This window comes from Eutrigla gurnardus (assembly GCF_963514095.1).
Source record: "Eutrigla gurnardus genome assembly, chromosome: 23".
In the NCBI taxonomy this organism is placed as follows: Eukaryota; Metazoa; Chordata; class Actinopteri; order Perciformes; family Triglidae; genus Eutrigla; species Eutrigla gurnardus.
This window is the reverse complement of record NC_139934.1, coordinates 10,539,358-10,653,755: the sequence shown is the minus strand read 5'-3', so window position 1 is coordinate 10,653,755 and position 114,398 is coordinate 10,539,358. Positions and strand designations below refer to the sequence as shown.

At 43.0% G+C, this 114,398-nt stretch overlaps 2 protein-coding genes and 1 long non-coding RNA gene across 4 annotated transcripts; all 3 read left to right on the top strand.

Annotated features, from left to right (window-relative positions):
- The first annotated feature begins 43,601 nt into the window (after nucleotides 1–43,601).
- LOC311009219 lies at nucleotides 43,602–45,950 on the top strand. Its single transcript, XR_014596624.1, has 3 exons — nucleotides 43,602–43,939; nucleotides 45,350–45,506; nucleotides 45,764–45,950. It is a non-coding gene; the product is annotated as an uncharacterized lncRNA (long non-coding RNA).
- Nucleotides 45,951–52,374: 6,424 nt separating this feature from the next.
- Nucleotides 52,375–57,967, top strand: LOC311008975 (uncharacterized protein). The gene is made up of 6 exons (XM_084002941.1): nucleotides 52,375–52,671; nucleotides 53,089–53,187; nucleotides 53,424–55,476; nucleotides 55,903–55,980; nucleotides 56,014–56,103; nucleotides 57,677–57,967. Exons 3-6 carry the CDS (start codon nucleotides 53,436–53,438, stop codon nucleotides 57,907–57,909), a joined length of 2,442 nt encoding a protein of 813 aa, XP_083859067.1. The 5' UTR covers nucleotides 52,375–52,671; nucleotides 53,089–53,187; nucleotides 53,424–53,435; the 3' UTR covers nucleotides 57,910–57,967.
- An 18,412-nt stretch (nucleotides 57,968–76,379) lies between these two features.
- Nucleotides 76,380–114,126, top strand: nwd2 (NACHT and WD repeat domain containing 2). 2 transcript variants are annotated; one of them, XM_084003643.1, is made up of 8 exons: nucleotides 76,380–76,547; nucleotides 77,486–77,654; nucleotides 86,061–86,149; nucleotides 94,276–94,392; nucleotides 101,066–101,269; nucleotides 101,928–102,078; nucleotides 103,824–104,413; nucleotides 107,552–114,126. In XM_084003643.1, exons 1-8 carry the CDS (start codon nucleotides 76,533–76,535, stop codon nucleotides 111,446–111,448), a joined length of 5,232 nt encoding a protein of 1,743 aa, XP_083859769.1. In that variant the 5' UTR covers nucleotides 76,380–76,532; the 3' UTR covers nucleotides 111,449–114,126. The 2 variants fall into 2 exon arrangements, with proteins under 2 accessions (XP_083859769.1, XP_083859770.1); XM_084003644.1 differs by lacking the exon at nucleotides 76,380–76,547 and adding an exon at nucleotides 76,739–76,852.
- Nucleotides 114,127–114,398: the final 272 nt, after the last annotated feature.

Genomic DNA, 114,398 nt, shown 5'->3' with positions numbered 1-114,398 from the left:
CACACACACACACACAGTGGGGAAAAAAAGAGAAGCAGAGCCTACGCACACGCGGAAAGGAAATGCCTCAGACGAGCTTTCATCTGTTGTTTTCTTCGGCGAAATTCGATTAAGTTGTGCACAGGCAAAACAGAGATGGTGGCCTGCTCTTAAGCTCCAGGAAAGCCAGCACCGCCTCGCCGAGTGCTGCTTTATTAGTCCGCCAGGATGCATCTAAATGAGATCCCCTTCGCTGTCAGAGAGATGTTTATTTCATCGCTCTGACAGGTTTTTCTATATGCAAACAGAGACCATTTTAGAAACAACATCAAAGACCTCAAGGCAAAGAATAACTTCAAAAAAAGGTTATAACGTGCACTTGCTCTCATGGCATTCTCCATATCTCCTGCTTCCGCCTGAACACTGTGGTCGTGTGCAGGAATTAAGAGAGAGAGAGAGAGAGAGACCTCAAGCTTTACGCAAGCAAATAAATCTCTGTATTGTTGTTATTAATCCTGTGTCAAACAGGAAAGCTCCGGCGTCATCCAGAGAAGCAAATAGGCGCTCCCCATCGCGGCTTTGCATCTCAATGTGGACGAGACCTACACACCCGGCACCTCCCCCAGATTAGCACATCATTTAGGATTTGTAATGGCACCCTAAGGCGCCGCCATACATTTCTTTTTACGAGGACGAGCCTCAGATTTTTTATTCCTGCACATATAGAGTCCACTCACGTGAAATAAGGCTGTTAAATGTTCATTTGCTGCTATTTTCTACTATTTCTAGTCTCATCTTTCTCCTCCGAGCTGAATTAAAGCTGGAAAACCCAATATAGTAACCATAAAGCATTCTTGTTTGCAATCATTGGCTTTCAAAAATGGATGAAAAAAGGAATCAGTGCTACATCCTCGGGCTAGTTCATCTTTTAGCCGAGTGACCACATTTTCAAATGGCCCAACAGGGACCCTCCAGTGTACCACACATCCATGCACATGCACACATCCATGCACGTGCACACATCCATGCACGTGCACACGTATGTAATTTTGCTTGCACCATGATAAGGATGGGGGAGGCAGTTATTTGGGCATAGAGCACACTTGCTGAGTGCACATTTCAGCACCATGGACAGCGCCACAGCAGGTGAAAAATAATGATGTTTCGTGTCCCAAAATCCACTAAATCCTGTTTATTTGAAATATCTATAATAACACTAGTAGATGCAAAACATGAGGTTGCATTAGTGTAATGTAATTACTGATTGTCAGGTCGTTTTTAAAAACTAAACACAAGGTGTCGGTCAGTATGCACGAGCACGGGCCGGTGACACGTTCTCTGCCAGTTATTTGCATGTTGCCATCTGGCTGATTTTAATATGATCTTTCATAGTGACATTTCGGCTGCATGGGACCAAAAACGGCCTCGTGCAGAGAATGAAGAAGATCGACCCTCTCCTCTCTTCGGCATCACAGGCGTTAGCGTACAAACTGGTTCTGTCAGAAGTAGCGTAGCGACGTCCCCTTCGACGCCAATGCAAATAATAATAAAATAAAATAAATAATAATATATATAATAATATAATAATAATAAAGCATAGCAAATTAGCCTTAAATCGTTGTTTCACATTCTAATTTAGCATTTAGCCACTAGCATGACTAGCTCAGGATGCTAATTATCACTCTGCATTCAATTGGAGATCTGAGAGAGCAAGCTCCCACGCATTTAATCTCTGACTTAACTTTAAAAAGACATATGTCCTTGTCTATATGAGCAGCGAACATTTAAACACGACAACAATGTGCCAGGTGTCGTGTGATTGAATAACGTTAACTTGCCTGGGAAAAAAAGACAGTTCAAGAACTAATTAACACGACGACCAGGCGGGAATTTATTTCTGAATCAGCTGAATTGAAAGCGAGCTCGTCAGGCGTTCAATAACAGTCAGTGAAGGAAACGTGTAATACGAGTTGACCTTCATGCTCACATCCTGGTCCATAAAGAGCCAATTCAACCCCCGTTGTCTCCTTTAGACATCATTACATTTCACCCGGGATGACGACGCTAAGCGCCGCAGTAGATGGAGAAAACAAACACCGCTGCAGTCGAGCCGATAGCTTCGTATAGAATTATTCTGGAATGTTTTACCCATGATGCATTACCTTTTCGCCACCGGCTTGTGAGTGACATTTCATACTGTCTGTGCATCATTTGGGGAAAAATAATGCGGGTTTCAGTAAATCCCAGGGGCCTTCTCAGACTACATTTGTGCTGACAGCTAGGCCTCCAGGCTCACAGTGGAAGGATTTTCCCGGAGGATTCCGGCAAACGGGAATGCTAACAAGCAAAGCGAGCCCCAAGAAATAGATCCCCCCTAAAATGTTCTGTACACCCCGTTTTTAAACTACATCCACCCTTTTAGGAGTTTAAATAGCCAGAAAATATGATGAAGTAGAAAAAAAGTGTATGCTTATTATTCATCAGAGGCATGTATGTGATCACCGCAGGGCTCCATGTATGTCTCTCACATGCATGCATGTGGTTAATGGGCAAACCATCATAGCTGGGAATCACAAACAGGCGTAATTAGCCTCGTTCTCAGTCCGAGCTGTTTATTTTTCCTCCAGCAGCGAAAACAAGGAGCATCTAATCACGGTCTCCCGACGCCGTGATGGGTGTCTGGAGGAAGTGCCTCTGAGCAATTAACCATTAACAAGTCAGATTGGCACACGTCGGAGGCAGCACCCTGCAGAGCGCCGGCTGTAACGAGGGGGGCTGAGAGGTTTGCGTTGAAACAGATGACACCTCCTGGAGAAACGAGGCGATCCTCAATATTCATACTACTCGTACCTGAATCGTACTTTGACAATCGAGCGCATTCGTGATGCTGAGGGCCAGCCTGCTGCGATGATGTCATCCAGTGACAAATCCTCTAAGACGTTGAGACACTTTTAGTGCACAGCTGGAAGAACGGCTACATTTGATGGAGTGTCTGAAAGAAAAACTGGATTCACTAATTTCGCCTATTTTGAATGTCGACGTCTGTTTGTTTTAATTGGAACAGCATGATGTCAATTCTGTTTCCGTTTATCAACTTTAACCCTTTCACAACGTGTTTTAATTACATTAAAAGTTCATTGTAACCTCATTCTAAAAATGTCTTATTCAGCATTTAGTGGCACTTAGATGCTGTTTGAATCCCTTCTCCAACAATCAGTGGATTCAAATCAGTCTTCAGTGCCGGACAGCGTTCGTGGAACTAATATAATTTGTAAATAATGAAATATTTCAAAGCAGCTTCAATCTGACTCCGCCTCTCGTCGTTGTGATTCTTTCCCACGATGCATCTTTTCATCGTTCTTCCATCGCTGCACGTGCGATATCCCAGCAACAGGACTCCCATTAAAATTGGATCACTTTCAATTATGGACAGAAGATATTTGTCAAGACGGCTGCCGTGACCGAGCCCAGGGAGCCATTAGGGGGGCTGGCGTTCAAAGTCGACGTGATTAAAGGATGCTTTGTTGAAAACATCAAAAAGCGCGAGGGAGTGGCTGAGAGAGAGAGATCTTCTCCTAATGTCCTCCTCATCAACACCACGCTGTCTTCAGAGCGGGGCGTCCCTTCGCTTGGGCGGCGGACTGTTTGGATCCACGTTTGAAGCCCCACCGCCAGCAAACCGCTGAGTCATCGCGGTCGCCGAGGCGATGCAGCTAATGGATGTGAAAACATTTGTTCATGTCTGCTGTGTTCCAGAGAGCTTTTCATGTTTCTCTCACTCAAAGGTTGCTATTTGTGCGTATTGATCGTCTGTTTCCCACTTTGGTCCAGACTGAATTCCAGCAGCTCCTGGATGGGTTGATACAAGGCATTTTGGTTAGACCTTCATCTTGTTTGGTCTATTGCAATCATTTTAAATGGTCCAACATTAGCTTCATTATAAAACAATGACTTGGCCTTGAGCCTTTTGACCTAAAACACTCGATACCTTCCTTCAAAACCCAAAGATTAAAAGGTATGTTACTTTAAAACGTGTGCCACAAACAAATACAATCCCTGAATCTACTACATTTAGTACGATTCATTCCAAGGAAGTCGACACCTGATCCCTTAGATTCACCTTGTTTGATCCAATCCTACACGATCCAATCAGGTTGAAGGAAAAAATGATACCAAAGAGCGCATTATGACTTGTTCAGGACTCGGATCTCAGTCTAAGACTTGCCTGTCTCGACTTGGGAAGACTTCAAACAATCAACATCCAACCTTTCCTGTCGATGTAAAAAAGTGTAAAAGGATCTTGGAAGGTTATGGGTTCATCAAAACAGAGCAGATTGAGACGACAAAATTCAATTTGATGCCAGTTGGTGTGACATATTGGAACAAATGAAAGCCGTGTACTCTGTCTCTGCTCAGTAAGCCGAGATGGAGCTCTGCTGGGTTTCCTCTTGAACTCGGGGATACTGAGATGATGTGTGTGTGATTATCTCTATTAAACGTGTGTGGGAACTGTAATATATATATTCTGTGAGTCTTGTGTGTTTGTGGACTGTACATAGAGGAAAGTCACACTGCAGTATTTGGTGAGAGCGTCCGCTGATATATCGGCTTTGCCAAAGAATCCCCAGTGATCAAGTCCAATTCAGCAGCCCTAATAAACCCTGCACATCAAGGCTTTTCTCTCCGCCTCGCTCCCCTCACTCTCATCCTTCCTCCTGCTTTCCCTTTGACTGCCGCCCATTAGCCGACGCAGACCGCACAATAGAACCCAATCACATCCCACGATTTAGACTCGCCCTATTTTCTCCGTCTCAAAACACCTCTCGAACAGAACGGCCGCTCCCATTCATCCGTGTGCACACGTGTGTGTGTGTCATTACTTCTGAATGTGAGGGGGGGGGGGACAAACTGACAGGGTCACACTCATTAGGCTTTCTAAAAGACAGTAGAACAGAATTCCAGCACTGGTCTGAATGGGGGCATTCGTTTTTTTTGCATGTTCAGTGTTTGGATCATGGCGGCACACATGAATGACAGAATGAATTAGACAGCCTGTCAATTAGAAAATCCCTCGCCAGCTCTTTCATTGCTCATTCCTTTTGAGTTGCTGGCAGAGGATGCGGGCACACACACACACACACACACACACACACACATACCTACACAACACACACACACACACACATCGGAGAGATAAATGCCAAGTTGATGCATTTTTACTGTTACGTAAAAGCATCGTGCGTGTGTGTGTGTGATGCGTTTGGAATTAACTTTCGTGAAGGCTACTTGGGACGGCGTCCCAGCATGCATTTGGGTTTGCGTGATGCAGATTCTCTGGCAGCAGCGCGACCAGATAAACGCATTAGTCGTAACAAGCTGCCCGCACAGGGAAGGAGAGGAAATCTGCTTTCAATAATAAAGCAAGTCACACCGACGCTCCACTCCGGGTATTACTGTTGAAACAAGCACACACACACACACACACACACACACACACACACACACACACACACACACACACACACACACACACGTTCATGTCGGGTAGACCTTGTAATAAAACTTCATCTCTTCCTCTCATTTACACAGACACACGGCTACAACATCACAAGGCCTTTCCTAAGAGAAAGCCTGGCAGACGGCTGAAAGCCTTGGACCTCGCTGTGACTGATTGGGAGTGTACGCGACTCTGAAGGCGGCGACGCCTCTAACCCAGCGACAAATAAATCACCGCCGCCGAGAGAAGGAGAAGCAAGGGGGATAAGATAAAGAAGTCTCCCTGTGAGGATCAACACCGCTCCGTATGCCGAAGAGATCAATTAGCCTAATGTGCTGCACACATGAATGTATGCATGTCAAACCACGCTACATATGCACATCTGCACAGAGAACAGCTGTATTACATGGTTTCTGGTCATCAACTCTGAAAAGGTGCTGTCGCTTTTGAGCAAACCAACCAATTTTACAAACAGTGTTCTCATCTGCAGAAACGGCAAACACACCAACATATCCTCACCTTCGATCACAACTCCAAGTTGCATTTCTGGTCACTTCCATAGTGGAAACCCAATATTCACTCTCCTTTTAGCTCCGTTTTGGTCTCCACCAACTCTTTAGCTACTAAATCGTCGTCTTCCTAGACAAGCTACTTGTGTGATAGAGCTGAATTCAGCAGGAAAAGACACTGATGAAAGTAGTGAGACTCGACAAAAATATGAACCAGGATCTTACGGTGTTAGCAAAGGTCAAGATAAATTTGGATTAGCCGAATGGGCCATTGTAAGGGTGTCTAGCAGAGTCGCCTAAACACAGAGAAGCACTAAGCTACACTCTTTCTAGCCTCCGCCGTTTGAGTTCACCCCTCGCCTGGTTGAGCAGAGCAGCCTGGAAGATGTCAACAGTGATTCAGAGAAAGTGACATATTGAAGATGGGAAAGCGCATACATTTACTATATATTGCTTTAGAGTTATGTGTGCAGAGGAAATAGACCTTGATACGGAAAGCTAAAGTCATTCTTCCTCCCTTCCTTACCTGTTCCTCCCTCCCACTCACCCTCTCTCTCTCAGACTCTGCCTTGCGGCCTCATTCGAGTCAATCGATAGCGCTGCAGTCTCCATTTCCCACACAGCCTATTCACATGTCAAAGAATAAATACACCGCCCGAAATAATCCAGGCCTCCCACTCACCTGCCGCCAATTAACTTAACATGTGACTTCAGCCGGGCTAATGAGTCTTGTTGCACATGCTAGCGCTGTACGGCAGCAATGAGGTCGTTCCACTAATTCGCTTGTTGTTAACGTAACTCTCCATCTTATGCCGTATATATTCTGTCGGTTTTAATGTGATTCAGCGGTTTGTGAATACGCCCGACGTGTTGTTTACAATGTCTGTTCCAGCTAATGAGCCTACTGATGGCTGATTACATTTGTGTTTATTTTAGGGGGGGAAAGGAAGAAGCATTGTTTTCCCATTAAATTCCCCCCCTTTTTGTTCATGCACACACACAAAGCCGTTGTTTTACCTTCCCCGGCTCCTTTCTCTTTACTTTCTGACGTCTGCGTTGATTAAGCAGCACGGCAGGCAGCTGGGGAGCGGCAGCGTTCGGGAGTGATAAAATCCCTTCAGGTGGAACTCTGTCAACACCTGCCATCTCCGCTCGGCTCTCAGCGGTTGCAGGCAGACGGCGGGGCCGGGGAGAGGAACAGCAAGCACAGCAGCACAGCACTTCGACTGTCTGGTGCACCCTGGACAGCTGAGTACCAAGGACGGGTCAAGTGTGTGTGTGTGTGTGTGTGTGTGTGAAGCCAGAGGAAAGGGAAGGTAAGGGAGTGTGTGCATCGATTTGGTCCAAACTTCTCCCAGAGAGCAGATGCTTTTCCCCCTCATCCGCTCTCCACTTACACTCTGGATCAAACATTTAGATTTTTTTTTTCGGGCCCCTGGACAACCCTGTCAGCTCCATTTTCCCAGCATCCTCCTCCTTCACAGCTGTCTCCCCTTTCTTTTTGGCGAGCGAGTCATTTCCTGTCTTCTATGCCGGGGCTCCTTTTGTGGCAGCCTATTTTAACCCCCACTCCCGTCCTTCAATAAATGATGGCCGCTTTCTCCCCGACAGACACGAACAGCTGCATATATATGGATCCAAATGAGGCTAGGCGAGCTTTTTACGGCTCTTTATGATATATTAATATTTATGCCCCGCCGCGACCAAGATAACAATAGCGGGTTGCATTTCGCACTGACAATTAACAGGTTTCATGCTGCTGCTCTCGGGGTTTACGTGGATGGGCTGTGCATGTGCGAGTGGGACCGGGTGTGTCTAACAGGGCGTACCCACCAAACGCGATGAAACTTCATCGCGCGACAAGATTACATGTAAAGTCAATGCAAAGACGCGATTAGACGCTTCATCGCGCCGGGCGACGCGATGGACGCGATAGCGCGGCGCGATGGACGCGATGGACGCGAAAAATCGCTTCATCGCTTCATCGCGCCATCGCTTCATCGCGCCATCGCTCGAGTTGAAATAATTGAACTTTTGCGGCGAATTCGCGTGAAGACGCGCCGCGACAGCCTATCAGCGTTGAGATCGTCACCGACGTGCTGACGTACGGACGTCCTGGTGTTCCCTCGCTTTTTGCCACAATATTTATATATTATATTATATTATATATTGCCCATAATCAAAGTTGGGGGGCGCACGCACGCGCGCACACACACACACACACACATACATACATATCAATCCCAGCTCTTTCACACACAGAGATCTTTTTTTTTGCGATTGTTTATCACTGGGGCTTATGGCCGGCTATGAAGCACCAGTTCTGGGCAGAGCAGCAGCTAAACCTCCCGGTCCTGTACCCTGGTTAGCAGGTCTTCAAACTGGGCAACAGTCAGCCTGAAGTACCGCTGGAACCGGCCGTCGTCCAGGCGCAGCTCCTGCAGGAGACGGTGGAACTCGGCGAGCTCACGCCGCCTCCGTAGGGTAGCATGCACCCAGAACCGACGTCGGCGCCTAGCCCGCAGACGAAGCTGGGAACTTCTCCAGAGTAGATACAGTGCAGCGATGGTGGTTATCTCAGCCATGATCGACGAGAGAATTAAATGGCGGAAAAAATGTTGTTGTTTGGGCGAGCTCGACGCGATGACGCGATGCCGCGATGAGGCGTTTTTTGGCATATTGGACCGGCGTCAAAACTGGAGCGTCTAGCGCGACGCGATTTCATTTGTCGCGCGTTTCAATCGCGTTCATCGCGTTTGGTGGGTACGCTCCGTAAGTGCTGAAATGACGGCGCAAGAAGAGGGAGTTAAACGTTCCATTTAAATGTGATGTCACGGAGACGGAATCAGTGTTGTTAAAACACAGACTTTCCAGCTGTAAACACGACGCTCACTCAGAAACACACTAACACATCACCATGTTAATGTAGACAGGAAGTAGCCTGGTGGTTAAACCGAGTCAAATGCAATTTTAATCGTCGTTTGTGTTAGGAATTTCCCTTTTTTTTAATAAATGAATTGCACCCGGCAAATTCAGGATGGAATCTTAAAATAGAAATGTGAAATTCAATAAAGGTATTATTAATATTCTCCTGTCAGGAGCCAACAGCGTACCCTGCTTGATGTCATGGGGCTTTCCTTGTGTAGCTCTGACATGTGTGTGTGTGTGTGTGTGTGTGTGTGTGTGTGTGTGTGTGTGTGTGTGTGTGTGTGTGTGTGTGTGTGTGTGTGTGTGTGTGTCTTTTATATGACATCTATAGAGTTTACATGGGAGGGTGGGGGGACATGACAGCACCCACCATGACTCACTCTCACATAGCTTCTCGACAGCAACTTGGTACACAGACAGGAGTGATGACATTGGTGGTGGCAGCTCTGTGTGGAGGACAAATATGCATCTACGGTTTCTTCTGACTGGAGTCTGAATGATGCCTTAAATGCACAAGAGGAGACCTTCCAAAGATAATGTCACACAAGACAAAGGCTAGTCCCCATTCATTGGACCTGTATTCAGTTTCAACCTAGACTGTTTTATACTAACAGGAAATGATGCAATACATCCACTGCAAAATGGCAATCAAGCTTAAGCCAATTGAACCGATTTTTCTTTATAAATGAGAGAGATTTCTGTTGTTGTTTGAATAGTCAGGCTAGGCATTTAAAGCCCTTTTGCTAAGCTAAGCTAACCAGCTGCTGTACAGACATGAGAGCGGCGTCGATGCATTAGCATGCTAACATGCTCATGACAATGCTAACATGCCGAGCTTGTAATATTTCCCATGCTAACCGACCTAGTTAAGTGTGTTAGCATGCTAATACCTGCATTCATAATAAGTGAAAGCGTTGACCTGCTGCTTCCACTACAGTAAAGGTCAGGGGATCACCAAAGTCAGGAGGATTCATCGTCTTGTGACCATGAATGCCCTTCCAAAATGTAATCCAAAGTGGTGTATTGACCGAACAGACTGACATTCGCATTCCGCCTCAAACCTTATTTTCTTGTATTATCAAGCTATCAATGCTTCAATCCTGGTTTTTCCCCTCCATCCTCTGTAAATCACAATGAGAAAACCAGAATTCATGCAACGCAATAAACGTCCCTCCCAGCAGCGAGGAGCTATAACAGACGGATCGATAGTGACAGGTCAGACAGACTGGAAGCACGCAGGTAAATTCAGCCGGAGACAGTGGCAACACAGACCAGAGGCACAAATCCTTCTGTGACTCATAACATCAGCATAATCAATCAACCGTCTTTCAAACACAGAAGCCAATAGATGCCCAAGAGAGAAATGCTGGAAAGTCAATGTTCTGCGAGGCGCTCACATAATGAAGCCATTTCTGGTCGCACCCGTAAAAAAATCTTAGAGGGAGAGGTTGACAGACAGATGCTTTGTCATTCTTATCCAACTTTGCCACCTTTCGATTTCTCGTGGAATTCTGCCCGGCTGACTTTTACGGCGCTAATAAGGTATCCAATGTTCTCCAGAGGCCGAACTGGACGTTTTCTTCTGCGCTTTCAGGGCCATTCTTATGAATACCGGAGCATAATAAAGAGAGGCTGCCGAGTGAGTGAAGACATCCAGTCTTCCAGGCGGAGGAGACGATGTAGTCGGCCGGGCTCCGGCTGCTCATTAGTGAACGGGTCCAGTTATCCTGACAAGTCAGGGATGTCTAACCTTGCCCTGGCACGGCGTAATTTGACATTTCTCAACTAGTCAGGCACAGTGGAGAACCAGGGGAGCCACTGAAAGCCATGAATATTTCACAAAAACACCCCTGACTATTGCATCACTCTTACTCCATGCTCAAGATCTATTGTGGAATATATTCATTTTTATTTCATGTTTTTTGCCGTTTAAGAAATTAGCTAACTGTCAGCAAAGTGTGAAAAAATAGGTTTGGAGAACAGAATCCATGAAAGTCAAACATCAGCGGAAAAAATTGCAGAATATGGTGCAATACCTCTTCTGTGTAAACAACCTTGTGTTGACGTCCTGTCCTCCCACAGCGTCCTCACACCTGCTTTTTTCCTCCATTTCTCACATATTCTCTCCACCCGTCAACCTTCATCTCTTTAGACGGTGATATGCAGTTAGACACACACACACATACATGTAAACAGGGCCAACAGGGAACTATCGGGCTCCACCATCTAAGAGGGGACTCCTGTTTCTGGTCATTTTGAAGAAACAAAAATAGAATAGTATAGCTTATTTTAGGTCTTTTACCATAATATTACTTCAAATGTGTTCTTTTAAATTTTTTAAAGAAAAGACAAAGAGTGGACTTGGATCCTTCAGCGACGTCTACCTATCAAAGAGGGGACTTCCATAGCCTGCATTGGAGCTGTTAGCACCCACTCCTTCACCTATCGTTAGTTTGTTTACTAAAGAGAATTTCATTGTTTCTTTCTGAAGTTGACAATTAACTTTGATGTTATCAATATTTAAACATTTCTCTGGAAAATGGAGAATACGTTTTACCTGTAAATCTTTTTTCCTCCATCTCTCACATATTCTCTCCACCCGTCAACGTGCATCTCTTTAGACGGTGATATGCAGTTAGACACACACACACACACACACACACACACACACACAAGGAACTGCATTGTGTTCAGCTGCAACAAAAGTGTGAGGACCAAAACAGCGGTTTCAACAGTTCATATCAGTAGTAGGCCTACGTAAAATTGTATTTTTATTCTATGGAACAGACGGATCAGGAGACAACAGTAAACACTAGAGGGTTGACTGTTTATTGTACCTCAGCTCAGCAGCAAAAAAACACATTTGAGTGCTTCTTTAATGCACATGAAATCTCTTAAATATGCATTAACTTTAAGGTGTAAGTTTATGTGTCGATTTCGTGAGCAAACGTCATTTAAAGATGCATAATGTGAAATTTGAAGCATTTTCAATTGCCTCTCAACAGTTCTCAACATGGAGATGTCTGAGCCCGCGGCTGGTGCTAACAGAGCACGGAGCAGTGTTAGCATGTATTTGGAGCCACCTTACAAATGGCCAGTATTTAGCTCCTTTTAGCTCTGTTTTTAGGCTCCATCAGCCGTCTGGTGGTCAGTCAAAATCATGCATTTCTTGACTGTAATATTGAAATAAAAGTTTGTAGAACAGGTTGTTCGGTCGCCATTATTCCCCTTTACATTACCTGGTTGGACCACCAAGTGAAACACATTCACATGCACTAAGTCTAACTTTGCTGCAGTTGGCACCTGCAGAAAGTTACAAAAGTGTGCACCACCTGAAGTGACGTAGCGAGGTTCCAGTGTTAAAGCTGTTTGGATTGCTGCAGTTATTCATCAGTTTGTTCGTGACATCGGAGGATTGATGTCTGCAAAAGGAGAACTTTAAGAGAAGATCTACGTTTAATGTGGGTGAGCATTTTTCAGAAAGTGTCCACCGGGAGTGCGTTGCTCGTTGGTGGGAGAAGACCTATTGATGGGTGCAACTCTCTCGCTCACTCAGGAAAGGCCTCAACAGACAGCTCATTATTTATTTTTCCCCATTCAGAGGCCAGTTAGAAAATGGCTGCCGGTCTGACACTGATGTATGAGCATCTCATTGAGGGGAAAAATCCACTCTGCTGATCCTATGAATATAAGCCCAAGCTAATAGGCAAAAATAAAATCGATAGTGATTAAAAACAAATAAAACTGAGGGGAGGAAAAAAACACGGTAGCCAAGCGCTGCATAAACATTAACTCAGGGGAGAGATGTCAAGGAAAGATGGGCGATGAGGAAAATGCAGCAGATTTTACCCTCATTTGCTAATTGAGGAGATAATGTAAATCATTCTCGGAGTCGGTGGAATAAACGACCCTTAAAAAAAATCAATGGGAGTTACAAAATGCCTACTTCTGTGCTTGGAGTCCCGGAGGAGTGAATCAGCATCTCTGAGAGACGGATCCTCGGCGTTCGCTTCACTTTGCCTTTAGACTCGTGAGATTGAATGTTTTAATCGCGCTAAAGGTTAATAACAAATCCGTGAGCGAGAAGGGGGAGTCGGGGACGCGTGGAGCTCCAGTTGGCAACTCACCGAGCCAGTTTATTCATAACAAAAAGTGAAAGCTCGTAGGTTCTTTATGAGTATTAAAAGGATATTTTAGTAATTCTCCAACTGGGTGACATACGGAAATGCTAACGATATGTGTGAAGTAGTTTTCTAATTATTATTACAGAAGCAATTATAATAGACTAGCTGCCAGGAATCTGTGTTGCATGTTGTACTTCTCTCTCTCCCATGTTTCCCGTCTGTCTGTGCTCCGTAGATGGTCATTAAAGGCTAAAAATCAGAATATTGTTAACAGTGATATCAGTACCCAAAACCTCCATATTATACATGTCTGGATACGACATATATTACAGTTTTTTTCCTATGCTTTCATATCCATTTAGCTGCAGAATCTACAAGGATTTCCTGTGAAATTCAAACTATTTCACCTTTGTTTGACATGATTGTTGTTAGAAGGATGTTTTTTGGAAAGCTCCTTGCCAAGATCTCCACAATGGTATCGGTGAGTAAATAAAAGTCAAATGTTATTGTGCCCAACGGTCATTTAGGACAAAAGGAATAAGCCCCATGTTGAAAGCTTTAAGGGGAACACAATGCTCTTTGTCCTCTTCCCTTTTTTCCACTTTTGATTTGGAGAATCCACAGACAATCCCAATCGAACGCCGTCGTGGAAAGGTCGTGGGTGTGATTGTGTCGGAGAGGGGGGGGAGGGGAGACCCTTAATGAGGGAGTGGGAGGAAGGCTGCTGAAATCATTTAATCCTCATACATCCACTTATCGTGCCACTGCAAAACTAGCCTTAATGGCTTGGCTGTGCTAGGCAGGATATTATTTCATACATGGGGGAATTAAATGAATGCATGGCGGAGTTCAGTCTTTGGGAGAAAAATAATGGGAATCCACTCAGCTTAAAATATTGGATTTGTTAATGAATGGAAGCAGTTAATCTAACTCTGAGAATTGTCAAAAAAACAGGAGATGAGAGGGGAAAGAAAAAAGGAGTGAAAAAGAGGTAATAAAGCTGGGAAGGGACATGCTATGTTTGCAGTAAACACTGATTTCCTCCACATTACAACCGTTGTTTATCCGTGTGACACGACGTGAAATGGCGTGAACGCACACACAACTGTTGCCAGACCCTCGCCGGTGAAGGGTCTGGATGAAGGTCACTCGTTGTTTCTCCAGCACTGTCATTATCTGACAGTGAGGGAGAGATAAGAGGTCTCCGATAATAAATGCTCCGCCATGATTGGAAATAATCTTGACAAGAGCCTCTCCAGCAGTCCAGAAAAGAAGTCCATCACTGAATGGTGTTTTTATTTTGTCTGTGCCAGCCTCTGAATCAAAAAGGTTTTGCCGCTAATGCTTCAAAAACACTTGTGCAACCTTTTACCTCAGTGAGGAAATGAAATGGGCTGATGTGCACTTTTAAGCGTGCTTTGAAGGGAGTCCATTGGGAGAGACCGTGCTGGCTAGTTTTCAAGAAACTGACTGAACTGATGCCGCCTTAATAAACTCCAGCACATTGGATTTTACAATGACTTTTGAGGTTAAAGCGCTGATATTTAGACTGTTTATATCACACGATTTAAAAAAGAATTCATAACACTATCATCTGAATTACCTCCAGCACCGCTCAGGCTGAAATTCAGCACTTTATCCTCAGTTATTGTTTCATTTTTAACAAATTGTTCGTGAGTACAAAGACGAATCAATAGGAAATTTGTCACTGTCCCGAAGCGTATAGTACGCACTTTTGAATATATGTTTCCGATGGACTGGGATTCAGGGTGTTGCTGCGTGGAGAGGGAGTCGCGTTGCTCCCAGCATGCATCATTGTCTCCATTCAGCTCGTTAGGTGTGTATTGTAAATCTGATCTGATTCATGGTCTGTGTGCTTTGCAGTTTGGTTTGTGTGGGAGGCCATTTTTCAGGTTAATGGCAGGAGATAATACACAAAATAGTGGCTCAGACTCAGAGCTGCCAGAAAACAATATATTTGTATACTTATTGTAGTATATAGTCCACACTGTGTACTGTAAGTTTACAGTATGAATTAGGACAGTGTAAAATCCAGTGATTTCATCAAACGACTTCTTCTTATCACAGGAACATCTGCCTAATTAAACTTTTATCAGCAGCAGTGTGATGGATAGACAAGGGAAAACTGAGTTTATCCATCTTCTGCATTTGTAATTGTATAAACTTTAGCTGGCTTTTGTTTTGGGTGTTTGGACGTACAGCAGGAGAGGTCATTAATCTGCGTTTTCTCTATTCAAAACTGAGGATCACGATCAATGCTTTATCTGGTTGTGGTGTGGGCGAACCCCGGCAGGGTGACTCTAATCCTTGCTGGTGTGGTGCTATCGACTGAAAGGAAAATAAAAGTGCATACATTCCAGCAGCATGAGAAATGCTTTAGGAGCCTTAGAGGTCTGGTGCACCGGAGCAAGGGTGCCGAGTGCCAGCAGTGCAGTCATCTTGGTGGTCTTTATGCATCCACGGGGGACTATTTTGCAGAGAAACACAAGTAGTGTGTGAACAGATGCTCACCTCTGACTGTCCTTATACTCTTTTTTGCAGGCTCCTAAATAAATGCTGATGAATAGCACAGAGGTGTGGGTCATTAGAGGTGATAATGAACCCGATGACTTCCTACTCAATACTGGTAGCTTTGTATCTTTGAGACAAAAGAAAGTTGTCAAGACTGTGTCTTTACTTTGACTTAAATTAAAGTAAGCAACACTTTTATCCTACTCAGCCTCAAGGTGTTCCCCAAGGTTCGGTGCTCGGTCCCCTCCACTTCACCCTCTACATGCACCTATTTAGATGTGCCTTCAAAACATCATTGTTTTAATAATTCATTTAAATGGCTTTTGTCATAATGTTTTTTATTGTTATTGCTGTCATTATTTCTGTCGCCTTTTTCTACCATATAGATGCCTTTGACTACCTTTTAAAATGCTATACAATTTAAATGTCCTATTATCGATTCTCCGCCATCCTCAGTAACGTTAAGATGGTTGCAATTGGTCAGTCATGTGAATTTGGATTAGTTGTGCAAACAAGCAAACAATTAGCATTAATTTGGAGTCATGATTCCGGCCGAATGACAAATGTTTGCACTCCAACTCCAACTGATTAGCAGCTAAATGTTCACGAGCTAATCGCTAACTTTGCCAGTTTGCCGTGCAGTCAGAGTGTAACGAAACAGGCCCAAAAACCAAAAGCTGAAATGCTAAATGCTCTTGACCAGTGAAGAATTGCAGAGCTGGATTGCGAATTCTGTGTGTTTGTTACTACAAACTACATTTCCCAATTCACACATGGCGATTCAGATGTATACAGATGTATTATTACTGTATTATTAAGGTGGGTGGCAAGTAAAGCACTTCAAATTATTCAGCCATAGATTTTGTTGTTGATGCATGGAACATCTTGCCCCATCGACGTCGTTGCGCTTGTAAAGCTCTGTAAAATAAAATAATAAATTGTGGTAAAAAAATCAAAGCAAATCGTGGGGCTTTTACTTTCATTGGCAAGTTGACTTCCTCTGCTCCCACTCAGTCACTATCATTCATTTAGTTTTAGATCTCTCATGAGCTGGTACATTGCAGCTAATGCATAATGGAGGACTCATTAAAACTACAAAAACACATAATGAAATGGACACGTCTCGTCCCCTTCTATCGCTTAGCAGTCGCTGGCCTTGGTGCTGAACTTGCACCAAAGACAGCATCTGCTGGTAAACAACTGATGTAGACACACACACACACACACACACACACACACACACACACACACACACACACACACACACACACACACACACACACACACACAGGCCTACACCTCATTAGACAGACAGAGTGACACGTGAGCAGCCAGCAACACCAGAAAGCACATCACCTTCACGTGCACTTGAATGCATCTCAAATGGTTTGGTTCAAACACAATTCTGTTTTCATACAAGACTTTGAATCCAATTAAAATGGGTGATCCTGGAGAGGTGTCACCGTTAATGAGCCACCGTGCAACCAACCGTTTGAGTTGGAGAGTTTGTCGCCGCTTTCTCTCCCCGAGCATTAACGCGTCTCTCGCCCTCCTCTCTAGCGTCGAAGGATTACAGTCTCATTTGGAGTTAGCATTTTTCCCTGTGTGCCTCTGTCAGGGGACAGACTGTCTATAAGCCACGCTGCAATAATATGGTAATCTTGAGGAGTTTCTTCGTTTCACATTGCAGTTTTGAAAACATTTTCATGTGAAAACGAGATACATTTCTTCTCTTTCGGATGCAGCCTCGGGACATTCTTTGTTTTGTTTTTTTCAAATTAAAGAGGCACTTTCAAGCAATTTCAAGTGAATCTCGAAACTAGCTGAAAAAAGACATCAGACAGTCTTTAATGGGAATTTAGCTCTCTCTCTCTCTCTCTCTCTCCCTCTCTCAAAAACAAACAACACAAAAAACCTTCATTTTCTTCCTTTCTTCCCGTCAACTTGAATGCACTAATCTCTTTCCACACTCACTACCCCTCTCTTTCTCCATCTCTCGCCTCCCTCTCTCACACCTACAGTTATTATTGACTCTTTGATGTCTGGCTACCCGTTTAAAAAGGGAATGGAGCATTTTGGTCCAAAAGCACGATGGAGCGCTGCATCACACAAAGACGTTATTTTAACAAAACACTCCTCTGAATAAGTTGTCGGGAGAAAAGAGACTCCCTGATGGAAGCTATGAAGGGAGGGAGACGGGGTGAAAGACTGAAGCCTAAAACGTAAGAGGGAGGAGAATAGAGACAAGGTGACATACAAAGAGGGACAGAACGTTGTTAGGATGCATTTTACCTTCTTTGTGCAGCCTTTCATTCTTCCTCCCTCCCTTTTTATTTTATTTGATCTTTTTTTTATTTTATGAGTGTATTTGCTCTCAGTAAAAGACGCAGGAATAGTTGAATTCAGAACACACTCAGTCTGGTTTTTATAACCAGCACATTCTTGGAAACACAACCAATTAGGAATGCACCACCACAGCTAACAATAAATAACCTGATGGTAATTTGTTCGCTCCATAGATGCCTACTGAGTGTTTTATGGCATTTGCAAACAATGCATGCTGGTTTAGACCGACACACACACACACACACACTCACACACACACAGACACACACACACATGCACACACACGCATGCACGCACACACACACACACCACTATGGTGAGACAGAACTGGCCGCACTGAATCCCCAGGCTGCTTCATCGAAATTCAAACAGACAAAGTTGAACACACACACACACACACACACACACAGAGGGATTCCCCAGACACACACAAACAGACATACACACACATTACACAAACGGCACACAAAAAGTCACACACACACACACACACAACTGACCGCAACATGCAAGCATCTTGGGAGATTTATTAACAGAGGTGGACAGCGGGGAAAAAATCTGCCTTGCTAAAGGGCCTAATGACCTCATCTGTGGCCAGCAGCCGACATGACTGATAACATCCAAGAATGCCCGCGCACACACACACACACACAAACACACACACACACACACACACAAACACACACAGACACACACAACCCACCGGAGGCCCGTCCTTCCCTGCCCTCTCCATCACCACTCTCGCTGTGTTGTAAGGGTTTAATTCTACACCATGCTACATTGCACCCTGATGAGCAGCGAGCTGCACCTTCCTCCGATTAAACCGACAACAGAACACCGCGAGAAGCGTGCACACCATCCGTTTTAACGGGCTCCATCTTCTTCAGATACCTTAAAATACACTACTCTTTCATTTGACACAGAACTGCACTGAAAACTAACCTAAAGGGTCTGTGTGTTTGTATGACCTGAACCCTCGTGACAGGCCTGAGCCCACCCACCCAATCACGACCGCCCGTCCCTCCCTCCCTCCCTGGAATCATTCTGTGTTTCTGCATTCATATCAAGCCGTCCTCCGTCCAAACAGAAGTTACCTCGTCGATACAAGCAGTGCTTCTTTCCATGCGATTTCCCCTCCCCGCCATTAACTAGGCCAGATAAGCCGGATATGTGCTCCGTCTACCTGCCTCCGAGGCAACGTGTACGTTTCTGCAGCACAACACCTCTTAAAGTGGATTTTCAACTAATACCCTTCAACTTGCTTCTCCCCGGCCTCCGGCTATTTTATTTTCTTTCCAATTTCCAGTGTTGCAGCGTACCGACACGCCGTCCGACCTCCCCCGTGCCGTTTCCTGGATGTTTGTCCACGTTTCGTTTTCTCTCATTTCTATTTTGTTGTTGTTGTTGTTGTGCCTGAGCCGTTAGCAGCCCCCATAGCGTAAAAACCCCACCAGCTCAGCTCCCCCGCCATTGGCTGGAAGAGATATTCATTTGGAGATGTAAATAAATCTGTTACTTCTCTGACAGCACAATTCATTAGCTCTCGCAGCAATCTGCCTGTTCACGCAGAGTGCTTTGACGCAGCGGCAAGTGTGTGTGCAGGGAGAGAGAGAGAGAGAGGAGGGTGTTAGGAAAATGTGTCAGATTGCTCTTTGGAGGTTTGGGTGTGATTACAGTAGGGAAATGCTTTCAGTCGACAGCATGTGTAAAGGGGAAATGCAGTATTGGCAGTTCTGTTACCTCGTGGATGGCCGGCGTTGGCCTATTATTAATTGAATTGGATGTTTTCATGAGAGATTATGTGACGAGTCACGTAGGTGGAGCTAAAGTCGCCGTTAATACAACAATGGGATTCTTACAAGACATGTTTTTACCCTACAATGATAAAGCAAAGACGCCTGGGCCGTTCTCATTAGGCATGGTGCTAACGTGCTAGTCAGACATCTTTGTTTTTCCAACCCACTTTAGATAAATCTTATTTTAGCACAAAATTAAAGGAATTTAATTTTTTTGGCACTTCCAGGTTTGCTTCCTTTCTCTGCCCCGGAGGTTTTCCATTCTGTTACTGGTACTAAAATGCCGACAGATCCTTGGAAGGTTACATCATGTTTCCTTCTAAACATACAGAATTTGCAAATGCTAATTAGATGTTTATGTCATTTTTTTTGTGGAAATAGGGTCATCACATGTACTGTCAACATGAAAAATGTTTACTCTACAATTTACTCAAAGATCCCAAAAGGTTGCAGCTGCTAGTAAAGTAAAGTGGAAAATCTGAGTAGTTCTCTTGTTTTATCCCGCATGTGTTTCAATTGAAGTGGATGACTGCCAGCACGCAGTGGTCCTTTAGTGTCTCAGTTACAACAGTAATTTGTCTAAATTCATCACACTTAATGGGATTTTAAGCCTGAGCAAAACAAGACACCGATTGAGCCTCAATTTGCAGCACAACATGGGTGACATTTCATCTATTATTTGCCAAATTCCCACAGTGAATACGATTCGGTGAGAGTCCTTTAACATTTTAATTCTGTTCCCTCTAGTGGTCAGATCTGCTCCGAAAACGGCGAAAACAACGTTTCCAAACCGATAAAGCACCTTATTTCCCTCTTCACACCAGCGTCAGTCTATGGCAGAACTCCTTCATGAAACCAGAAACAGATGCCACACATTCATTAACAGGTTTGAGTTGTCCGACAGTTACTGCAGCCAATAGCATCTCTGCTAACGAGGGCACGGTGTAAGTGACAGCTGAGACTGAAGCTCTCACTTCTTGCTAAAATGCTGCTAACAACAAACAGGCCCTCTAATAGCACAGATTCTTACTGTTTAAGGAGGCAGTGTAGTGTGTTTGTGAGCTTTGAATTTAAAAAAAGTACATTTCACAGTAACAAAGATCATTTGACCAAAGTTACTCTAATGTATTGATAAGGCAACAATACAGCTGGGACCTGAAATCCTTGCATGTTTGCAATTGTGTTCATTAGAATGAATAATGTTAAAGAATACAATCAAATAAAATTCATAAAGAGAAGATAATTGGATGGGGGGGGCGAGCCAGTTGGATGGGGGCAGTTCAAAAAGCATGTTTAACCCTTTTTAAATCGCATCTCCAGTCATATTATGCACCTATTTGACAATATATGCCCAACATATATATTCAAAAAAGGTATTTCTTTGTATTTTTATATCAAAATCCAATGTTTTTTTTCTTTCTGGAAGACAAAATGCTTACATCAACTAGTACAACCAATTTCAACCAATAATTTCATGACGTCCATCCATCAATCTGGACCGCACAGCGCTAGAGAAAGTCGGGAGCTAATCCTCTAAACGAAGAAATAAATATTCCCGACGTCTTCTCCCGCCTGCCTGTCCTGTTTCACTCGGACGTACGTCACTAAAATGGAAGATGGATTCTTTGGAATTCTCATTCACCGCATGTGTGACTATCATGAAGCTTCATCATCTCCTCAATGACAATCTAATACCGCTGCCATGCAAACCCCCAGCCACTATTTGGGTCACCATCAGGGGGGGGGGGGGTGAACCAATGGCAGGTTGGCTTCCCGCTTTCACTTTGAATCCCCCTCCAACGAGAACTGTACCCTGTCATATGCTATCTCGTTGTGCCGCTGCCTCCATGTGCTGCTCCGGCAAATATAGAAAGAGACGTCGCCCGGGTGACATGCGAAGCCACGCAGGGAAAAAAAAAAGAGAAGGTGCATTGGCGGCGTCCACGCGCTCTTACATAATAGATAGGATGTGGCGAAGGCAGCACAAAAGAGGGAGGCTGTGTGTGTGTGTGTGTGTGTGTGTGTGTGTGTGTGTGTGTGTGTGTGTGTGTGTGTGTGTGTGTGTGTGTGTGTGTGTGTGTGTGTGTGTCTGGTGGAGGGAGGGAGAGAAAACTAATTAGCGCAGCACTTTAAGCATCACGGGCCACAGACTGCTGCGAATGGGGACTGCCACAGACAATCCCAGTCAATTTTCCCACTCAGCGGAGAGAGCTGAGGCATGCTCTGACATTGTGTTTTATCTCAGCGGACCTCTTCACTCATGTCAAGAGCTGGAGAGAGAGAGAGAGAGAGAGAGAGAGAGAGAGAGAGAGAGAGGGGCAAGGTTTTTTAGTAAGAGAGTTTTAAAAAAAGGGTGAATTAAGAAGAGAAATAGAAAGTTAGAGCAGGAGGAGAGACAGCTGAGAAGTCAAATCCAGAAAGACAAATAGAAAGATAGAGACAAAAAACACAGCAATGGAGCTGCAGCACTTGTTTGAATAGTTGCATTCATTAAAATAGGAAATATCGGCGGTCCAACATCCGACACGTGGCATTTGCAGAAATTGTCACGAGCTTCATTCATTCATAAGAGACGGCGAGACGACCTAGAGAATTGAAAATAAGGACTGCCCTTTGTGTGCAGCAGAGAAAGACAAACAGGGCTCCTGTGTGTGTTTGATGAATACCGTCGGAGGAAAACAATCACGTATATCTCTGTACAGGCAGCATAAAGAGAGAGACCGGTGGCATGTTGGCTCCGGCCTGCATGGCCCCTGTGTACTCCTATCTAATCTGAATAAATCATCGTACGAGATGCCTTTGCACTCTAACAGCTCTATTTTTATGCCCCACCACCACCACCACCACCACCACCATTAGCATAGGCACACAATAACCATCGACCCCCTTCGCACGCTGCAGTATGCATTAACCCAAACTGGAAAGTACAGTATGTGATGTGAATCCTTCTTCAAATGGTTTCCATACTTGGGCAGTCAAAGACTGTCGCTGCTCCTCCAGGTTTCTAATTCTGCTTTGCCTGTCGTGTTTGTGTACTGCTGAGCTGTGCTGTAGGGATTTAATCCATAGCTCTTTGGGAACCCTGTCGAATTGAAATCCTAATGCTGTTGTTAGATTTACCTGCTTTTTCCAACTTTCTTGCCAAAAAAGCCCCGTAGAGGAGAGCTGCCAGTAATTGTTACATCCCTTTCCTCCTGTGTTTTTTTTGTGTTGATAGTTCAGGATTGTGTCTGGGTGGTTTAGTCAGCGTTTCATTTATAATGAGGTCGCTTTTTGGGGGGGTTATTTTGGCCAGAGCTCTTCCTGATGACTTCTTTATTTGGCAATAAGGGTTAAATGCAACACTTGACTCCTCATTTTTCTTCATCTGACTTCATGTTGCTTCCCCTCTCACAAAGGAAATTATCTGACCATTATGATGTCTTCATGAAAATAGTATTCATATTATTAATAGTCAGTTCAAGTAAATGTTCATTGAGGTGTTCAATCCTGTTTAATGCTGTTAAACCTTCAATATTGAGCCTTTTCTTCAATCCAAATCAGATTAATTCCCTTATTTCCAGACACAGATCGTTCATCCCTCGTCGTTCTCCAACAAATGGAAATACAGGAGGAGTCTTAAGAAAAAAGCAAGAGTGCTTTCTCCGTTTCCCACTTTCACGCAAAACACACAGAGTGCGGGAATTCATTAGTCGTCTGCTGATTTATGGAACACTGTTGTCAGCTCATAATGAGCAGTTGAGGGTTTTTTTAAAGATGGTTTTGCAAATGGAGCGTGTGGTGGAGGAGTGTGGTCCGAGGTCGAGCCGGGCCGGAGGAGAAGGAGGCAGAGAAACCAGACCATTCATCAAATGGTGAAGTCAACATAATTAGCACGGCGAGGACAAATTGTCATGATTTGGCTTCTTTTCTTGAAAAGCACAATGACATTATTTTGTAGTCGCAAGCAAACTAATGTCCCAACGGAGTAAATCACAAAATAAACATTATGTAAATAAATCCTATAAATATAGCTTTTTTTCTGGCAACGCTTGCTGTGTTGAGACCAAGAGATATTGTGTTCGGAAGGAGACAAAACAAGTGATAATTATCTGGTCTGCATGAGATCCTGTTTGGTGTTTGGTGGTTAAAAGGCCACTTTAATACACAGCAGACAGGATTTTATTTTTTGACATGTTTATACACCTTTGATTTGAACCTCCATGTGAATTATACAAACCCCTGTCTCCTATACAGCTAGACTGCATCCTCAATTACGTTCCCATGGTAACACGCAGCATAAAAGGTCACAGACTTAAACAGCTTGAAGAAAACAAAACATGTAGCCAATCAACAACATGCGTTTAGGACGTTAGTGGCTTAAAATGACTACGAGATCAACAAAACAGGACAGAAACATAAGAAAAATGACGTTCATTGATGAATTCATCAGGTGGCAGAAAGAAGAGAAACTCCAAATTAATGATTTCTTTATGTTTTTTTTATTTTGCTCCATGCTGGATGTGCAAAGGAGCTGACTAACAAAGGAACAGGGTTCATACTGTACCACGGGCCTCTAATTAGTTTGCCTTCAGAGAAACTATGTCCCGATTGTACCTTTGCATAATATTGACTTTGTGTCACTTTGAATGGACAAACTGTTATTGAGTTTTCGCCTCTTTCTCAAATATCTGTAATTAACGGCGACTATTATTATTATAAATCACATCGGGGCTCTTTATCGACCATGTAGTTAGTCGCCGGATCAGCTAGTCTAGCAGATATTTCTCGAGGCTACCGTTTTCCAAGCAGAAAAGGTCAGCGGATTGATAGTTGCCCACGTTGTGTGCACACACACACACACACACACACACACACAGTGCAGAAAATCAAAGGCGTGTTCATGTCTGAAGGGGGCTGAATCAGTGTCTGATCTGTTCTCAGGTCAGCCGGCATTCCCTTCAGCAAAGCAGAGCTCACAGTGGGCGCGTTTTATGTGTGTGTGTGTGTGTGTGTGTTTGTGTGTGTGTGTGTGTGTGTGTGTGTGTGTGTCGGATCAATACCCAGTTTCAGACGACTCAGCCCCCTCCGCCCCCGCCTCAGGCGCCGGGCTGCAGAGAACACACACACACACACACACACACATCACACAGGTAGGACCGGCGGATCATGAGTCTATCTCTGCTTGTCGCCCAAAGAAGGAAGAAGAAGAAGAAACATGACAGTCAAAGCGAGGTTCGGAGGCTGAGGAGGCGGTGTGCACGAGAACCTATAGTTGGATCATGTGACCACGTACGCAACAGAGAGAGATGGAGAACGACGCATAAAGAATCAGCGCTACAAGGACAAAGACACAGAGAAAGCAGGAAAAATGTGCAGAGTGTGAAAAAAAGAAAGAACCAGCAAAAAGTGTGAATTAATGGCCTCTCTTTGCTGTTTTTTCCTACATTAGCATAAATGACAGTGTGCCACATGGTTAAAGCCAAGCTGAGGTTTGCCCCTTCACATGGAGGAGTTCCCTCTACCTTCCCTTTAAGCTCTCTCATTAGGAAGCGTCTGAAAAGTGTGTCGTTAGGACGAGAGGGGGGGAGAGGATGACAGGAAGGTGGGGGATTCCTTCAGGCATCACATTTGCTGCACTGTCGTGGCAAAAGGTGTAAATTGAAATGAAAATGTGATTTGACTTTGATTAAAACATCTGCTTTTCAGTATTTCAACCGTTCCGCTTTTCCCACGCTGAGCTCAGAGGGTAAAAGCTCTGCCTGGTATTTCTTTTTTTCATTTTAAAAGAGATTAGTTCATTTAATAAGTTTGATGAGAAGATTGATACGACTTAACTAATCATAAAGGTAAGTCATATCACGCTGAGCACGCACAATGCAAACACCGCCTCGACAATCTTTCTGCTCGGGGTCCATTCATTTGTGAGGAAATAAATGGGCTTTTAAACGGTTATTGATCGGATTCCCCTTCATCCTCCCTTTTGTGGAATATTCTCAGGGCCGAGAACACGGGGGAAAAAAAAGAGGCGTCTCAGAAATCTCATCCATCATCAAATACCTCTGATTCCATGTGCAGCGCGGCCCGGCCTGACGGATGAAGAGAAATGGATTCCAAAGTCAGTTTCTTTCGACGCTTTGCTCGGAATGTATTGATTGCCTTCCCTTTTCTCTCCCCCCTTCCCTCCTCCCCACCTCCCCCCTCCTCCTCCCCCATTCTCACCTTTTCTCTCTCCTCCACTGAATTTCGTGAAGCCGCGGTAATCACCGACAATTTTCAGGGCACCTCGCAGCTGGACTCCGGCTCGCTGCTGACGGCACGTCTAAAGATACACTGTACGTGTGTGTGTGTGTGTGTGTGCTAGTATAAATGCAAATTGCTTTTTGTGCACATTTGTGAGTATTTATATGTGTGTGTGTGTGTGTGTGTGTGTGTGTGTGTGTGTGTGTGTGTGTACTTACTTAAGCCTAGATTGGGGACTTTCATCAGCACACACACCAGTTGTTTGGGGACGCCTTTGCCTTTGGGGACCAAAACCACCGTCCCCAATTAGATTTCAATTGAATCGTATTCAGCACGCTCCAAAATGTGTTTTTTTCTTAAAATCTCAGTTGTCCCTAAAAGTGACTTATTTAAGACTTTTTGTGTATCTGTGTGTCGCCCCCCCACCCCCCCCCCACTCAATCTGTGTATCCCTCTACATTGCCCCTAGTGGAAGTGTGTGGAATTGTCTAGGACCCCATAGGTGGTCCACATTCTGCCTGATAATAAAGAAGCGGTATAGGTAGCCTGCATTTTGCCTGATAAGAAAGATAGCTATAGATGGATGGATGGATGGATGGATGGATGGATGGATGGATGGATGGATGGATAGATAGATGGATAGATAGCCAAGCAAAATATAGTTTGGCTACATTTTCATAGCAGAGCACTAGCAATGTGTTAAAATGAGTTAGCTAATATTAGCATGCTAGCGCTACATGCTAACACAACATGCTAACTACTTTGATGATGTGAATTGGCAAATAGAGAGCTAATAGGTAGCCTGTATTATGCCTGATAATAAAGATATAAGATAGATAGATAGATAGATAGATAGATAGATAGATAGATAGATAGATAGATAGATAATGTGAGAGTGAATGGTTGTCTGTCTCTACATGTCGGCCCTGTGATAGACTGGCGGCCTGTCCAGGGTGTACCCTGCCTTCGCCCAATGACAGCTGGGATTGGCTCCAGCCCCCCCCGCGACCCTAAATACAGGATAAGCGGTAGAAAATGGATGGATGGATGGATAGATAGATAGATAGATAGATAGATAGATAGATAGATAGATAGATAGATAGCCTGTATTATGTCTGATAATAAAGATATAAGATAGATAGATAGATAGATAGATAGATAGATAGATAGATAGATAGATAGATAGATAGATAGATAGATAGATAGATAGATAGATAGATAGATAGATAGTCAAGAGATAAAGATAGCATGTATTTTGCCTGATAATAAAGATAGATAGATAGATAGATAGATAGATAGATAGATAGATAGATAGATAGATAGATAGATAGATAGATAGATAGATAGATAGATAGATAGATAGATAGATAGATAGATAGATAGATAGTCAAGAGATATAGATAGTCAAGAGCTATAGGTAGCCTGTATTTTGCCTGATAATAAAGATATAAGATAGATAGATAGATAGATAGATAGATAGATAGATAGATAGATAGATAGATAGATAGATAGATAGATAGATAGTCAAGATCTATATGTAGCCTGTATTTTGCCTGATAATATATATATATACATATATATATATATATGCCCATTTAAGCCCATTTGTGTCATAGTTTGTACACAACAAAAGTTTACAGTTTTCTATCTCCTGATATCACATTCTTGCATCACATATTTTAAAAATCACAATTTGTATGTATATAATAGGGATATAAGCGAAACCCCTCCTTGGGTTGGCTGTATAAAGAAGGCTACATCCACATACATAAAAGGTTTTCATGTCAGAAAGGACATTTTGACAACAGTATACCAGTCAGTTATAAAAATAGTTCTCACATTCAACATGGACAACATCAAACATCAAAACACAACACAGAGACTGTTGACTGTTACCACTATCATATATACTGTAAGGAGATTCAACAGGTGTATTATGAACTGTAAGATCGACACAACAGCAGCTTATACAGTTGCATCAGAGAGAATCTTGACCAGCTACATCACTGTGTGGTATGAACCACAGTGACATGGACCACAAATGCTTGCAGAGAGTGGTAAAAACTACTGAGAGGATTGTCAAGGTGCCCCTACCATCTCTGCAGGACATCATCATCAAAGACTCCCCCAAACTGCAACACAAGCTTTTGCCCTCTGACAGAAGGTACAAACGATGCAGGACCTCTAGGCAGAGGGACGGTTTTTATCCTCAGCCCTCAGACTGATCAATAGATCTAATCCACTGCCCCTACCGCAACCCTAACCCACCTCATCATACAGGAAGGTTCACTTTGCATACATTACACAACCTCATACGTACTGCACAATCACAGACAGATTTTGCCTGGACAGACTTTGCACAGATATTAGTTGCTGGTATTGTATATTGTATATTGATATTGTAAAGTATATATTGTACACAGACTATTGTGTTCTTCGGATACTTTTCTTTCTTTATCTCTCCAAATATCTTAATTTATTTTATTGTATTTTGAATGATATTCAGAGTGGAAGGCAATGTAAGACGTTTATTGTACAGGGAAAGTTGGTTTTCACTGTACATAACAATAAATGCTTTGATTTGAATTGAATTGTACACAGTATAGTTTGAATAGCTAGCCAGTACAGTAGGCTATGCGCTATGTGAAAGCAGGTGCAAGTAAAATCATCATTATCATTTCATCAATGCACATGTGCATGATAGTAACATATGGGATTAGCATTCAGGACTCCAATGGGGGAATCATCAACCCATCACCATGGACACACAGCAGGTGTACCTATCTAATATACTGTAAGCTAATTGATAAATCCTATAGGCGTGAACTGTTGCCTATATTATTTATTTATATCTTATAATCACTGTATAATATTTATAAACTAAACACAAATTACAAACTCATGCAATACATTGATCAATCCAAAATCAACTACAAAGAAGTGGGGCTGATAGAGGGTTTTCACCTACGTCACGTTCTGGGCGGTAACCCGGGTGCACGGCCATATTGGAGGCACTCGGAGGTAAACACTGCGATCATACATACAGGACTGCTATGGATAAATGTCCGAAACCACAGAAAAGCTCCTCAAAATGTGTTGTAGACGCAAAGGCATACAGGGAAGGACTTGGTCCTCAGGAAAAGGCACGATATTTGGAAAAGTTACGGTTTATTGGTGGTGCAGATCCATACGAGTTGGCTCCCTCATCTTGGATCAATGACGACCTGGAGAGTTAGTCTACTTGCCAACAATGAGTACCCGGAAAAGTTTTATGTTAGAAATATATAGTATGGGTCCCCAGCATTCAGAAACTGCTGAATTGCCGTTAATTGATTATAGAATCAATTAATATAAATAAGGTTAAGTATAAAAGAAAAAGGAGACGTTTAATTACTAGTCATTAATTAAGAAATAAAGTATATACATTACAGCATAGTCTTTTACTCTTCACTCTCTAGGAGGTGGCATAGCTTGGTCACAGGCCTTTCGATGATTGAGGTCTTGGTCTGCAGTTTTACTGAGCGAACCAGACCTCCTGCATCCGCTCTGATGTCCAGCACTCTGCCCAGTGGCCATGATCCTCTGGGAGCTGTGGGGTCCACCACCACCACAATGTCTCCAACCTTGAAATTTCTTCTGATCTTCATCCATTTTTGCCTCTCTTGGAGCAGAACAAGGTATTCCTGCGTCCATCTGCGCCAGAAGAGATCAGCCATGTATTGAACTTGTTTCCAGCGGCGTCGGGCATAAAGATCAGTTTTTGAGAAGGTTCCAGGAGGAAGAATAGGCTGTGTTTTTAGTAGCAGGATGTGATTTGGGGTCAGTGGTTCCAGGTCGTGTGGTTCAGAGGACACAGTGGAGAGGGGACGGTTATTTAGGATGGACTCTACTTCACAAAAGATGGTTTGTAAGCCTTCGTCATCAAGGGTCTGCTGACGTAGAGTGGAGGAAAGCACCTGGCGCACAGATCTAATGAGCCTCTCCCAGACCCCACCATAGTGCGAAGCTGCTGGTCGGTTGAAACTCCACTGTATTCCATCAGGAAGCAGAGCGCCTTGAATCCTTTCTTCATGCATTGAATTCAAAGCCTTCTTCAGCTCTGCCTGTGCACCCACCAGGTTGGTACCATTGTCAGACCTGATGTGCCTGACCTGGCCTCTCCTGCATACAAACCGTCTGATAGCATGGATACACGAGTCTGTGTCCAATGAGTGAGCCACCTCCAGGTGTACAGCTCTGCTGTTCATGCATGTGAACAAGACTCCATACCGTTTGACCAAACTTCGTCCTCGTTTCACTTCCAGCGGGCCAAAATAATCCAATCCAACGTTGGTAAATGGAGGGAGATCTGACCTGAGCCGTTCCTGTGGCAAATCTGCCATTTTTTGCTCTCCTGTTCTTCCTCTTGAACGCCGACACACAACACACTTTGAGGTGACTCTTCTTGCAATTGAGTGAGCCTGTACCACCCAGTACTTCTTACGGAGCTCGGACAGCATATAATTTCTCCCACTGTGCCCAGTGCGCTCATGGAGATGTCTTAATATGAGCTCTGAGATGTGTGACTCTTTGGGCAGGATACAAGGGTGTTTCATCTCATCAGGCATTGCAGATTTGTGGAGGCGGCCACCCACTCTCATGACACCTTCATTCAGCACTGGGTCAAGCCTACAGATTTTACTGTTCCTCCTCACTTGAAATGGGGCTGTTTCCAGTGCTGCCACCTCATCTGGGAATGCTTGCTTTTGAACAAAGGTGATGACTGACCTTTCTGCCTGTGTGATGTCGTCCACAGTGAGGCGCTGTCCACCAAGCGTGGTCCTGAAGGTGCCAAGCCCAGAGCTCATCCTTTGGCTGCTTGAGCGGGTGGTGATCTGACCTAAGGTAAGTTCCTTTCTCTTTCTGATGATGGATTTCAGAGTGTTTTTTACCTTGAGGTACCATGCCACAGCCTTGAGCAGGCTCATCCAATCTGAGAAAAAGGAAAGGAGATGGTCTGTGGGAGTCTGGATGCTTGTCACCATTGCAAAGACAGTGGCACTCTTTTTTACCTCTGGGTCATCCTGTAGTATTGGTTGAGATTGCGCTGACTTTTCCACAGGCCACTCCTCCTCTGGTTTCCATAAGAACTCCGGGGCATGTAACCATCGCTTCTGGCGCATGAATTTGACTGCACTCATCCCTCTTGAGGCGTCATCAGCAGGGTTGTCCCTGCTCCCCACATACCTCCACTGAGATGGGTTTGTACCATCTCGAATCAGCGCCACTCTGTTGGCAACGTAGGTCTTGAATCTAGTGTGCTCATTTCCAATGTATTTGAGGACTGTTTGGCTGTCTGTCCAAAAAAGTGAGGGGCTCAAATCCAGGTGTAGCTCTTTCCTCAGCATTTTATCCACTTTTACCAACAGCGTTGCAGCGGCCAACTCCAGTCGTGGTATTGTGATGTGCTTTAAGGGGAGGACTCGGGATTTTCCTATGACAAAGGTGACATGCACAACATCCTGAACATCCACCAGCCTGATGTAACTCACCGAACCGTAGCCACTGTCACTGGCGTCCGCGAAGTGATGCAGCTGCGCACTTTTCTGTGCTCCATAGTTCTTTGGCTTTAGGGACCGTGGGACGCTCAGGTCTTTAATGCTCTCCAGGCTTGCTGTCCACTCCATCCATTGGTCTGAGACAGCTTGGGGCAAAGGTTCGTCCCATCCAAAACCTCTCTGGCAGAGTGCCTGTAGCAACTGCTTAGCTGGGAGAATGAGAGGAGCCAGAAAACCAAGTGGATCGAAGATAGAGCTCACGACTGAAAGCATACCTCTTCTTGTGTGTGGCTTTTGGTTGGGATGGATGTTGAAACCGAAGTGGTCAGAGTCCACACACCACTGCAGTCCCAGCGCCCTTTCAGTGGGGAGACTGTCCTTATCCAGATCCAAAGCTCTGACATCCTTGGCTCTGTGTTCTGGGGGGATGGAAGCTAGAACTCCTCGGCTGTTACAGACCCACTGAGTGAGCAGGAACCCACCTTTGCTGCATAATGCAGTGAGATCTTTCACCAGATGAATGGCCTCAGGTTCTTTGGCGACTGCCTTTACACAATCATCAACATAAAAGTTATGGTGGACAGTGTCAGCCACTTGAGGAGGAAAGCAGCTCCTATTTTCCTCAGCTGTTTTTCTCAACGCAAAACTTGCGCAGCTCGGGGAGGACACTGCACCAAAAATGTGAACCAGCATGCGGTACTCTTCAGGAGCTCTACTGGTGTCACCTTGTGGCCACCACAGGAAACGCAGGTAATTCACATGAGCTTTGTCCACCCTGACCTGGTGAAACATGGATTTGATGTCAGCCATGAATCCAATGGGCTCTTTACGAAACCTCATTATAACTCCAACAAGGGAATTTGTCAGGTCAGGGCCCTGTAGCAGCTCTGTGTTAAGGGATATGCCTTGATAGGTAGCTGAACAGTCAAAAACCACTCTAAGTTTCCTCTTTTTTGGATGATACACCCCATGGTGTGGGATGAACCACACTTTTCCTGGGGGCTGTTTCAGTTCCTCCGGCGGGACTTTCTCCGCATAGTTGTTCTCCATCATGTCGTTGAGGAAAGCAATGTACTCCTGCTTGTACTGTTCATCCTTTTTTATTTTCCTTTTTAGGCTCTGCAGGCGTTGCTCAGCAAGGTGGCGGTTGTTTGGCATGTTGACATTGGTTCTCCTGAAAGGTAACTTTAAGGTGTAATGTCCATCCTGTAGCACGGCTTCCCCGGCTATTTCCATAAATCTTTTGTCCTCGATTGACATCTCAGCCTTTTCTTGGGATGATATTTCATTAAAGTCCTGATTATACTGTGAGATCAGAAGCTCCTCCAAACTTGCAACTGATATCCTATTCACAGTGACTGTATTGCCATGTCCCCCATTTCTGAGTGGCCCATTTACAACCCACCCCAATAGTGTTCGAACAGCGTAGGGGCCCTCACCTTGGCTGTTAATAACCTCCCAAGGTTCCAGTACCTTCGAAGCATTTGTGCCAATCAGCATTTCCACCTTAGCATCAATACTGGGAATCTTGACTTTGTTCAGATAATCCCACAGTTTTAAGTCGCTTCGCTTAGGAATACTGCTCAGGGTTACAGGCATTTCATTCTGGGTGAAGACATCAGGAAGAGGTAAGAAGTTATCGCTGTCCAATGCTGAAACTTCAATACCAGAGATGACATGAGATGGGACCAGTTTTTTGTGATTCATGGTGCTTAAGAGAATGTGTGTTTTTTTACCTTTCAGGTTGAGCTGAGACATGAGGGATTCAGAACAGAAAGTAGCGGTGGAGCCAGGATCCAGGAGGGCGTACACTTGGAGGACTTGGCTGCCTTTTGCTGCTTTAACTTGAACTGGGACAATAGATAACACATTCTCCTGTTCTCCGGCCCCTATATGACCACATAGCTCTGTGGCTGCCCCATTTACAGTACCATAGAGTCTTTCCGAGCCAGTAGTTGCACCATCTTTGACGTTTATGTGCAGGACACTTGGGTGGGCTTGCTTGCACACTCTGCAGATGAGACGTCTTCTACAGTCTCTACTGATGTGTCCTGTGGAAAGACATCCAAAACATATACCTTTGCATTTTAAAAAGTTGAGCTTGTTCCTGTGTGTTTGTGCCATGAACGTTTTACACATGTCCAGTGTGTGTTTGCAGTTGCAAAAAGGACAGGAGGTTTCAGGGGGCTCAGACTGCTTCTCCTTTGGGGCAACAGTGACGCCTGTAGCAAAACTACTGCCTGATGATTTGGTGATTTGTGGTTTGGCAGGGGGTCTAATCTTTGTGGCCACTTTACCTTTAACAGTTGTCTGGTCCTGGAGGTCACCAAAAACAGGGTCAGCTGCCATCCGGGCCTGTTTTTCAATGAAGTGGACAAGGTCCAAAATCCTAACCCTTCGATTGCGATCCTCTTGGAGTTCGTAGGCTTTGCTGCGCCATTTCTCCCGGAGCTTGTATGGCAACTTAAGCACAATGCTTCTCATGCTGGATATTGTGTCCAGTTCCTCCATGTATTCCATCTCCTCCATGGCATTACAGCTGCTCCTAAGGAACATGGCATACTCAAGCAATGACCTTGAGTCTTCAGATTTGATTTGAGGCCAGGATAACACTTTTTCCAGGTAAGCACAGGAGATTTTGTATGTGTTTCCAAAGTTTTCCTTTAATAACTGTTTTGCCTTTTGATAACCTCGTTCAGGAGTCATATACTCACAGCTTTTGACCAGTTTTTGTGCTTGTCCTCTTGTGTATTGAATAAGGAACTGTAGCCTGTCCCTGTCGTTGTCTGTTTTATTTTCAACCATATTCTCAAAGGAGTGAATGAAAGACTTGTACTCCAGAATTTGCCCATCAAACTGTGGAATACTTCCTTGTGGTAGAGTGGACAGAAGTTGTTGCTTCGCGAGAAACCTTGTCAAGTTGCTCTGATTCTCCAATATTTCCATCATGTGGTTCTGTGCTGAGCTGGACGCAGGAGGGTTTTGCTCCTGGGGCAATACTGACTGTGGGATTTGGGCTTGGGGTATAATAGGGGGCACTGAGGTTGGGCGTGGTCGTTGCTGTACTTGACTACTGGCTTCAGGTGGAATAACAGGGTGACTTTGGAATTGTTCTTCATCAAAATCAAAAAAGGGGAACTGAAAGGCAGCTCCTGCTCTGCCTCTAACCATTGGAGCGCTTTCATCAGGGAGTGAACATAGTGGCTTCTCATCCAGCGGCACGTGGGCAGCTGCTGATGCACTGAATTCCAGCTTCTGAGCTACAGCTGGAGCTGCAACAGGTTGAACAGGGTAAAGCATGGCCATTTCAGCCCCTTTCAGGTAGTTAATTTTGGCTGTGGTGGCTGCTATTTGTGTATTTAGTTCCAATATTTCTCTTCTTTTTCTAAGTGTTTGTTCTTGCTCTTCAATGTCATGTTTTTCCTGTAACGTGGCAGCTTGGACCATTAAAACTGCCCTCTCGGCCTCTGCACTGATGCGCAATGAAGAGGATGCTGTCGATGCGCTGGATTTGCATGACTTAAGTGACACCATCGAGCGCCCATCTGCGTCTACTGGGCCTGCTTGTGCTTGTGCGTATTCACATTGCCCAGGTGGGTTTTCTACCTCTTGAGTGACAGCAAGATGACGTTCAGTTGGACTGAGTGAACGGCGATCTTCTATGTCTGTTATCCATCTTGCTACGGTGGCAAGAAAGGCTATAATTTGCTCACACCGTGGCTGATACCAATTATCTCTGTCCTCTTTCCGTGCGTCCTCATCCAACATCCGTGCGTAAGAGTCATGCAAATCTCTAAAGTCCTCCAATAGCTCATTAAACTTGAGCATGTTTCCTTTAACCTCTTCAAGGTATTCTTTATCATTTAGCAAATTGTTTACAATGTTCATCCTCCTTGTTAAATGTGAAGCCTTTCCTGATCTCGATGCGCGCAGACGCGCGACAGCGTCGTCCAGGTTTCCAACAACAGGCTCCATTTCTGCTTCATCCGAACTTGGCATTTTATGCACAGAAAAACTCCCACGTAGGCCAACAAAAGTTAATAAACAGCTTTTAAATCCTCCAATATCTTTGCGTCTTTATCCAATTCTGCTCCACTTGCAGGTCTATTCAGGTGCGCAGTCACCGCTCTTAATTACCCGGTCGTGCCGGTCAAAAACAAACAAATCACAGCTCATTAACAAAAAAAACTAGCGGTTAAGTCAATTTCAAAATGCTTCAGGTATTTTTCCCAAACGAAAAATCTTTCAAAAATGTGCACTTAGACAGCACATACCTCCGTGGATGAGTTTCTTTGTTTTGTTTGCCACGTGTTGAACGCGTCCAACTCCGCCTCCGAGTCCACTTTTCCTTTGTCTTTTCCTTTGTATTTTCCTCGAAGGTTCTGCAGTTTAGATCCACGGCTTGTCATTGACGATTGTAACGGCAAAAAAAAGGAACTTATTTCCTTCCTTCCTTTATTTTTCCTATTTTTCTGTGGCCGCTACTAAAAAAGGACAAAGTGCTTGACGCGCAGGAGCGCACGCAAAAACAAAAGGTCAGGAGAGTGAGTAGCGTATAGAAGTTGACTGTTTTATTATAAACAAAAAAGTAATTAATTATGAATCAACAATGTATCAACAATGCTGCGCCTGGCTGCGGTCAATGACAGTTTTGCCCATGATTGTGCCATCCCCCAGCCCATTTGAAACCTCGGTAGGTCCTGCCCTCACCACCTGAGGAGGGAGGAGCTCACACAAAAAATCCAGGTTAATGAACAAACACAAAATCAAACAAAAAATTTAAATAAATTGAGGAAACTTAAATGCGGCTCCTACACACCGGCCCCTAATTGTTCTTGCGTGCGCTCCTGCGCGTCAAGCACTTTGTCCTTTTTTAGTAGCGGCCACAGAAAAATAGGAAAAATAAAGGAAGGAAGGAAATAAGTTCCTTTTTTTTGCCGTTACAATCGTCAATGACAAGCCGGCAATTAGCATAATTAGCATAATCGCCTATATGGGCAATATTTCAACAACTGCTTGGCTAATCAGGGCAATATTGGAGTGGTTTTAGGGGTCATTGATGATGCTGAATCCATTTCTGACATTTCCAAAATTCAAAATGGCCGTTTAAACCGGAAGTGACCAGATTTTAACCGCCAGTGGGCCGATTTTGATGGATTTTAAGCCTCTTTTTTTCCTGTTTGATTGTTTTTTTTTACCTTGATTTATTAAGGTAAGTTGTAAGAGGTTATTTAAATATTTATTACATTGGACCTGCATTTCAGAATCAAGAGCGCTCAGTGTTAGCAGCTATTAGTGTGTATTAGTGTGAGAATAAATGCGTCTTCAGTGCTGCTCCCTTTTTTGCTGCGTCATTGCTCTGTCGTTGTTGCCGTGGTAACTGCTGCTGCTGCTTAGAGTAGCCTCCTTTACCATACTCTATCAAAAGTTGGAAAAGTGAGGAAGCCTATGATAATTTTAGCTAGCTAATGTTAGCCAACTATTTAGCTAGCCAATGAGCTAACCTTTAGTAGCTAGGTGAAGATCAACTTTATTGTCAATACTACTATAGGTGCGTACAATACACAGGTTTGAACTATTAGCTTTTTGCTAATGTGCTAACTTACAGGTAAAACTGAATTCTTCAGATCCATAGTTAGCTTACTCGCTCTATGTTGTTTTAGAAATATATTAAACACGTATTCATGTTACTGGAACAGCTGACTTGACAGTAGAAAGCTAGTGAATGCCACACAGAACAAGCAGAATAGGTATGTTGTATTTTTTTTTTCATGACAGGGGAAATAACAACAGAAACAAACACCTGAAATCAAAACCTGAATTATAAAAAACGTGGATTTGTTCAAGTCATCCGTATTCAGGGGACACAGCCTTTCATTTTTATTACGAGGTGAGATTTTATCCTAATCTTATACAAATCTTGAATCTTGATTTTATCTTTATCCTAACCCCTCCTTTTTTTAATTTTAGGTGTCCATAATTAGGTGCATACAATCTCATTCAGCACTTGACTGATGCATGCAACAGGTGCACTGTAAGTCACCATGATACATCCATACAGAGAAAATTTGAGTCTATATTAATAAATACTAAACTGATACAAAAAAAAGGTAAATCTGAATTTTCCCTTATATTAAATTTTTTTTCAGGTTGACATGTCAGGGAAGGAATGTCTATTCGCCCCATGCAATGGCAAGGAAAGTGACTTCAAAACATGTGGATCCACAGGCATAGCTACTCTCCTTAATAGAAGCAAAGAACGTGAAGATACAGCTATACATGAGACTTTGTTAAACATCCTTTCTGCCCATGGTGTTCAGTCAGCCTCCATATTATGTCACAAATCATGTTATAGCTCATATACGTCTACAACTAGAAATGTGATCAAACGCAAATCAGACTCAAGTACAAGTAATGGTCAGCCAGGAAAGCGAATTCTTCGCTCTGGAGTACCTGCCTTTGAGTATTCAAAACACTGTCTGTTTTGTGGTCTCATTTGTGAACATCAAGATCCCAAACATCCTGATAGGTGGAATCCAGTTAAACAGTGTCAAACTGTAGAGAGGCCCAGTAATCCATCCTTTAAAGATTTCATCTTGTCTAAATGTAAGGAACGGCAGGATGATTGGGCTAAGGTAGTGGAGCTACGTGTGAATGGCGTTGTGGACCTGCCTGCAGCTGATGCCCACTATCACACTAACTGCTATAACCACTTTAGAAAGGTGTCTATTAGCTCAAGTGTAAGTGCTAGTTGCAAACCAGTTGATAGCTGCTTAGCTGCTGTGATAGACCACATTAATGCAAACAAATCAGGGACGTGGACTGTGTCAGAGTTATATGATGTATATGTAACTAATTCCGGGGACCTCTGCAAGAAGCAAATGCTTTCCAATTTGTGTAATTATTATGGTTACGCTTTAATTGTACTGAGAGTTGAAGGGTGCCAAACTATTGTTGGCTTCAGAAAGTCCATTGGTAAATCACTCAAACTTGTAAAACAAGCTGAAACCTCTAGTTATGATGATGATGTTGTCACCAATTTGGTTACCAAAGTGCGGGCAGAGGTACAAGAAATTCCATTGCCCCATGAATACGACCTTAGCAGCTTCCGACATGACAAGGTTGTTCAAGACAGAAGTCCAACCCTCCTCAAACTTGTCTCCAGTCTTGTGTCCAAGGATGGAAAAGTGACTAAACCCTCACTTACACTTGCTCAATGCATTCAGCAGCACATCAGTAGAAAATGGAATCAGACAACTCTGGGGCTTGCTGTAAAACTCCACCATAAGCATGGTAGCTCAGAACTGATCCAGAATCTAAATGAGCATGGCATCGTCACTACATATGATGAAGTCCTGCGATTCCGAAAGTCAGCTGCCAAATATGCTAATGAGGATCCAGATAAGTACCTTCGTGCAGTTGGCCTTGAGAGGCGAATCGGTGCTATCCACAGTTGGGGTGATAATTTTGATCTTGTGGTCTTTACACCCAATGGTCGCCGCACAACTCATGCCATGGCCACTCAGTTTGTGCAGAATCCAGCAGGCATCCTGTTCACTGGAGGAGCCACTCCTGGTGGTGGGGTCATGTCATTAAAAATACCCCGTCTCACAAAGCTCGAAGCTGGGAAACTTTTTCTAGCAGATAAGAGCAGTTTTGTCATTGAACATTACACAGGCCCCAAGAAGATAGACCCACCAGCTCTGAAAGAAGTCCCAAGAACTAATGCTCTCCAACATGCCATCAAACAAAGTGTCTCAAGAGCACAGAAGGGGGATACTGCTTGGCTCTGTCAGCTCCACTCCTCCCCTCTTCCTCTGGACTGGTCAGCCTACAATGTTGTGCAAGATCGTGATGGTGATGACAGTGCTCCCAAACTGAAGACAATAAGTGTCTTTGGACCGCTGCTTGACTCTTCCCCTGCACACCCTGATACAGTACTCAGTACCATGGCCTACTTAGACACATCACTGAAGCAGTTTGGCATGAGCCATACTCATATAACCTTTGACATGCAGCTGTACCAAATTGCTTGTCTGATCAAGTGGAGTGATCTGCAGCGATGGTCATCAGTGGTGCTTAGACCTGGGATGATGCACACTCTCATGTCATTCATTGGTTCAATTGGAGGACTGATGAATTCAACCGGTTTGGAGGAGGTAGTAGGTGCATCATTTGGAGGACTTACATCAATCTTCAATGGGAAGGCCTGGCCCAAAGCAATGCGAGCCTACCGTATGGTTGTGTCTGCTCTTCTTCATGACTTCTTAGAGGAGGGGGAAAAGACTCATGTTCAGATAATGGCATACCTGGAGAAAGCGAGAGAGCACCCCACAGGCCGGCTATGGGTGGATTGCTTCATCATTCCGACCCTAATAGCGCACAAGTTCTGGCGAGCAGAGAGAGAGGGTGACTGGCTGCTGCAACAATACTGCCTTGAGGAGATGCTACCCTATTTATTTGCTGCCGGTCATCACCACTACTCAAGGTGGATAACATGGCATCTGCGTGACATGCAGCACCTTCCTGCTACAGTCATGGATGACCTCCTCTCTGGAAGCCATGTGTGCCGCCACTCAGATGGTGCAGTCGCAGTTAGTGCAGATATGTTTGGTGAGCAAACATATATTAAACAAGGGAAAGGGGTAGGAGGCATGAAGGGCATCTCCACCAACCCTGAGCAGGTTGCTGTGTGGATCCAGTCTTTCAGCATCTGCTCCCATCTCTCCATGTCATTGGATGAGATGTACACTGAAAATGAAGATGTTGAGGCATCATCAATGACAATGAAGCCCAGCAGACACAAAGAAGAAGGTAAAGGACGGCGGGAGCTTGATGCAGAGGATCGGGCTAAAATTCTGGGAGTGCTTTGGGAAAACTCCCACCCTCTCAACACAGAGTGCACTACACTCCACCATATTATAAATGGCCAGGTTGCAGATGAAAAGGTGAATGTGCAGGATGCATTGACAATTGGACAGAATATGAGCTCACTGTTCTCCTCATCGCTTCCTGGGGGATTTCATGCTCCCATCTCAAATAAAGTGGTGACAATGAAATACAAGAAAAAAGGAATAAAGGTCAATGGGAAGATCATACCTGACCTTGAAGCACTGTTTGCACGGCTGCTGGTGGTGGGGAGCAGGAGAAGAATGGAGCTCTCTGCCCTCTTTGACTATGAACTTAGCCCGGTCCCTGCATCCATCATTGATGAGTATGGATGCCTTAGAAAGGGTAACAAGTCTGTGATAGTCCAGCGCCTTGGAATCCCTGTCTCAAATCCCCATCCACCAGATGTTGTACTTGTTGATGCATCACAGCTCATCTACCATGTGGTATGGCCATTAACAGGCACCGTGGCTGACCTAGCAAACAACATGAGGCACCGGCTTAATCGCTACATCACCGAAACATTTGTCATCTTTGACCGGTATGAGCTAGTCTCTGCCAAAGACCATGAGAGGCAAAGAAGAGCCGGTGAGAGCTCCACTGAGTATCACCTCTCACTGACAACCCCTCTACCTGGTCGTGACAAAGTGATGAAGAACAAGACAAACAAGCGGAGGCTAGGTGAGCTTCTTTGCACACAGAGCATAGGAAGTCACATCAACATGGTCAGTAAAGCAGATAGTATTTTCACTCATGATGAGGCTGATATCTCCATTATATCATACATGTTGGATGCAGTCAGGCGTGGAGCTACAACTGTCCAGATTCTCAGTGACAACACTGATGTGTTTGTGCTCATGGTCTATTGGTGCTGGAAGATGGGTATCACATGTCACCTGCAGATGGAGAGATGGAATGGCACTGTTCTCAACATCAATGCAACAGTGGAGAATCTTGGTGATCAATGTCGCTCCATACTAGCTATGCATGCTCTCTCCGGGTGTGACACCACTTCCTATCCTGCAGGAAAAGGGAAAGTATCTGTACTCAAGGCCATGAGAGTAGTACCTGGTGACCTGCTTCACTTCATTGGAGAGGAGGGAGCAACTGATTTGCAGATCACAGTGGCAGTGAGGGGATTCTTCCTGGCTCTGTACAACCAGAGGAAGTCAGCATCTCTAAACATTGCCAGATACAACATCTATAAAAATTACAAAACCCCTCCAGCACTGAAGAAACTACCTCCTACAGAGCGCAATGCATACCTCCATGGACTGCGTGCTCATCTGCAGGTGCTGCTTTGGAAAGCTATATATTTCTAACATAAAACTTTGGGGTACTCAACATTTCCGGGTACTCATTGTTGGCAAGTAGACTAAGTCTTCCATCAATTGTGTATCCTGATATCGTCAACTACCTGGTTTTCTCGCCAAGCCCATACACAGACCTTAAATCTTATAAAAGTTTGGAGGCCTATAACCAGATGTGTGTGTGGATGGGTGAGGGAGATGCAGTATCAAGTCATCAACGACAGATGTGTTTCACGGGTAATAATAAAAATAAAAATACGTTTATTCGTCAACTATTTCAACAAGATATTGTAAGTTCACCCTCTGCTTTATCCTACTGCTCTACATTTGTTGGAAATATTAATTAGGAAAAAGTTTGGCTACTACCTAATAAGATTTTTTTAACCAACAAGGTCAAAGAGATTTCATTTAAAATGCTTCATAGTTTTTACCCAACTAATCATTATATACAAAGGCTTAAGAAGGACATTGATGTGAACTGTACCCACTGTGTCTCTGTCAACGAAACCTTGGTTCATTTATTTTGGTCTGGCCCACACACCAGACAACTCTGGAGCAGACTGGCACGCTTTATCAGTGATCATATTTATCCCCAGTTTAATTTATGCTGGAAAAATGTTTTGTTTGGCTACACTGAATATGATAAAAAACTAAATTCTCAGTTTTATATGATTAACTTGTTAATTATTTTATCCAAATTTTATATACATAAGTCATAATTTTCTGGTAAGAAGCCAAACTTCTTGGAACTGTCTGCATATGTTGGTCAATATATCTCCTCCCTCTGTGATTGTGAGAATAAAAAAGCTGTTAAAACGTATGATCTTTGTAAGCTTTACAAAATATTTATTTAAGTTTATGTTTTTTCTGTTTTGCTGTCATCCCCTGGGCGTATTTATGATGGTTTGGTTGTGTATTAATGTTGTATACACTTATTTCATCTAACTGTATTCAGTCCTGTGTATACTCAATAAAGTTGTATAAAAAAAAAAAAGTGAAGTCCCCCCCCCAATGACGTGCGCAAGCCCCGCCTAGAGTGCATGAGGCGCGGGAGATGGACATCAGGGAGATGACATGAGGAGCGGCATTTAAGGTAAGCAAACATGACGTTTCTTGAAAATTTATCAGGTTTTTATGCCATGTGGTTCATCCAGTCATGTTATGACAGGGAAGGGAACTCATAGAAAATGTGAGACTGACCATTTTCTGTCGAGTTGGTAACGATAAATTGATATTTATCCACAAAGCTAGCTAGGAATCTGTCGAGTGTCTGCTATCCTGTGGCTATAATTAGCTCCTGGTCAGATCAAAGAAGGCTGTTTGCTGGCTCGTTTCTCTGTCTAGCTCCTTTTTCGGTGTTTGTTCGTGTTTTCGCGACAAATTGTTTGATCGCTCGGTGTTGTAACTGTGTTTGTTGGTCCTACGGATGGTTTATATGAACGTTTAGCGGAGATTCTCAGCTTTCTGTTGATATGCAGCATGTCTGTGTGTGTGCTACGGGCTTGTTGCTTGTGCGGAAGTTGTTGTTGTGTTGTCGGAGAGCCCCCTGATACGGGGGCTTCAGGGAAGAACAGGTTCAGGGTTGCCAACTTTCAGGAATTGCTTGGCATGAGATTAGTTAGCAGGGAGTGGTAGGATGGGCACGGGTCACCTGGACTAAATTATAAAATACAGTAATATTGATAAGCTCTGACATGATTCTGAGGTTCTTTTAAAAATGTAAATATGTAGAAAGCGGTCTTTTTTACTGGTCAATTGACTGTTTAGCTTACTGTGCCAGAATCTTCAAATCTGACAAATACTAACTGATGTCTGTGTTCTAAATTATTTCTTAACTTCACTCAGTATTTTGATGTTAGGAATATGATTTACTATATACATAGATATATTCTTGTGTGCATAATAAAATAACGAGTGTGTGTGAGACACAACAGGTGTCCTCCAGGTAAATCCACTGCAAATTTGCTACTTAAGAGTTTTGATTAAGAGGGTAAAAAGCCTGCATTAGTTTGTGACTAAGCTATCAACATAAAAATTATATCCTGGTATAAAGGAAACCAATAAAGGTATGTCAGCTAAACTGGATGGCTCATATATGTTAATTATACATGAAATATTCTGTCAAACAGATGATATGGCTGGCAATGAAGCGATCATGGAGAGATCTGTAAGGAGAAGACGGGTCCGTCCTCAACAGGATGCCGAACAACACATTAAACTGAAAACTGATAAGGCTGGTCTCACAGAGCATTTTATCAACCCATACAAAGGTACGTTCTTAAATTTTGCAAGTAGTGTTAGTGTCAGTTGTACACATCCTATTAATAATTATGTTGAATTACACTATGCAAATTCAAAATTCATCATTGCTTCCTATGCATATCTCATTTACACAAGGCTACTTTGTACTGCCAGTGTGGATTGGCTATTAACATTTTAAAGCTGGGTTAGACAACATTTTAGAACAATTTTGGTTATATTTAGTTAGTCTTTTTACCTTGCCGAACATGGGAGTTGCTAGTCTACCACTGCCTGCCTGATTCGTTAGTTTGTGTTTTTGTGTGACTTTGGTGTTGTAAGCCCAGTTCAGACCAAAGATTTGCGATGAGATGAAACTAAACCATTTTAGAACGCTGCAGATACTTAAATTCCAGACTATAGAGCGCACCTGAATATGAGCCGCACCACCTCATTTTTAAGTGAAAAAAATTGTACATATAGGCCGCACTTGACTATAAGCCGCACGTGTCCACGTCTGCCCTCTGTGTGTTCACGGGGGATGGAAATTAACACCTGCTACCCGCCAAATGCGGGTGAATTTGTGTGCTGGCGGGTGAATTGATTCAGTTTTCCAGCCACTGTGGTGGGTTCATTCCAGTCAGACCAGAAAACTCTGAACAAGAAAATTAACACAGTCAGAGTCGCATCATTTCAGCACCTTGTGCTGAACAGGGGGAACTCCCGTTTTTGTTTGCCCATGGTGCCAACCAGGCTATATAATACAACTATATAATAATTAACTCACAAGTAAATTGGCAAAGAAGCACAGCTGGAGAACGTTAAAGTTAGAGACAAGAGAGACAATGAAAGAAGCAAACTGCGTGAAAAATGCAACAATGAAACCCTGTGAAATGATGAACAGTCATTATGACCGCTTAAAAAACATATCATATTTTGTGTAATTTACATAAAAACAATTCTAGATTAAAATACAGACAGTTTTTGGAAAAGTCATGTACCAGCAGTATTTCTCTATAGGTATTGATGTTTTCCTCAATTCCTAATATATAATTAATGAAAAGAAATTAAATGTTAAATAAACTTGGTTTAACATGGTAGATCCTTTTGTATTGTTTTTCATATGCAGTTATAATGCAACATTTGGAATTGGGACATTGAGGTTAATGGGTAATTGTGGTAAGGACTTGGTGTTAACTTTCCCCTGAAGGTCATTAGCTTGTAATAATCTATAGTTTAGCCGCATCATATTATAGGCCGCAGGGTCCAAAGCGTGGGAAAAAAGAAGCGGCTTATAGTCCGGAATTTACGGTAAACGTGTGAACTGGCCCGTTTTGTCTCGACTCAAACCGTCTGATGTTGTCCCCTTCAACTCAGCTTGTCAAGTCTCCAGCAGCTGGTTTTAGAATGTAAATCACATCATGTTCTTTCTAATTTTAAAGGTCGAGGTGTGCTTGCTGTGGATGTTTTCAACCAAGGAGATTTTGTGCTTGAATACCGTGCTAAACTTTTCAAACAAGATGGTCTTCTTACGAAGAACTACAATGACACAGAAGCAGTATTCCTGTTTGACTTCAAATGGAAAGGGGGATGTTGGTGGTAAGTTATAATAAATATGCTTTTGTTGGCAGGTTAGTTTTAGGAGATGAGCTTTGAATGACCTGTTAACCTAAGGACATCCCAATTCCTAACAAACCATGCAAGAAACTCACCACCCCGATAATACTGTAAATTTGTATTGCTGCAAGCTACCTCAATTGCTTGCTCAACTTCCAAATAAAATGTGTCCTTCTTAACACTGTATCCAAACAAAGTAGGTTATTTCTACTCTTAACATCAGTATTCTCTTCTTTAAGTCTTGATGCATCTGTTGAAGACAAGTCTCTGGGAAGGCTTGTGAATGATGACCACATCAAGCCTAACTGCAAGATAAAAGTTATTGATGTTGGTGGGATGCCACATCTTTGCCTGTTTGCCCTAAGAGACATCACCCCAGGTGAAGAAATAACTTACAATTACGGGGATTCAGACTGGCCTTGGCGCAGACAGGTACAATTTGTTTAATGTTGATAATAGTTGTTTTAGTAATTTTCAGATGAAACTGTTCTCATTGTGTCTTGAGATTTCACCTATATCATAATTGTTTTAATTTTTTTCCGGTTTCTGTTTCCAGCAGAAAATGGCACCTGATGTCAGCAAGCAGCTGACACCTGAAGTGAGCAAGCAGCTGATACCTGATAACAGGGACAGACCTCAGGTAGGGGCCAGTTTATAAAACACTACTTAAAGACCTGTTGAGCAAGAATTTCTTCATTTAAATAGCAGGAAATTCTCCAAAAATGGTCCTACTCATTCATTCCTTTGTGACAGTGTTTGTGTCCACAGAGAGACTGCCTTCTACCTGTATTTTCTTATTTCTTAGTGTTGGGGGTCTATGCCTGCCACCTAAAACACTGCTGAATCCCTTTATATTAGTGTGTTTTATTGTCCAGTGTTTATCTTATGACAACCCAGGTAGTAATGGACTGTAAGGACAATGATCTGTGTTTGGAACATCTCCTAAAGTACTGATAGACTTACATATTGGTGTTCTAACAATATACATAGATGAATGTCCCCAATTGGGTATGAGTAGCTTGTGTGTGTGTGTTTGAAACGACCCCAAAAGTAGTAAAAATGGTAAATCACATTGTTTTTCCTTTTCCAGCAGCAGTTGGCACCTGATGATAGCCAGCTGATTGAGGAAGAAAGTGATAGACCTCAGGTAGGGGCCAGTTTATAAAACACTACTTAAAGACCTGTTGAGCAAGAATTTCTTCATTTAAATAGCAGGAAATTCTCCAAAAATGGTCCTACTCATTCATTCCTTTGTGACAGTGTTTGTGTCCACAGAGAGACTGCCTTCTACCTGTATTTTCTTATTTCTTAGTGTTGGGGGTCTATGCCTGCCACCTAAAACACTGCTGAATCCCTTTATATTAGTGTGTTTTATTGTCCAGTGTTTATCTTATGACAACCCAGGTAGTAATGGACTGTAAGGACAATGATCTGTGTTTGGAACATCTCCTAAAGTACTGATAGACTTACATATTGGTGTTCTAACAATATACATAGATGAATGTCCCCAATTGGGTATGAGTAGCTTGTGTGTGTGTGTTTGAAACGACCCCAAAAGTAGTAAAAATGGTAAATCACATTGTTTTTCCTTTTCCAGCAGCAGTTGGCACCTGATGATAGCCAGCTGATTGAGGAAGAAAGTGATAGACCTCAGGTAGGGGCCAGTTTATAAAATACTACTTAAAGACCTGTTGAGCAAGAATTTCTTCATTTAAATAGCAGGAAATTCTCCAAAAAATGGTCCTACTCATTCATTCCTTTGTGACAGTGTTTGTGTCCACAGAGAGACTGCCTTCTACCTGTATTTTCTTATTTCTTAGTGTTGGGGGTCTATGCCTGCCACCTAAAACACTGCTGAATCCCTTTATATTAGTGTGTTTTATTGTCCAGTGTTTATCTTATGACAACCCAGGTAGTAATGGACTGTAAGGACAATGATCTGTGTTTGGAACATCTCCTAAAGTACTGATAGACTTACATATTGGTGTTCTAACAATATACATAGATGAATGTCCCCAATTGGGTATGAGTAGCTTGTGTGTGTGTGTTTGAAACGACCCCAAAAGTAGTAAAAATGGTAAATCACATTGTTTTTCCTTTTCCAGCAGCAGTTGGCACCTGATGATAGCCAGCTGATTGAGGAAGAAAGTGATAGACCTCAGGTAGGGGCCAGTTTATAAAATACTACTTAAAGACCTGTTGAGCAAGAATTTCTTCATTTAAATAGCAGGAAATTCTCCAAAAATGGTCCTACTCATTCATTCCTTTGTGACAGTGTTTGTGTCCACAGAGAGACTGCCTTCTACCTGTATTTTCTTATTTCTTAGTGTTGGGGGTCTATGCCTGCCACCTAAAACACTGCTGAATCCCTTTATATTAGTGTGTTTTATTGTCCAGTGTTTATCTTATGACAACCCAGGTAGTAATGGACTGTAAGGACAATGATCTGTGTTTGGAACATCTCCTAAAGTACTGATAGACTTACATATTGGTGTTCTAACAATATACATAGATGAATGTCCCCAATTGGGTATGAGTAGCTTGTGTGTGTGTGTTTGAAACGACCCCAAAAGTAGTAAAAATGGTAAATCACATTGTTTTTCCTTTTCCAGCAGCAGTTGGCACCTGATGATAGCCAGCTGATTGAGGAAGAAAGTGATAGACCTCAGGTAGGGGCCAGTTTATAAAATACTACTTAAAGACCTGTTGAGCAAGAATTTCTTCATTTAAATAGCAGGAAATTCTCCAAAAAATGGTCCTACTCATTCATTCCTTTGTGACAGTGTTTGTGTCCACAGAGAGACTGCCTTCTACCTGTATTTTCTTATTTCTTAGTGTTGGGGGTCTATGCCTGCCACCTAAAACACTGCTGAATCCCTTTATATTAGTGTGTTTTATTGTCCAGTGTTTATCTTATGACAACCCAGGTAGTAATGGACTGTAAGGACAATGATCTGTGTTTGGAACATCTCCTAAAGTACTGATAGACTTACATATTGGTGTTCTAACAATATACATAGATGAATGTCCCCAATTGGGTATGAGTAGCTTGTGTGTGTGTGTTTGAAACGACCCCAAAAGTAGTAAAAATGGTAAATCACATTGTTTTTCCTTTTCCAGCAGCAGTTGGCACCTGATGATAGCCAGCTGATTGAGGAAGAAAGTGATAGACCTCAGGTAGGGGCCAGTTTATAAAATACTACTTAAAGACCTGTTGAGCAAGAATTTCTTCATTTAAATAGCAGGAAATTCTCCAAAAATGGTCCTACTCATTCATTCCTTTGTGACAGTGTTTGTGTCCACAGAGAGACTGCCTTCTACCTGTATTTTCTTATTTCTTAGTGTTGGGGGTCTATGCCTGCCACCTAAAACACTGCTGAATCCCTTTATATTAGTGTGTTTTATTGTCCAGTGTTTATCTTATGACAACCCAGGTAGTAATGGACTGTAAGGACAATGATCTGTGTTTGGAACATCTCCTAAAGTACTGATAGACTTACATATTGGTGTTCTAACAATATACATAGATGAATGTCCCCAATTGGGTATGAGTAGCTTGTGTGTGTGTGTTTGAAACGACCCCAAAAGTAGTAAAAATGGTAAATCACATTGTTTTTCCTTTTCCAGCAGCAGTTGGCACCTGATGATAGCCAGCTGATTGAGGAAGAAAGTGATAGACCTCAGGTAGGGGCCAGTTTATAAAATACTACTTAAAGACCTGTTGAGCAAGAATTTCTTCATTTAAATAGCAGGAAATTCTCCAAAAAATGGTCCTACTCATTCATTCCTTTGTGACAGTGTTTGTGTCCACAGAGAGACTGCCTTCTACCTGTATTTTCTTATTTCTTAGTGTTGGGGGTCTATGCCTGCCACCTAAAACACTGCTGAATCCCTTTATATTAGTGTGTTTTATTGTCCAGTGTTTATCTTATGACAACCCAGGTAGTAATGGACTGTAAGGACAATGATCTGTGTTTGGAACATCTCCTAAAGTACTGATAGACTTACATATTGGTGTTCTAACAATATACATAGATGAATGTCCCCAATTGGGTATGAGTAGCTTGTGTGTGTGTGTTTGAAACGACCCCAAAAGTAGTAAAAATGGTAAATCACATTGTTTTTCCTTTTCCAGCAGCAGTTGGCACCTGATGATAGCCAGCTGATTGAGGAAGAAAGTGATAGACCTCAGGTAGGGGCCAGTTTATAAAATACTACTTAAAGACCTGTTGAGCAAGAATTTCTTCATTTAAATAGCAGGAAATTCTCCAAAAATGGTCCTACTCATTCATTCCTTTGTGACAGTGTTTGTGTCCACAGAGAGACTGCCTTCTACCTGTATTTTCTTATTTCTTAGTGTTGGGGGTCTATGCCTGCCACCTAAAACACTGCTGAATCCCTTTATATTAGTGTGTTTTATTGTCCAGTGTTTATCTTATGACAACCCAGGTAGTAATGGACTGTAAGGACAATGATCTGTGTTTGGAACATCTCCTAAAGTACTGATAGACTTACATATTGGTGTTCTAACAATATACATAGATGAATGTCCCCAATTGGGTATGAGTAGCTTGTGTGTGTGTGTTTGAAACGACCCCAAAAGTAGTAAAAATGGTAAATCACATTGTTTTTCCTTTTCCAGCAGCAGTTGGCACCTGATGATAGCCAGCTGATTGAGGAAGAAAGTGATAGACCTCAGGTAGGGGCCAGTTTATAAAATACTACTTAAAGACCTGTTGAGCAAGAATTTCTTCATTTAAATAGCAGGAAATTCTCCAAAAAATGGTCCTACTCATTCATTCCTTTGTGACAGTGTTTGTGTCCACAGAGAGACTGCCTTCTACCTGTATTTTCTTATTTCTTAGTGTTGGGGGTCTATGCCTGCCACCTAAAACACTGCTGAATCCCTTTATATTAGTGTGTTTTATTGTCCAGTGTTTATCTTATGACAACCCAGGTAGTAATGGACTGTAAGGACAATGATCTGTGTTTGGAACATCTCCTAAAGTACTGATAGACTTACATATTGGTGTTCTAACAATATACATAGATGAATGTCCCCAATTGGGTATGAGTAGCTTGTGTGTGTGTGTTTGAAATGACCCCAAAAGTAAGAGAGAGAGCCCAGAAGTAATAATGTAATAATGATAATGATTATGATTACTATTATTATCATTATTATTATCTTTATTTATAGAGCACTCTTCTAAATCCATGTGACAAAGTGCTTCTTAAAGGAATTAAAATAAAAGTCATAAAATCATCAAGTTTTAAATGAAAATATATAGAAAACAATTTAGTGTCTAAAACCCAGTACATATCAAGAAAATAAAAACCTAATGATAATCAGGAACGGCTATGTGATAAAGGTATTAAAACTTGATGATTTTATGACTTTTATGTTGATGCCTTTATGAAGCACCTTGTGACATGGTTTTAGAAAAATGCTCCTTCTGTAAAGATTATTATTATTGTTATTATTATATTATTACTTTTGGGGTCATTCCAAACACACACACAATACTCATGCCTAAATGGGGTCATGCAGCACATTCATCTCAATATGTCTTGAGATTTCAACTGTATCAAGGTTGATTATATATTTACTTTATCCGGTTTCCTTTTCCAGCAGAAAATGGCACCTGATGTCAGCGAGCAACTGACACCTGATGTCAGGGACAATCCTCTGGTAGGTGATCACAGGGGTCAACACACTTGTCTCTGAAGTCTGCAGTTCAGTGTGCCCTCCCGTTTAATCTGAAAAACACTTTGGGGAAAAAAACCCCACTCTGTTTTGTCTCACTGTGACGACGTTAACACGATATCATTTTGTACGATCAATTTAGCCAACCCATGCCTTATGAACACCACGATTCTTTAGCATTAACAGTTGGTGTTAGCATGTAGCTAATGTTTGCTATTCGCTAGGATAACAATTACATGACATCAGTTGCTGTAACACTTAACAAAAATCATGTGGGCTGCACACACAATTTAAATTTTTTTTTTTTTTTTTTAGCTGTCATCTAGTCGTGTGAATGCATCTCAGGTGTATGATGAGATCAACATAAACAGCAGCAATCCAGCGGCACATACAGTAAGAGCCCATTTTCATCTTTAAATGTAATAACTATTGTTCATTTTTGGCTGTGAGGTGTTATAATTTGTAGTTGTATTCGCAAACTGTCTTTGAAACAATCGGTTCTTTATTTGATTACTGTCATAGTCTCGAATGGCCAAATATAGACAGCACCATGAGGAATGCTTCAATCGTTACAAAATTGCAGAGGAGGAGCGAAATGCTAAAGAAAGACAGAATACAATGAATTTGTTAAAGCGTGCACAACTGGTTCAACAATTGGCACAACTGGATACGCTTGTGAGTAATACACTTGAACATCTTGCAGAAATTACTCTCTGTGCCCAACCTCTTATGGTTCATTACTAGGAACTTGATTGTGTCTTTTTATTACTTGTTATTCAATACAGCACAGTCAAAGCTGGGTTCTTCAACTGATGGCCAGTGGGGCAGATACAGCCCTTAATTATTTATTTTTTTTACTCGTCCTCTGATTAATTCCCATGAACCCTGAGAAAAATGTTTGGCCTATTATATTTCATCTGTAAGCACTGGATTTTTACTGTGAATGTCCATTTGTCATGAAATGTTGTTGTCTTGCTAACTTTCAGACATTAGTAAAGCAATGATGAGTAGTCTACATTTTATTTCCTGACCATATATAACTTACCATTGGTCTAATTTTGTTTTGCTGTTGTCCTGGAGTCAACAATCTTGTTTCTTTTCATCACTTTTGACATGCCTTTCTTTCTTTTCCTCCATTAGCTAACTTCGCAATCCCCATTGCATGATGATATTCAGGTATGTCTACAACTTCAAACGGGCAAGTTTTAAAAGGGAAGCTTCTATAAAACTCCATGATCATTGACATGCTCTGTGTACATCAAGCAGTGATAGGGGTGCAATTATTTGGCATGTTTTTAAATGTTAGAATGCCAGTTGAATTTGAACATTGCACACAGTAAGTTGGATTTGTCTTTTTAGGCACTAGCCTCATCAGATACCTCGGATGAATCAGTGATAACCAGTGATCCGTTGGAAGATGGAGAGCCAGCATCAAAAACACAGGTAACACTGCATTGCTTGCTGCATTTGAACAATAGCCTATTATTTACTTTTCAATTGTACAGGTATATTCAGTGTGGATAATATCACTATTATCATTTGGCATCGTTAAATAAACCATCATTAATCCAATAATTTTCATCGTGCTCTTCAAAAATACATACTCATGTAATTTGTTTATTTACCAATGTATTATCCCTGAAAAAGAGTGAAGGTTGATCACTCTTTGATCATTATAGGGAGTGGAATTTTTTTCATTTTACATCAATTTCAATCATACCAATGTTTTTTATGTATTATTATTTATTATGTCATTTAATTTAAGTTAAAAAACCCACGTGAATGTTTTTTTTTTTTTTTGCTGAGTAATTTGTACTAAATGGAATGCTTTTATTTTTTTGTCCTTTTTTCTATTCAAAGACAACAGCTCCTCTTGCGTGTGCTACATCATCAGATGGTCAAAGATCTTGGAATTGTTCAGTGGATTACTCAAAAAGGATATCCTCAAGACAAAGACAGGTATTTTTCTACAGTCTAATAACAGTTGTATACATTTTGATGTATACATAAAGCTAAATCCATTATAATGTGGCTTTTCATTAAATCACCGTTGATAAATGTAGCCTTTATATGTCATATCCCAAAGCTAAAAGAGATAATCTTCCTGTAATAAAAGTCCAATGCATCAATACAGTACATGACACTCAGTATAGTAAAGGATGACCTATGTTACAAAACAGAATCTTTTTTCCAAGGCCACTTCATATATGGAAACATCCCTTGATGACTCTGATGTCACAGACTTTAGTGATCGTGACTATGTCCCAGACTCTGAAGCAGGAAGTTCCTCTGAGCCTGATGAAGACACACCGCTGTATCCAGTTGTGAAAAAGCCCCTGCCATCTCTACGCTATCCCATTTTATCTCTATCAAAACAAGATACTGATTCAGGAAGCCCAGAAAAAAGAGACAATGCAGTCAGCCCTAAGAAGAGGAACTTGATCACTCAAAGGAAGAGAAAGATCTCATCCCCCAGTCCAATAAAGAGCAACTCAAACACTCCTAAGAAAAGCAGAATCCAACAAATTTGTGGCTCAATAAGAGTATTGCCTCCCTCAAATTCTGAAACTCGTCGAGTGTACAACAAGAGGAACTACTGTCCCTTCTGCCTCCATCCCTCATCCAAAATTTCAAGACACCTGGAAGCTGTACATGGGGATAAAGCGGAGGTTGCCTTAGCCTTTCAGCATCCAAAGAATTCCAAAGAGAGACGCAAAAAGTTGGACATTCTTAGAAGACGTGGAAACTTTGCCCACAACGCCAATGTTGTGAGGGAGGGAGCTGGAGAGCTCCAGGTCTGCTACAGACCACGAGAGTCCAGACGTGCCTCTGAATTTATTCATTGTTTTCATTGTCAAGGACTTTACGCCAAGAAAACATTGTGGAAGCACATGAAAATCTGCCCAGCAAAGAAAGAAACTAGTGATGAATCCAGCAGTGGGAGGAGTCGAGTTCGATCCAAATGTGCCCTTAAAACGGCCATTGTGCGTGAGATTAGTGAGGGCTTGAAGAATGTGATTTCCTCCATGACCTATGATGGGGTCACTCAGCTGATTCAAAATGACAAACTTCTCCTGCAGTTTGGACAACACCTGTTTGATCTGAATGGGTCAAGAAAGAACAGACATGACTACATAAGGCAAAGACTTAGAGAACTTGGGCGACTATTACTTGTGGCTAAGAAGATTACTCCCATCCGGAAGGCAGAGGAACTCATCTATCCTGCAAACTTCAATCATGTGATATCTGCAGTGAAAGAGTTGGCTGGGTACAACGCAGAGAACAACACATTCCGCACACCTTCCTTAGCCCTCAAACTTGGTAACAGCCTGGGTATAATCTGTGAGCTTGTAGAGAGTGATAATTTGTCTGGAGCTGACAGAGACCGGAGACTTGTAGAATTTGCTCGAGAATTCAAGACCATAAAACAATTCAGATGGAAGGGAATGATTACCAGAGGAGCAACAACCTCTCTTAGAGAGTCAAAGTGGAATGCACCACAGATTATTCCTCTCACTGAAGATGTCAAACGTTTGGACTTTCACATGGAGAATTTTAAAGTTGTTGTTGAAAGAATGCTGAGACTGTGTCCCTCTGCAAAGAACTATGCAATGCTTGCCAAAGTGACACTTGCTCAGCTGATCATTTTCAACAGAAGAAGAGAAGGAGAGGTGTCAAGAATGGAGTTGGCCACTTTCAAAGCAAGGAGAAAGTCAGAACTCAATGAGGACATGGCCCTATGTCTTACCCCACTTGAGAACAAGATGTGTGATTTCTTCACCAGAGTAGAAATCAGGGGGAAACGAGGAAGAGGAGTCCCTGTGCTCCTAAAACCATCAATGGTGACAGCTATGGAGCTTCTAGCTGACACTCGTGAACTGTGTGGAGTCTCCAAAGAGAACATCTACATGTTTGCTAGACCAGGAGCATCATCAGCTTACAGAGGGGGAGAATGCATCCAAAGGTTTGCAAGGGAGTGTGGTGCCAAACATCCCGAGGTCTTAACCTCAACAAGGCTCCGGAAGCACATAGCCACGATGTCTCAAGTTCTTAATCTTCAAGAAAATGAAGCAGACCAACTTGCTGACTTTCTGGGTCATGACATTCGTGTCCACAGGCAGTATTACCGCCTTCCGCAGGGAACACTTCAGTTAGCCAAAATGAGTAAAATGCTTTTGGCAGTGGAGAAGGGGACTCTATCACAGTATCAAGGTCAAACCCTTGATGACATTGAGATTGACCCTGAAGGTATGGATACATGTGTGTATCTTAGTGTATATTAGTACAATATATGTAGTTCAGATGCTGGGGCAACCCATGGTTTTTGCCTGATGAGAAATGCATCATCAGTACTTCTTTAACAGTAAGGTAGTGTTTATGCTGTATTTGGTAATTGAAGTCTAGAAATTAAGAACCTTATCAATCTGTTTCAAATTGAAAGAATGCAAATGTAGTCTTATCAGGTCAAATATGGATTACTTTCTCCTTAGATATTGCGTACATGTATGGTTAATTGATATAGAACACTACACTATATCAAATTATTTTGATTAAATGTGCAACTGCAATAATGTGGGCAATACATTCAGAATTGGCTGTTGGTTTTTCATCTTAAGGCTACAACTGCTGAGGCTATGCCATATTTTTTTTAAATATTCTCTTACATTTTCTCAGAAAAAGTTGATTCCTCCCAAGATCAGGATGCGTCAAGTGATGAGGATGAGTCTGTTGAGTTGTCTACTGAGACTACAGGTGAAGACGGCCAGGAGCCACCAGAGACTACAGGTGAAGACGGCCAGGAGCCACCAGAGACTACACCTTTACTTCCGGCCACTGCTTCCAGTTCCACTCCTCCCACTGGTCTTCGCAATCAAGGTTTGTTTTGGCTTGGGTTAGATATTTTTTTAATGTAAGAAAGTTAGTATCTACAATATAAATCTAACCTAATAAACCAGGTCTTACAGCTGAATACTGAGCCCTTCAAGTAATTTTGCAGCCAAACCATCCCAGCCACTCTGGCACTGTGGATAAGGTTTTGAATTGTGGTAAAAATAAAGACACATATTCAGAACGTCCTTTTTTGACTTAGGCTATTTAATGATAAATGGACATATTAAAAACATACTAATCACTAACAACTGATCAGTAATATGTAGGGATGGGAGAAACAGGACTAATTTGGTACCTGTTCCTGACTATTCAGTAAAGAAATATTGCTGCCATGAGTGTTTATATAACATGAATTTATTTTAACATAGCAGGCATTTTTCTTAATCGTCCCCTAATGATGAAGATGCTGGTGTCAGTAATCATATTTAACGTGCTGTAACTTTGTGTTTACATTCTGTGCTCCCCAGTCATGGCTGAGAGGGCAAAAAGTTCAAAGGTGTTGGTTCACTTTACAAAATTGAATGAAAATGCAGCTAAATCTAATATATGTCTAAAACATATTACACCAGCAACCTCATGAAAGACTTACAAATACAACGATCAATAACGTAATAATAACATAGCTAATGGTTCTCCTAGCTGTCCCTCCCGGCACCTCCCAGCTCAGACATTACCACTGTTTACCATGCTTTGCTGCCGGTCTTGCTACCTACCTATAACATAAATGTGTCTGTCTACTGCACTAACAGACAACTTGTCTGTCCGTGATAGCCTAAAGAAGGGCATTATGGCAGAGTCTGCACTGCAGTCTCTGTTGAGACAAAGGCTGAACTTCATATTCACATTAGAACATGCTCTCCTTACAAAACATAGCTTAAAGTGCATGCAGATAATAACATCTAATGACTCTTGTCCCTAATGGGAAAGTTAGGCACCAACAGGTGACTTTTATCAGTTTGTATATATGTGTACAGCTGAAGATCTCAAAAGTGACATGACATGATTAAAATGATTTGTCCTCAGTCTTAAGGTTAAAATTCTGTTAAGTTGTTTGATACTAAAATCTCTGATTAAAAAGTGTTTACAACTGCAGCTAACAATTGAATTTGGAGAAGAATCTTAAGTTTAAGTAGTAACACTTTGAAAAGTGCTTAAAACGTTACATATTGTAACTCCAGATTCTATTAATAAAGGTGTAACCCTCTAAGAGCTATTGGTCGATATCGTGAACATTTTTCTTTCTGTTCATGTCTATATGATATCGTCAGGACCTGAGCTCTGCTCCCAGAAAGGCAATGCTTTCTTCAGCTAATGTCGTTGGAGCAGGGAGCCTGCTTTTTTTTTTTTTTTTTTTTACAAATTTAACTGTTTAAATAATTAAAAACCTTTGTAGCGATATCTAGCATTCATGGCCTTCTATTTTTAATCAGTTTACCTTGGTGTTGTCCTTGCATTTTGAACAATAGTACGAAAAGACAGCACAGGTTGTGAATACATTTTTGGATGGACTGCAAAAAATGCTTTTAGTAATGAGATATTTACACCTCTTTCTTCACAGACAACAGAGGTAACTCCAAACGTAAGTGGGAAGACAGTGAGGTGCGTGCTGTTCAAAGACACATGATGCGCTTCATCAACACGTGCAAGGTACCTCAAAAGATGGACTGCATTCGGTGTATCAGTGCAGAACCCCATGCACTCAAAGACCGAAACTGGACTGGAGTGAAAAATTATGTCCGAAATCGGATCACTGCCTTAAAGAGACAGGCTTGTTCTCAGGACTCACGATAGCTATTTGTTGAAGTATACCTGTGTGAACTAAAACTGTTACCTTATTTTAGAGGCTAATGTTAAATTTGCTTGTGCCCAAAGCCCTTCTTTCTTTTTATATAGCCAAAGTTCTTGCTGTTGCTAGCGAGCCCAAGAAATTGTTTCTCTGAACATTCTCTAGTCAAGTATGTTAAATGACTGTTGTCCAGATGCATTCATTTGAAAGCTAGCCAAGTTTGTAGTGACCTGTAATTTTCAAGGACATTCCATTTGAGCTGTGTGACACTTATACATTATGTCCATGCATTATGTTACTAAAATACAAGTTAACAGCAAACGTAAGTCTGTTGGGTGTATTATTATTTCATGCAGATTTTCATTGTGGTGCTACTATGACATATTCAGTCTACCGCTTAATCTGCATTATTCCATGGTCTGGGTGAGTATGTGATGTCCACTGATGTGTGCCCACATTTGTGGAAGATTTATTTTGGTTTTTACAAAACTTACCTTTGAGAGCTTCTCCAGTTTGACTAGTATGTGGCAGTATAATGCCAGGTGATCATCCCAGGGGGCAGGCATTTCCGGGTTTTCTGCCTGAGTTTTCAGTCTTTATGAGAACTCAACAGAAGCGGCTGTGTCCTGCTAACTCTTTCCTTTTTGCTCAGTTCTCAGACGATATACAACTGACCAATGGGCATCGGCAGCCCCGGTACCTGTTACAAGTACAGTATTACCCGATCAAAGATTGAATTTCATATTTCATCACGACATGCTCTCCTTACTGAATGTGCATGCAGATAATGACATTTAATGAGTCTTGTCCCCAAAAGGAAAGTGAGGCACCCAAAAGTGACATTTATCAGTCTGTGTATTTGTGTATAGCTGAAGACCCCAAATGGGACATTAAAATTATTTGTCCCCAATCTCAAGGTAAAAAATATTTTTGGACAAAAGATGTTTAAAACTAAAATCTCAAGCGATTTTCATAATCTGGAGACTCCCAGTAATATATTCCACTTGCCAGCATCTCTCTAAACCATTCAGAAAGTGGTGTCCTCTAAGGGAGGGTGTTGAAATGTGCGCCCCCAAAGTGGACATAAGTAAGTATGTGTGTGTGTGTGTGTGTGTGTGTGTGTGTGTGTGTGTGTGTGTGTGTGTGCATCTATTTGGGGAAAACCGGCCCATCTCGGTATTGGATTTGGTGCACAGGGAGGGACAGAGGAAGATTTTTATAGATTGTTGATTACCTGGGGAGGTCCCGCGGCTTAAATTGAGTCAGGGGCCACACACACACATACACACACACACACACACACACACTTAAAGAGTTTAAGCACACACACTTTCCGTCCTGCAGTAGCCGCGAGTCTCTCGGTCCTCAACCCTCGCTTTAAATGGCACCTTCCATTATGAATCTTGGCGTCACACTCCATCACGCTTTCACAGTTGGAGGTCTCAATTCAGCAAAAGTCTGGTGCGACGGTGGAAAGAGTCATATAATTAAAATAAAAACACCCGCCCATGTTTTAACAGCATTGAAATTGAATGAATCTCTGCAGATTGATTATTAATCATGCTTCAGATCTCTGTGAATCATTCACACCTTTTTAAAGGAACTTTCTTTGCCAAGGAAAAAAGTACATTATTAATGTGTACTGTAAATATAATATCCACTGTTGATCAATGCATCGTCCCTGACACACAAACAGATGAAATCAAATAAAGGCCCAGTATAACGCATCTTATAGTGGAGAAGGAGAAATACAAATACTGAACAGATTTTTAAAAAACGACTCCTTCCCACAGCAGCTGGGTAATACCGCTGACATTAGCGATTTCCTGCTTTGCCGTTTCCATTTGGTCGGACAAATTGAGAATGAAATCGACAAGAAATCCACATCGTAGCACCCGATATCGTGTAATTGTGTAATGACCATCGAGGGGCCGTGGATTATTAGGTATTTTATTGTAACGGATGTTACATGTTTATTATCAAACGTGATCGCGGTTTGTTCCCCTTTGTACTTCACATTTAGGAACTGTGTAAAATCAAACTTTATTGACAGTTTAACATTAAAAATAGAGCTGATCCATTCCCACAATATACAAGGACACAATTGCCATCCGTGTAGCTTTAACACACACACACACACACACACACACACACACACACACACACACACACACACACGCACACACAATGGATGAGTGCAATCCATTTCAAGGAACATCAATAGCTCCGACAGCTTATAGGTGTGATAATAATATGAGCACAGTGTGGTGCGTTATGCAATAGACTGTGCCATCATTAGGCACAATAGAGCAGACACACACACACACACACACACACACACACACACCAGTGGGAAAAGGAAAATGTGTCTTTAATAACCCACAAGGTCAATGAAGAAAACATTTTCTAATGATGCCTCGTTTATTTTGTTCACAACAAATGAATAATAGACTCCTGTTCCTTTGTCGTACTGTCACTGAGGGTGAGATGGACACACACACACACACACACACACACACACACACACCGTTTATCATCTTCCACACACATTCCCACACTCGTGGTCCCCCTGAGGTCGGCTGATGCCCCCCCTCCCCCTACAGGCTACATGTGTGGCAACGCCTCTCTAAAAAGGTGATGGAGGATAATTGGGTCGTTCAGAAAAACTGCAGAAAAACACGTGTGGAAAAGAGAAAGGCCTGCTAAATATGTCTTCAGCAATGTAAGAGAAGTTACTCACGTTGTGAAGATTTAAAGCATGTCATTGCTTCTGTTGCCATATCTTGTGTTTGAGGCTAACATTTGGAAGCTAATAAACTGCTAAATTCCGATATTGAGAGGATGAGCACGTTGTATCTGCATTTTGTTCACATTTAAAAAGCCAGCTCAACATTTTCCCTTCAGGCCACCAAAATAAATAAGATTTCTTTTATTGTCATTCCTTTTTTAAATTGGTTTCTTGTTATTTTCTTTTACCGACGCCTCTTGTGCTTGAATTACAGATCATTTTAGCAGTGACGGGTGTAATAATGACACACATATCTACGTATACATTGATTGCTAAACTAAATCTGTTCCCAAATAAAAATTCTGTATAAAAAAACAGAACATATTTTAAAGAGATGCAAAGAATGCCTGAAGCGTTCGTTCACTCCGTTGATCTCCTTCACAGGTCTAGAGATTCAGATAATGTTTTTATCACTGCACACACACTCACACTCACACACACACACACACACACACTTGTGATCTATCCCAAGGCTATTTTTAGACGCCCACAGATCTTGATTTAGTATCAGCCGCCGTGATTCGCGAGGAGGAGCCACTTTTGCAGAGTCGATTTCTCGACCCCGCATGAATAATTACCATTCGTCCGTCTGGCAACATGAGAAGGATCGTTTCTAATTCCAGCTTGTCTCCTCGTGTACATGAGCCTGAATGCACCTTTAAAATTGAATCCATGTCCACAACAGATATTGCTCAGACGTCACGGCGCTAACAGCAACAGAGTACACTCTCTCTGTAACCGGCTCTATTTTCTGATAGTGCCATCAATCAGAACAGGCAGACTGCCGTGAGCCCGGGCTTTACTTCCACCGGGCCGGGGTGTGTGTGCGGTTTTCTGCGTGAGTCTCGGAGAGTGACAGGGTTATCAACACAGCCCAACATTTCGCGGGGGAAAAGCGAGGAGGGCTCATGACAGGTTGCAGTGGTCATGGTTTATTTGACAGGTGCTCCCCTCGCAGACCGACGACAGGGTGCTGGGAATGATGGCTGACATCACGGGAGGCACCAACAAGGGGTCAGCTGACCAAGGGATTGGAAAAGGTATGAAATTTGTGCAGAAGATGCACTTCACATACAGTATATCCATTTGTACAATTCTCTAGGCCGGACAACAGCTCAACAGGCACCTTTAATTGACATAATTATGATACAAAGTGACATTATTACTCCCTAATTTATTCAGATGGTACTCTCCCAAACATACGACTAGGGATCGTTACATTTGTGTGTTTTCAAAGGAGAAAAAAAGTGGATAAATTTAGTGCATGACTAAGTAATTTGAGCATTCATCTGCTATCATGCAGAGCTCCCTCTGAGCTGATGGCATCCATTCTTGTTCCCTATTAAACGTCCATTATGCACACACAGTTGTTTGCATTTTTTTCCATCAGTGTGAACTGTATTAGATTACGGCCCTGAGTAGTGAATCGACTTAATATGTTGCCATTAAATATGTATTTGGTAGCTTTTGAATTCTTTATCTTTGGTCAAAAGAGCAAAATCACCCCATAAAAAAAACAATTAAATACTCCATACTAATAATCCATACCATACAGACTATTTTAGGGTTAACTGCCATATTAAACAAATTAACTTTAATTTATAATCACAAATGTGTACTGTGTGGTTAAAATGTTTCACACAGCAAATATAACGACGCATAAAGGACCAAATTAATGCCCTTCACTATATATAGCCACATATAGTCGTGACTGCAGTGTGTTGTTCACACACAAGCATTGTGTACTTAAACATTTGCTAATTAAATGATTCAAGCTCAAGATAAATGCCAGCATATTTCTCTGCTTCATTAATCCTGAAGCTTCCTACAATAAAATGAAATGTAAAGTGGGGATGTGGCAGCCTGGTTTGAGCCCAGAGGAGAGAGCTGAAGATGTGTTAAGCAACTTGCTATTGCATTTGAATATTTAACCAGCTTCCATTAAATCAGTGATTAATTTGAGGCCACTGCAGGAGTTGCCAGAGCATGACAGTGGAGATGTGGAGCGAGGGAGTCGGAGAGGGCTGCGTACACACATGTTGGTCAAAGTTTCCTCAACTGTGGACAGGAACTATGAATTATAACAGTGAAAACAGAAATAATTGCCTCTCCCCCTAAATCGACCCTTTAGGGACAGCAGAGGAATCACTGGGGTGGAAAGGGGAATCTTCTTTTTCAAGACCCTTCCCAGAATTTTTCCATTTTTCTTGGACACGTTTTCTTTCTTGGCTGCAAGATTACTTTTTTTTCTCCGATAAATGTAAAATGGATTTTGCGGGACAGTAGCTGACTGGAGGCATTTCCCGAGGAGCATCATCAGATACCGGACACTTCAATTTGCACAAATCCGTTCATCAAATTTGAAATCGAGGCAATCTGAGCCGTGGGGCGTTTCCTGTGTGTTAATCTGCAGCCGGGGCACCAGCTGAGGCTTCTGAGGGGACCGGATCAACTCATATGTATTAATAAACTCTGGCTGATGTTTCCGGCTGACTACTTTCATCACAAGAACCCTTTGAAAGTGACTTAAAATGAATTAAATGATGATAATGTTATTTGATATTATAGAAAATGTTTGTCTTGTGATTTTGGGTGTGAAAAGTCCTCTAAATAAATGATATGGCTCACTCTTCCCCTCAAATCCAAAGTCTGACAAGCCTGCTGTGCCTAGTTACGGGTTGCTACGCTATGATAGGACAATCTCTGTTTGGGAGAAGGGTTTAACGTGTGGTCACTTCCTGTACACGTAGCCCACACAGTCATTTAGAGCCTCTAAAATCTTCTGGCTCCATCTTTTCTGTCAAATGATCTGCCACTTCCTCTGGAGCGAGGATTCTTCTTCACGGCAGGGTGGGAGGGAAAGACACTTTAGAGGAAAAGCTTGCTAACCCAGAATAAAAGCTGGATCGGGGGATAACTGTGACCTTAAATGTGCGCTCAGGGTTTGCTTTTGTGTTTTGCGGATGCAAATATAGTTCTAAAAATACTTTCAGCCATTAATCTCCAAGGTTAGGCTGAATGCAGCTTCCATCCAGCCAAGACTCTACACTCATCCACAGCCTTGTCCTCCGACGTATGCGAAAGCGGCTGCCTTTGCATTGCTCAAGGGCACATTGAGGAGACGTTGGTTATTCATTTCCTCCCACGCGGCTTTTCATACATATTCTCCGTTTGCAGAAAGAGCAACATTCCGGTCGCAAGCTTCCCTGACCTTTAAGCCCTCCACCGCAGCCATTTAAAAGCAACGCGAGCCTTGAAATGCAAGCCGTGACCTCCCCTCACACCGCCTGCCAATCACGCCGCAGCGTTTACAACGGGCGGATGTTCATTCGGCCAATCGGATGGCCGGTGGCACGTCCAGATGTTAGGGACGCCCAGGAGACGCGTGGAGTGGCAGCTCCAGATGTTGGAAAACACTGGAGAAGCTAATAAGTCGGCTGCTGCAGATTGTTGTAAATGCACACATGGGGCTAGGGGGGGTTTTATTAATTACACGTGATGGAAATGACATTTGATTAGAGCTTGATTATGTAATAAATGGTGAATTAATTTTATTTTATTTTTTTTTTGTCTAAATCAAAGGCTAATTCCCCACAAAGGAAAAACAATCACAAACACAAAGCTCTCCATAAGGAGGGAGATACCTGAGGCGCCATGCCTTTCTCCGGAGACGACACATCGTCATGGCAACGGGCTGAAGCGGCAGCTAATGGCCGTCTTATCAATTTGATCCAAGTGACTCTCAAAAGGGAAAACAACAGCTGACTCCTCAACCTGTCATACTACACATGCAGAGGCAATGGGCCGCCTTAGTCCTCCAGATTTACACAAACGTGGTGCACAAACACACGCACACACACACACACACACACACACACACACACACACACACACACACACACACACACACACACACACACACACACACACACACACACACACACACACGTAAATGCAAAACAAATGAATGTTGAGAATCCACAATTTCACTCCACTATACGGTAAACTTGTTCAAATATATGCCGTGCGTGTTTCTACAAACACACTCCATCATGTTGACAGGTTCATAAGAGGATTTCACTTTCATCGCCATCTTCGCTGGACCCACACACACACACACACGGCCATGTCCCGGAGGAATCCGTCTTCATTTGCAGTGTTTGAGAGCAGCCCTGAGAGTCAACTCATCCCCATGTCTCCAGATGCTCCTCTCCGCTGTCTGAACAGGGCAGCAACATTTCCCCACAACCGGCGGCGAGAACACCCATCTTCATTCGCCATCATTTCCCTACGGATTAAATGACCTTTTTTATGCTAAATGTTGAGGGGGGGAAGTATCGGCTGCAGCTACTCGGCAATAAGACTTATCTGAGTTTTAAATGAAGCCTTGAAACTAAGAGCTCATTCTCTAATTTTGTGTTTATACGCCCCATATAGTCAACATATTAAAGGAATATTGTCCTCGCAGACGTAATTGCTCTCTGGTTCTCTCTTCTTCCTCTCGTTTGTGAACCCCAGTAATGAGTTTATTCTTGAAGTTGAAGCATCTTCCACTCTGCGTGCGTTCAGACAGAACATGTAGAATGAATTTTAGAGGCTTTGATCACTTGACGGCTCTTTAGCTGCTAAATGCACCGCCGTGTTCACCAGCTAGTCGCTAACTGCGTCCGTCTGGTGTTCATCCGTCGTGTACATTGCTTTTTAGAGCTTTTCCACTGAAAATAGCTTCCTGATATAGGCACAAATGCGACTCCATGAAAGCATTAAGAGTGATGTGATGCAAAAAAGTTGTGGGTCGGACCGCATTGAAACCATAAAGCTCTGTAAAGCCACTGTAAGTTCTGTAGGTTCGTCACCGCAAGCGACCTCTGCGTTTTCACATTTTTCCACATATAAATTATTAATTACAGCGTTAAAATTGTTTTTCCAACAACAAAATGAACTCAATATCACTCTTTTCTCTCTAATTAACATCCACCCATCTGGTCCTCGCTAGTTTTTTGGAAGCAAAGTTGATTATAAATAGGTTTGTCTTTGTAAAAAGTACAGCTCGGTGTGAGAACAAGCAGGCGTGCTGAATGTGATTCATTAAAGAAGCAAAATTCGATTCAAAAGATGTGTACCTGTGCTTTTCCCCCCTTCTTCTACAAATTGCAGTGTGAGCAGAAATAAACGTACTAATACAAATGTGGCACTACAAGCACATTTGGCCACTGTTAAATATGTATCATTGTGTGCTAATACAAGAAGAGAATGGGAGCAGAGAAGTATTTATGTATAATTCAAAAAGACTGGGTGGGCCGAAGAGTTCTAAAGGCCAATTATCTTCTGGGGGATTTGGCAAGTTAAGCTAAGCTAAGCTAGGCTAAGGCTAGACTGGGCCGCACTAAGCTGGCTGGTAATAAGAGAGTTGGTGGAGAGTAATCTTCGAGTGTGCCAAACTGGCGCCATCCTGCGGGAGCTCATTAGCTTAGCATCGCGCCTCAGCGGTCCAACGGCAGCACAAAGGCAGAAACAAGCACTTTGTACTGCCTCCCACATTCTTCTGCCCATTTCTCATTTATTTTTTCCTCCCCTCTCCTCACTTCCCCATGTTTTTTTGTTTTTTCCATCGAGTAGTCCGACGTCTTTTCGCTCTATAAATTATTCCATTCACTTTCCAAACCTCCTTTCCAAATCCACCATTTGAAAGTCAGCCCACAAGAGCCCCATCAATGAGCCAAATAGCCCTTTCAAAAAAGAAAAAAACCCCAACCTGGCTCTCCACCAAAGAGATGCTCGTCTGACTGAAGCTACTTCACTCAACTTCCTCTCACTTTTTATTTCAACACAACCCGGAGAGGAAAAATTAAAGTTTTCCCAAGCTTAACAGTTGTCTGCTTTTTGTCAAAGCTTTAGTGCAACCTTCTGCTTCTCCCTTACGATTAGCCCACTCCGCCTGACAGCGAGTGATACGCTAACATCTTCATTGTCACGCTTGGCCTCCGCGGCTAGAAAAGACAGGTGAGCTAACAGCGGAGGATTCACGCTAATAGCTCAAATCCAGCTTCCCAGTGGATCTTCGATAGCAACGGCTCACAGAGTCTCACATACCGACTTTAATTAAAGGGTTTTTTTTAACTGAGATGTCTGCGTTTGCTTATGAAGACAGGATTGGCTGCCTTAATGATAAGTAACGAGCGTGCAACCTCTGTGGAAATCAACCCGCCCTCTTGGATCGGGTTGCCTCTGTCAGGAAGTGCTCGTTAAGACGTATCGATTGTTTATCGAGGCGTCGAAACAACACTTCACGCTGCCATGGGAAAAGAACACGAGAGAGACGTGGAAAATGAAAGCCGATGGAAAATATCGGTTCTATGAGCTCTACGCCTCCATAATTTAGCAGTTCTTGGAGTGCAGCGTAAGCCATCAAAAGCCCTCACACGCCTTTTTTTTTTTTAGCTTTCCAGGAAGGAAAGTTGTCACCGCATCCCCTCTCATCAAAAAAAAAAAGAATGCTTTTGATCATTTACGATCACAGGACAGCATGCATTATTCTCACACACATTCACACACACACATCATCTGCTTGACAGCACGCAGCTGGATTATTAATCAAGAGATTTGCCATTGGTGAGTCACTTTTACACGCACCATGGAGGCGAAACGCCAATTTATTCACGTGCACCGAAATTTGAACACAAATACACAAAGACGTAAATGCGTTCTATAACCGTCGTGACTAAATGTGCGGTTTAAACCCTTTCCTGCACGAGGGTTTTTGTGTCGAAACCCGGAGGCATCTGCGAATTACAGACGGAGAGGGAACTAAATCCGTTGAGCAGAACCGGCCCGGGATCAGCGGGGGAGGACCGGAGATCAGAGCCCAATCCTCTCCGACATACTTCACACGCATTTCCTGCCATTCTGCCGAAGCCGTCGCACGCTGAGGAGGAGGAGCATGTGTCGAAGCTTTTGCGGTGGTAATGCAGAGAAGAAGAAGCGAGGGGGGAAGACTACCTGTCAGGAGTACAGTGGGGGGACACGCACCCTAGAGGCGAGGAGATCTTTGAAGTGAGGCACCATCAAAGCGCGCTCGCTCTGTATTCCCTGATTGACATGCACATCGAAGGCTTTGTCTTCAAGAGGTGACTAGGAAATAAATAAATGTAGCCATTAAAAAAAAAATGCACCGTATATAACTGCAGTATCAAATTTCATATGCACATTTTAACCCGATTTAACTGGAATATAAAGTATTAATCGTTCATTGTGCATTGTTTCAATACAGAAATCTTCTCATTTTGCTGCAGTGATGTAGAAGTGTACTCAGTACACTGTGACATCACCTGAACAGTTTGGTCTGAAACCACCTTAAGTAATGCAGGCTTTGCACTAAGAAAGGGGAAATTGAGGAAGGAAACTGTCAAACCTAATGACATAATGCATTTGTTTTTGTTTTTTTTAAGAAAACCTCACTTGGCACCTTTAACTTTGCAACATTTTCTTTCTTTTTTGAGGTAAGAAATGTTTCAGCGTGTTTGTTGAATCTTGTGGATACAAGCAAGATGTTTGAGAAAAAAATGTGTACACGTGTACAACCTTCAGAATCACTATATCTATATTTCATCTGACTATCAAGTGTAGGAAAAATATAGTGTATTAGCATTCGGCTGCTGTTGGATACGCATGTGATGGGAATTGTGGTCAGTCAAAGGCCGAACTTTAACACCTGTCCAAAGATGTGAAAGAATTTTAGAGTGCCTTCTCCTTCCAGCGCAGCCTGAGAATCATACAAAATAAAAGCAACAGAATTTTTTTTTTTTTTTGCATTTCTGCAGCGGGAAATTATATACAATGCTATTCCTGTTTTCATGACCTTTGACACTCACTGGAATTCGTGCAGGTCGCGTATAATTCAGACGTTTCATCTGTTCAGGCTCTTCAACCGGCGGATTGTGGAGCATGGCTGTTTACAGACGGGTGTGGAGCTGAAATATGAACACACTCATAACCACATCTATCACCCCCATGTGAGTGGCTGTGTGTTGAATTCATATCATCTGGTTGCCTCTTACAGCCAATCTCATAATAAACCGAGTTTCGGCGCAATCATTGTCTCGAGTAGAAATATAGAGATTTCGAATTAACTGTCCTCCGTTGTTCCAAACAGTTTTTTTAAATTTGTATTATTATGTGGATTTATCTCATGTTTTGACAAAGCTGTGACCCAAGTGGAGTCTCTGAACAAAAAAAGCAACATAGTTAAACTACAAATACGACTTTGTGTTTAACAAAAGCACAGCGGAACAAACGGTTTTACTGCCGGATGAGAAATGACAGGCGATTTCAAGCATGATGGACTTGAGTGGCTTTCTTTCCAACCCCCCACAGCCACCTGTGCACACATATGATGCACATGCACAGAATAACTGAATAAGTGTGGGGGGTTGAGAATCCTCTCAAACGCATGAATGTTGAAAGGCTTCTGATTCTGACAAACACATGGCGGAGATACCTACCGCCGCGGAAATACATCCCCCCAGATGTCTTTGATACGCCGCACGTCACGGTGTATACACCTTACTTTATTTCATCAACGCTCAAGATTTATTTAGCAATGATGGAGGATTCTACTGTAAATCCCACTTTAATGGCACCGTAGCATGCATACGCATTTAAACATGAGTTACCATGAATCTAACCAGCAGGCTTGACACGCTCGTAAACAACGCAGAGATACCTGGAGGAAGGTTTGGTAAGGAGGAGGATGGTATATATATTTCTAGATTAACAATGGATTAAATGACCAGCAGAGAATCATCACCCAACCCCGCAGTTCGCTTCTGCATTCGGCATTTTAGTGTCTTTCAGCTCATTGTTTTGGTTCAACACCAAAAACCAAATCGATGCTTTTACGCGTCTTCAAAAAGTACCTGAATGAGACTACAAAATATCGTCATACCGACTAGTACACAAATATTGTATAAGCCCGATATGTGTATACTCATACATGGTGTTTGTTTATAGCCTAACGGAACCTTTTTACTTTTACTTTTCTGATTTTTAAAGCATACCTGCATGCTTTAAAAATCAGAAAAGTTGTGTTTATTTATGAAACTTAATGAATAGGAATTTAATTTTGTATTGACCATTAAGTATTCTTAAAATGTATTTATTTGACTTTTTTACAGGATTGTTCTTGTAGGTTTCATAACAGTTTTTAGTTTTCTTAAACCGAAGTGCAATGACTGATGGCTTTCCTGATGCTTATATTGTTTGTTGATATTTTATATCCCCGTCAAAAAGTTACATGGAAGACAGACTGTTCTTTCTAAAGTCACAGCAGCTGACATGACTAATTATGACCAGATGGAGGTTCATATTTCCTGTCCTGACATCATATTAATCCCACGAGACAAGAACGGAGAATTAGCGGGCTACCTATCATCTTTAGATTAATGTGACCATAGGTCACAGGCATGCCACTGTCATGCTTCTGCCCGGAGAGGTCCAAGCGGACTCCAGCCCAACAAAGTGCTGGAGAGTTAATACCGTTCCCATAATTTCCACGCCGTTTTCTCCCTTGTTTGTTGTTGGCAGGGTGGCGGGAACATCAGGGGGTCCGTTTCCAACGGATGAATTCGTCAAAATCACGAGGCATGTGACAGGATGTGCTCAGTGAACTGAACGGAGACGTTTTAAAGAAACGGATCCTTCTGGATTATGGATGATTTGTATTTTACCGCTTCCATTGTCACTTTCCATCTACCCCATTCTGTAGAATTTAACCCTGTGTGCTGCTCCGCTGCTAATTACTCAGCCTTTTTTTCTTTTTTTGGCAGCATCTTTTCATGTCACCGACGTCGCTTTACAACACATTATTACTGCATTTCCTGAAGCGAGTTTACGCAAGTCTGAGTCAATATTGAATGACATGACGAAGCAGCCATATTTCCGCTTGTATTCCACACATAAATAATGCACCGCGTGACAAAAGTATTTTTGCCCGGCCGTTGACGGCTGCTGAAGAGGATCCGTTTTAACAGGTGGGTTAAAAGCACACACACACAATAAAATACACAAATGTGGCACTTTTTCTGCTGCTAGTTAAGAAAAAAGAAAAGGTTGAGCAGAGAGCTTTTTTTAAATGCACTGATGCGGATATGTGGCCATTACTGCCATCCCTACACTTGGCAGCCTGACAGTTTAAATTGTGGAGAGAGAGAAACTACATTTTACATTATTTATGTTACATTTTCCTGGTGGTTGCCTCGCAGACTGTGATTAAGTCAGTTTGCCACTTCGTCACTGATGTTGAACAAGAGCACACACACAAACACACACACACAAACACACACACACCTAAGCTTTTTTCCGACTGATCCCGGACATACAAAGAAGAGGAGAGATGGCAGCCTGTCCACTCTGGGCAAACGTGTCGGCGAGGTTCGATCTAATGAGGAAATAGAGCCGAAACTAGCCTTACTCTTCTCTCTGTCACACTCTCACACACAACAGCTTCAATCAGCAAACTGGAAGCAGAACTACAGAGAACCGGGCCCAATTAGCACCGTTGTCATGGATTCCATGCAGTTATAGCTCCTCTGTACTGCAAGAAGCTGGAAAGTTGACTTATTTAACGATATACTACAATACTTATTTAAATAAGTTATTTTTCTCTCACAGTTTACAAAGTCTCAATGCAGAAATATACAGTGGAGGTTTTATCAGCAATATTAATTCATTATATTCAAGCCATTTTTAAATTAATTTCAAAGCATGCACATCTGTTATTATGACATTTAAGCTTTGACTGTGTGTTGAAACAACGAGCGTAAACTATATTTGAAGAGTTGATTTCTATTTAGATAATCCAGAAAAAAAAAAAACATCAAATAGCTTCTTTACTATTATAAGCATATTTCAGTGTTTGTGTGATTTATTCTGCATCACGATCATTACCTTCCCTTTCACCCACTTTGAGGGGAAAAAAAAATTCAAATCAATTACGCGCCAAAGGTCACAGTCGGAGCACAAACAAAAAAACAGCTAATTGGCGAGCGGTGAAAAGAGTCAAGGTTGACATGGTCATAAATATCCGCGACCCTCACCTAGGCTTCCGTTTGGCATAAAAGGTGATGCAACAGACAGCCGAGCTGCATCTCACACTCCTAAATGACCAAATATAACTGCAGTGTCTTGGCTGGTGCTTGTTGTGGTGCAGGATCCACACTCGGAGAGAAGTTAGCAAGAGGAGTGGGAGGAGATGTGTGTAAAAAGTCGGTTTGAATCTGGCTTGAATATTAAATTTTTTGGCTTCAATTATTAGTCTCATAATCTTGTCAGAGCGGCTTTGGATGAGCGAGCAGCTATGATTTTGTGTCTTTGTCAAGAATACACCAACATTACACACAGAGACTGAATGTGTTGCTGTTGAAAACAAATCAGAAGAAATTATTAAAGGGGCAAGATTATGAGATTTGGAGCATTACGATTACTTCAATGACTCAACGTAGCGACGCTTGAGACGGCAGCTCGTAGCTAATGCCGCTAACGCCGCTAACAGCGCTAAGCACAAACTAATGCAAACGTGCCGACAAAGCTGAAAGTCACGGCCCAGTAATCTTTTGAACGGAGCAAGGAGAAGCTCGGATAACAACGCACACAGAGGGAAAGCGACTTAATTATTTTCTCATTACTCCACTATATCTTTATTTTCATGCGCTGCTCCAGTAATGCTCCGAATGCCGCATATAGTTCCTTTAATGTAAGAATTTAAATTGTGAAATTATGTCCACGCATCTGAAAAGTAAGTGATACTGTCAGATGTATAAACATATAAAAATATGTTTATTTTCCATTTGACTTGCTGGTGACCTCATGGTGTCACTGGTTGGTGTTTACACTGATCCCATATGTTGCTGGTGAGAATGAGGGAAACCATCACATAGACCCTGATTGGAATCCTGCCTTGGCTAATAGCAGGATTATGTCTAAGTCCTGCAAAGCCTGCTCTGCCAGGTTTCTATTCAGTTATAGCCGAGGTATCTCCTGGGTTTTGTTATTATGAGAGGAGAGTTATCGGATGTGTGAAGTAAACATTGTCTGGAGGAAACGTGGGGGAGGACAAATGCAATCATAATAAATAACAATAAAAAAAAAAAAAACTTACACCCAAGGTGGCCGAATCGTTTTTACACATCACAGTAAAATAAAACTGTCTCTAATCGATTGTGTAAACTTCTCACTCATGAATAAACGCGGGGATTTGCAAGGTGCCACAGTTAATCTAGTTTGCATAAATGAATTGATAAGCCGCATCTGTTCCTTTTACAAGCTTGAAATGGAAGTCAGGAAATCAGAAAATTACCTAATTATTCATACGCCGCTGACAAATCTGAACCATGTGAATGAAATTATAAAAAGGGGGCTATTTCTTTCAAGGGAAACAACATGAAGGTGTTTAGCCAATAGAAATTAATTCAACACTCCAGGATATGGACACTAGAGGGAAGAAATAAAGTGGGGTCACACGGGGGCGATGCCCCTCCAGCAGGTTGGGATTCAAGGACGCGCTGGAGCCAGATCAAAGTGAACGAATGACATTTGAATGGTCTGCGATGGCCCACAACCACAGTTTAAAACACAGAATATCATCAACATGTATTTAATTCACCCTCCTTTCTTCTTCACTACTGGCCTGAAAAAGAATATGCACATGCAACTACGAGCATATTGGAAATTGATTGCACGAGAAAAATGATTCTGTAATCAGTTAATTAAGGATTAATTGGAATAAAACGTAGTCATTTAAATGGAATGCATGTCCCAAACAAGGCTTGAACATAATACTCAACAAGATATATTGTGTATACCCCGCTAATGTTGCTATCTGTTGGTCGGTCCACTACTTTGGACTGAAATATCTCAACAATGGTAGGATGATTTTTCCTTCCTTCCTTCCTTCCTTCCTTCCTTCCTTCCTTCCTTCCTTCCTTCCTTCCTTCCTTCCTTCCTTCCTTCCTTCCTTCCTTCCAGACATTTATGGTCCCCAGAGGATGAAACCTAAAGCTGTCTGGGATCTCCTGACTTTTGCTCTACCGCCACAGACCAGGTCAAACAGGTCAAATAGTTTACTTTATGATAAGAAACCTGCAAAACGGTGACTTTCTCATCAGCTGTACTTTGTGTTTAATGAAGGCATGAATCGTGTTATTGGGCCTTTTTCCCGAGTTAACATTTCCTACCAATGACTTAAAACTCAGGGCTAGGTGCCCTTGATCTCTGAGTCGGATAACTGGGAAAATATTCTGTTGGGAGTGAGCATTCCAATTAAGGAGTTAATGTTGTGGAGCCAATGGCTTGCACTCAGAAATAGACATTTCCAACAGTCTCCCCTGACTCCCAGTCCCTCCGTTCCTTTCCAGATGTTTTGTGGGAAACGACATTTGCAAAGTGCGGCGTGTGCGTGTTCATAAAATATATAATAAATGTACAGCTAGAGTGTGCTTTTGCATCCGTGTGTCTCCCAGGTGACCCATCGCATCTCGTCACCACGGTGACTCCTATACGCTTGGAGTGGTCCAGGTTTTAGGGGACGGGAACATGAGCAGCTTCGCCCATAAAACCAACAACTGGCGATGGATGTAAACCTGCTTGAATGCACAACACTCAACCAAAAGGTGTTTACTCACACTTAGGGGCACTAAACTGTGAGTGAGACGCTAAATGGTTTAAAGGGGCTGTACAGGGGCCCTGGAACATGCCAGAGATTATACATTTTTACTGTTTTAAGTCCCACCTGAGCATCCAAAAATCCCACTTTTCACCTGCCACATCACATCATGCCAACACGCTGTGGAAAGTTCATGCCGTCGTAAGACTGGCTGCATTAATCCAGTGCAGGTGCACTCGTGATTAACTGTGTGGGGATTATGAAAGGGAGCGGAACAATCAAGCGAGGAAAGGTCACAACACCGCTGGGAACATGGCTCCGGTTCCCCCGGTGCTCCACTTGAGCTCTTCCGGAGTCTTGTATTTTGTGCTGGTGCGAGCCGGTGGCCCTGCAGGCTGCCTTAAATGGGTCGGTCTGAGCCCGCAGAGCCCCAGAATCATCCTCAACACCGGCAGCAGTACAGTAAGTCATCTGGAGCCTCATTACTTTTTTTTTGTCTTACGGAAATGATTCGTTAAATCTGGCATTTGCAGTCATGGTAATATGTCCTCTTGATTTTAAAATATGCCAGAAATAATTTTGATAATATATGCTTTAATGCTATCGTGCATCGGGTAGAGTGGTCGCCTAAATGTGCTGGATGAAATGAGAAATGGAGGATTTGTAGCTCATTGCAATAGTCAATGGTCATTTATGGTGTTTATTGATTTGGAAGCTCAATTGTTGCGTGCTTGCAAACGAGGTCCCTCAACTATTTTCTATCCATTATCTATTTATTTGTTCTTTTTTTCTTTCCTTTGTATAATTATCTACAATTTGGATATCTGAGATGAGAGACGTGGCTGTAAATATAAAAAGTAAGCATCTGAGAGTGATGCATTAAGACCTTGTGTATCTACTATCTTGTCTACATGATGAAAAATGAAAGTTATTTATTACAGATGCTGAATTTAAGGTTCAGACAGTCACTCTTCATCAGATTCAGAGAAATGCTTGCTGCCGAGGCTGAGAGATGGTGTTGGGGGGGGATAGTGCTTCAGCGTTTCCCCCTCACAAGAACAGCACAGTAATCAATTCCCTTTAGTACAAATCCAATGCACTTAAACTTCCAGCGCGAATAACCAGCAGAGGTTCATTTATCGATGAAGCACTTTATTCAAACTCCTCCCCCACCACCACCTCCTCCTTCTCCTCGGGGTGCTGCTTCCTTCACGACGTCACAGGCCACTCAGGTAACAGTTACTCGTTAAAGTAACGTATTTCACGTTACTTAGGGAAAAGTACGAGCGTTTCTCTTCTCATAAACTCCCACAGAGCACCGCGGGAATTAGCTGTGGAGCTAATGCGTTGCTAACATTAAGCTAACAGGGGAATTGACGGTTACTGAAGTTTGTTTCCGTGAAAACAAACTTAACTATTAAACTTTTTTTAGGAAAAGTAGGCTAAAGTGTTTTGGACGTTTAACTATATGGTGGGGGGGGGGGGGGGGGGGGGGGGGAGCAAACGTAACGTTGACGACGTCTTTCTGAGGGTAACGTCGCCGACCGTTACAGTACTTTGTTCGTTCAGAGTGGTAACGTCATTTACGACAGCTGTGCTGACTCCGCGGTCCGGTTCAATTTTAATAGGGGACCGGGTGAGCGCCAGTCTGTCCACCGGGGGGAAGAAGGAGAAGACGGGGAGAGAGACATGAAGAGCATCCGCAGCTCCCTGTGTCACCTCCGACAAGTCAAACCGAAGTAGAGCACGACCGGAATTACACATTTAAGCCTTCAACGTAAAAAAAGCACAAACCTGCAACGAGCTGAGGTGAGTATGCGGAGCTATATATCTTCTTTTAAACACTTTATAAGAAAGCTACGCAATTGTTGTGTGAGTCAAATGAGGATTTGTGTTGAAAACCATCTTTTGTTTTCACCGTAAAAGCTGTAGCAACCTGTGTGCCATTTTATTTTGAAAATACCAGCCGGTAGTCGTGCTTTTATTGTGTCCGGCTTCACGCGCTCCCGTCTCTCAGAGCTCGGTCGGCTCGCAGAGACAGCAGGATGCCAGTGGGAGCACCCCGACACACGGCGTCCGTTTCACCGTCTCCCGGCGTCGCCTCTCGGCCACAGAAACTCTGATGGGCGTTTTTATCCTCCTTTTACCGTCCTCGACGCTTGGATATTTTCGGAAGCCACGACATGAAGCGAATGAATGTGAGCAACAAGAAGTGTCCTGTTGTTGTGCCCGTCTCCAGCATCACTAGTAGCCAAGTCCTCTCTGTGGATGCGGTGCCTTTTTTTTTTTAGTTGTCTGTTTTCAGAGGATTTAATGTTGTGGTTTGTAGCGGACTACCCAACTTTCTCAGTTTTTGTTGTCTCTTTTTTCTGTGGAGGTTTTCCGTCTATGAAACAAAGATTTCAAGATAGACCAACTCCGGAAAACCAGCGACTTGACATCTGCTCCCTGGCGGAATAACCATTCTTAGCGGTTATTCGCCCTCACAAGCATCTTTTCTGTGGTGGGAATACGACTGATGCTTGCCTTTTGCTCGTTCATTTCCGAGAGTTTCGCATCGTCTCGTACTGTTTTGTCTGTTTGTCCCCACAGTGGCATGAACATTCATGAATGCGTCCAAGGACATGTATACAAATTACGCATGCACAATGACGGTAGTAGGCTGTGCGTAATATCCTATTATACCACATGAATACAACAACGAACACATTCCGTCACATGCCTGTGTTTGTAGGAGATTTGACGGATCCATCCAAACTTAATCGGTGTGTTTTGTGGCACAGTAGTGTCATGACTAAGCCTGGAGTAAAATATGCCCCTCTAAAAAAAAATGCCTTCATTTTATGTGAGGAAATCACCATATATTTAAAAAAAAAAAGGACCAGTGGAGCATTTTGGACCAAATAATGAAATGCGTTTGGAAAACCTTATTGGCATCATTGTGAATGAAGTCAGTGGCCGTTAATGTGTCCAAAAGTTAGCAGCAAACGAAGAAGCTATTGTCTCATGCATTCACAATTAACGCACCGTGTGTGTGTGGATGGATCTGTGCGTAATCATGCACGTCTAACCATGTGCGCACGCTAACATGCCCCTTTCTGTGTGTGTGCGCGTGTGTCTGTGGTTGTGTGTGCAGCCACGCTGGAAGTCGCCCCCCATGTGGCCGTCGGGAGTGGGGAGCAGGCAGCCCTGCCCGCGGGAGTCGGCGCTGCGCAAGGCGGCCATCAGCGGCAACATCAACGCCCTGCCGCAACACGTCCCCACCGGCCGCAGCGTGCGGGTCTTCATCTGTGCCAACCCGGACGGTAAGCCAGTGTGACACCCCCCGCTTTCAACCATCCTACACAATCTCTCCAAGCCACAGCTTTAATGTTGTGACTCATTTTTAGAAATATGGATATATAGATATAAATTACGCATTTGCATCCCGACGTCTTTGGCTTTTTTTAAGGATGTTATAGTTTAATTTCCTGCACTGTTAAGTTTAATTAACACGGTTAAGTTGCTGCAAAGTGACACGGCTCATAAGATGTTACTTGTGTTGATCTTGAGAAATAATCATAAAACTGATTGCAGCCATCTAAAAAAAAAAACATGCACAATAAAGTACAAGGTTAATGCATCAGGCAATGAAATACGGCCACTTTGCAAGTAAGAAAGCCATGATTGAGTATTGATTAAGGCCTTTTGTGAAGGGGGACAAAATAAGGGTTTTGGGATTAAGGTGTAGTCTTTTTGCTGCGACGTATAAAGATCCACTTAATCTAATAGAACAGCTGGGAAATGTTTTAAATTAGGTTACATTAGGCCACGTGACAACCTGACAGAAAACAAAATGCAGATGATTTATTCCACAGTGAACCAACAGATTGCTCCAGACATAGTGTGCATGGTGTGAGCAGAGTGCAAGGCAGTTGGGTCGTGAGGGAGACACCCAGTTGCAGCTCTGTATTTGAATTTGCCCTTTGGGCAAGGGGGGTAAAAATAGGCTTAGTAAACTGGAGTAAACAAGGCAAGGAAAGTAGAGTAGGCTATGAGAGAGAGAGAGAGAAGGAGGGCATGCCAGAATTATAAAGGGAGGTTGCTTTTATCGATACATCACTGTCATTTGCTTGCCCTCGCTGAGCAAATTGCCGTGGACCCCCCAAAAAAAGATGGAATTGACCTGAGATTATTGCACCGTTATGGCCCCGGTGTAGACGTGGAAATGTCTGGCAGCGTTAAGCCACCTGTAGCTGACTCAGCCATCCGGACCTACCCGTCACAGCACAAACGTAACGCTCCGTTCTACACGTGGATGGAAAAAAAAAACCCAACGAAGGGGGGCTATTCCAAGTAGTTCTTTACACACTGTCGGCACAAATGGAAACACAAACATCTCGTACCGAGCTGTGAAAAGAGCCAATTATGAGCTGCTGCTTCCAGTGAGGCGAGGTGCCGGTATCCAGTGTCATATCCTGGTAACGAACACGGAGACACGGCGCAGAAACACTGCCGACTCCCCCGACTTGGTCAAATCACATTTGCACTAAGGTATTCATTTGGATCAGGTGGTTTTACTCTGTTGGAGTAATCCAGTTGGAGTTTTTATAGTTATTGAACAGATTCAAAGTGTTTGCCGGAAACTGTCCTACACTAACACACGTTTGTCTGAGCGCTCAGGTGTTCGTTTGTGCCTCGCGACTCAATCAGGAGACTCTGCTGACAACTGATGTGAATAATGATTTATTCTGAGTTTCACACTTTCACTTGTGGCATTACATTGGAGTCTCTGTTTAACCGTTTATCCGCACCGTAAAGAAGCTATTGTGCTACTCTGTTCTTTGTAGGTGTATATGTGTGTGTTTGTTGGCTATGCAAATTGGCCAAAAGTGAAGTTCTTATGGCCCTTCTTAAAAACTACCTGCATTTGAACTATTTAAATATGTGTTTTGTACGCATTATGTCCACGGCACCGTGTCCAAATTGGCTTTGAGTGATGCAGCGACGTGCTGTTTCTATACATTCCTGTAGCTCACTTTGAAAGAGCAGCAGTGGGCTAGGAAAGGCTTGAAACGAGGAGCTAACTGTATACGATACCTCGCCATTTCACTACCCAGGGGGTTGAGAGTTTCATATCGCCTGTATTGCATGTCATTTCCTGTGAATATTTAATTACATTTCTGTTTAAAAAAGTGAAAATGTCCAAGGATAGCAAGCACTGGTTACGTATTCAGTGTGGCGGCTGATGGGAACAGAACAGAAGTGTATCCACGCTTGTTTGGTGAGGACATGACGCTCTGTCCGTGGCTGAGATCTTTTCCATTATCACAGTCGTTATTGAATAGTTATTATAGAGAACACTGAACATTTAGAATGAGAATCGTCTGATAACGATAGGTGGTTGATCCATCGGAGCACCTTTACATCCTGCTGTACATATAATGAAGAATTCGTCTATTTAGGCTTATGTTGTTGAGGAGGACAGGAAAGGGCATGATTCCTCTTATTCCTTCCCCAAAATAAATGCACAAGCAATGACTGAGTGTGTAGTCGCTGACTGCTGGGCAGGAAACTTCCTATGATAACCATTAACAAAATAAATGTGACACACATGTCACTATTTGTAACGCCCGACACCAGAAAGGTTAACGACGGCGATAATATCACTATCAGTATAGCTGCACTTTTCTTTTTATTGTGTCTGTGTGTCTGTGGGACATCACCGCTTTGCCAAAAGTTTTATGTGCTCGCTGGTAATAGTGTTGGCTCTGCTGAATATAATAACCCCGACGCCCTTAATCAGAAGCCAGAGACGACTGCGGCGCTGTATTCACCTTCATGGGAGGCGGTGTGTTTGTTTGCGCCATCTGTAAAAAGGTTGCATGACACTTCATTTTAACAGTGGGTTAGGAAAAGTACATTGTCTTCCTGAGGAGACGCTGAGGAAAGGGAGTGGTGTGAGATATCAGCAGAGCCTGAATAGAATAGAAGGTTGACGCCACAATGCAGTGGTATAGAGGTCAAAATGCAGTGGTATAGAGGTCAAAATGTAACCTAAACAAGTTATTTGAGCAGATTTAAATCCTCCTGTCATGATGTTAACGAATCACTCCAGTCCTTGGTTGAGGTGTGTGAGTCGAGCGATTTAAATACCCCGCTATCTGTTCTTGCCAGTAGCCAGACGGCAGCAACAAAACAAGAGAAAAGCCCAACGTAATTTATTTCTGTGTTTGTGCGTGCTGCCCGTCTCCTCTGTTCAATCATAAGGATGCATATAAGCGGGACAGCTCCATTACCTTGCCGTTGTAACCCCGGTTGTGTGCGGTAGGCAGCTATTTGCATGCAAGCTATCACTTAAGCCGTTTAAAGTTGATAAAAGCACAAGGGCCTTGGGGATGCGATGGCATAAACTCCTCTACCCCTCCAACGCACCATCATCAAGGCTATATAGCATGTCACCACGGATACCGCTAATTACATTACAATTCAACCCACAATTATTCCCACTGTTCCAATTTACTCCAGTGCTTCTTTCTTTGCGCGTTCTGTTGTAGGTTTTTAGCTCAGATTTCCATAATACAGTGGTCTCGCTCCCTAATCATCCATTTTTTTTTTAAATGAGTCTGGTGAAGGAACAATGCTGAGAGTGGGAGGGATGGCGAGGAGGACTGAGGGAGCGATGATGGCTGGAAAATCTTGTGTCGAAAGGTGGCTTTTGTTTAGTAAATTGCTTTCCAGAGGCTGGCGAGTGCCTGAGTTCTGGGTGAGCCCGACCCCGTTCCGCGGCATATGAAGTTTATGACGCGTGCTCGGTTATTCCTCCTCCCCTTGTGCCCACCTGGCCTCCACTCTTCCCCTGCAGAGAGAGAGGGAGCTCTCTCTGATTAGTTTGGCAGCAGCTTTAAGTGACCTCTCTCCGAGCTCCCCAATGTGTCGTGGAGCAATTCAGCACCCGCAGGACATCGTTCTGACAAATTCAGCAGTTGCCCCCCCCACACACTCAACTCCCCGGGTGTTTGAGCCATTTCAGGGAACACGCTGTAAAAAAATCTCTCAACGGGGGAACGATGGCGACGATAGCAAGCAGCTGGATACACCTGAATAAAATCATATCACGATTACCCACTTATAACCAACATAATTAACCTTGAGGAAACTAGTGAGTGCTTTATAACTGATGAGAATTTCATTTTCTGTGCTCATCAAGGGCTCTGCTGGGGGAGAGTTTGGAGCTGATCATTTAGATTTTAAATAAACTAAATATTACCAGTAATAACAATGAATGTTTCATTCAATTGGAAGATGTATTGACTTTTTGAAGTCCTGCGAAGCCGCGTATGCTTTAGTTTTGCATGTAAAAATATTGCCCCATCAAAAAGGTGTTTACATCTGTATATTTTCTTTTTGCTTCTGATTATGCATATTCATGGCCTTCCACACTCTAATTTTCAGATTACATGTCAGAATTTCATTACGGGGGAAAAAAAACCCTGAAATAAACCATGTGTTGATTAATTTCTCAAAACGGAGGTGTAGCAAAATCACATGAATATTTAACACATGTCCCACACTTTAATTCTCTGTGGGATGTAGCACTAATTCTCTTAATTTCTTGAGATGCCGCCATGTCAAGGACACTGAACGCAATAACTTATTTGTGTCACAGATTTTGTCATCCCGAAAATGACAGTTTCGGAGATTAAAAAGCAATACTGATGATTAGAGAATAATGTTAAAATGTGACTACGAGGTTCCTAGAAAGGCCGTAAAAAATAGATGAACATGAGATCAAAACTCTCTCCAAAACTGTCAGAACTGTATCAAATTTCCTTATGTTCCAAAAAAGCAAAAACCACTTTGTTTCCTATCTACAGAGTATACATGTTTGGTTTTAACGTTGTTTTGTGTTGTTTCTTCATGCAGTTTGCATAGACGATTCACTCAAAACAGGGCTGGTATTCTGTTGATTTTTATATGTAAAGTAATATATCACATTCCATTTAATCCCTGTAAGAGACTTGAGTCTGAAATTAGTATTTACAATTTAATTGTGATATAGATTTTCAGTCCATGCTACTTTTAAGAATCTGATACAAGACCATATGATACGGTATTAGATTTCCCCCGATGTCCAACGAGACGGGTTTTCCAGCTTATTTTGGCAGATTGCCGGTGACGCTACGCTCATATTTCTTTTCACGTTACTGCAGAGGACATCGAGTCTCCTGTAGAGGAATTAACATACTGGTGTTATTATGAGTCTTATCGTGATGGCCCACTGGGAGCTGCAGACATACGATACAAGGCTTTTCAAAATGTACACAATCATGGTCAAACTGTCACCTTCACACTGGATGTGGAAGCACATTTTTCAGTGAAGTGCTGCCGAAAACAATAGTTTTAGTATCTTATTTAGTGGTTTTGGTTCCCTTCTCTACATATCAGCCTGTCAAATCAGAGGAAATATCAACTTCTGGCTTATGTCCTTTTAAAACCTTCGTTGAGGCAAAATCATTGGCCATCCTGGGAATAGATTTAACATCAAATCTAACATGTTCATGTTGATATAATCAGGGCTGGTTGGACCATCTGAGGTTCTGACAGCAGACAAGAGATTTGATTGTCAAATCTGCAAAATAGCATGTGGTGTCCATGGTTACGGAGTCTCCACAATCTAAGGAATCAGTCATCATGGTTTACCATAATTGTCGACACAAAGAACCTAAAAGCCCCACTAGTGGTTATCTAGACAACAGCTGCCAGCACAGATGTTACCCACTGAACTCGTACATTTTTGTGTTTGTGTAAACGCTGGTCCTCCGTTTAATCATACACAATTTGGGTTACAGGAAATGGGGAAGTTCCTATCACAGTTACATTCACGTTCTACTGTAAATCAAGTGTGGATGGTGTCACAGTAACCTCCAGGGGTTTCCTTCACCCTGATTCTGTCATATTCAGATAACCTGTGAGGTCCATCTGTGCTCTGGGAATGCAGGGACATCTGGCCTTTTATGGATGGCTGATTCAAACAGCCTCGCGTCGCCCTCAGCGCCTCTCAGTTCATTCGGTATCGATTTGCTCACTGACTGTGCGTTTGCATAATTGCGGTGCAGATCTGCACATTGGAGTTTGTGCGGTACGCCGGACGACGTGAACGTTTGAGCAAATTGATTCATTGTGTGCGATTTATGAAGACACATATGCTGAAATATGCATGCAAATGTATTTATTGTGAAATATGCAGTGATGAGATGCGACGTAGATCTTTTGAATTGAGGTCAATTAAATGCAACTTGAACTGAAATTAAGATACCTGTAATGAGAACACTCATACACACGAATGGCAAACATAGTTTCGATTTTACGCATAAAAATGTAATTACAGATTACTTGAATTAGAGCTTTCACAAGGTAAAATGACATTGCAGATAACAATAATGAATATCCAGTCTATCAGCCGACAGGGACGCGGTTTCTGGAGTGAGATATCTCTAAATCTGGTGCCAAACCTTTAAGCGCACACACACACACACACACACACACACACACACACACACACACACACACAGTAGCATCCATGACCGCCATGTCACAGTTTCATTCTATTTGCTAAGACACTCGTCTTATGGACTTCTCCCTTCGGTTTTAATCAAAGATCTCGAAGCAGTTGTGCATACCAAGTGGCTCTGGAGAGTCGGATGGTGTATTTTAATGACAGCAGAGTGATGGCTTTGTCAGAGGCTTGTAGAGGTCAGCTGCAGACTGACCGCTAGTTAGAGGAACGAAGGACCAGCCGCAGCAATGTATTTGGTTTAGGTTTTAGCTCGTTACGTTTAGTTTTGAGCACTGCTGAGATGCCAACAATCCCAAGGTTGCAGCTTTTCAAATGTGAGGATTCATAATGACTCTGAATTGAATATAATGCGTTGGAACTGTTGGAAGGACAGTTGGTTCTGATGGGCTTTTTTCCCCACTATTTTCAGCTATTAAGGAGTAAATGAATGGAATATGAAACAATTAGCAGCAGCCTTTGCATCTTGTATAAACGAAAGAATATTTGACTGCATTTCTATTCTCATTTTGCTGCCCATTTGTTCTCTAGAGAATGGGTCGGGGGGGGGAAGGAAGTGAGAAAGACAAAACAAAGAGCTGACAGGACATATCTGAAAGGAAAGATAGATTGGTCGGCACTATTGAAATAAACAGATTGGAAAATTGGAGGGAGGGACACACACAGCGAGGACGATGGAGGAATGTAACATCCAGTCTTTGTTCCTTTGCATGTGGGTGTGTGCACAACAGACACACACACATACGTCAGGCTGCCATAACTCATCATCATCCCACAAAAAAAAAAAAAAAAAGAGGAAACAAAAATGCGGGACAGAGGGAGCGGCGTCTTGCCGTTATCAGCACAATACAAACAACAACACAGTTTAGTCTGTCAGGTCGCATCGAGACACAGAACAGCAACATGCAGATTTGGATTGCACTTCCCAAACACAAACAGGTCTCACCTAAATTCCATAAACGCTGCTATTTTTGCAGCCTACGTCACCGGCACATTTAATAAAGCTACTGTCATGTATATGATGGAATTAGACGAGAGCACCACTGATGCCATTTATTTCATTTGCATACTATTAAAGCCGTCGAGTTCTGATTTGACATTTTGCTCGGGTGGCTGTGGGCGGATATATGTACGGTCACGGCCCAAAGCCTTACTAAAGATAGACGAGGGAAAGATTCGTCAGACTAAATTCGTGGGCTCCTCTGCTCACGCTGCGTATGACACGGTTAGCGGCTGAGGGGATGTTTGCACGGCGGCGGCGGCGGCGTCCACCGTGTGTGTTCGCCAGTGCGTCGCATGTGTGTGTGTGCATGTGCGGGTCGGCTTCTTGGTCACACGCGGCCTCTCTGTCGGGCATGTTCTGTTTTTAACCATCCATCCACACCCTTCAGAGGGAGGGAGGGAGAAAGAGACTGGCCCTGTCCAAATACATTACAGTAACCATTTGGAAGACAGTGAAAAAGAGAAGACAGGAGGAAAGAAAGTGGGACACAACACGAAGCCGTGGGCACTCACTCTGTGACACTCCGACTGTCCAATATGATCACTGCCTTTGTAATGCTGCATAATCTCACGTTCTTCAACAGTTTATACATATTAATTGATATGGGGCTGACTTTAATATTGGCGTGGATTATATTAGGTGATTAGTTGATGGATCCATATGCTGATCATGCAGAAAGTTGACAAGCAAGACACCTGTTTTACAGGCTGTTCAGATACACCCCTTGTTAAATGAATGTATATAAGGTTAGAATGTTTTTTTTCTGTTTTGAAGAAGATCTCTAAAAGGTCAAATCTGGTCTGTTTTTCAAAGGAATGACGATGGTGATGTAAAGATACACTCCCTCACATTCCCCCCCACGTTAACTCTGTCAGCACTGTTGCCATTGTGCTGTTAGCACCGTGAGCTGCTAGCCGCTGGCTCAGCCGTTGCCATGTTGTGATCCGCATGCATGCAATAGACATGCTCTGAATTCAGCACTTTTAAGAGAGAGCCAGACAAGGGAGTCTTTAGGTCAAGCTAAGCTGCTTGTCTTCATGTTATGCTAAGCTAAGCTAATTGTCCCCCCCGGCTCTAGCTCTGTTTGCACATACACCAGTGTGCTTTCTGGTACATGCTGGTTTAACATGCCTTCTTTCTTTTTGTCTCCAGACACCGAGGCAGAGAGGAACGCACTGAAAGAGCACGTCTACCCCAAACTACGGGACTTCTGCAGGGAGAACTATGGGATTGAATTCCAGGTAACGGGGCCGCATTCCCCCCTTTTTCAACTTCGACTTTCATTTATTTTCTTTCTGTCTTACCCCCCAACACTGACTGTTAAGTGCCTCCAAATCTACACCACGGCTTACACATTGCCTGGAGGGGCCTGAAGGTCTTTGTCCCTTTAAGCGGACAGAAGGCCAGCAGAGATAAGGCTTCCATCAGCGAAGGCTGGCACAACTCTTAGCTGTGGATAAGGCAGCGTGATGCAAGGGCCTTCCCTCTGTTGTTGTCGGAGAATTGCAGCATTCTCCCTGCGGTGTCCACTGATCAAGATCATTTGCATTGCAAATTAGCATCACTGTACACAGAAAGATTCCTATCAGAGGGTTGTTTGTCTAACAAATCCAGTAGAGCCCTCGAGTCAGGGGGAGATTTGTGCCGCAGATTGTTCCTGGAAGGTTTTGAGGAGTTTTCCTTGCGACGAAGAAGACTTGTGACCTCTGAATTGTTGCGTAAAGCTGCACTCAACATGGTGTTCTCAGCTTATACATATTTCATGCTAAGAAGATCATAAACAGCTCCGAGCACATACCATCAAAAGTTGTGATAACAAGACTTAATACAAAGTGTTTTGAATACTTCCTATTATGCAGAGGGCTTGTCCTGTACAGGGTTTGGGTTGAGATTTCACTGATTGCAATTATAGACCATATTATAAGTAGGGAAACTTTGAAGACACCAACAGTATAGCAGTGTGCAAATATGTCCGTGTGTTTGAGTACTTAGCCCTAATGGCAGTCGCATTTCACCAGTATTTGAATATATTTTGTCTGTAGACCGAGAGGCTCTTATAATGGTGGCCTGATTGGAGGACTTGGAATGTGAAGGAGCTGTGAAGGGTCCTGTGTGATGAGGATTGTTTAATGTCTAAAGGCTAAATAAAGAAAACCATATAGATTCTCTCTTTGTTGCGCACAATGAATAGTCACTCTATTATTCCGGTTTAACTTGAATTGGGTGCAGCAGCTAACTTTGGGGGCAATAAGACTATGGGGATTAAAGAAAAGAAAAGGAAAAAAAGTACATTATTGTGCTGTGCAGCAGGAAATTCTTTGTCATGTCAGACATTCAATTATTTTTGTGATGCTAGTGAGAGGGAGCCTCAATCCGACTGCAAGATAAAACCCTGTTTTTTAGAAATTCGGTTGGTTTGAATTCAGAAGCGATTATTGACACCAAATCTTGCTCGTTTCCCTCGGTTTTTAATGCTTTTGTTTGAATGGTTCCACAAGGAGAAAAGGAACTGAACATGAGGAGTCGTTTAGCGTTTAATGTCTCCGAAGCACCGTAAGCAGATTGAGTCACAGGGAACCACCGTGTTCACACGTTATGTATGTTTGGCCTACATTGAATTAGCACAGATGACTGTTATTACAAGGATCGATTATGTAAAGTCAAAGGGTCAAAGACACTGTAACCGGACAGAACGATCTGAATCAACGCAGAGTCTTTCGAATGTCTTTGTGTTGTAGAAAACGAGAGATAAAGCAAGGGGAGCCAGGCAGAGACGTTTTGGCTCGGGTATCTGTGGCCACGTGTCTGTCTGGTGATTCAGTTCTTCTGTGATGAAGCCTGAGCTGAAATGATTATGCAGAAGGCCTGGGAGTTTATACTATGACTCAGTCACTCCCTCCTCTTCCCCCTCCTCCATCCGAAACCCCCCACTCCTCATCCCCACCCACGCAAAGTGAGAATTGGCTCCTTGGCTTAAACCACGGTTTCTTGAAGCTCGATGATGATTTGCAGGAGTATGTGTGAGGTAGCGTTTCGGTTATGAATCATTCGTCATACGTGTTAAGCGTACGTCGTCTACATAAAGTATTGTTGTGGCACAGGGTAGATTTGTTCTGGTTGCATCGTTTTGCTTCGATTGGGACCCAGCCTTCCCTTTCACACACACAACTTTGTGTCTCACAGTCTCACACAAAAGTTGATTTAAATAAATCACACAAAAACAGACACACACAGAGATCAGGGTCAGACAATGTGTCCACACGTCTGTAACCGCACTAGATTACTGTTGCTGCATTGCGTTGCTCTGATAGAGCGCCAGTCAGTGGAAACTAAATATCCAGTCTCCAGCCTGATGGTGTTATTAGCAAGACATCGATCAGCGGATTTCACCCGAGCTCCGTCGGTCATCACCCCTTCAATCAGTCTCAGAACGCCAGTCTGAAATTGGACCCAGCCAAGGGGTCCAAATGATATTTAATTGTACCAGGTGGGGTCCCGTCGTATTGGCACTTATCTCGGGGTGTAACACCTGAATGGAGATGGTAGTGAGACGCATGCTGCATTATAATCACCTCGAGGGAAAAGTGAGTTTTTTGACACGAGGCAGAGTGTGAGCGGCTTCGCAGGGTACAACGACAATTACTGCTCTTTCGACCATGGCTGCTTGTTTATTCTCTTCTCTTTTTTTTTTTGCACCATATGTTGGGTCCAATTATTCTCATGTTTATTTGGATTGGTTCAGGTCTCCTTGAATATTAATTTATTTATTTAGATATTTTACATTGTTTTTTATTAATAATGCATTGATTATACTAAATACACTTTTCATTTAGTGGCTTGGCAGGCTCCTGAGCAACATGGAATATGACTTATGTGACCACTGAGGACTTCACTATAGTCTATTCATGTTCGGGATTCAGAAAGTTGCAGAAAAAAGTTGCAAGCTCTACATTCCACAATCTCCCTTAATTGCTTTCTTCCCCCGTCGTTAAACACACGTCGTTCAATCTCGACAGAAACAAAATCAAATAAAGTTTAGTCCTACCACTGTTACAACAATCACCCACCCTGGTTTGGTTGAAAAAGCCCCTTAACTCCCAGAGTTAGATTTGGAAATGCTAGCTTGCAAAAAAAGCAGGACAGAAGTGTTCAGAATTTAAATCCATGACATTTAAATCCCAGTTCCCATTAAACTAGCCCATTTCTTCGTGAATCCTCTTATTACAATACAATCACCACAATGGTTGCCAAACTCACTGACCGTCACAAACTCACACCGCGATTATAATAAAAGTTTCCTGGCCACAGGTGTGAGATTCTGCTCCCTCTGATGTCTTTTATAACTCGCAACACAAGCAGCGAGATGATGATTTTTTTTTTCTTCAAAAAGCCAATTAATGTAGTCCATTATGCTTGCAAGGCTATTTCGCTTTGTCAAAAAGCCATAGAGCTCTTAGGATGTGTCACTCACTTACAACGTCGGTGTGAAAACGCAAGTACAAGTCACTTACATTTCACTAAAAGCATGAACACGTACAAAAAGAAGATATTTCATCTATTTCTTCATTTAATGGAAATCTCAAGTCGAACCATATATTTTAATGGTGTTTTTCAGACTTATTACTAAGATGAAAAACTTCAGGAGGAGAACACAACGTACTCGGCACTCTCTCTGTTTACCTGGCTGCCATTTTCATCAATTTGCGTCTCTCATTCTTCTGTCAGTCTGTTCCTTTCTGCAGTCGGCAGTCGTTGAAACGTATCAACATGCAAAAAAATCAAACACTAAATGCCTCTAAGGTTTCACCTGCACTGCGTATGTATAAACCCACGGGAGGAGCAGTCGTTCTTATTACCGTCACCACGACGATTATATCTTCACCTCTGTCCGTTTATGTGTTCAGGGAATCTGGGAAAATGTGAGCGTATTTCATATTTCTGTGACATTTAATGGACAGACAGGCCTGGGAAAAAATATGAAATCAAGGTTTTGATCAATATCTATACAACAGACTTGTAGAAAGACTTAATAATAATGAGAAATTCAAGAAATATCTTTTTTTAAATGGGTGAATCTTTTCTATTAAGTGTGACTGTAAAAACTCCTACACTCGGAGCCCTAGAGGGGTCTTGGCTCACTTCAGCCCTCTTTTACCCGACGGCGAAACTGACTAAGAGACACTTTGTTGCACTGTGGTCTGCAGTTAACTCAACGGCAGCAAAGGAGCGATTTTACCCAAATTACATACTGCAGGCAATGTGATTAAAGAAACGAATGGACTCGAGGGAAGTGATTCCCACGTTTGCAGTGCACACTGTCAGGTTTGTGCAAGGTTCAGAGAAGCCCCAGGATATTCACTTTCATCACCGATTTTTTGAAAACGCTTCTATTTGACTGTAGAATTCCCCCACATCGGTTGAGCTATAGGGCAGCGGAGAGAGCGCATGTGCAGAAGAAACGGTGTTTTAAAGAGAGAAGTTTAAATCAAGCGTGGCAGGGATCCTGAAAGCACAATCAAAGTAGAGACATTGATTGATCGACGTTTGCTGCAGAGAAAAATGGGGGGAAATTGAATTTTGAGTCTTTTCTCTGAGCCTGAGCTAGTTACTCTCAAGCATCTTCTGCCATTAAACAAAATGCATTTCCCTATTATTAAAAGGTCTTCTCCCTCCTCTGCCGGTGCCTCATTACAGCCACCTCACGTCACATGATCTTATTACCGTACCTCATGTCTTTGCCCGGCTCTTAACCTTAACTTGCTGTGGTTGAGCTGCAACGTCGGAAACACCCCACCGTAATTGCCCGAGTGTCAGAGCTTGACAGATCCTCTCGAAAGGCATGCATGTGAAATTTCCTCTCGGCGCTCATTATTGGCAACTTCAATCAACTTGACCTCTTATCAAAGCAGGCAGACTATTCAAATAAGTAAAGTAAAACACGGCATTAAGAGATTTAATATGAAAGTCTTCCCGTGAGCTGTCTGCGCTTTTTGATTCAAACTCGGTTTTATATGCATATCACTGCAAACATTTCATATTTGGCCATGGATTTGCTGCTAAAACCTGCACTTTTCCTTGAGCACTGAGAAAGCTGTATTCATTAAACATTCTTGGAGATTTACTGCATGTTCTTGATAAAAAAGAATATGCCTGCAGACAGCTTAAGATATTTTTATTTTGGCACCGTATCTATTTTTACTGCTGTTTTTATTGCCATAGTCTTTGCGTCGGTGGGGGTTTTCCGCCTTTTTCCCGCCTGATTTCATGCCCTTTCTTCCTGGGTATCTTGGGCAATAATCCCAAAGTCTAATAGTCTAACATTCAATAAAAAAAAGCTAAAAAAAAAAAGGCTTCTCCTGCACTTGACCCGCCTTCGGCAAATGCCTTCCAAGGGCATTAGAAAGCTGCTTAGTAGAAGCAGCTTCAGCTCTTACGTAAGCAACGGCGCCCCCCACCACCATAGTTTTGTGGAAGAGAGAGAGAGGGGGGGGGAAAGTAATCAGAGAGAGGAGCAGCAAAGACAAAGGAGAAGTTGGCATGAAAGAAAAATACAGAAGGAGGGTGAAAAGACACAAAAGAAACTGTGAACATTTCCAGCCAAAGCCAGTCCCACGGGAGTCGTCATCTAACTGTGCCTCCTTCGTTAACAAAAAGAAAGCGTTCCATTAATCCCCCCGTCCAAATACTTCCCCTCTTCATTGATGTGTCCATGCCTATTTCGGACAAACACTCCTTTCTCCCCATTTTTCTCCTCCATCCATACCTCGGCACTCCAGTGAAGCGCAGAGGGCGACGGGTCAGATTTAATCAGTGTATCCTGCCCACTTACACCCGCACGCTGAATTGATGTCCTCATTTAGCTTTTAATTACCTTGCATCCTCCCGATCACCTGCTGAAAAAGCCCGGTAGAAACTTATCTCCCCTCCCTCGGCTCCTTGTCAACACAGGGCCGATTTCCTTCTCCCACACATGTGCGTCGGAAGTTGGAAGTAGATCAGTGACACTGATACACAATGACTGATGTGCCCGGCAATGAGTTTTCCCCACAACAGCACGGGATGCTTATCATGTCTGTGTGGGCGAGACAGAGATATTCCAAAGTAAAAGACGTTTTGGTGGTTGGTGATAATGGAAAGGGGGCTCATGCCTATCAGCTCAGTTAACGTTTTGTTTTGCCCGCATCCACTCTTGTGTCATTTATCTTTCTGCCAAAACGATTAATCTATCTACAGAAGATGAATCTCCAACACCATTGATATCATCAATTCATAATTTTAGTCATTTATTACGCAAGTTATATCAAACATTCCCTGTTTCTTGCTTTTTAAATGGGAAGACGTGCAGATTTTTTCTGTGTTGCATAATTTAGAGCTAAAATAGCTCATCCTAAAAATGTATTAGTTGGTCGACAGAAAGAACACAGGAACTATTTTGACGATCAGTCATAGTTGAAGTTATTCCAACCTCTATGTTCAAAGAGATATGTATTTGTCTGCTTTCTTTATTTGCTTGTTATGTAATAATAACCCTTCTGTTGTACACATAGCTGGATGGTAATAATTAACCGCTTAACAACAATAACGAAAAAACACCTTAAAGTTCCCGAGCCAATGTTGCTGCTAGCTTCAGGGCTAACCTCCGTCACTTTAATCAGCAGGTTTGCAGGTGGCTGTCGAGACACAGGAACTTGGGCGTGGAGGAGTTGTCGCATTCATTCAGCGACAGATCAATTGTTCACGCGCTACTGCTGCATTCACAGCTGTAACGGAGTCATGTCAGATAGACGCACAGCTGGCGACACAGACACTAAACCAACTGATGCGGCGGAGCCTTAATAGGAAAAGCTGCATGTTTCCATGTCGGTGACAAACATCATGGCTGCCAACTCTCTCCGACGAGCAAACAGGGGACTCAGACAATGAAGCTGGCGATAAATTAGCGATTTAACCTATTTGAGCATCGGTTAATGTGGCAGCTGGGCTGCATGCAAGGCAGGTTCTCTGTAAACTGCTTAGCGAGGGTCGGCTATCGGTCAGGGGGAGAAAAAAAAAGATTCAAAATAAGCATCCCTAGTTGGGAGCTATAGTTGGGGCAATAATTCATAATGAAGATATTTGTCAGTGGCAGCCGGGGGCTGTGGAAGAGACATGCAGCTAGTTGAAAGCTGTCTCCTCCCTCGGTAACACAGCTGCTCGCAGGTGCACAACAACAATCAAGCAGATGAGCATGAGATGGAGCTCCGGCACTCCTGCTGCTCCACCAATAATGAGACAGCCAATATCACCCAGATTGTCAAGTCCCACACTATCGCTTTTCAGTGCCACCGGGTTGTATAGGGCTGCCAGTCACTGCTGTTCCCCGCCACGCTGCGGATGTGTCAGTCTCCGTGCCAGGCTAAACTCATTTGAGCTAGCTAGTCTGGCGAGCAGCAGAGCATGAAGGAAGAGGGGCTGCTGTATAACTTTGCTTTCACCTCGCAGCCCCCCCCCCCCTGCTACTTTCCCTCCTCAAACTTTGCCATCAGGGAGACAGACTATAGAATCAATAGCTACAAGAGGGAAGAACCTCTTATTTATTTCAAGGGCTGAAGCTGCTGCGAGAAGGGTGGTAGTTGTTTTCCTCTTTGATAAGCCCCCGCCGGCAGCAGCCTACGGGTTTCCTCACTTTCCTCACTGTTTTTATAGCAGGAATTGCCTGAACCGCCAAACATTGTGAGGAAATGTGTCGAGGGAGACCCCCTCTGTGGCATTATGGGTATATGTGTCACCTCTCCCTGCTGGCCTCCAAGGCTCAGAGTAGTGTAGTGGTGAGTGTTGACTAAGTCAGTGTTGAAAACAATAATGGCGTTGGTTCAAGTGTGTAAGCCTCCTGATGCCTCATTTGTTGGATTTGTAAAGCCCAAAATTTGGCATCTAGTTTTCCTCAAATTCCCTTAAATACAGCACTTCTCTGCTCAACTCATTTTTTTATTTATTTATTTATTTTTTCTCAACCGAGTTTGTTACATTTCAGCGTGTGCGTGGGATCTGACCACCCTGTATTTGGTTGTAATGAAACAAGATAATGTTTGCAAGGTTTTGCAATTATTGTAAAAGAAGGCCGTTTTGTAAGAGCTCAGAATGATTCTTGAAGCTCTCCTGCAACACCAGTCTCAGCAAAAGAGCAAGTGTACGACCTTGTTTTCTATCCTTTACTTTTGCAAGGTGATGAAGGTGTTTGAGCTATTTTTAATTCATTATTTCTTATAGTAGAAAAGGAAAGCAAGATTCTGCAAAGACAAAGATGGCACATTGACTACATTTAAATGAACTCTTTGCTCTTATTAGAGCATAAAGTAACTGTTGACCCACGTTTGTGTGTTTCCAGGTGGTGGACCTGTACTGGGGCGTGGACCCGGAGGAGTGGGACAGTCCAGAGCTGCAGCGCCTCAGGATGAAGCTCCTGGAGGAATGTCTCAAGACCTCATCGGGACCATGTTTTGTTGTAAGTACGACACAGAAACATAGAAATGTCCGAAATGTCATCTTCGCCCGAGTGAAAACCACAAAGAAAGTATCTCATCTTGGGCAATACTGCAAATACTGAAATGACGCTTGTGTGAATGAGATATGTGAAGTCCTCTGCGAGGAGAGAGAGAGAACGAGAGCGGAGTGACGCATAATTAAGGCTGACGTATGAGACGTTTATGGCGCATAAAAAAAGGAAAAAAAAGTCAAGTACAAAGAAGGAAAAGGACGAAGACACGAGTGAAGAGGGGAAGAGAAATTGACGGTGAATTATTTAAATGGGACGGATCCGTTTCTACAGGTTGAAATTGAGGTGAGAGATCACAGGGAGACGTAATGCATTATGGGTAGGAGAGGAGCCCGGGGTCTCCGGGGAACATAATCTCCTTCCCCATACTGAGTTTGGCCTTTTCTTCTCCCTCCTTCCCCTCTTATTCACGAGTTGTTGTTCAAACAACCACACAACACACGTTTAACGATCCAGTCCAGCTCATTTCCAGGACCAGGCCTCCCTGGAGGAAGAGATCTTGTATCTCAATTGCACCTTCTTGGCTAAAGAAAGGATGAATAAAACAACATCTGGATTAGAGTGGGGCTCCTTATATAAAAGCCAGCATCACCTCATCAAGGCTCACGAGTTTGAGGACTCTACTTTGTGTATTATTGCAACATTATTGTGTCAGCATGAGATGCCGTTGAAGGCTCCAGAAAAAAAAGCCAGTAAAAAGGACCCCCGAGTTTAGCTTATTTTGTGAAAATGTCTTTCTTTACATGATATAAATCAACGCATGCCAAAGAGCGCCCAAAGAGAATTCGCCACAAGAAACTAATGAAAATTCCACACAGTACAGCAGAAATTAGTAGCAAGCAAAGCAATTACACCACCCACAGGCAAACCTGCCGAAAAGTAATAAAGCAGCCATCTACTGATCACACGAAACACACACCTGAGCACAGCCGATGGTCACACATGTTGGCACACGCGGACAGAAGAAGAAACTTACCGTGGCGAAGGCAGTGAGTTGAGCGAGTCAGGAGCAAGCGTGGGTAGTGTGGCATTTAAAAGGTGTTTAAAAGCCACTTCATCAAACTGTTAAGATTCCTTGTGACACGCTAAAGTAGCAGCTAGTGTTTGCAGCAGACTTGAGATCAGTGTGGTAGCATTTGAAAAAAAGGTAGGCGGGGCATTGCTTAAATAGCCCTCCCTCCATTAAAGGGTGCGCTTGGTAGATAATGTAGCAACCTGAGTGTGTCATGTGAGCAGCACACATTGCCTGAAAAGTTTGCAGGCTATAAAACTATGTATTGTTAAATATTGGGAGTATTTCTTAAAAATATTGCCTGAGTACTTGGTATTGACCCCATACACATTAAAAAGTTGATAGCTGATAATGTTGTCATTTTTCTCTCACACTTTTTTTGTCCTGAAGTGAAATTTGATGTCACGGCCTCTCAAGCCCGTTGAGACACCGTGTGCAACATCGGGCCGTGCAATATGAGTTCAAGCAGGCTAAATTGGACCTGAAAAGACCGAATCGGAGTCTTTTGTGCTGCTGGTTTGCAGTTTACTGTGGTGTAGTACATGGCGCGCTGATTTCATTCATTCCCATCAGCCTCGCTGCCCTCTGTCCTTGCTGCAATTTCACTGTCTTAACCCTCGATTGAGCCCGAGCAATACCACACAACACCTGGAACGGCACACGCATCCATTCCTTTCTCCCCAATCCACACCTTCACAGACGCATGCAAACAGAGGATCTCGACCCGAGGCGTTTTTCCCCGTCACCAGATTAGGAATCAGTTGCGGTGTGCTCTCTACAAACCACACACACTCAAGACACACACATGAACAGTGACTGTCCTTCCCATCTGGCTGGTTAAATCTTTAATGGCATATTCTGCTCGTCCGTCTCGGTGGTGAATGAAGTTTTTTTTTCAGCTGAGAATCCCACAATAGCTCCACAGAATGAAGTCCCATTCAGACGTGTCTGAGCCAGCTGCTGCCGCCCCGGCTCCCCGTCGCTGCCGCACAGGGACCGGGGAGCTCCGGGCGGCAACCGCGGATTTCCTTGATCGGGGACTTGGATTCCAGTTTATGACAGTTCTGGGTCGTCTGGGCCATCTCCGGAGTACCATTGTTTATTTGTAACAGGGTGATAGACCTAGATATACATGTGAGGAACGGGGGAAAACATCAGTGGGATTTAGGAGCCGGTTGTTTCTGCAATAGCATACAGTAGATCTCAACCCAGCTAGCTAACACACACTTATACACACACATATACACACACGGCTCCATGGCAGTAAGAGGAGACTTCAAAGAGAGGCTGATCTGGGGGTCCACAGCCCACAACTGTCACAGAGCCCATTGCAGGGATCAGAGTGAAGAAAAGATCAGGAAAACATTACTGCCTTGATTATTGGAGAACAGAAGAGGTGGGATGAGTTCAGAAAAAGGAGGCGCTTGATGTTGGGATTGACATGCTTGCAGGCGTGTTTGTTGCTGCCAGAGGATCCGTGGCAATCTTCCTCCTCATCTCAATCTGATAACTGGGAATTATGGAGTTAAATATCACTGTTCTTTCACAGGACCATCTTGATTTGACTTGTAATATCGGAAAGCTTTGGATATGTCCGTCTTTCTTCATGAGTAGGAATCAATTGCAGCAAGTGCTTGTTTTTTCTCAAAGGGCACGGCTAAACACAAGACAGGTGGCAGTACAGCGTTGTTAAACACACACACACACACACACTACACCTGGGTTAGAGGGGGTTTTTCTCGAACCTGTCGATGCAATAAAGCCCGTTTCCATGGCGATCACATGGGTTGGCATGGTGACGGTGTCATTGACCCGGAGATTAAGCATGACAATGAGGCATGACAGTTTTTTCTTCCCCCCCCTTCTTCTTCATTCCTTTTTCCTCTGCTCTCAGTCTCAAATTCCCTCACGTAAAAAAACACTAAAACTTGATAAACGCCTGGAGGACGCGTGTCGGCAAACACCACGCAGCCGCTCGTCCAGTTCTCCTGCTTCACCCCCCCTTGTTTTCTTCTGTTAGCGATGCCATGTAGCGGCTTTACTGCATGTAAGAGGATAGTTGAGGATACCTTTCTTTCTCTGCTTCTCCTCCATTCAGATATGATGTAACTGCTAACGTGATAGCCTCTCATCCCCAGTGGAAGCAAACAATCAGTGCCTAGAATCCAGCAAATAAGGAAACCTGCAAGAATTTAATAAAAGAATGCAATTATTGGTACCGAGATTGCTGCGATTCATTGTAATTTGGCCAGTCTGAGGCGTTGGTGCAAATCCATACAGCATACTAAGTGCTGTTCACGGGCACAATAGAATAGAAAGAAAATCGAGGAGCTCTTAGGTGCGAAATGAATTGTCAGTACATCCCTTCATACCTAATACGCAGTCCTTTCAGCCCCCAATCCCATTTGTTGCGACTGAAGATGTAAATCTTTAGGAGCATGGAGTTTTAATTACATAAAAGGTTCATTAATTTCCACAAACAGCTGGGCGCTGTAGTTTCTAGAAAACATTACTCAAACAGGAGCAGGTAGGGACTAGTTTGAGCGGTGGATTCACACACATAATTACAGCATTGTTCATGTTGGATTGACTAAAGTTGAGACTACACTGCCTGTGTTCAGCGTGGCTCGCTGACTTTTAATTTAAGTTTATGGCACAAAGGGCCGCCAACGGCAAAAACAGTATACTATGTCAATTAGAGCGTCGGCTTGTAGTACGGACTTGGCTCGCTGCTCTGTGAGTGAGTGTACGTGTCACCGCAAATGAAATACTCCTCCGATCAGATCATCCGTTTCGTTTTTTAGAGCCGTTCCCTCCCTCCGCGTGCCAAGAGCTTACGCGGCAAATATCAGAACAGTTGACTGTGTGTTTCATTGATTGATCGGAGCGCCGCGGAGTGTTTGATTTGTTGATTCATACTGTAGCTGTGTACAATAATCTTAGCCGCCTCTCCCAACTGGCTCATCAGATAAAGTGCACTTAGCCGGAGTATAAAAAACCCCTTCCGAGGATGAAAAACCAAAGGAGGGAGGCGAAGGGGGAGTGCAGCCAAAACTGGAATAGCGTTTGGCCACTATCTGCGTCGCCATTGTCACTTTAGCCTCCTGCGTTTCTTGCACCTGCAGCTGCTAAAGTGTAGTCAGAACTACTACTACACACACACACAATGAGGGAACTTCTAGCTTTTCAGCTGCCGGGCTGTAATCTACTTTAGATGGCCTCATTCCAGGCAAACATTTGGACATCTTTTACAGTTTGGCATTGGTAAATTGGTGACAGAAGCGACAGTAGATCACATGGGAGGGTGGAGGGCTGTGAATGTGTGCGTGTGTTAGCGTTTGAACACCTTATTTTTAGTCATTTTGATAGGAAACGCCAGCTGCTTTTATCCTAATCTCTATCTCCACACACACACACTCAGGCACTCCATTCATCCTGCTGTATCACCGCCAGGCAACCTGACAGAGACTTTGTCAGCAACTTGGAGAGTGCCTGTTCTCTTCTCCGCACTCCCCGCCTCCCTCTCTCCCACACACACTATATGTCTATATGTCAGCGTTGCTGTAGTTCAGCCCAGCGCCTTCATCCTCCACTGACACATCACTGCAGCACCGTGAGAAAGCCGTTTAAAGGGGTTGGATGAGGTGACCCGCGGGGCGGCCCAGTGTTCTGGATCCGTCCCGTCACGGTTCCTTAGAAGATCTGAGGTCTCTAAACGGTCAAGTGGTAATATAAGGAGATTTAAGTCGACGTGGACGAATTAAACACAAGCCAAAAGCATTTTCAACCAGCTCATAAAGGGACTGTACTTGTTAATTAGTCACAGCCTGCAATAATACAGACCTGCAGCCTGATTATTATTAGCCACATATTACTCTGAATTACTGACTGAATTTTGAGTGGTAAATCTGTTACCCATTTCAAAGGGTAACAACAAAACAAATGCTTTGCATCCCAAATGAGAATTTTATCTCTCAAAAGCAAAACTGAAAATTGACTGTCGGGATTTTTGGAGTGCAGTTTATTATGTCTTTTATTTTGAGCTAAAGAGGGCACCTGTCACTTGAAATAATTTGCTTGAAGCTCATGACCTTTCCTGGCAATCCCAGCTGAAGATAGTGAGCAATATGCCCTAATTATCTATTAAGCTCCTTGTGGTTTATTTATTAGCAGCGTCATTTTTCTGTTAAACCCTCTTATTTTATTGTAAATACTAATTTTCTACCATATTTGGTTCAGGATGCAGCTAAATGTTTATATAATGCCAATGATTGGTTTGGATCCAAAATGCGGTACCCAACTTTTGAGAAATTACACCTCCTCCTCCAAAGCAACTGATAGTTTTCATGGAAACGATCGTCGAAATCCGAAGGAAGCTGCAAAGATGAACCTTAGAAAAACTGTACAAATGTAAATGAGTCCACCGCAGGGCACTTGTGGGTTTGTGTGAGTAGGCCGGCCTGCAGTCCGTACCACATGCCCTCATCCAAGTCTACTTGTTCTCTGCATCTGTTCCCACTGCGAATGCCAAGGCAACGAGGAGTCCAACATGGAATGGCTTTGAAGCGTCATTGCCGCGAGCGTAGTGTTTCCTGCTCATCGGAGCTGACAGTCATGCGGCTTGTCCCTCACTCGCTCTGCGTCTCGGGCCCCCGAGGCTCCGGCTGCATGTGAACCACGACACATGGAGTAAAGATCAGCTGGTCATGGAGCGGAGGAGTTTTTATTTTGTTATTTATTTCGCTCTCATTGGCCGGATCGTTTCCAGTGGTACCGACACGGCCGTCACTCAAAACGCATGTGGCGAGACGCCGAAGGGGAGAGCGGAGACTCACTGGGGCTTACAGTAGATGTGCCATGTGTTGTGGGAGATAATGGCGGGATCGTGTGGAGCGTTTTACGATCTGTACTGATGACGATCGCGATGATGTCAGCGGTCGTGACGGTAATAGCGTTGACTTAACCGCACAGAAGGACAATTTAATCGAATGTCACGGTCTCACAAATCCACATTCTTCACTCTCACTAATGCATCAATTTCTGTTCTATATATATATATAGCAAACTGCTTGTTTCCCTTAATACTACTGATTACTGAGCATTAGCACATTTGGCCAAGGCTGTGTATTTTTAAGTGGCAGTGTGTCATCCCAACATTTGATGTGCGGCAGCGGAACAAATTAGCTTTTTTCTTACTGAAAGCATTGAATTATGAGCAGGGCAGCAGTGCTTTCGAGGTATATGCGCCCGTAGCAACCGTGGTAAATGTTAGCCTCCGATTAGAAATCTTGTTAACTTATTGATCAGATATTTCCTAATTTCTACCATGTTATATTCTGATACTACTGTGTAGAAATGTGGCTTTGGTGTCAGTGTGGGGTTCATGGTGGCGGCTACATCTCTGATGTCACAAATTGGCTGGTGGATGTCCCGACTGCACCACCTTAAATAAGTCACAGCATGTGCATCATTGACTCCGGTATTCACCCTGCACCACTGATCCAAAAAAATGGAGCCCTAAAAACGGTTTGAAGCATCGTGATTATACACAATTTGCTGCCTCTTTTTCCTCACCTCGCATGTCCTCTATTTTATCTTCTCCCCCTTCAGGGTTTGGTGGGAGAAAAGTACGGCAGCATCCGAGTGCCAGGGGAGGTGGAATCGGCCGAGTTCGAGATGATCTTGGATGCAGCTGTGGAGGCGGGGCTGGACACACACATCTTGGAAGAGTGGTACTGCAGGGATGAAAACTCTGTGCCACCCGCATACTACCTCAAACCCAAAGCCCAAATGCTGAAGAACTACCAGAACTCTGTGAGTCCAGACTGTTATTTTACCCACATGGATGTTACTAAATGGAGGTTTTAACAGTGCTCATAATGGATTTTTGTCCTTGAGCTTCATGAATTAAATTATCCTTGAAGAACACGTTTTATGTGCACATAGAAGGGGGCGGCTTTGCTTGCCTCTTTTGAGGTCCTGCGCTTTACTGTTTGCCAAGAAAGTTTTACCAAAAAAAATCAGTTTAACGTGCAAAAAAAACAGTTAGCACAGTTAATTTTATACAAAACTGTTCTTCATCTTATCTTTATGGAAGAAATAAAGTATCTGGATGAGTTTAACTTTAAAAAACTGCGTATTAATGTTGCCTTAAGTTTCACTTTAGTCATAAAAGCTGTAGCGCTTTAACACGCTTTATACGAACGTTTCCGACTTGCAGAGTTTTTCAAATTCCCCACCAGACATCCGAATCACTCGAAACTCTATTACACCAGTAAAGACTTTTTAAAGCATTCCACATAAAGCACTCGCTCTAAATGAATGTTTCTCACATGGAACACAGAGCAATATTCCCTTTGCGACAGCACGTCTCTGCACGGCACTTGAGAAAATATGAATCACCGCATTCCCCTCAGAACGCGTCTGAACTGTAAAGTCACGCTGTCCTCTCTCTCCTCCCCGTTCGGCCTAGATGGAGTCAAGCAGCGCAGCCAAGACCAAGAATGACAAGGCCTGGAGGAACGTGTCGGAGGAGATCAAGAGGATCTTCCGAACGGCGGTGCTGCAGCTTCAGGAGAAGGGGACCATGAAGAGCGCCGAGGCCAAGAAATTCCTTTGCTCTGGTTGGTTTCAGGTCCACTTCTTTCTGTCTCACGTCACATCTTTTGATGGCGTGTTTTCAAGTTGACAGGATGGGGGAGCTCACTTCAGTCTTTCTGGGTTTCTATCTGGTTTTTGGAATGATTTCTTTTCACGTCACAGAGGATTTGAATGATTTGCCCTTTAAATTGATGACACAAATGCCAAGCTCTGAACGCAAATCATGGAATTCTATGGCAAAAAGACAACCTCTGCATGGATCTACATGTAGCCTCTATTTCTTCATGTTGGGTCACATGTATATTTGATTTCTTGAGCTAAAGGATTTGTTGATTTTTTTTATATATTTACAACATTTTTTCAAATCAAGGCATACCTTTACACAAATGATATGTCTGATAGCTGTAATATTGTGTGACAGTGTACATTAAAAACTAATCTTTACATGCCAGGCATGAAAAAAAAGAATAATGATTGTTTTTTAAATAAAACATTAAAATGACTACAGCCATACATGTCTGGAGTGAGGCTGCTGACCGCCATCTTACTACTAAATTGGTAACAAGATTTGAAATGCAATCAGGATGTGTCAGACTCCGCTCAGCAGACGACAGTGATTGATCGATCACATTGTATGTCCACCCCTCGGTAATTATCTCCAAGCAGTGTTTTGCAATGACAGAAAGAAAAAGAGTTTTCACGACCACTTTTCCCCTTTTGATTCATGTTTTTTTTTATGTTATTATGCAATAATTCCAGTAATTATGAGGCTAATTATTGACTGCATGTTGTATTTTAAACCACAAATTGGTCTAAAAAATCATTATTTTCCACCAAAGGAACCAATCTGAGCTCTCCTATTAAGATCAAATAAATCGGATGTTCATACCCCTGCAGGTGTGGAAGTTAACAGCGAAAGCTAAGAAGGTACAACTCTGACATTTGAACGATTCCTCCCTCTGTTTATTTTCACCCTGTGAGGTTGAATTGCTCCGTATCGACTCCTGTCTGCAAAGACTCCATTTGGGAATCACCCCAGTTATTACTGAATTGTTTGGGGAGCGCCGCATTAATCTTTCAAGACGTCTCTTGTTCTTCTCTCGGGCTGTCACTGCGGGAAATGATCTCAGCAAAATGCTATCGGAATCTGATAACAAGGCCTCGTTTTATCGGCCCTACCCTTTTTTTATATAACAAGGCACAGCACGAGGTCTTTTGTCGTGGCGGATATAAAGAATAGTACAAAGCTAATTAAGTGATTGGGAGGTTTAGAACTTCACATGAAAAGGAAGCGACCTGTTTTGTGTCAGGAAACGGCTCCGTAATTGAGCTTTGAGGGGCGCCTGCACCGTAGAGGAAGTTGTGCCGTCTCCTGGAACTTTCCTTTCACAGTTTTCTCTCTCCCACCTAATTAACAGGCTAGTATGTGAACTAAACTACACAGGAGATGCTGGCAGACTTTCAGTCAGCCAGCTCTTTGTTGTTGTTGGGTGATATAGTTCACTAGTGCGGCTTATGTGATTTTATCAACTTTGTTTCTTCTTAAATAAGGCTCAAGAGAAATCTTTGTAATCGGAGGCTAAAAGCTTCTAAATCTGTTGGGCTTTGCTCATGAAAGGAATCTAAACCTCGCATCTGTTAGATGTTTATCTTTTCAAGTTGTACATAATAATCCAGAGGTAGTCCTTGTCTGCATTAGGGTCATTTGAGAAGTTAGATACGACAGGAAAAGTTGTAAAATTGTGTTCTTCTTCTTCTTTTCTTTCAGCCTTGGAGGATGAATTAGACTTTGCCCTTGGGAAACAAACTCCTGCCTTTCTCAGGAAATGCGTCTGCTACATTCGCAAGATCGCCAACTTCGACCGCTTCGCCAAAATCCCCGACATGACCCGCTACATGGACACCGTGGTCAGCGGGGATCGCGTCATGCGCAACCAGGAAGCCTACGAGCGCCTTCTGAAGGTGCGGGACGAGTTCATCCCCACCGTCGTCGCCGCCTCCAACCTCCGCGTCTATTCCTCGGTCACCCACTGCGACATGAAGCTGGGCTACTCCCAGGAGGTGGAGAGCCACTACGTGGAAGGCCTGTGTAAACAGTTCTACGAGGACATGGTGGATATCATTCAAGCCACGGTCCAGCAGAACTTCGGCACGGAGGCCGACCCGCTGTACGACGAGATCCTGCAGCACCTGTCGCTCTGTAAAAGCTACGCGGAGCTCTGTGAGTTCAAGACCGAGTCGCTGGATTACGTGCACGAGTATCTCCTGCCGTCCAAGGGGAGCAGGATGAGCCCTCTGGTGGTGTACGGGGGACCCTGCACTGGGAAGACGCTGCTGCTGTCTGAGGTGGCCAAGCAGGTGAGACGTGACAGAGGGAATATATTCTTATTTTGTGTTATCCCACCCCTCTACCTCTCTCACTCTGGCCCGGCTCTCGCAACTCTTCATCTCTTTGCATCAAACGCCCGCTTGATCATCTGTGTGTCAAAATGTGTTTGCCTTATTTTTCGGCGTCCGTGTGTGAACATCTGTAGAGATTTCTGGAAAGTCCGCGTACATTTTGTCTGCCACACAGTGAACGTGTGTCTGCGTTTGTGTCCATGCACCATATTCCCTGTTCAGGCTCTGTGTGTGCCATCTGGCTGCCCGGCTACATTAGGATCACAACGTAGCCAAGATCGCACAGCACAAACCCACAGATGCACCCCTCCTGTCCAACCTTTGTAATGAACGTCACGTTGATACAGTCACTTAGTGTAAGCGCCATTCATGTCAGCCCGCGTTCATTCAATGTGACGAGGTACAACAACACAGCGGAACAATGATCAAAGCTGAAACTTCAGCGTTAAAGATTACCAGGGGACGTACGATTAAAGTGAGAACGACACCAAATGTACATGCATATCTCATAAAGCAGCTTGGTGAGTGTGGATGAGATGTGGACACGTGTCTTCGTTTCCATCAGGGGAGTCTATCTGTTTTCTTAGAGCCCATCCTGCTTTCTTCTTTGTTCTTTCTTGTTTTCAATACCAGGTGGATCTCTCAACATGTTGGCAGTCACACAGTGTCCTCAAGTGGAAATTATGTTTTTGGAAGCCCCAAATGGGGAAATCTGCTATCTTAGATCTTTAGAAACTTTTTTTTAGATAGTTGCATCCGGTATTTATTTAATTGACTATTAATTAAAAAGTAATAGCCAGTTTTGGTTCAAATAAATGAAACATTTCCAAAGGAGTATGACTTATCAAAAATTATACGGTATTTTTAAACTATTACTGGAGCCGGTTTTATCACAAAACCCGATTACACTAATACAGTATGTGAGTGGGCGACATTGAATCCAGTTTTGCATGTGGAACGGCACAAATCACCATTTAGTTAAATGCTGAAATCATCTTTATCATAAAATAATAGCTTCCAGAACTAGTAGATGTAGTTTAAACCAGATGTTGGATGTTGATCACGCAGCTTTAGCATGATAGTTGTAGTTTTCTGTGTATTAATCCCTGGCGACTTAGTACTGACAGCAAGTTAAAACCAAAATAATAGTTGTTTGAAATCCTCCATGGCTTTGGGATGCTGTTAGATTTAGTTGACACTAAAAGAGGTGCAGCGCTGTCCAAACAATAGAATTGGTTTGGGGCCACAACTCTGCTTGGAGGATTTATCTTGCTACTTTCCAGCTCAGACCACACCAGATCAGAATAAATAGAGGTCCTGTACACCTGAGTGAAACGAACTGACCGACCTCAGTATCTCGAAATTTATGACAAAGAAAAGCCAGTTGTAATATGTACACGTCTCGTCATAGGGCAGGAATGTGCAAATATAGATAATTTGTGCTAGAAGTGACTGTAATGTGACCTTAATCTCCTTTTCTAACCACAAACAATCGCTCTCAGTTTGGTGAGTAAAGTAGATAGAAGTGACTCACAGGTTGACACGCTGTGTTTGATATATAATTTAAACGAGTCCACCGAGACGAGAAGAATCCAGGTCAGAATGTGATCAAACACATGTGGGACTGCAGGGCAGAGCGTCGCAACGAGCTCCAAAACTTGGATGCAAATTCATGAACAACACAAGCAAAAAAACACGTGGAACTTTCTTATAAAATTGGAAAAGACGGATTGTTTTGCGCGTACACACAGTTTAATGTAACAAAGTGAACAAGAGAAGGACAATAACAACGGGAATAGTGACGTGTTTTTTTTTGGAGCTTTATTCTTCACAGGTCACCACGGTAACTCGTAGCCTCTAGCCTCAGTTGTGTGATGATGACAGGTGTGTTAGGTCGCAAAACAGCTTCTTGCATCGGCTAAATCACACACAAGTTGCAGAATAAGAATAATACACATCAGCTGGCGAATTACACAAATTGATAAATAGACTAGTAGAGCGTAACATACAGCGGAATTAACTATAATTGGTTCCTAACAATACAATGGCTGCTTTGGCACCGTTAAAAAATATTGCCAATGCAGGAATGAGTCTTCAGAGATGGTGGTGAATTTCAGGCCCATGATAATGGCTGACATTTACTGCACATAACAAATCGGGTTAATTAATGCCATGCAGACTTTGATTTTGTGTCTGATTGTAACAGTGGGTTAGGTTTGGGCAAAAGCATACATATTCACAGAGGCTGTGTCGAGGGAATACGCAAGCTCGCCATTTTATGGCTCTCTGAGCTTGCCTTCCTGCCCCGCAGGTACAATGTAGCTGTACTCAGTGTGATGTAATAAAACATGTGATGTAATATTGTTATATTTTAATTGTAACCTTCTATTAATGGTCAAATGTAATTTCTGAAAAGCAAGCAGGCTGCTTATATATGAGTTTTCCACATATTTCTAGTCTTTAATATTTACAGTTTTATACATTCAGTCACACATACGTAAAACGCTTAAAATGGCAAAGAATGTACTGACAGATTCTGTGTCCCTCTCCCTTTCTCTCTCTCTCTGTGTTTCTCACGTACACACAGCTAAATGTGGAGCAGGCGTCATCACTATTGCCCTAAATGTGTCAAATAACATCTAAATGTCTGCCGAAATCTCAGCTGGGCCATTTAATGAATTCATGAATGGAATTATAATATCAATGAAGTCTTAAAAAATGGAGTAGTGCTCATTCGTGGAATGTATCTCATGATTTAGAAATGATTCATTTATGAATTTAATCTACGTTTTAATTGCTTTGAGGACATTTGAGTGCCTTCAACATGAATATTACTGAGATTTGTACATTAGTATATGTAGCACAGATATACTGTCGTAAGGTCAAAATGTATGGAACCTCTCCTCCTTGCTGTGCTAATGAGCCCTACCTCCTATTGCTAGAAGAACAACTAATTCATTCCCTCCAGCTTCACTGTAGAGCTTTGATTAGTCTAGTTGTTTGACCAGACCAAGCAGAATGTAAGTACAATTAACAGTAAATATTGGCCAATGTCTGAAAGTATTCTAACAATTACCTCTCAATGCTGTTTTTCAGGCCTACACATGGCTGCAGAAAGAGATGGGCCCTGAAACCGACCCGGTGGTTATTGTCCGTTTCATCGGCTCCAGCCTGCTCTCCACAGACCTACGCACTCTCCTCCAGAGCATTTGTGAACAGATTGCAATAAACTACCGCTGCCTGATTCACTTTTTGCCTAACAAGATTCAGGAGATGAGGGAGCTCCTGATCAACCTCCTTGGGGAGTCGTCATTCCAACGGCCCTTGGTCATTGTCCTGGATGCCCTGGAGCAGCTCTCGGATGCCGATGAAGTCCGCAAGCTGTGGTGGCTCCCCATACATCTGCCTCGGACAGTCCGCATTGTAGTCTCAACGTTGCCCAATAAACACGGCATCCTGCAGAAGCTTCGACAGCTCATCCACGACGAGGGGTATTATGTGGAATTAATCCAGAGGGACCGCAAGGTCTGCAGCCAAACATTAAAACAGCAGTTGCTGGGGGTGAAGAGAAAGGTCACCTCAGGCCAACAGATCTATGTCAACGAGGCACTTGCCAAGTGTACTTTGCCAATGTTTGTCAACCTCATCTACAGAGAAGTAGTTCATTGGAGGTCTCACAAAGATGTAGACGACAGGTCCCTGTGCTCCACAGTGCATGAAAGCATAGAACAGCTCTTCTACTCGGTGGAGAACAAGTTGGGTCAACGATTTGTCTTCCGAGCATTAGGGTATATCACCATGGCCAAAGCTGGGTTAACTGAGGTCGAGCTGGAAGATATTCTGTCCCTTGATAATATAGTTCTTGGTGACGTCATTGTGGCGACTTACCTCAAAAACCCCTTGAGGATCTCCTACGATTTGGTTGCAAAGCTTAAAGAGGAGCTGAATGGTTATCTGGTGGAGCGTCAGGTACGGAATGTCACCCTGATGGTTTGGGCCAACAGACACCTGCACCTCATTGCCCAGAAGCTGTATCTTAGCAACGAGGAGGACGTCCATCAAATGCACAGCCTCCTAGCTGAGTACTTCCTGGGGGCATGGTCAGGAGGCAGGAAGAAGATCTTCACTTACGATAACAACCATTTCACGTCGCTGAATATATCTCATCACAAAAACCCCCACCATCAGCAATCCCATGAAAAGACGTCCTCTGACAAGTACTCCTATGATAGACAGACTCCAGAGCAGCCTTGGGTGTTCCAGTGCAATCTCTTGGAGCCTGACATTTTCTTTGTCAACCACAGGAAGATGATAGAGCTGGTGTACCACCTTACCAGGAGTGGCCGCACCGATGACCTCATGTTCGGTGTCATCATGAACTTCAGCTGGCTGTACACAATGATCAAGATTGGGCAGTTTGAAAAGGCTTTAACAGACATTGACTTGGCTTACAGCTACACCCAAGAAAAGGAACTGAAGTTCCTGGCCACCACTCTCCGTAGCATCAAGGTAAAAGTGATGAAGAACCCCGCATCGCTGTCTGCAGAACTGCAGCAAAGGCTCCTGCCGGTTGTCACCTCCCTCCCCAAACTCAGACACCTCCTCCTGGAGTGTGACAAAGATGGCCCAAAGTACTGCTCCATTGTGCCTCTCCACTCCTCTATGGACGTCACGTACAGTCCAGAGAGGCTTCCTCTGTGCTCTAGCTACATGCAGATTGTGGAGATCTTGCCCACTCTAGCCCCGAACATAGTCCTTGTAGCACTCGAAGATGGGTCCGTCAGCACCTGGGATGTAGAGAGCAGACAACTTCAAAGACAGATTGACACAGCCAGATCTGTTGTGCTTGGAATCCGGCTGACCACCGATGAAAAGTATCTGGTCGTGGCCACAACCAAAAACACGTTGCTCATCTACGATAATCACAAGTCCTGCCTTTTATCTGAAGTGGAAATCAAGGGGTCCAAGCATGGTGGTGTCACTGGTGGGGTGGCCTTCATCAATGGTTTTACTTTGTCCACCCATCATGCTTTGGCTTGGCTTGAGGCGAGTAAAGACGTCAACGTTATTGATCTGCTCTATGGTTGGCCTCTCTACCAGTTCCATTGCTGGTATGAGGTGACTTGTGTCCAGTGCTCTCCAGATGGAATGTACGCCTTCTGTGGCCAGTACCTCAACACCGCAACCGTCTTTCATCTGGGAAATGGGGACAAGTTGGCCACCATGACCTCTGAGTTTTCTGGGGGATTTGTGAAGTCCATTCTTGTTCTGGACACCCTTCACCAAATGGTGATGGTCGACAATGAAGGCAGTTTATCAGTGTGGAACACCAAAGAGATCACCAGCCCGCGTCTGATGGAAGATTACGATTGTAGAGGGGATGACAGTGAAGTGGTGGGCATCGAGTTATCTGAAGACCAGCGCTCCATTCTCATTTGCAAGGCCAGAAGTATCGAGGTCCTGGACACAAAATTATGGAAAATGGTAGAAAAGTTCAAAGCCAAGCGCACTGAACGCTTTGTGGCGGCTGTTCTCTCCAAGAATGGACAAAGCATCGTGGCCTCCATGGAGAACACCTCCTCCATCTTTGTCTGGAGGAGGGACAGTGGACAGTGCATGGCTAGCCTGATTGAGATCTCAGGGGCTATCGTCAAACTCATTAAATCCGCCCACCACAACCTGCTCCTCTCTGTCGCCAGCAGTGGAGTGCTGTCTGTCTGGGACATTGATATCATCACCGCCATGTCCAATATCGACAAAACAGGCAAGAAGATCCAGACCTTGCAGCTGTCCGGCAGAGAGGATTATGTGTTTACCATGGACGGTTCGGAGGCCGTCCATAAGTGGAACTTTAGCACCGGCTTTATTGAGACAGTCTTTAAGCACGAGGGCATAGTGGAGAACTGTGTCCTAACCTCCTCAGGGGATCTCATGGTGACTTCAGACGACAAGTCCAGTCAGTACATCTGGCAAACAAACACTGGCGAAAACATCTTCCGCATTAATGGACAGAGAATATCACAGCTGCTAATCACTCACAACGACCAGTTTGTGGTTTCCCTCTGCGAGCAGAACGCCTCAAGGGTCTGGAGGCTTGGGACTGGGCACAAAGTTTGCAACATCTTAGTCACTCTCCAGAATGCACTGGTCACCACGGCAAACACTTTCCTCGTGGGAACCTCCAAAAACAAGCTCCTCGCCGTCAGCCTGTGGTCCGGCAGCGTGTCCAAGAAGTTTGTCTGCGATGACGGCATAACCATCGTCAACTTCAAGCTCATCCCCGACTGTCCGGACTGCGTGGTATTCATCACGTCCACGGAGACCGTCTTCATCTGGAGTGTGGCCGATGAGTCCGTTTGCAGGCGAGTCCAGCTGCCCACCAACTTCCTCAAAAATCTAGAGGACTTCCAGATATCACCGAATGGGAAACTGGGAATTGTCTCCAAGGGTGATGAGAATATTAATGTCCTGGACCTTCACAGCGGAAAGCTGAGGCTTGTCCACGCCGCCGGTATAATTTGGCGCCAGAAATTATCAAGAGACGGACGTTACCTAGTGTACGTCTGTTTTCGGACCTGTGACGAAGACGACGATGCTGGCGTCGTGTCCAATCTGATCGTGATGCGCCTTGCTGATGGTAAGAGCATCGGCACATGCTCCCTATACAAGACGCCCACCTTCCTGTCCCTCTCCCAGCGAGCACTGAACATCATCATTGGCTTTGAGGATGGCAGCATCGGCACTTACACAGTAGTGGACCGTGTGGACGCCGCCCTCAAGATAAAGATCGCCACCTCCAACAGCCGACAGATTGTCAACAACGCCTCGCAAAAGGTGCGGCCAAAATGTGGCAACCACTCCTTTAAGAGCGTTGCCGACTGCATTTGGAGGGAGTCGACCGAGGTCTTCTCCAGGGACAGCCCAATCAACGTGTCTGACTCCGGCGAGGGTGAGTCGACCACGCCTACGAAAAAGACTGAGCTGCTGCAGTGATAGGTGGGGGATCAGAGAAGTGGGCGGAGCTAGGTAGCCAGGTGGAGATAGGTGACAAAGTTTCGAATCTCTGGGTTTGCAGTTGATTCTTGTTTACAGCCACGTGATTCAGCTGCAGATGTCAGCCCTCTGGGTAGTTAATGGGCCGACCGTTTTATCGCTGCACTCAAAATTATGTATTTACTTACTTCCAACTTACGATGCCGTTTCTCTTTGTTTTACACACGAAGACTGTTAGACAAATACGATGTTTTTGAAAAGAGGCAAAGTGTAAATTCTGTGAGGTATTAGTTTGCCATTATGTGTCCTTTTGCATTTGAAGAACAAAGTTATTATTCAAATGTCTTCGTCAAACATTTTCAAAGCCATTCCAGTGATCTTAGCCACTTGTACACTCTTTTATTTACATTGTGCACATTAAGCCATAATGTTTCCAAATAGATTTATGTTTGTATCAACATCAGTCGGTACTGTACGGAGAAAAAAAAGGAAGAACTATGAACATATGTACATATCCCTTTTTGGCTGCTGCAATTTGTGCAACTCCTTAAAAATGTTATGTTGTGCTTAATGCAATCAAAGTGAGTGCCTGGAATTTAAAAAGAAAATGTTCTTTACGTGCAGATTACAAGATTTATGAAAATGCAGGGAATTTGTAAACACGGTATTACACACAGTAACACAATACTTGCATTGTTGTTAAATCTAAAACGATCGGTGTGAAATCCAGTCAACAACGCGAGAGATCGATGGCATCGCTGTAGACATTTTTGGAACAGTTTACGTAAAATCTGCTGTGACCTTACCTGCAGTTCCATCCGTTTGTGTGCCGTTTGTTTTTAAGGGAAAAACACCACTATCGAGCATACAGTGTAGCATAGCACCATACACATTCACGCCTTAACCAGTGTACTTGCTTTAGGTTTAGTGGAGTCTGTTCAAATGTTCCAGTAGAAAAAGGACAGTGGGATTTAGCCCGGTGTTTTACTGAAACAGCTTGGCCATGTGAATATATTTAGAAGTTTAGACGGTAGATGGAAGCACTTTATGAGTGGTTTGTGAGAAATTATCAGATTTATTCGTACGAAACTTTGTGTAGATTGTTTAAAGTGATCTAGAGTCGTCTTCGGATAGGTATGGGATTTGCCGACAAAATTACACAAGGCCTCCCAGGTACTCGCCAGGCTACAGCTACAGTTTCTCCATGCATGCCTGGTATCAACACACAGGGAAGACGCTGTCACCTTAACACACGACAGCAGAGACAGGACATTCGGAAACATGTGGGATCAAGTAAGGGTCAATCAGATTTTGAGGCTTGGTAAAAATGATGTTTACAAATCATTTCAAAACCTTTGGTCGTGTATCAGCTTTTGTAAACCTGTGGAAAATATAATGCATGGAAAATACAAGATTGTGAATGTGTAGGGGAGAAGATGTAGTGGTAAAATGAATACATATATAATAATATTTTCTGAAAGCAACATACTATTGTGTCAGTCGTGAGGTTACACAGAAAAAAAAAACAGCCTATTGTGAACTGAGTGGAGGTTCAAAGCAGAACACTGTTAGATGACTCATGACCAAAACTTTAAAATCACCTTTTTTTTTTTCATTCACTTGTATTTTACTGCTTCAAATCTTCACCTAGATCATGAAAGCTGTTCCCTTTTCTGAGCCTTTGCGTTACCTCACTTTTGATGTTATTTTTGCACACGTATTTATTTGACCCTTATGTGAGCCCATGGAAATGTAACATTATGGCAGTCTGAAATAAAAGTTGCTTATATCCGGTTTACTGACAATCTGCTGACAGAGAGTTTTATCGGTGAGGTTGGACCTTGCAGGTATCCCGATTATTTTTTATTTATTTATTTATTTATTTGTAAGCATGTCTGTAATAACCCCAAAATGCAATTCTGAGCTCTGGTGAGACCAGGCATGATTGAAAACCCCACACTTACACTTTGACATATACTTTTTAAGGGCTATTCCATGTTATTGTATGTTAGTTTGGAACTGTAAAGAGAATGGCCCTTGGATCATTTCAAACCGGGTAGCAGCATCAAGCTTTAAAAAACACTTTATTTCCCTACAGCTCAAGAGTTTCTAAATTCAAATAATAATAAAAAAGATATTACGTAATAGCCAAAGTCCCAGTTATAGTTTGTGTTTCATTTGGACGACTGTCTCATTAGTTTTATTGAGGCTTGTACTGTAATTATATTGTTACCAAATTGTTTCAGTGGTCTACTGTGATTGCGTTTATGATAGAGACAATGTGCTATCTTTGCTAAAAAGAAAAAAAGAAGTTTAGAAAATATATTGGAATGCCAGTTTAAGAGTATATTTGAATGTGTCCATATGGAAGCCAGTCAACGGTATTATTGTATGTTAAGTAACTTGAATGACTTTTAATAACTTACATGTTTGCAACTCATAGTTGACCTACTGGTATAATGAATGTTTCTATTGTATTCTTTGTATCGTCAGGACTGATTAGAGATTTATATTTTCATAAATGTTGTACTTACATTTTGTTACAGAGTTGTTTAACTGGAATTCAACGCAGAAAAAAGAAACGTACGTCCGAAGCAATATGAAAACTAGTGTGTATGCATCGTTTGTATGAAAACATTTTAATGTAATAAAATGGTTCACTTTTTGCCTCCACTGCACCGACTTCTCAGTGTGATTAAAGGCTGATGTCGCGATCATGTCTCATCAAAGCCTCCTTCTGACTGGCTACAATTAGCCCATCTGACAGACTGGAGTTAAGTTCGGAGGCAGTGCATGCTGGGAAAATGGGTAATGCAACACTGACAGCCTCACAAACACACAACAGAGTTGTAAAGTGATGTGATAGGCCTGCAATTCCTCTCCTGCTCTTGATGCCTGAACACCAGACAAGCGTGGCGAATATCTCTCTGATGCCGGCTGACATTGTCAT

Bases quoted from the DNA above. Each gene is read 5' to 3' on its own strand.
- LOC311008975 (XM_084002941.1), top strand. From the start codon at position 53,436: ATGGAAACATCCCTTGATGACTCTGATGTCACAGACTTTAGTGATCGT. The intron at 55,477-55,902 runs GTATGGATACAT...ACATTTTCTCAG, and splicing joins CATTGAGATTGACCCTGAAG to AAAAAGTTGATTCCTCCCAA. The intron at 55,981-56,013 runs GTGAAGACGGCC...CAGAGACTACAG, and splicing joins GTTGTCTACTGAGACTACAG to GTGAAGACGGCCAGGAGCCA.
- nwd2 (XM_084003643.1), top strand. The intron at 86,150-94,275 runs GTAACGGGGCCG...GTGTGTTTCCAG, and splicing joins ACTATGGGATTGAATTCCAG to GTGGTGGACCTGTACTGGGG. The intron at 94,393-101,065 runs GTAAGTACGACA...CTCCCCCTTCAG, and splicing joins CATCGGGACCATGTTTTGTT to GGTTTGGTGGGAGAAAAGTA.